This window comes from Vulpes lagopus, chromosome 24 (genome assembly GCF_018345385.1).
Source record: "Vulpes lagopus strain Blue_001 chromosome 24, ASM1834538v1, whole genome shotgun sequence".
Lineage (NCBI taxonomy): Eukaryota > Metazoa > Chordata > Mammalia > Carnivora > Canidae > Vulpes > Vulpes lagopus.
This window is the reverse complement of record NC_054847.1, coordinates 29,258,333-29,402,511: the sequence shown is the minus strand read 5'-3', so window position 1 is coordinate 29,402,511 and position 144,179 is coordinate 29,258,333.

The window sequence follows — 144,179 nt, the reverse complement described above, 5'->3', positions numbered from 1 at the left end:
GTGTCCTTGTCAAATCTGAAGCAGCCGAGGTCCCCCTACAGTTGTACTAAGCAATCAAGACACCCATGAGCATCCCCCTGTGGTTGTAAGTCTCTGCAGGTGCCTCTGGGAGCCAGCCCACCCCTCTGGGAATTGGCCTCACTTGGATGTCAACCGATGTTAACCCTCCAGTACCCTTCCTGCTTCACCCATGGCCTCGTGCACCCATTTTTCCATCGCATTTGTCTTTGACTCAAACTTTTCCCTTTGCTCTTGTGCAAATGCATCGAATGGGAGGAGTGTAGGATATGTGTTCTCCCTCATATGTGGATCACTCTTTAAAATGGGCTTACAACAAGACTTTCTTCCATATCTGAACTAAACCTGGGAGGAGTTAACTGGGCAGAGAGAAGATGGTCTCCTGTTGGCATTTCTCCTGGAAGATTTCCCCTTATTGGTCAGAAGCCTTTTTGTGTGTGGCAGTTCACTGTTTCAAGCTACCAAACGCACCTCCTCCCCCAACCCCAACTGGAACAGCCTGGGTTACAGACTGTTTGCTTGTGGGGAAAGCATGCCTCACTGGGGCCCTGCCTTTTGACAGCTTAATGCCAGCATCTCTTAAAGCTAGAGCTGCTTCCTCCCCATGAAGTTTATTCACAGGTAAATTTTAAGGTCACAATGTTTTTATCAGTACTAGTTTGAAGGTTGTCATTTTTTCCCCCCATAGATTATGTTGCATTTCCTTCTTTGGCCCAAATTAAAACAGACTTGTGAGCGTTTCTCAAAAAATGTTCGTTCATTCCAGGGGTGTTTATAAGTGTTACCAAAAAAGGAAAATGCTTCCTGGTGAACAAAGCTTGGGGAAATACTAGAAAAACAAGTCAGTTTCTCCTCTATAGAAGCACTTAACGTGGTAATATTTGTCGTGAATGCAATATTTTCTCATAAAACTCTTTTATATTCACAGAACATCTCTCAGGACTAGGTTTTGGGGAAAACACTTTGGGAAATGGTGTCCTAAATTTCTTCAAACAAGAACTGTGGAACAGAGGAGAGAGAAGAGCCATACCTTGAAACAGAAACTGATATACATGATGCGACATGTTCTCTGATAATAAGACAATTCGAAATTGGATCTACCCCAAATAATTCAGAACTTTGGATCAATGTGTACCTCATGCCCCGAGGGTGATGGGGGACAGCACTGCCTTTCACAGGCAGCCACCTGAAAACAAGGGTCTTTGACATTGTTGTCCTCGGTTGGGGCATCATTAAAAAAAGTGGGTGCACGATATTTAAAATGGGGTGATCCAGATAAATCCCGTAATCCTATCACTGTTGTCTAGGGAGTTAAGAGATTTGGAACGGAAACCATGGGGCCTTTCAAAAAATAAGCATGACGTTGAATTGCATCAGAGATAAGTAGGCAAGATGTCAAGTGTGGGACAGCTGTTGTGGCTGCTACCGCTCTGTAGACAGGCAGGCCTACCGGATCATCTCCTTGTTTCGCATCAGCGTAGCCAGCTATTAAGAAGGAATCACATTCCTGTTGTTCCAGTTCAAAGCATCCACTGATTCACTCCATGAACACTTATTGGAGGCCTGCAAAAGTAGTAGGTACTGTCCTAGTCACTTGGGCGAGAGCGGTGACAAGATAGACTAAGTCCCTGATCTAACAGGTTGACTGTCTTGTTTAATCTTTATAATGTCCCCATTTAAGAGGTGAGAAAACCATTCTGAGAGATTTTAAGAGATTGAGACTGTCGATTTTCAAGTCTGGAGGGTACCTTAGAAAACATTGTTAGTCAAACTCGACATTTGACTCAAGATGAAATACGTTGAAAGGGCTACTCTTTTTGATTGAAAAGAGTGACAGCTAAGGACCAAGAGCCAGGTCTTCTGGGTTGCAACTCTGGTCTCACCCTGTTGCCATACGGTGCTTAGAAAATTGATGTGGCTGTGTACGAGGTAGGCATTCAGCACAGGTGTGATTCTCAGAGAGTGGACGCATCCTCTGCCCTAACACGGTCGGAATTTGACACCGTCAGATCGAGCTGCTAACAGAAAATCCAAAAGCAGCAGTGACTTGAGGTCCATGCCAAATAGTATTTCTCAGGGTAAAGAGGGGAAGGGACCCCCATTAACTGAGAATGAGATAAATAGTCCCAGAGCTCGTACTTGCATCTTGCAGGATTATGAAAGCACAGTGGATGTGCTCTGATTTAAACTTGGCCAGACGAGGAGGGATTAAGTTTCATGACACAGGAGGTCGGTATTGTAACCTTTGTGGGTTCTCCACGGGAAGATGGAACTCTTATATGTCATTACGTGTAAGGAAGCGATTTACGGACTGTATTTCTGTTACAAACCTATTAGAAATAAGGATTTCATTTCTCCTTGATTGCAACACTGAATCTAGGAATGTCAAGGGAGAGAGAATATACTTTGTGGAATGCAAAAAACTTTGTAAAAAAAAAAAAGCCCTTAATTGGTAAAAATGTATCAAAGAAACTATATAAAACAAACAGTGCACATTTCATATTTCAATTTTTTATTTGAGTTATCTAAATGGATGTTAGATTGATTGATTTAATGCACGAAAGGGAGATTAGATGACTATTAATCAACAGACACGTATTAAGCATCTACTGTGCAAAGCATCATTAGATAGTAAGGAATAGGAAGATGAATAAATCCTGACCCCTGAGAGATGATAAATGCTGCAATACAAGGATGAAAACTGTCATGTTCATTAGAGAAGTGTGACATGTTTGGGAGAACAGAACTATTTCTCACTCTGGGAAATATAATCGTAAAATAGTGAGCAGACTTTTGTTGTCTATGAGACTGTGCGGTCTTGAGAACCTGGTGAGGAATATGCCACCAAAATTGTGGAGTTACGTGATTTACCTCTTGGAAACTGAATTTGGTATGGATGGTATGATTCAAACTACCATTTGCAGTGTGATCTATAATAATAGCTGTTATTTTTTGAGATGATGTTATATTGGCCCGGATCCTTCTGAAGTCGGTTCTGACATTTATAAGGGAGCAGTTAGCTCCTTTGCAGACAGCAAGCTCACCATCCTTGCATACTTGTATCTAAAATAGTCCTAAAAATTCTCTTTATTGCCACTACACTGTTTCCCAAAATGAAGCATGAGATCATGGTAGTATTTAGTTATTGGTTCAGTTTCCTGTCTTCTTAGATCTTTTTAAAGCTCCTACGTCCTTACAGAATGACCTCCTAGCTTAATGCCTAATCACGTGATCAGCTATTTACAAAGTGCTGCTGTTCTAATTTGATTCCTTTTGATAACATAAGAGAACATTTAGTTGTACGGTCTGTGGTGAGTATAATTTATTTCGTACTCTCAGAGTCTTTTGAGACTGCTATGGCCGAAAGCAGCCCAACTAAATAGTAACAGTCTATGAGAAATTAGATCAGCCTGTCTGTAAAGGAATTTCTTCTGACTATTTCCCCTTATTGATTATATAGTTCTAAATGAAATAGATAAAATAAAAATTAGTCGGCAGATGTGCCAAGCCATGCTTTATCAACTTTATGATAAAAATGTGTTGAATGTCCTATGTATCACGTCACATCTTATCTGCATAGGGATGCATACACTTTAAAATAAATTTAAAAAAAATTTTTACTGATAGTATTTGCAGTTTTGGTTACTAAAATCCTTATCCTAGAACTCAGGACTAGAGATTCCTTTAAGGCAAACTTGTTAAATACCAGTCCCCAACTTTATTGCCGACCTATTATGCATACATAATGCATTCCACACTCTTGCAAGATGCAAGTCACTACTCCCCAGTAACATTCTTACACACAACCTTACTTTTTTTTTCTTTGTAGGAATGAAATAACCTCCTGAGTTTGCATTATCTTGTTTTGTGATTTTTTTTTTTTTACCTATGACCTTAGAGAACTGGTTGTGATTTTATTGAAAAATGTAGCACATTATTCTTATGCAAGGCTCCATGAGTGGCTATTTTTGTTCTCCGTTCTCAACAGGAACAAGTAAATACTGCAGGATGAGTTATTTTTAAAGGCTTTTAAATAGTGTTTGTTATTTCAAGGCATTAACGAGTAAAACTTCTTAGAAAATACTGGTCAGTTGTGTTTATTGCCTTATGTCAACACGCTTGTCATTTTGAGAAAGTGTCATAATCCTAGAAGAAGATGGTTTGCACTCCTTGCCTCTGATTCTAATCTGAGAAGTGTTCTGCGTATCCCTGCGTATCTCTCAAAGGATCTGTGGCTGCACATCTGCGAGCATCTTGCTTCTCGTAGCAGAGCACATGCATGTTGGGAAGACTCAGATTTGTTTCTTCGGCAGTGTATTTGCTAATTGAGGAAGGGTCTGCAGTCCCTGCAGTATTTTTTTTTTTTTTAACAACCCGCAGTCTTCATGTTGCTGACATATTTAGAGTAAGCCAGTGTTGCTGAATGGGATGGACTGACCACAGAGATCTGGATTCTAGGCTTGGACTTGCCCACAAGCAGTAAATATAAAGTTCTTTGAGTATAAAGTTCTTGAGTCCCAGTGTCCTCATTGTGTGAAGGGAGAGATTTGCAAACTGCTGGCTCGTGGCTTATATCTAATGTGCACAGGTGCTTCATGTGGGCCACAGACTGCTTCAAAAGTCAGGAGATTTTGCATATGATTTCTAGTATAAAATGGCAAGATCTGGCAATCTGGCCTGCATTCTCAAACAGCACCAATTTTCTGGGCCCTGTATGTTCCTCAGTTTGCTCTCCTTGCTCTTGACCAGGCTTTGTTGCCTTGATCTTCTAGAATGGTATGATTCTTTAGGCTTTGTCTCAAGAAACTTGGTGGGAAAAATTTAGTTCCTTTTAAAATTCGTTAGACATGTTACTTTGTTGCTTTCTTTTCTGCCACATAAAGCCTTAGTTTTCCCTTGGTTCCTTTGTGACCTAGCTCTCCGACAAAGGATACAGCACCCTACCTGTGTATGTTCTGTTCGGCCTGTGTATGGCCTGTCCTTCTCAGCCTCCTCTTTAAGGGCAATGGTTGGGGAAGAACTTTGGCTTTATTTTTTCATACCCCCATTTAACTTTTCTCCTTCCATGATTTTACTTCCAGATGTATAATGTAAAATAATTTATGATCACTTCTATGGAAATTAGAGAAACAATGACTTTCTACTCATGAAATTCAGAAAGTATGTGGAACTGAGAATAGAATAGTAAATCTCACTTTCTGAAGCTGTGCTTGTTCACATTTTTTTGGTTACCACACTGTATCTAATCAGATTCTTGCAAAGCAATGCTATGCATGCAACGATTCTCCTATAATTCTCTTTGGCGATGGAGTCCAGCTGCTGTGGTGAGGGTTAGTTGCTTCTTATGGCTTGGGATCATCTTTCATTAACGATCACAGATGGTAGTATATCCATCTTAGTACAAGAACTGATATAAACTTTGGTTAGGCAAAGGAGGACTGCATGACCACGAAGAGTTTCTTCCAGCACAACATCCCTGAATCATGTCTAGTGGTTATGTGTCTTCAGTTGAATCCTCATCCCAGATTCTTGGAGAGAATCGATATAGTCAATAAAAATCCAGGTAGTAAGATAACCTTGGATCCAAAGGGGGGCTGATGGAGAATGATCAATGAAATAAACTTATTTTTAATTGTCTTATTGACAATTGAATTTGTATAGAAAAATGGTTAAAATTAGAGAGATGGTTTAGAGAAACAAAAATGCTTATTTGCCAAAATAAAGCCTTGGTTTCTTATTTGGTTCTTACAACATGGCTACTGTTTTAGAGCAAAGCAAATGTTACTTTTTGTCAAATGGGATCCTTGAGGTTGGCTATTGACAGCCAAGGATCATCAAAAGATAATACATGTTTTGCAAGATGATTCTCATTCACCTGCTGATTAAATTGTGAAAAATCTGAGAGCCCAAATGCAAATGTTTGTTCCTGTTTTACTGGATATGCTCCCAGGCCTAGGCTAGAGGTAATACAAATTAGAGAATTTCCACCAGTTGATTCAGAGAAACAGCCTGAAAAGTAAACCTCTCAGCAGTGAGGTTCTGCAGAAAAATACAAAAGTAGGAGCTTGGGTTCAGTCAAGAAGCATTGGAGGCAACAAAATTCCTTTTGTAGAGTTATTATTCAGTGTACGGAGTGGACTGACTGATTCTCAATTTGTGGGCTTACTCTTTCTTTTCCTCCTCATCTCTTGTCTGGCTTCTCTTTGCCCAACGTTGACTGCTGAAAGTGAAACAGAACTCCTTAGGGTAGGCCCCCTACCTCTGCTGTTACAGAATGCACGTCCTCCAGTCTCTCATTGGGAAATGCATTCTAGGATAATGTTGGAAGCATGAGTGGGTACCTTTTGTGAGGCACGTGGGCAGTTAATGGCTTGGGTGAAAAAGGTGGTGAGTTGATCTCTGCTTCATTTCTGGATAAACCTCTTAAGAACTCCATGGAAAGTGGGTGGAATATTTTGAGTATCTTGTGAAAACTCAGATATGTTTCCACAGAAGACAAAGATGTCTGGAAGAAGGCATTTTTGTGGTTGTTAACCTCACACTTTTTCATATCCAATCATGATTTGGCTCTGGAAGTTCCTTAATACTATAAAGAATTAGGTAAAATTTTATAGCAAGTTGCTCCCTGTTGTCTTTGGAGACCTCAAGATCTGCTGTAGGATTATCTTCTGTCAAACTGTTCAAGAAGGGTAGCAATCAGTCCTGGGCAAACATTTAATGAATTAGCAATTGAAAAAAATTGAGGCGGTGGAGCTGAGTTCTATTCTATAAACTTCATTTATATTTAAGTTTGGAAGGGGACTTGGGGGCAGATGGACTAACATCTTCATTTTACAGATGAGAAAACTGAGGACCAAGGACTATAAATACCATCATTTAGGTTACATAACTCCTTAGCTGCAGAACCAGAATGAATTCTTGATTCCCAGCCCAAGGCTTTGTTATTAGGGCATGCTGCCTTAGATTTTCCCACCAGATCAAGCTGCTGGCTTGGGTAGAATTCTAATAATTGATATTTCATTTTTGATAAAAGTTTGTTTTGTGAAGCCTGCATCACATTATGTCCTTTCAGCACTGTAAAAAGGAGCTTAATTTGAATGTCCTTGTAGCATACTGCACCAACTAAGTGTACCAGCTTAGCCGGTACAGTATTATCACCAGGCTCCAAGAACACTGTGTAACTTTTCCCACCTGATGCTAGCCTCTCTGTCATGTTCAGCTTTAATTTTTGAAGAGCTGCCCAATTCCTCCTGTATCTGACTAATCTTAGGGAAGGATGCTGCCTTTAGTGTATGGTGATTTTCAAGGAATCCTCCCCACCCCCAAACCTGCTTCCAATTAATGCACACAAGTAAATGGAGTTATTTCTTTTCCATAGAAAACATTGGCACAGATAATGAAAACAAAAATAATAAATTAGTTGACCAGTATGTTGAGACTTCTAAGTTTACATAAAAATCGCTCTTGTGCTAAATCATGGAGCCAAAGCCAAGTATGTATATGAGACCTAGCCTTTGGATTTCTTAAGCTGTCTGTTGAATGTTAGGCATCTTGAAATTGTCACAATTGTCATTTTGAATGTCCAACTTATCTCTATTTTTTTTTTTTTTTTTTTTTTTAGGATTTACAAGGTCGGATTACTCAGTGGGAAAAAATTTTTTTCTTAAGAAAAGGGGAGATCTGAACATGGAGAAAGCCCATCCGAAAATCTCTGTGACTCAAAGGTGATCTTTGGGTGTTATTTCTGTGCCTGAGAGAGCTACATGCATTTCGAGTGCCACAAAAGTCATGGCCTGGTTGAAGGAAAATGTAGTTATGGAGGTTAAAAAAAAAAAAAAAAACAAATAAAAAAAAAGGAGAGAGTAAAAGGAGAGCATAGGAGGACAGAGAGTACTCCCAGAAATGGTTCCAGATATCTGTGTATGTGCTGTGTTCTCTTACTCTTGTTTTTTTTTTTTTAAACAGCTTTATTGAGTTATAATTTACTTACCTCAGACTTCATCTGTTGCAATTATACAATTTAATTTTAAATTTTTAAAAAAAAATTATTTTAATTATTTTAAAACTCTGAGTTTGTCATTTAAGTCTGTTACTTGGCCTGCGTTGGGTCTAATGAGAGGTTAGTCATTAATTGCATTATTCTCTTTTCCTCTCTGTTCTTCAGATTGGGTAACTTCTGTGGGTCTATCACCAAATTCCCATATTTTTCTTCCATGTTACATTTTCAGGTGACACTTATATGTGAAGTTTTCTTTGTTTTTAATATTTTTTATTGAAGTTTAACTTTTTTTTTTATTGAAGTTTGATTTGCCAACATATAGTGTAACATGAAGTTTTCATTTCAGTTATTGTACTTGTTAACTCCAGAATTTCCATTTAGTTCTTTTTACAATTTGTATCTCTTTATTGAGATTCTTTATTTGCTGAATCATTGTCATCATAGTTTCCTTTAATTCTTGTTTCCTTTCATTATTTTTTAAAAAGATTTTATTTATTTATTCATGAGAGACAGAGAGAGGCAGAGACACAGGGCAGAGGGAGAAGCAGGCTCCATACAGGGAGCCCGACATGGGACTTGATCCCAGGACCCCAGGATCAGGCCCCGAGCCAAAGGCAGATGCTCAACTGCTGAGCCACCCAGGTGTCCCATCACTGGGACATCATTTAATTCTTTAAATATATTTATGCCATTATGAGTTTTTGTCTACTAAATCCAACATCTAGATTCCCTCAGATATAGTTTCTGTACACTACTTCCCCCTTCCCTCCCCTGCTGCAAGTATGGGTCATAATTTCTTATTTTTTTGTATGTCTCATAATTTCTTTGTTGAATATTGGGCATTTTAGATAATTCCTTATAAAGATAAGATTCTGACTTTTTTTTTTCCCTGATGGATTTGTTTGTTGAATAACTTGCCTGGTCTAAATCTACAAAGTCTCTCTCCTCTGCAGTGTGTGGTCCTCGATGTCTCTGTTCTATTTCTTTCCTCCTCCTCCACCTCTTCCTTCTTCTCTTTCTTGTTTTTATTTTTAAGTCTGACTTTCTAGGGACCATCTCTATGCCTACATACCTTAGGGTTAGCTAACAATTGGTCAGTGGCTGTGCTCAAACACCTTGAATCAGTATGGCTTCCATCATCTGCTGATGGATCTGTGTGTGCCCAGGAGTATATTCAAATTTCAGGTCACTTTCAAGTCTGTATCATCTTTTTCCTTCTGCTGATCTCTCCTGAATCTCCTTTTCATATGCCTAGGCTCAGCTCTGTTGACTAGGAACAGTTTAGGTGTCTGAGTATTGCACAATCTGGTCCATTCAGGGTATTTGAATTGTTTATCACATCCCCTATGGATGTCTCATTTCCCATAATTATTTGTTAAAACTCTAGCTAGTCCCCTAGTCTAGTGCTTGCCCCAAACACACCAGCAACCTTAGGCTAATGGAGCCCTGGGCCTCTCTTGCCAACAGATCTCCTCTTTAATTGACAATGCTCCAAATCGAGTGAACCCCCTCCAGCAGCAGCAGCAGCAGCAGCAGCAGCAGCTTATTATATTCATGGCCTGCCCCACTTTGGTTGTACTACCAGGCTGAGAACTGAAGGAGAAATGATTGCAGCCTCAGGCAAAATGCCACAGACTTGTGCTGTTCTTATCCAAAGTTTAATAGTTGTCATGAATAAATGCTTCTCAGTTTGTTATATGTCTTTGGTCAAACTCCAGGGTTCCGAGATGATTGGCTTTGACTGTTTTGTCCAGCTTTATAGTTGCTTCTGGGAGAGAGGATTTTTATTGACTTTTTAAAAAAAATTCTTGACTTATTTTATCCTGTCAGGGTGGAAGTTGGAAGTTTCCTAAACTTTATTTTAATGACAATATCTTCATTGAGGAGAAGAGGCCCATACCCTTTGCATGTGGATGTAAGAGCTCAGCACATGTTCCAGAGGTCATGCACTATATTCAATAGTATATCCCAAACCAGGAAATACTCCATCCATTACCCATCTTTTAAGAAGCAGACAGGTTTGAGGCTCTACCCACACCTCTGCTTCTATTTCGTTATGAATGAACATTGAGTGTTTTCATTTCTGAGTGCTGATAACCAAGGGGCAGATGATTCTTCTCCTTCACAATAATAGCACTCATTTAGTTTGCAGGTTGGGACAGCGACAATGAAAGGGCATTATCTTTCTGCCTTCTTAGTAATAAAGATTTAAAAAGTAATAAGAATGTCTACCATTTAGTGAGTGCTTATGATGTGCCGCTACTTTGTTAAGCATTTCACAGCTTTGTGTATCTTTATCTCCATTATGAGGCTTAAGTAACTTGCCTGACGTCCCTCAGCCAGCAAGTTGTGGAGAAAGGATTCAAATCCACATCAGTTGGATGCCCAAATCCATGTTATCCATGACCAGACTATACTCCTTTGGGGCATCACACTCCCAGATGTCAAGCAGACAAATTAGGTTCATACTTGTTTTGAGAGACTGGCTTCCAATCAGGTGGCATTGTGAAGATCTGCCCATGATGATCCTTGTCTGCTTCAACTGCCATCTTCCTTCTCCAGCCCTTCTTTACTGGCTCACTAAGTCTAGTTATGAGTTGGGTAATGTAGGTGGGAGTTCAAGGAATTGTGCTTAACAATATATTATTTTTCTGCATCTTTAATTTTCTCAACTGAAGGGTACATCTTGTCACAAGTTGGATCTCCTGGGAAGTGGCATCTAAAATGGAGATTAGCATACAAGAGGTTTATTAGGGTATGCTCTTGGGATCAACACCTTTGAAGAGAATGAAAGGAGGCAGAACTGGGTGGAGGAAAGAAATGGAGCTATGATGGGATTTCAACAGAGTTCTCAGACAGCCTTGGTTGTGAAGCTAGGATCACCTTGTTGGGAAGGCTAGTAGATGGGCCTTTTTTTCTTTTTAAAAAGATTTTATTTATTTGTTCATGAGAGACACACAGAGAGAAGCAGACACACAGGTAGAGGGAGAAGCAGGCTCCATGCAGGGAGCCTGACGTGGGACTCGATCCCGGGACTCTAGGATCATGCCCTGGGCCAAAGGCAGATGCTCAACTGCTGAGCCATCCAGGTGTCCATCGCTGGGCCTTTTATATCCACAAAGATCTGTCGTTGGGTATGGGCTACCCTGGGAGAGCGGGGTGTGACTTGGGGGTGAGGCAGGGCTCTTCGCTCTTCGGCTGATGTAAGCCCCAGAGTGGGGCTGACCACTGAGAGTTTTCAGCCAGCAGGACCTGCTCCCAGCTGGGGAAAATACATCCTTTGTTCCTTAAGGAACACCTGGGCAGTTTGTTGGAGTGCCCAACACAATTGTTTATATGCATACATTTTTTCTGTAATTATTTTTATTTCTTTAATTTGGCAAAATAGTTTATTGGGAAAATAATTTTTTTGTTGAGATACAATTGACACCATATTGTATTCATTTTAGGTATACAATATGATTATTTGATATATGTATCTATTGTAATTCTTTATTCCTTCTCTTATTCAAGCAACATGGTTTTTTTTTTCAAGCAATATGGTTTTTTTTTTAAAATTTATTTTATTTCATTTATGATAGTCACAGAGAGAGAGAGAGAGAGAGAGAGGCAGAGACACAGGCAGAGGGAGAAGCAGGCTCCATGCACCGGGAGCCTGATGTGGGATTCGATCCCGGGTCTCCAGGATCGCGCCCTGGGCCAAAGGCAGGCGCCAAACCGCTGCGCCACCCAGGGATCCCAGCAATATGGTTTTTAAGTGTGAGTTTTACATGGGCACTATATGAGAGGCTGAAGATATGACAATGAAAAATATCTACAGAGTTCCCATTCTTCTAATGTTTATAGCTTGGGGGAGGCTATTTGTATTTAATTTTCTTCCTTGAAGTCTCTTGTTTAATCAGAAATTGGTTCTAGGTCAGTAACTCAATGTGGCCTAATTTAAGCCAATTTTAATCTCTCATTCAAGCCTTAAGCACTTGCTTGTTGTTTCCCAAATCCTTTTAAATTAGAGGATATCTTTCTTAGAATTGTACTAGACAATGCTTAGAAGTTTTTACCATTCGTAAAGTTACAATTACCAGTTTAATGGACTGTGAGCTGAGGGAAAGGAACCTCTGTATTTTAAAAAAAGGCATTAAAAATTAATTATAATTTTTGACAGAAAGTGGTGATAGCAGCAACTGAATTTGTTGCTCAAGATTATACTGGCTTCTTAGTGTTATCCTATTATCCTTAAAAAAGAAATAGTGTATTTTAATTGTAATTACTTTTGATAATTTTTTTTTACCCTAGGTGGTAAATTATTAATTAGGGTGTGCATTATAAATTACTTTTTTATTAGGTGATTTCTGTCTGACAATAGTTTCTAGTTTTTTTTTTTAATTAAACTATGTCTCTAGGATTTATTATTAATAGCTTTGGGCTCTATTAAGAGGGAGGCTAATCTGATTTCCACCTTATGACTCCACATATAACTGGAAAAATGATTCTGTCCAACTGAGATAACTGGTGAATTATGTGTGGCCAATATGAATGACTCTTGGTGAGGAATCACTTTTAAACGAATATTTCCTTTTCACGTTTTTCCCCCATGGTATTTCACTATAGATTCTAAGTTAATTTGCCTCACCAATACATGTGTGTCAGGAGAAATAGCTCTTTAAGGAACTAATCCAGGCCTAAAAGGAAAGCACGGAGAGAAGAAGAAAACTCAATGTGGAATCAACTCTAAGTGAGAAAACAAATAAATGAATAGATCTCCAATAATGTTACCATTTGTATAGAACTGGGGTCTGTTGGCCGAAACTGAATCCTCAGACTTTTTATTCTTCTGAAGTTTCATAGGTGTGAGTGGGGAAAAAAACAAAACAAACAAACAAAAAAAAACAAAAAAAAAAACCAACAAACCACGACCAGTAAAGACTTGCAACAACAAAACTGCTCTTAAAAAAGGACTATTTAAAAGTATAAATTATTTTTGTCTTCAGTTTACCTTTTGAGCAACCAATCTTTTGTTTTGAGAAAACTCTTTGAAAGAATGGGGTTATAGAGGAATATATATTTCGTATAGGTCTGGGACAGCGCCTCATAACCAAACTCTTTAATATTTCTACATTTAAGTAGATAAGTAAAGACCGTGGGCAGCTACAGTCTCTTCGGGTCAGATTTGCTACCTAATAAGTCAGCCTCAAACTTAGGAAAAAAACATTTGGTTTTTAGAGATCTTTGGATTTCAGAATTTGTGGGTAAGAGATTGTATACCTGTACTAATGAGGTGTCCTTCTATCATTAGAAACCTAGAGTCAGGGATCCCTGGGTGGCGCAGTGGTTTGGCGCCTGCCTTTGGCCCAGGGCGCGATCCTGGAGACCCGGGATCGAATCCCACATCAGGCTCCCGGTGCATGGAGCCTGCTTCTCCCTCTGCCTATGTCTCTGCATCTCTCTCTCTCTCTGTGTGTGTGACTATCATAAATAAATAAATAAATAAAAAATTAAAAAAAAAAAAAAGAAACCTAGAGTCATTTCATTTACTCTCAGGAAAATATTCTGAGACCTTGTCTCTCAAATAATTGAACTACCTTTGGAGGAAAGTGAGTGGGTGCCCATCTTCTTGTTTTGGAGAGCGGGTGGGTGGGCAGGGAGAGGTCTGCAGCCTTAGAGTTGGCTCTTACCCTCACTCCCTAAACAAAGCCTGCATGTTTCTGCTTTAGTTCTCTTTTAGGTTTCCTGCTCAGAGAACTCTCCCAAGAAGTAGATTGGTTTGTGCTGCAGCAGTGGGATCCTCAGCAGCCTTTTAATCTTTTTTTTTTTTTTTTAAGATTTTATTTATTTACTCATGAGAAAGCCAGAGACATAGACAGAAGCAGGCTCCCCATAGGGATCCTGTTGTGGGACTCGATCTCAGGACTCTGGGGATCACGACCTGAGCCAAAGGCAGACGCTCAACCGTTGAGCCACCCAGGAGTCCCTAATCCTTTTTTCTTAAGTGTGGTAGGACAGCCAAGGAACCCAGAGAAATCTAGCACCATGAAAAAGAAAGAGCAAGATAAACAAACAAAAAAACTTGACCTGAAGGAAACCTAGATCATTTAGGAAACAGAATAAAACTTTAGAAGAAAAATACTCATATTCAAGAAAATATTAGATAAAATAAGAGCAATCAGGGATGTAAGAGCTCTTCAAGAATAAAAATATTATTGCCTACATGAAAAGAATTTAGTGCAAGAACTGGAAAATGAAGTTGAGGAAATCTCCTGGTACGTGAAGCAGTAATACAAAGAAATGGAATATATGAAAATACATGAGATAAGAGGCCAAACCAGGAGGTCCAACATCTTCTGAGAAAAAGAACAGGGAAAGTAAAGGGGATGAAATAAAGCAGTAAGAAAAGAGTTTCACAGAATCAGCTTGAAAGGGCCTACCCAGGAAATGAAAAAAGCCTGTTCGGAGTGCTTTAGGAGGGCAAAGAGGAAGAGTGAGGACTGGAGTCTGTTTGGAGACCCCAGTCGTAGGCAGAGTTAGACTTGCTCTTTTTGGTGGATTGTTCTGAATCTTATCTGTAAGGTGAATTGTGATTTACTTCTCTCTGTCATTCTGATCAAATGGTGGTGGTTGTGGTGGGATGAGAGAGAGTGCAGCAGGTTTTTTTCTCCGAGGAAAACACAAAATGTGAGATTCAGATTCTGCTAGCACTTATTAGGGCGCTTAAGAAAAAGAGCTTCGAGTACCCTTAGTGATTCAAGAGTACAGGGGAAAGACAGATTACAACATAGAATGTACTCATGGTCTCCTTCACTTGTATGTACATGCAAGCTTAGAAAGTAATCTGGAAGGCTATATATCCCATTTCTGGATGATGGGATGATGGGTGATTTTTATGTTCTTTATGATTTCCTAAGTTTTATGAAATAAGTGTGTATTTGTTTTACAAATAAAAATGCTATACTTGCTTCCGTGTGTGTGTGTGTGGGGGGGTGGGGTGGTGGGGTGGGGTGAGGTGGGGTGGGGGGAGCTTTCTGTATTTAAAATGCAAATACTCTTGGGAGAAGAAGGTGAAAACCTGAGGAGAGTAGCTTATGGGGGTAGGAGAAACCCCTCAGGGTGCTGAGAAAGAAAGCCTGGAGCAGGAGAAACTGCAAAATGAGGAGGTCATAAGACCCCAAAGATTAAGCTAAAGATAAGCTTCATCTACCTGGGGTTCATATAAGACCTGTCTTAACAAATTTCTGAACTGAGATAAATAATTTTCTTAAACTGATGACTCATTGCTTGAGGGGGGATGCTATCCAAGTTTACCTACTAAGGGGCAGAAGAAACAGAACCAGATCTGGGAAGAGTCTGGCCAGGGCTCTGCTGTGAGAGGGAAGAAAAGGAGCCCGGGGTTTACGGTGAGGTGGTTGGGGCTTGGCTCACATAAGGCATTCTGTGAGTGCAGAGATCTTTCAATTTCTCTTAAATTTATTTGCAAATAGATACACAATGCTTTGCTGACCGTTCCTGCATCCTTAAAGAATAATTCTGTGGCCATGGCCCCCATTGTCATCATGAAGATACATTTATTCTCAATTGATCTATGGGGAGGGCTATTGTGGGCACTTTAAAAAGCAGGTTAATAAAGTAGAAATGGTTTCTTTTTCTTCTTCTTTTTTCTAAGAGCTTAAAGATTGTGAAAGAGAACAGTTTAAAAGCTTACTTTATGTAAACAGAAATTATAAAATGTAGCTTCTCACGCTGAAGCCCTGCCTGAAAGGTCATGTGATGATCCAGTTGGTTAAAAACATCCTTTAATTGAGTTTAGGTCACTAACTTTGGACTTGCCCCCATGGTAGCCCGAGTTTTTAGAATATTCAAGACTAAATGCATCTGGATTAATTTGATAATCCACTTAAAATAAAACTGTTGGAGAACCGTCATAAGATTTGCCATCCAGGTTAATTTTTTTCTCCCAAAAAGCATTATGTTCATAAGATTCAAAACAAATAATTCAAGCTCTGAAAGTTACTTTTCCTTACAAAAATACTATTGTGGAATTCTTTTTTTTTTTTTTCAAAGCAGAGAGTAACAAAAGCAGGGGGAAGGTAGGAAAGGAACAGAAAAGTGGATTTAAGAGATAATGTATTGCATTTAAAGAACTCGAATGCCATTACTTTTCATCACTTAACTTTTCAAAGAACACTTTCAGCTTCCTTATTTGCATGTTTCATTGTTTTCCAGCCTTTACACTGTATGCTTAAAATGCAAATGGAATAATATAAGAATAATGAGAAGTAATACTTGGAAATGTTCTGAGAAAATGTTGAAAAAGGGCCTGGTTTCCATCTGATTGAAAGGAGGTGAGACTTGGGAGAGCAGTCAGACCAGATATAATTTTATCTTAAGCTCTAACTAGCAACACCACTGCTATCCTTCTTTCTCCCATGTACTCATATTTCTCCTTCAGGACTCACTTATTCTTTGTCCATTTTTCTCTTATTTTTCACATTACGTGTGAAGTTCATCGGTTAACCTCAATTCAGTGAACATTTATTGAGCACTTATTAACTAGTCTAGAATGTAGAATGTAGAATAAGTAGCTCTCTAATAAAAGCAGGGTTTAGGGAGCCTTGGTGGCTTGGGTCACAAACTTGGGGGTGTGGAGTTGAGCCCTCCATCAGGCTCTGCGCTCAGGGTGGGGTCTGCTTGAGATTCTCTCTCTCCCTCTGCCCCTCCCCCTGCTCGAACTCCCCCTTCAAATAAATAAAGAAATTATATATATATATTTTCTTTCTTTCTTTCTTTCTTTTTTTTTTTTTAAGCAGGTTTTGTCTAAGGAACATACCTGGGGAAACACTTGTGACACTTGTCAGCCTCCTGCCCTAAGGCCTTTTGATATCTGACTCTTCATTGAATGGGCTAGAAAATCAGAGGTCTTGGGTTCCAGTCCCTCTCTGCCATTTCCCCAACATGCTACTTACCTTCTCTGAGCTGCAATTTCTTCATCTGTAAGAGGGAATAATCATACCTTTCTCCTTGGAGGCTGTGATTAATTGAGATAATACAAACAAGGTGCTTATAAAAATCGCTCAGATGATCTCTGGCCTTTGGTTTGTGATACAGCAAAGGAAGTATAGGACGACTAGCTCCTGTGGTTTGCCTGAGACTGGTGGGTCTCCTGGGACATGGCTCTGTCACTTTTAAAATGGAATGGTGCCAGACAAATCTGGACGGAGTGGTCGCCCTAGAGATAGAAGAGCATACATTCAGTTAGTCTTTTTTTTTTTTTTTTAAGATTTATGTATTTATTTGAGAGAGAGAGAGAGAGAATACAAATAGAGTGGGGAGAAGTAGAGGGAAAAGGAAAGGATCTCAGGCAGACTCCTTACTGAGTGTAGAGCTGGACATGGGGCTTGATCTCACAACCCTGAGACCATGACCTGAGCTGAAATCAAGAGTCAGATGCTTAACCAACTGAGCCACCCAGGAGCCCCTATATTCAGTTAGTCTTAATCCCAAATTGACCAAATCAAATTACATGCTAGAGGAACAAAGTTGTATTGGGGCATAGGGCAAAGCATGGGCAATTCCTTCACAAAGAAGAAAGAGCATTTCATCAGAGGGAACCAAAGAAGCAAAGGCATTGAGGTGAAAAACTGCATGGCCTGCTTGTGGAAACCTTAAGCACTCTGGTGTAGGAAGGACAAGGGTATGAGAGGATGTAGCAAGTTAAAGGTTCAGAAGAGTATGGGATGGCCAGACTACCCAAGCCTTGAGTGTTAGGCTGAGGACTGTGGATTCGTTCAGAGGTAATGGGGAGATGGATGGCCATGAAGGGGGTTGGAACAGAAGTATGACATATACTTCTCAGACCTTAGTTTAACCCTGCAAGAGAAAGAGCTCCTGTGGCCATAATCATTCAAATTGATGATAATGATCAATTTGTCTATAGCTCTCATTTTATTATTAAGTAATCACAAATGTTCCATTACATCACCTATTTAAGTTGGCTCTCCTTACATGATGGCAGATAAAAGGAGCAAAGTCACTTTTGCTACCTTTCACATTTAAACTTGGGGGCAAAAAAAAAAACAAAAACAAAAAACAAAACAAAACCAAAAAAAAAAAAAACAAAAAAACTTGGGGGCATCCTGGTTCTCTGCTTCCCATTATCCTCCTTATCTAATCAAGGCACAATATGTTGGTTTTTGTCTTCACAGCCAAGTTTTCTTCCTTTCCCTTTGCTAGCTCAGGCCTTAGTCGTGTTCTTCGAGATTCAGGAAACAATCATATGTGGCCCGTGTTCCCAGCCTCCTTCGATGTATATATTCATCCCAAATACTGTGACTAAGTAATCTTGTTAAACATTTTTGTCATGTCACTTCCCTATTCAAGAACCTATCACGGCTTCCTAGTAACACTTGGGTCTTGGCCACTTTCGTTAGCCTGCCTTTAAAATTTCTTCATCAGTGGGCCCTTCCCTGCAACTAACCGCTCACATTCTTAGAAGCCATTGGTGATACTCATATCCACCTTCTCTTTGTCTTTTTGTTTTTAAAACTTTTAATTGTGGTTAAATACACATTACACAAAATTTGCTGTCTTCAGCATTTTTAAGTGTACAGTTCAGTAGTGTTAAATATATTCATATTGTTGTGCAACCACAAATCTCCAGAAACTTTTCATCTCTTTTTGTCTTTAACACCAGGCCTTCCTCACAAATCCAGCCCCTCCATCTGTTTCAAACCGCTTGCCACACATGGAATTGAGTTTCTTTTCTTTCTCTTTTCCTGTTTAAATCCACAGCCAAACTCCAAGAGGAGAGATCCTATGTAAAGTCTATAAAAGAGTAGGTGCTCAATAAATGGTCCAAGTTCAAATACTATTGTTCTGTTTTGTACTGGTGTGTAGTTATAGCTTGTCTGTGAAGAACATGTTGTCATTCGCAGGTCTCAGGCATGTAGGTCATCTCAACCGGTCCGCATCATAGCCTGCCATGGTAGATAACGTAGATGCTCTTACATGTGGTTTCCAGATGAGGAACCCAAGAATGACTAAGGTACTCGTCTGAGGTGATGCAGGTAGTAAGTGACAGACCTGGCAGTAGATTCCAGGTATTTTGGCTCCTAACACAGAACTATTTCCACTATGTCCAGCTGCCTCATTTCTTTGAAGCATATCTTATCTCCTCAACAAGAGTGAAAGTTCTTTGGGAGAAAGAACTACAAGAATTATCTTAATAACCTTAGCATATGCCTGAGTCCTGGGCACAAAGATTCTGTTTCCTAGGTACTTACCAGCTTATTGATAATTCATCGCAATGTTACCTATAGTCTCTAAAATATTTAAATCATTTTATATATAGTCCATGTGTTTCCTTATATAACTCAGCAGGAGAGATTTTTGGTTGTCACTTCATTCTTCTGGGTACGTGGGAAAACTATACCTTTCTTGCTTCCCCATCGCACTTGGAAGAAGTCATATGACAAGTTCTGGCCAGCAGGTTGTAAGTGGCCATGCCATAGATCTCTCCAGTCTCTTTTCTCCTGCCACCCCAGCCATGGAGGAGGACTTGCGTAGAGATGACCTGGGCATCAGGGATGCTCTCTTGAGACTTAGAGAACAGCTACCCTGGAGAGTGGCCCAGCTCTGCCATGGACTTTGTGAGATAATCAACTTGTATCATGTTAAAACACCAAAGATTTTAGTTTAGTTTTTCTTTTAACCTAGCCTAATCTACCCTAGTCTGACAGTACAAAGTGGAAACATTTAATGGACAGCCCGTTGGCATCTCAAACTCTCAGAGTTGCCTTGGAAAAATAAGGAATTCTTCTTAATTTATGGTTGGAAAAAACCAGGGCACAGAGAGGTTAAAGGAATGACCGTGAGCCACTCCTCAGCTCAGTCCCTTAATCCAAGTTGGTGATCTTTCCCCACATACTTAAGGCCTAGCATAAGACATGTAAATCAGGTGCAGAAAAATGCAGACTAACACTCCAACCCTCTCTGCTTGTACAATAACATCCTCCAGCCTCAGCTCTCTACCCAACGTCACAGTCATCTTCCCTTTTCTGTCTAGTTTCCTACTTAACTGCCAGTTGAAGCCTTTACCAAGGCAGGCTATGTTGAAAGAGGCATTATTTATCACTGTGTTGCCAGAGTAACACCAGACTGCACAAAGACGCAGTTGAAGGACTGGAATGGAGAAGATAGTTCTGCTGGTCTTGTGTAGACTTCTAAGTCCCCATCTCCTACCCTTGGCCTGTATGAGGAAGAGAGAGGGATGAAGCTTGCTGTCTTTCTAAAGAGGAGCTTCTCTCAAAGAAAGGAGAGAGAGAGAGAGCTTGCCTAGTCTCATAGTTTCAGTTCAGGGATGTTCGTTATAGTTTTCCCATTATTTCCACTTAAATCCTTTTCTAATCAAATGAATCCTTATTAATAACTACAAATAAAATCCAATGGCCAGAAGTTAGGGTCTTCTTTTCATCTTTTCCCCAATTTTGGTTAAAATTTAGACTTTTGTACGTCCTTATTTCCCTAAAGCTTTACACACCCATACACACATACGTACTTCTTACATAATATATAAAACTTGATGCACATAAAGTCTATAATGTTTTTTCAAATTTCCTTTCTTTTTTTTTTTTTTTTTTGAGCCTGGGTTTTGAGGGTGCTAGAGGTATGATGATTGAGACATTAAGCCTTGCACCCAGAGTAATTTTTCTGTATAAATTTGCATGGCCTGGAGCAGCCCGGGTGGCTCAGCGGTTTAGCACTGCCCTCCACCCAGGGCCTGATCCTGAAGACCCAGGATCGAGTCTCACGTTGAGCTTCCTGCATGGAGCCTGCTCCTCCCTCTGCCTGTGTCTCTGCCTGTCTCTCTCTCTCTCTCTCTCTCTCTCTCTTTCTCTGTGTCTCACGAATAAATAAATAAATAAAATCTTTAAAAAAATTTTTTTTTTGCATGGCCTACCGGGAAGTTACTAATGTTTCTTTGCAGCATTATAAAGTTGAGCAGATTATTCAATTCATATTTTAACCTCACAATTTACAACTATTAGGAAAAAACTGAGAGGGAGGCTGAAAAGATGTTCCTTGGGGGAATTTTCATTGCTGAAATAAAAGATACCAATAGACTCACAAAAAGTTCCATAAAACAAATGGGAAAAAAAATGTTACACTGAAGATACAGATAATTTGGGAAGCTGCAGCCATCTGGTTATGGTCAAAATAGCTGCTTCTGATGTCCTTAGATGGTACAAATTACTGGCAGACCTCAAAAACCAAAACAGGAATCCATTTTGAGATCAGATTCCTTTTGCCTTCAAGACATGTTTATAAAGAAATCAAGATTAGAGGAAACAGAGGAAGAACTGAAGTGTGGAGAGAACATATCACCAAAGGGCCACTTAATTTGGTCAGTGATTAATATGAGCAGCATTTGGGCAAGAGGGCAGGTGGATGTACAGCCCCGGGTCCTTCATTTGGCTTTTTCACTTCACTAGAGCCCTCAGAGCCCCCAGTTTTGCACCGGGGAGCTGTTTGGTGATCTCCAAAGGACTCTGTTACCAGTGGCAACCAAGAGCCTTCTGCAAGCAGGGTAGTGGACATTGACCACAGAAGACATCCAGTGGTGACAAGTAGACAGTTACTTTTAAGCACGTTGGACTCCAGCAAAAATGGGGGGGGAGCATTTTGCAGGGTTTGGGCGGAGAACTTCATTTGTAGGAAGTACTAATGCGAGTTGAGCATTTAAAGTAAACGTGCTCCCAAAAAACATAAATAAATAAAAAGGAAGTGATTTTATAATTCCCAGGTCAACCAAATCTTCGCGGACTTGGTCTCATTACTGAGCTGCTTCAAGCAGCCTGGGAGGGGATTGTCCACTGACTCATCCTCCCTGCAGTCACTACGCAGCTCCACGCAGCACACCCTCAGATCCCCCTTCCCACCCCGCGTTCCCTGGCTGTGTGAGCGTGGCACTTTCTTTCCCTTGTGTTTAAGCTTAGATAACCTTCTCTTCCCCTCACATCTTCTCCTCTATCTTCCTCCCAATCTTCCTTCCCAATTTCTAGGACTGTCCTCTGCTCAGGTCACTATTCTGATTTCCTGTCCCAACAATCTGTGAGGGCAGAAACTAAGAAATCAAATAACTTCCTCAAAATACTTGTTTTGCAGTAATGGGGAGAGAAGAATGAGGAAGAGGGGGGTTGATATTCTTGTATGTAAAAAAAAAAAAGCAATTTGCATACTTTAACAGATAATTTAAGCATGCTATTTATGCAGATTTTAAAAATCATTTGAAAACTTTTTTTGAAACCACTTAAAAAATACTTCAGAGTAATTGCACAGAATATTGACGAAAACAGCTTCCACCTTAAGCTGGCTACAGGCACATTGTTTTTGACGTGGTCCGTATATCATTCAAAACACTGAATATCTTTTTTGTGTCTTCCTCGGCGATGGGAATTGATGCGTAATTTGTGTAAATAAAATAATAGTATTCAAACAGTTGCTCTATGGCATCAGAGAAATTCACTTGTGAGGTTCCTGGGGGCCACTTCAAAGGCAGAGGTGTTCATTCTCTAGAAAGGCTGCAATGGAGGTCCCATTAAAAAACTGCTGGCCTGTGAATTAAGAAGAGGACTTTGCATGCATCAAGGTTCCCTGAGAGGAAACCAACAGTTGCTTCAAAACGAGTCTTGAGCGAAAAGACTCAAGGGCAGATGTTCTGATTTATGGATGTTGATGCACAGTCAAGCTACTCTAGGTAGCTGGGCTTCTAGGTAAATAACAGGAACTTATCTATGGGTGGTTAATGCTCCTACTGAGTAATACCCAGGAGGTCAGTCAAAACTGAAATGATTTTAGCAAATTTGGAGCTGAGTTTTGCCTGAAAAATATGTCTGTATTAGGTAGGAGAGGCTAATTGCCATAAGGATAGACTCCAAAATAGATCATGGCTGACACAGTAGAAGTGTATTTCTTGCTCACATGATGGTACTGGGTGAGTGAACAGGCCAGGAGGGTGGCCCTCTTTCATGGAGTCATGTAGGGGCCTGGCCGATGAGGGCTGTGCCATCTTCAACATATGGCTTCCATATGCACAGCTGGTCGGGGAAAGGCAGAGAGAAGCAGGCTTGGAAGGCTCTCGTGGGCCGAGCCTGGAAGTGGCACGCATCATTGCTGCCCACATGTCACTGTTCCATGACCATATCCAACTGCAGAGGAGGGTGGGAAATACGGCCTACCTGGGCTCCCAGGGAGAAGTGGAGAATATGGCTGTTGGCGAGCGGCCGGCCGTCTCCGCCAATACCTGGTTGTCAATCAGTGGCTGTTGTGACCTCTAGAAATAGATTTCATTCAAGAGAAGGAAATTTGTCAAAAAGATTTAAAATAAGTGAGACTTCATCCAAGGAGAGATGTTTATTTAATATACAGAGTTACAAAACATTCAGCAGTCTAGGTCTGTTGGGCCCGAAATCCCAAAAGGAACAGCCTTCAGCCTGTCTTCCCCAGGGCTACCATTTAATACCCGAGGCGAATACTCAGTTTTTTAGCAAAGTGTTTAATAAAGGTTTACTTAATTCAATATATTATCATTGAAAACATTTGAGTATGTATTTTTGTGTGTGTGTGTGTGTGTGTTTCATGGAGACTGGGGTCTATACCCAGAGAATGACATAATTCCTGAACCTAAGTCACTTGTACTGAAGCTACACCCACTCATGATTAAGATGAAGATAATATCCTCCTTTGGACTTTTGTGGCATTTGAAAATGAATAAACACACCCTGGTTGCATAGGCAGTGGGAGTAAGAGGCCTTAGGATAACTTAATGACCTTGTTCATTACTGGCCTTAAATTGTATTTAATCTAAGGGTGGGCCCTTGCTGCTGCGTGACTTGCAAAACCAGTTATGTTTCATATAGAATGACTTTGTTCATCTAAAATCGGAGGTGAAGTCTTTGTCTAGGCTAATTACGTGGGTAAAAGGGCAAAGCCAACAAAACTGCTTCGGAGCCAACTTGATTATGCGGGTTTATGAAGAACAGTGAAAACTTCTGATAACTGAAACATGCAGATAATCCCTAAATCTTGCTCTACCCATTGGTTTTAATTACTTCCTCCATGGGCTTGGTACCAGGTGCATCAGGTCAATCACTGTTTCTCCTCTTTCCCCTGCCCTCGCCCCGTGGGCTTGCTATTCTAAAGGAGAGTCTAACAGTGGGTGCGGGAAGCAAATGGTAAGGCTGGGTAGTTCCCTGGACCGTGTGAGGGGCCCCGGGCAACAGAGCATTGCCAGCGATTGATCTTTTATCACTGGGTTTATGGCACAAGCCAGGAGGGAGAGAGGAGGTGTGGGCTCTGGACCCAGACAGAGCGGGGTGCAGATCTCTCCATCATTACTTATCAGCTATGTGCTTGGTGCTTTCAGCCAATTACGCAACTTCTCTGAGCCCTTAGCTTCCCCATCTGCAAAAGGAGACTGAACATGACCCTCTCTCAAGGCGGTGTGGTAAGGACTAAAGGAGATCATGTGCGGTACAGTCCTAGCCCGGTGCCTGGCACGCAGTAAGCACGTCATCGGCGTTAGTTACAATTACCCTCTGTGAAAACCTTGGATGTCCCTTCTTCTCTCCGTGTTCCACGCCCGTCTCCCTTCCTGATAAGAATCAAAGGGGCGCATTTTGTTGAAATTCCTCACCCCGGTGCTGTTTTAGTAGCTCACGCACTAGCCCCCGATGCCCTTTCTGACCTTAGGGATGAAACAGCTTGGTGGCTCAGAGCAGCTCTTTCTTCTCAGCTCTATTTTGTTCTGGATATAGCTGTTCTATTCACACACCTTGCAATCTGTGAAGTTAAAATTAACCTATTTGCCAACCTGCGTCTCAGTGAGAAACTGAAAAATTACACCTTCTCTACGCACTAGACAGTGTTTTCTAGTGCATCTTTGCTGAGGAATATGTTAAAGGAAGAGATGGCTTAAAGGGAAAAGACTGAGTTCTCTCTGCGCTGGGTTTATTCCCTTGGAAGAGTACTCTGCAAATGTCAAAAGCTGGATTGAGAGAACAGGATGTGACATGGAAGTCGCTCAGTTGTGTCTCCACACACGTTTTTGAGATGGGGAATCAAAGTGTGCCAGTGTAACTGTCAGATTTGGGCATATGGAACAATCTAAGGAATCTGACTCTTTCCAGTAACAAGTTTAGCAACTTCCTTTTAAGAGAGAGAGAAAGAAAAACACTCACTGCACTCGCAACCAATGGTGATCTTCAGTCAACAGTTCAGAGGGGTCCACTTTTCCACGTTGTATCTGAGCTGGCATTTCCCCGGCTCTGGGAAGGAGGAGCGCGGCTGACCTGGGTGTTGTGGCCCTTCGATCTGAGGCGCCCTGGACTGCGTTGGTGGGCTTCTGCCTCCCGATCACTGCAGAGCCATGCGAGGTAGCCAAGGATGGATCTGTTTGCCTTGACCTTGTCCTGGAGGGCAGCAGGGTGTCCTCACCTGTCTCTCAGGTGGCCTGGTCGGTTGCGCCAGGCTGCACGGGGGTGGACTCTCTTATTCCCTGTCTCCTTCAGTGAGCCATTGTGACTTGTTCCTCAGGACTTCTTTCTCCTCTCTCCCCCACCACTCCCCAATGATCCTTTTTTAAAAAAAGATTTATTATCATTCATGAGAGACACAGAGAGGGAGGCCGAGACACAGGCAGAGGGAGAAGTAGGCTCCCCGTGGGGAGCCCGATGCAGAACTCGATCCTGGGACCCAGAGATCACACCCTGAGCTGAAGACAGACGCTCAACCACTGAGCCACCCAGGTGTCCCCCCAGTGATTCTCAGAGACTCTGAAGTTTCAGGTTTTAGAGACGAAAATCAGTGAAGATGGGGCGCCAACTTTGAGGGAGTGGTCTTCAAGGTCTGGGCCTGAGAATTCCGAAGCCATCAGAAAGCTGCTTGAGTCTAGACCCTTCGAAATATGATAAGAAGAGAGTTAGGGTTAGAAATAGCTGCTTCTTGCCTGGCACAGGGAACCCAAAATCAGGGCGAGTAGGTGGCTGTGGAGTGGGAGACTGAGGTCTTAGGCATAACTCTCCGCCCTGAGATATTCTGTTACTCTCTGTAATTTTACTACTGGAGACTTATTCTTTGGATCTGGAGGTTGTTCAAGTTTCCAAAAGGTCTTCGTCTACATCTGTGTGGGAAATAACATTTTAAACGTGCTTTCACATACATTCATCGAACCCTTAAAGCAACTATGTGGGTTAAGTGCTATTATTATTCCCATTGTACAGAGGCGAGACCTGAGGCACGGAGGCACTAGCCACTTGCCCAAGACCCTACAGCTGGGAAGCGGTGGAGCAGTGGATCCCGAGCAGTCAAGCTCCAGAGCCCCAGCTCTCAGCCCCATGCCCTTATGTTCTACACTGACAGCATTAATTCTTACTTTGCTAGCTCCAACATCTAACTGCTGTGACAGAAACTCCAGTTTCCAGCAAGGCTCCCTCTGCTCCCCCTCTCAATTATTTCTGGGAATTCCCAGAGACCAGTAAGTGTGGACCAGTGGTTACCAGCGTAACGTATCGTACCGACCAAATCCCTTTCTCCTGTTTGGGTGTCCCTTGGGTATTATCTTGCTGCTGCCTCTATATGGCAGCAGTTTAACCTAGGAAGGCTATGTTCTTTAGAGTCCCCAGGGAGCTAAGACCATGTGGTGTTCCATATTGAAGGAGTGAGGATTTTCTGCCAATGTGAGACATCGGGGCTTTGAGCAGCACGGTGCTGTGCCCAGCTGTAGAGGACTTCTGGCATGTGGGATTGTCTGCCAGGATCCCTTTACTAAAAATTGCCCCCACCCCCAGCCCTTGCCTCCATCCTCGCAGTTGACAGGAATAAACACCTCAGTGTCTTGCATGTCTCCATTCCCAGGCCGTACCTGGCAGGCCCACCGTGGAAAAGTGGGCTGATCCTAGCAGTCCTCCCTCTGGCCCCAGATGATAGTCCAAGGCTGATTCAAACTGGGCTAATGGGCTTGGGTGGGGCGGTGGGTGTCCAGAGAGCTTGAGGGCAGCCTCTTTCTAGGGATTCAATCTACCCAGTGTGAAACTCAGCAACTCTCAGAGGCCATGGATCCTCCCATCGAAAGGAAATCACTCTGCTGGGGGGAGAGGATACAGGGGGTGTGCAGAGAGGCAAGAATGAGGAACAGAGTAAACGCCCAGTGTGCGCCTAAGTCCCCGTTTCTAGTAATTTCAGAGGTTCAGCAGCGTCTCTGCTCTTGCCATATCTTCCTGTTCTTCTTTTCTTCAATACCACGGACAGCAAAGTCTCATATTTACTCAAGCTGGTTTGAATTGTGCTTTTGTCACTTGCAACTGAAACAAATATCACAGTCCAGCAGGTGACAGTTTCTGGCTTAAGCATCTTGGTATTTATTTGCAACTGTCTCTTGAGCTTTGACAAGGGGAGCGGGCCGGTTGAGAATTTTCCACCAAAACACTTTTCTAAATTCTGTTCTACTCCGCCCCCCTCCCGTATTATAATTAGTTCCTTAGACCTAAGGCTGATGATTTTAAAGCTTTCACTTATAGATGCAAATACACCTGGGAAAAGAAACACCTTAAACCAATATCAGCTAAAAGCCATTATCTGTAGAGAGACTAGCTGACAGCTAAGAATAAGACTTCTGGGAAATGAAAACTGGTTGGAGAGAAGCAGAAATTTGATGTGTAAGTCAGGGAAATGGAAGACAGAATTTGTCAAGGACAAGCCTTACTTTCTGGATGTCCTCCTTACGTTAGCAAGGGAAATCCAGACATTTATATGTTTGTTGTACTTCTTTTCCTACTGCGAATGTGATTAAGACAAAAATATGTATTCTTTGCGATACTTGACTAGAGCCCAGGGGATTGTTGTTTATTTTATTGTACGTGCTTTAAGTTGGGGCCTTTTAAAACTTAATATTTAGACATTCCAAATGGGATGCAAATTGGTAATATGGTGGTTTTTTTTTTTTTTTTTTTTTTTTTTGAACCAAAGCCTCTGGAACTTTAAAGGAATCAGATTACAATGCTGCAAATCTACCTTCCTCATCACGATTTAACGTTCACTGAACTGGGAAAATGGCTGGGGCTAGGAATTCTGTAAATAAATACCTTTGATTTTCTCCTGGGCTGCTAATCAGCCTGCTTAAAACCGAATCTTGGTTGCTTTCTCTTGAAGGGAAACGGGCAAACAGTAGAGAATTTAGCTATCCCGAGTTTTGCTTGCTTGATGCCTCCTCCAAGTCTCCCCCAGCTTATTTTGTTGTTGAAGGAACATTTATTGCTAGCAAATTTGTACACCTGTGCTTTCAGAGCCACTCATCTGATCCAACTGTGGAATTTTAGATCTGAAAGGGGCTTCAGGGAACTGAGCGGTCCAAATCTTTTCATCATAGACTTTAGCATCATAGACTTTAGTTTGATCAGGGTCCCAGCTATTTCAAGGTCTTTTTAACTCCTCGGACAGTGCTATTTCCAGGTAAAACATAGAATTTTCCAAATTAGATCTGGTGATCACACATCAAAGCCAAATCGATGTTCAGTTTCCATTTGTGTCCTTCTGCTTACCTCTTAAGGCAGAGCTGACGAACTCGTTTTTGCTCATTTTTGACCCCGTCCTGGGTTCAAGGAGCTTGACCTGGGTTCATAGGACCAGGGGAGGTGGGCAGCTTTGGATAGATGGGATTGGCTCACCAATTGCCTGGAGTAGAGTGAAGGGAGCTCCAAAAGCCTGTCCAGCTGAGGATCTGATGTTGAGTCTAAACTAAAACTTCTGTTTCTAGGAACTGAGTGGAGATGGAGATCAAAGGCCGTATGATACAGGATCGAAACCAGTGAGGAGCAGGAAGTTGGGAAGGGAGTTCTAGAAGGCAGGGCTGGAGTAAGTGTCTGAAGCCTTAGAGCTGGGGAACTCCCTTCCCACCTCCCCCTACCTCCACCCCTCTTCGAGGGTGTGGGAGAACTGATCTGTACCCACAAGATCTCAGTGACTAAAGAAAAGAGGAACCTCCTTTATCAGAGAAACTCTGATTCTGGATGGTATTTTTGGCTGGATATTTGTCATTCTTGCTCATCCCCTGGTTGGAACGCTCAGTGTGGGATAACGTGGTCATGCTTGAGAAGCCTTCTCAAGTCCATGAGTCTATTATGAGCCTAAGAGATATCGCTGATACGCAAAGAGCTAGAAAGTGTGAAAAGCAGTGTCATATGCATCTTAGGAAATAGATATTTTTGTGGCAAATTCTTGATGTGCTTTCGTGCAAATAATTTATGATTAAAATTCTCCCACCTTTCAGTTTGACAGATTGGTGTTGAAATTAAAACAATGAATCCTTTGAGAAAAGCACTGGAAAGAATTGGAGAAAAGGGATTATCGTGCTGGTATAAGACTCTGTTCCCTGCCTGAATAGGGAAGGGTGTGGAACGAGGAAAACCGTAGGGAGTAGTCTAGTTATAAAACTTGTTTATTTTTCTTCTTTTCATCTTCCATTTCTGACTCTTCCTTATACTACTTATCCTCCCCTGCATCTCCTCCTTCATTTGACCTGCATTCAGATTTAAAAATTTCAGAAGCCATGAATCATACGTGCATTTCTTGGAATAATGTAATACACAGACAAATGAAAGTGTTTTGACCTTGCATGACGTGGGATGAAAGCACACAGTGAGGGTATAAAGTGTCGTTTCCGTATAATTGGTAGAAGGCAGGGATGGTCCTAATCTGTGGAGAGTGAGCAGGCTGGTCCTGTGTGCTCGCTGAGCTCCTGGCTGCTGGTGCTGCACCAAGTGTGTGCCTGCCTTGCCAGCTCATGTCAGATCATTACTGACATTTTCAGTCCCCCTTTCCAAGCATGCTTTTGAAGTTCTGTGCTTTGCCTGAACTTTATAAAACCGTGGTCGCAAATGAGGAGGAGATTTGGAAGGAGTTTAGGGAAAGGGAGTGAAGGGAGATACCCCAAAGAATGGTTTGCTGCCAGGACCATCCTGGAGGTCAGGGCAGGTGGGTGATGCCGAACCAGTGCTGATGGTCCTGGTTGGGCCACTTGTTTATTCTTCGTTGACTTGTACAGACCCAACCTGGTTAAAGTGATGACCATGGCTGTCACCAAGAGGAACACTGGCCTCTTCACCCCATCCATGATCTCCCTGAGGCTGAGGCTCCAACTTCTTTCTTCACAGCAGGGAAGTGCTCCTCCCAATACTGGGGGTGCAGAGGCATCTCTGAGAGTGACTCCCTGATGCACCTCCGAACTGCACAGGGTGAGAAAAACACTAGGAAAGCCTGCCTTTGATGTGTGCTTTTCTGGTGCCTTTGACGTACTACTATTGCCTAAGCCAATATATCCCCTCCTTTTTTTTTTTCTCTCTTGAGGAGTGGGGGTTAGGGGATTCAGCTATAACAGGACCTTCACTCAAGGAGTTAGTTGTTCTGGAGTCTGTGCTCTGGGAGGTCCAGCCTGTTATGAATAGGTGCTACATAAAGGGAGTTCAGAGGATGAACATCCAGGGTAGATTCTGTGGCTCATTGATGACATCAATGAGTCAAGCTCTTTCAATTCTCTGCCCAGTCATTCTCAATGTGTTGGTATTTGGTCTTGGGCTGGCTACCTCAGGGCCATAAGATGGCTGTCACAACTCCTGGCCACACGGCCATGTTCAGAGAAAGGAGGAGTGGGGTTTGGGGTATGGGAAAAGAGAAATGCCTTAAGATAATTCTCTCTCTGTCTCTCTATAGGTAGGTAGGTAGGTAGATAGATATATGGATATATTAAAAGGCCTCTCAAGATGTTCACTCATATCTCATCAAGCAGAACCATGTCCTGTACCACCCATAGTAAATGTCTGAGAAAGCTAATATCGGGTAAAAATGAATGGGATTGCTAGCAATGGCTTAACTAATCATGATTCAAATGATGGGGGTGGAATGCATCACTGTTCTGCACCAAACTGTGGTTCTGTTGGTATGGAAGGAAGGAGTGGATGGCTGCGAGGGGCCAAGCAAGAGTTCTGGACAAGTTCTGGACACTAACAGAACCATGGTTTTGTTTTCTCCTCCTCTGCACTGGCACGAGAGTGTGACTCACTCATTCTGGGGGGCTTCCTTCCCAGTCCTAGAGAATGAATCATGATCATGAGTGATTTAAGCCAATCATGCTGCCCTAATTCCTCTTGCCAGTGGTTGGAGTAAGCATGGAAGTGTGGCACAATTTTGGCCAATGAACTGTAGGAGGAATCGGACAGGGGGCTTCTGGTAAAGATTTGCCTCTCTGACTAAAAATGACATGTGGGGGAAAAGAATATTTGTTTTTTCCAGATGTTGGCATATATGGTGTGATGGGTGGTGCTCCTGCAGTTATGAGGGGAATTGCACAACGTGCCAAGAAACATAAAAGGGAGAGACCAAAGTTCATGGGGCCTGATGATAACTCTGATCTGCTGAATTAACTATCCCTGCAGACCCCTAATGAAGAACTTACCATGTGAATAATAATTCTTATTGTTTAAGACACTCTGGATAATTTTTTTTTCTGTTATTTTCTGTCCAAGGAATCTCGAGACAGGAGGCAAGAGTTAATAATTAGGTGAGCTTCCCAAAATGTATAACTCAAAATATTACTCCCTAGATTATGCTCTTCAACCCAAAGTAATCCATGATCAAATAAATGTGGGAAATTTGAAAGCTATATATGTTTGTGGAAGTTAATGATCAAATTAGCATATCAAAGGCTCAGAGCAAAATTTTTCCTGAAGAGAATCTTTGCCTCTGCTTATATCCTATAGCTCCCATTTAAGAAGGAGTCAAATAAATAGTATGTAGGTAAGAGAAAATGCTTTTGAATAGAAAATATACTTGATGTAGTAATCCCCCTCTCCTAGTAAGAAATCTGTAAAAACCCCTACTCTCCTCCACCCCCTTGGACTTGAGTCTATCCTTGACGGGGTAAATCCCTAGCAGGACTCTTGTGCTTTGCAAGTATCTTCAGATGGTTCTTTGTTTCCACTTAAAGACCAGCTCTCAGTTATGGCTGCACAGACCAGCTGCCCTGACTTTTACAATCATCATAAAGTGTCTTCCTGTTGGTCAATAAGCATTAATTATTGATCACCAGCCATAAACCCCAAACTCTGTGAAATCTGAAGAAATACAAGTATAAGATATGTTTTATGTATTAGTTTCCTAGAACTGCTGTAACAAATTATCAAAAACTGGGTGGCCTAAAACAAAAATTTATTCTCTCACAATTCTGGAGGTTCAAAGCCTCAAATCAGAGTATTGACTGGGCCATGCTCTCTCCAAAGGCTGTAGGGACAGACCCATTCTTTTTTTATTTTTAAATTGAAATTCAATTTAATCAACATATAGTGTATTATTAGTTTCAGAGGTAAAGTTTAGTGATTCATCAGTTGCACCCAGCGCTCATTCCATCATGTGTTCTCCTTAATGCCCATCATCCTGTTACACTATCACCCCCCCTCCCTCCAGCAGCAGCCCTCAGTTTGTTTCCTATAGTTAAGAGTCTCTTATGGTTTCTCTCCCTCTCTGTTTTTGCCTTATTTTCCCTTCCCTTCCTCCATGTTCATCTGTTTTGTTTCTTAAATTCCAATTATGAATGAAATCATATGATATTTGTCTTTCTCTGACTGACTTATTTCACTTAGCGTTAATACCCTCTAGTTCCATCCATGTTGTGGCAAGATTTCATTCTTTTTGATGGCTAGGTAATATTCCATTATAGATACACACACATATACACACACACGTATATATGATAATATATATAATTATGTTATATATCATTATATAATATATAATTATATAGATATTATATATAACATGCATACATATGTATGTATGTGTGTGTATATATATATATATATATATACACCATGTCATCCTTACCCATTATATATATATATCCATCTTTACCCATATAAATAATATATGTATATATTATAATATATATGTGTGTATACATACGTCTGGGCTCTTTCCATATTTTGCCTATTGTGGACACTGCTGCTATAAATATTGGGGTTCATGTGCCCCTTTGAATCACTGTGTATCTTTTGGGTAAATACCTAATAGTGCAATGGCTGGGTTGTAGGGTAATTCTATTTTTAACTTTTTGAGGAACCTCCATTCTGCTTTCAAAGTGGCTGCACCAGTTTGCATTCCCACCAATAGTGTAAGTGTTCCCCTTTCTCCACATCCTTGCCAGCATCTGTCATTTCCTGAGTTGTTAATTTTAGCCATTCTGACCAGTGTGAGGTGGTATCTCATTGTGGTTTTAGAAAAAATCCATTCTTGCCTCTTCTAGCTTCTGATGGTTGCTGGCAATCCTCAGCCTTCTTTGCATGTGGTAGCATAACTCTGCCTCTATTTTTTTGTGCTGTCTTCCTCTGTGTATCTGGGTCTCTCTCAATGACCCCAGTCACTGGGATAGGGCTCAATCTAATCCAGTATGATCTCATCTTAGCCAATTATACCTGGAAAACCCTATTTCTAAATAAAGTCATACTCTGAGGTACTGGATGGACACTATCAAACCCAGCACAGTCTGTGGTTGAGGCGGATTCACTCTGGTTGGGTTTGCCCCCAATTCTGTTACTGACAGTGTTGTCCTTACTGTGAGAGCCATGTGGCTCAGAGAGAAGGAAGTGTTTACGTTGTTTGAGTGGGTCAAGGAAAATGTGTAGATGAAGTGGAACTTGAAGGGAACCTTGAAATAGGGCTGGAATTTCACTTGATGGAGGGGACAGAGTAGAAGGTTTTGGATCTTCTGAAGAAATGAATTACTTGACCCCTTACTCATTTGGACTGTGATTCCGGAGGACATATGTGGTCAGGGCAGTGCAAACACACCCTTCTCTCAAGGCTTGCCTCTTCTTCATGGCTGGGAAGGGTTGTTGTAGAGAGAGGAGATGTGTGTGTATGTGAAGGGTAGGGCACTGAAGAATTTCCTTTATTTTTTATTATTTTTTAAAGATTGTATTTATTTATTCATGGAGACACAGAGAGAGAGATAGAGACAGAGAGAGGCAGAGACACAGGCAGAGGCAGAAGCAGCCTCCATGTGGAGAGCCTGACGTGGGACTTGATCCCAGGTCTCCAGGATCACGTCCTGGGCTGAAGGCGGCACTAAACTGCTGAGCCACCGGGGCTGCCCAGGAATTTCCTTTATGTAATGAAAATGGCCTGTCTCCTCCCTTGCAAGAAAGAAGTTGGGGATAGTAGCAAAAAAAGGATCATATACTTTAAGGAATCATAAAAGCTTAACAAAGAAGATGGATGATGCCCACTTAAAATAGGTAGGTGAAGACTACAGCTGTAGGTCAAATTTAGATGCGGATTTTTTTGGCTTAAATTCAGAGGAAAATTTAAAATCTTTATTATTACCTACAGGTTTTTTTTTTTTTTCCCTGCCAGCATTGTTTTTTTTTTTTTTTTAAGTTACCATTACGATTTGTACACCTGCCTAAATTTATTCCCCAAATGTCCAATTAACTATTTACTTATAGCTGTCTAAATTCTTGAAGTGTTGTTTGGATGCTCCAACTATCAACCTTAGTCATTTTAATGTAACTATAGCATGGCTCCACATGCAAAAAATGACTAGAAAAGACTTTGCTCTGCTTCACATAGAACCAGCCGAGTATTTTACTTCCTTTTCCTTTATATAGCTTCTTTCCCCTATATATAGATCAAACAGTTTTTAAAAGTATCTCTAATTCCTGGTCTTCAGAGTCTGCTAGAGCAGCCCTGAAAATTGTCTCCAGAAATAAGTTTCTATGCAGCCTACTAATTTAATTCAGCCGTCCCAGAATTTACGAATGGTGTTTGCTCCAAAATGACATCCTTTTCCTTTGCTACAACCACAACTTTGGTTCAGTGCACTTTTGGCCACTATTGCCATTCACAGTGCTCCCGTAGCACCACCGAAATTTTTACCTGTAACCTTCAGATCATATAGGAATGAGTGTCCTGCCTGTCACTGGCTTCTTTAATAAATCTCATAAAATTTGGCACAAACTTTGGATTTCAATGGCAAAATTGTCCCTTTCCCCTATTTCCTGTAGGATGGGATCAAGTCGCACTATTCATGTTTCAATTGATGAACAAGATAGGAAAAGACATCCAGTGATATGAGTAGAAACCAAAAGAACCTATATGATGATCAAAGAGAAATGATTAAAAGGGGCATATGCAGGGGCAAGGGACAGACGCTGACAATCAGAATGGAGGCCGGCGGTAAACATCTGGAGCAATTATTCTCCTGCTTATGGATCCTGATTGCCTTTTCCAGACAGTTCCATTGCTTGGGTTCTCGCAAGCTCCGGGTCGGTTGGTGTCTTGCTCATTGCTATGATGGGCTGCTGGAAGGTGTGGTGTCTCACTTTCTAAGGTACTGAATGACTTTCCTTTTTGAAGAAAGCTGCTACTTTTACCCGAAGGATCATTTTATGTGGGAACTTTCCAAGGGGTCTTTCCAGTTTGTAAATTTGAAACTGACCTTGAAAGCATTTTAGCTCTGGAACACTTGGGCAGGTCACCTTTCCAGTCATAGAGGCTGAAGAGAAATTAAAGGCTTGACAGGTATTGGAACTGGGTAGTGCTTTTTAGCTAAAACTGTGATGGAAACTCCTGAGAGTGTAGGGGTCTCCACAGTAAAGGGTATCTGGAGTGTGTTGGCTAAAATGCTGAATCCGGGTTCAGCGTTCTTCTGTGAGCCAGGATTGAGAGAACCATGTATTATAAGTTCCGTGAGGTCAGGAACTAGGTCTTCCATATTAGAACTTGCTCAGTGACTGGCACATTAGTAAGCTCTCAATAAATATTTGGTGACCAACTGAATAAATGAATAAAACAAGGAATCTCTGAGATCTGTACAGAGTTGGGTCTTATGGGTAGATGGAAAAGACTTGAGGTTCCATTAGAAATTCATTACTTTGTTTTAAATATTGCCCTTTCCTCGCCACCCTTCTGTGAGACACAAGTACCCCTGAGTAAGGTGACATGGTAGTCCTCTGATGTTTTATCAAAAATGAGGCTTCTTTTAAAGAATTAATTAATTAATTAATTAATTTTTGAGACAGAAAGAGAGAGAAAGCATAAATGGGGAGGAAGAATGAAGGGGAGAGGAAGAGGGAGCAGGAGACTCCCAACCGTGCAGGGAGCCTGACTCCAGGCTCCATCCTAGGACCCTGAGATCACGGCTTGAGCTGAAGACAGACACCTAACCATCTGAGCCACCGTGAATGGCACCCCAGCATGAATGAGTTAATAGATCATGGTGCCCTGTGACGTCCATGAAAGGGGGGAGAGGCTAAATGGAGGCAAATTGTTGCAGGAAGGGAGGCCAGAACACAGGAGACCAATTTGACTAATCCAAGTATTTTTCCGATGGTGGTCTTGTAAGGAGAGCCCTGGCCCAGCTGCTGCAGTCATTCCTGGGCGCACCTGCAGCTTTTGGAAAGTAGCACAAATTAGGGGAAAGAGAAGAAAGGTAGTTGGAAAGTGAACTTTTTTTTTTTTTTTGTATTCTGACCTAGTTTTCTATTAATAAAATGTATTTATTACTTAGGCAACATTTTTCCCAGCAGGCAAATTATAACTAACAACATACAATTTTAAGCTAACATTCTTTTTGCTAAAGGCCTCAGTCATCGCAGGTGTTATTAGGGTAATAAGTACTTGAGGAGGAAGAAAGAACAATTCTTTTATTGGAACATTTGTGGAAGGTCCAGTCAATGCAGTTAAGAATTATGTCAAGTGCCTTATTTTTCAGCTCTCAGGGAAGACCACGATCTGTGAATGATTTTATAGCATTTGGGCAGTGATGGATTCTGGTAGATACAACTGAAACAGTTAGTCCTGTGGATGATTATGCCCTTGAAGGTAATAACACTGGGTTTAAAGAAAATGGATATTTACACGTAGGAATTGAAACAAACACTGAGCGCTCCATCTGCGGTGCCGTATGCTGTTAAGTTACTGGAAAGAGAGAGAAACCCTATATATTCTCAGCTTTTAGAATAGGGCATAAGGAAGAGGAGCGCTGGGAGATGGAGCCCCACGGTCACCCTTCCATGAGCAGGGGTGGTGCTTCCGAAGTGTGCGGAAAGAGCAGCAGCTGCTGGAAGACGTTCCTTAGGCCACTGTTTTTTTGTGTTCTTTCCTAGCTGGGGTGTCTGGGGTGCATGGAGTTGGAAGAGGGGCAGGTGTGTTGTGCCGCTCAGGTCTTCCACCCAGCACCTAGGGCCTAGGACATATAGCACCATTGTAGTAGTCATTGATTGCAAAGGTACTTTATTGGTTTTAAAAATAGCTATTTTAATCAGTGATAAAAAGCTCCCTTTTAGGCCCAAGGATCATATAGAGCCTTCCTGGCAAACAGTTTAAGTTCCCACTGGTACTAGTTTGGTATCACTCATTTCTTTAGCACGCCGAGTCTCTGCTATGTGCCCTATTCCGGAGCTTGGTAGGCTGTTATCGAAAAGACCAACAGAGTTTCTGGAGTCTCAGAGCTCATATTTTCGTTGGGGTGATACACCATGAGCAGTACAGAAATACAGAGGTTACTTTCAAGAAATAGTCTCTACCTTGGAGGAGCTCTCCATGTAGCTGGAGAGACTAATGTATCAGCATATACTTGTCAGGTAACATAGAAATACCGAAGCGGCAACTCCGAGGACCTCTGTAGATCTCCACTTGAGATCATTTTGCAGTGGAGTCTGTACACTTCAAGTTGACTCAGGTGTCCCTTGGAAACGTCTGCTGATGATGTAATTACTTACCTTCCTGAAGAAAATAGTATTCTGATGAAATAGGTCACCGTCACATAGTGAATGATGTCTAGCTCGCTGCTCTCCTGCCGAAGGTGGGAGTGTTGGAGCAGTCCCCGCTGTGGCTAACTGTCCCTACTTTTCAGCTTTCACTCAGATAACATCTTGAAAAGTGGCCTCTGGCCCCCCCAACCTTCCCCCCACCCCAGTTGTTCTTTGTCTCCTTGGTTTATCCCGAGGTGTTTACAAACAAGAAGAGGAGGTAAGAAAAATATGTGAAGAACCAGGAAAAGAAGGCAGAAGGTGTAAAATGCTACAAATAATTATAAATAGTGTTATGGAGATTTTAGTGAAAAAGAAGTCACTTATCTTTTTCTTTTTTATTTCATATTTTAAAAATGCGGAATCCTTGTAGAAGACGAGGCCTTTATATATAGGTACATATATCTTTGAATCACTGGACAAGAAAATAAAGGTCCTGGAATGTTAACAAGATTTATGAACACGGGAACAAGGTCTTATAGAGGCGATTGAAATATGTGACAAGCATTAGCATTTCAGAGTAGTGATGAGCTATTTGTATAGATTGATGTGGCTAAAAATTAGACAAGGCATATTAAAAGCTGAGATCATTCAGGCTTAGGAGCAGCTGAATATGAGCAATTATGAAGCAGTTAAGCCATTAAATAAAACTGAATATCTTGTGAACTGCCAGAGCAAAAAGACACCTCCGTGTGACCGAGAGCTTTATCACCAACACTCTCCTCTCAAAAACATAAACATGAGGAAATGGTGGTGCCAAGGGCAATGGAGAGGCTCTTTAAAGGCAAATCATGTCACACGTTGCTCAGGACGGCAATCTCATGTGGAGAAAGCCCTCTCTAGCTGGGCATAGGGATGGTGTGAGCAGAATGTGGGGATAGAGGGATTAGGGCCAGCATTTGGGGTTGGGGGCCTGATAGGGGATCTGGGTAGCACAGGGGCCTGTGGAGAACGGTTCCCCTGGTCTTCGTCATGCTCCTGTCATTGTCCACCCAGACTGGCTGCCTTCGTCACCAGTCCCCCCGGTGTGAGGGATTGTGAACATGGGTAATGCTGTCTACATCAAGACGGTTATTCTCTTCCCATTCTGCTCGGGTGTTAGGCGCTTCGGCACGAGAGGGTTTCAAGAACACTCTATGTGAGGGGAAATAATCTTTAAAACATCTGTTTTTCCCCAGTCACTGTGACTTGGCTACATCATTTGATAGTAAATAAGATTATTCCGTGAAGAAGAAAGCTGAGGCGGTTTCGGAGTGGATGTGCCCCATGTCGTCGTGCTGGGTCTACACGCACGAGTCGTTGGAGTGGCTTAACTGGTTGTCAATAGAAACATCTAATATTTAGTAAGAATCTGCCATGTGCTAGGCATGGGGTAAGCACGTTTACGGATTTACCAGGAGAAGTGGGGTGTCAGAGTAGAAGGAGCCCAGGCGTCAGAGCTTACGTCTTGGCATAGCCTCTAACTAGCTGGGAAAGCTAACCAAGTCATTTGAAACACTCAGCAAACGTACGGAAGAAAAGCAAAGTCTCTAGATCTGTATTTATTTTCTTGTTTAAAAGTGTGTATGTGTGTGTGTGTGTGTGTGTGTGTGTGGATGCGTGCGCCTGTGCATCTATGTCTGGAAGAGATTATCTTTCATATTCCCTCCAGCTCCAAAGTCTATGGGCTGTACATGGGTACAGCCTTATGTATATTGACCCTGCTGCTAGTTCTTGGATAGTATACTTTCCACTTGCTGCTTTTTTCTTTCTTCTACATCCAAGGCAGTCATCAAACTCCACTTTGATCCCTCTTTGAATTATCTCTCAACCAGTCATTCTGTATCAGGAAGCCCAGTGGTTAGAAGGGCAGGCTTTAGAGTGGAATCGATTTAGGTTCAAATTCCTCCTTTACTGTTAGGAGCTGTGTGATCCTACGATCTTGTGATCTTATTTTTATTTTTTATTTATTTATTTATTTTTTATTTATGATAGTCATACAGAGAGAAAGAGAGAGGCAGAGACACAGGCAGAGGGAGAAGCAGGCTCCATGCGCCGGGAGCCTGATGTGGGATTCGATCCCGGGTCTCCAGGATCGCGCCCTGGGCCAAAGGCAGGCGCCAAACCGCTGCGCCACCCAGGGATCCCCCGATCTTGTGATCTTTACTATTTATTTAACGCATTTGAAATTCAACTACCTTCTCTGTAAAAAATGATGGTAACTCCTACCTCTCATGATCACTGTGAATGTTGAATGAAAAGATGCATATAAAGGACTTAGCAAAGCGTCTGGTATGAAAAACTCAGGGTTAGCCTGTCCTTACACCGCTGCACTCTTATCACTGGGAGTGGCGGTCAGATCAGTTTCCGACCATCACTACTGTGCTTGTCACCCTACCATCCTTTTCCATTGGACTGTTTGCTGGACAGTTCTGTAGCTGACATGCTAACTCCATCCATGGACGCCTACTATGGTAAATAACTACACTACTTGGTAGACTCTCTCAGTGTTTCGTTGTTTATTTTTTTATTTTTTTTATTTTTTTTTTCAGTGTTTTGGAGAGTTTCTATCGCTTTAGATAGATCGCTTCAGGTTTACTAATTTTTCCCCTCTAATCCATTGTTTATTTCATTCAGTGTATTGTTCATCTAATTGTATTTTTTCATCTACAGAAATTTTAATTTTGGGGGAAAGGGTATTACCCATGTCTCTCCTTAACTTGCTCTTGCTTTCCTCTACCTTAGGGGTTCTGAACCTAAGAATCACCCCAGTGGTGATTTTGCCCTTGAGGAGACATATGGCAATGTCTGAAGATATTTTCAGCCCACAGGGAGGGCTGGGGAATGGTACTGGCATCTAGTGGGTGGAAGCCAAGGATGCTGCTAAAGATCGTGTAATGCACAGGACAGCTCCCTCAACAAAGAATTCCCTGGCTCAAAAAAAAAAAAAAAAAAAAAAAAAAAAAAAGAATTCCCTGGCTCCTAGTGTCAGTAATACCAAAGTAGAGAGACCCTGATCTACCTTGATATATGGAATATAGTTATCATGCCAGTTTCAATATTTTTGTCCACTTCTCCCATCATCTGTGTCATTTCTGAATCTGTTTCTTTTTTCTTTTTTAAGATTTTATTTATTTATTCATGAGCGACACACAGAGAGAGGCAGAGATGCAGGCAGAGGGAGAAGCGGGCTCCCTGCATGGAGCCCGATATAGGACTCGATCCTGGGACTCCAGGATCACGCCCTGGGCCAAAGGCAGATGCTCAACCACTGAGCCACTCAGGTGCCCCCTTAATCTGTTTCTATTCACTGTTCTCCCCCTCATTGTGTTTCTTCGCATGCTTGGTGAGTTTTCATCAGAGGCCAGTTACTGCGAATTTTATCTTGCTGGGAGTCGATTCTCTTATATGTGCTTGTACTTTGTTCTGAACACATTTAAGTTACTTGGAAACAGTTTGGTCCTGTAGGCTTGTTTTAAAAATTTGCTAAGTGGAGTAACCCTTAGGGATACTTTTTTCTCACTACTGAGTCAGCTGCCTTCTGAGTCCCTGATGCTCTGTGTACCATAAGGCTTCCCACTCTGGAGGTGGCAAGGGAGAGATGGAACCATTTTCAGATGTGTGTGAGCTCTGTGGACTGCTTCTTGTCAGCAGTCCTTCCTGGCCTCACTAATGTCCTCACACCCAGGTCCTGGTCAGCGGGAGGCTGAAGACACAGAGAAACCATCTGTAGATCTCCCAAGCGGATTCTGAGCGGTGATCCTCTCCCCGCCACTGTGTGCTGTGAATTCTAACCACTGTGGCCTCCCTTCTTAGTCAGCTCTGTCTTCTCAACTCGGGGGGAAGCAAGGCTCTGTTTGGGTATCCTCTCTCCATTAAGGCCTAGAACCTCTCTTGAGGCAATAAAAGTGAGCAGTTGAGGGCAAACTCACCTGGTTTGTTTCCCTTCACTGAGACATCATTGACCTGTGCTTCCTAGTCTCCAAAGTCTGGAGACTACTGTTCCACATGTGGAGTCTGTTGTTTTATAGCTATTTAAGGTGAGAGGGTAGATCTAGTCCCAGACACCCCATCAGGATCAGAAGTGGATGCTCACGGTAGACTTTGGGGAGAGGTTCATAAACAGTGCTTTATATTATGTTTCAAACAGAATCCCATTTTGCTTCTACAGCTGTGCCTCTAGAAGCATATTCCATCTTCAGAATCAAACTGGCGTCAGTGCTGAGATCTAAACCAAAAGGTATGCACTTAGCAGAATAACCTCTGCACCCTCCTACGTTGCTTCTCTTCCGCTCCCTCTCTCCACGTGGCACTCTTCTCTTGAGAATGTACTTCAGTACGTTCAGCTGCTCCATTTTTAAACCTCTTGCCCTCCTGGATCCTATTACTTACTCAATTAATGTGGACCTTTTTGGGTTGCTTTTGGCCTTTTCTGCAGTCAGGTCCTAAAGTTTATGTATGGCTCAATAATTCATATGCCTGTTTGTTGGTTACAATGCAATTTAATGGTGTATTTATATTGCTCTATTTATTAGCTTTGAAATTCCGTAACAGAGGTATCCATTTTCTGCCCTCAGGGCACGCTCACATTTTAATTACCACTTATGTATTAAAGCATATTTCTTTACATGTTTTCTAGTAACTCTTTTTTTCTTAAAGGCTTTCATTAAGATATGTTTATTGAAGAGGATGGGGGCTGGAAACATAATGAGAACTGGGGAATGAAAGCAAAATAAAATATGACTGAGTCCCAAGTTTCAGTGCTTGCCAGCTGTGCCATTACTATTTCTCCTGGTGGCAGGATATTTTCAGATTTTTCCAAAACTAGAGAAATCTTAGCTCTTCATGGCTTGGTCACTAGCCTGGAAGCTACTAATCCTGATGCTGTTATACTGTAGCTTGAGCAAGCTTGATCTGGTTAGGGGTTTGTTATGCTGCTCCATGTACTATGATGCTTGACAATAAAGCCCAGGATTTAGGTTGAGTGGCTCATAAGATTAGAGATGGGAAATGTGGAGTCTTTCATCTTTTGGTTCTTAATTCAGAGCCAATCAAGAAGTCATTGGATTTAATGACCTCCAGTTAGAGGATCCTGTGAAATAAGCTGTTGCTGTCAATCCTATTTTTAATGGACAAGAATCCCCATAATTCAGTGCCACATGGTACCCTTTGTTCTATAGGGTTGATAAATGGGCTGTGAATTGACGGTTTCTGGAAACAATTTCTCCCTCCCTATTCAGAGCTTAGGCAATTTGATAGGATAAACTGTAGAAGTGTAACCAAACTTTATTACTGATCCAAATATGTTATTTGGAGTTGTTCCAGGATTTTCGGCTCATGGGGAGAATGGGGCCATGGTAGGAAGGGAATACTGTGAAAGTCAAAGGAAGCTGGGACCCACCATTGACCTAACAGCATAAGGAGCCCTATGGTAAGGGGTCGGCAGTTTCCAGGTCAGGGAGCCCACTCCTCATTCCAGGGGTCAGCAGCTGTTTGAGTTGCCAGAGTGAGGCCATGAGGTCAATGCTAAGAAGAGAGTAAAACACTGAGTATGTGTTTGATTAGCAATCTGAGGATATTAGTAATAGGTTAAAACTGAGGCTCCCCCTCTTGACAGCAAGTCTTTTATATTTTTCCTTGCAGTGGGTGTATATGAATCAATTTAAGAAAATAGTGTGTAGACTGAGTAGGATAATGCAAAATGACAACAGATTACGACAAATGGCAAGAGTTCCCAACATACTTGGATTTAGATCTTTGAATTCAACTCCATCTACTTGGGGAAAAAAGAGAGGGAAAAGCAATTTAAGTAGGGTGGATGATTCTGCTTGCCATTTCATCTAAACAATGAGCAAAAGATAGGAGATGTGAACCTAGGTTGTTTCCTGGGTTGGTCTCAGTCCTTCTGCGTTTCTCCCACTGAGTATTTCTCTTCACAAAGGGTGATTCAAATGTTCAATGAGACTTAATTTTCATAACAACATGCCAATAAAAGCAAGCTAATAACAACAAGGTGATAAATAAATAAATACAATTAAAAATAAAAGCCAGCTAACAACTTCATCTGGTGCTCAATCAGAGAAGAAGCTGGGAGAAAATGGGGTTATAAACCTTCTTAATAGACTTTTTTCCCCCATTGGTAAGTTTGATTCTATGAGTTTTGCTTCTAGTGCTGATCCTAGAATCTGACTTCTACGAAAGATGCAACTACAATGAATGGCATAACACCCGGCACCTGGTTGGCACTCAGCAAATATTGGTTAGAGAATGAATGTGTTAGATACAGGTAGAGGAGCAAAGTGATGGAAACTCTTTTTTAGTATATTCTGCTAGAAACGTCTCAATGAATTGCCCTAGCCAGTATATATGTAATTGTATCATCTCTGTATCTATTGACCGACTGATAGATCAGTTTATCTAAAATATAGCTGTAGCTGTCACCCACTCTTGGTACTACAGAATGGCCTTGGTAAAATTTTAGTAAAATTTGAGTTGTAATACCGAGTGGTACATTTTGTGACTTGCTCATCTTTGAGTTCGAAAATCAACATCTATCACTAAAACAAATAAATCAAAGAACAACTGTTGAAAGTATACATTGTGGAAATAGTCCACGTGGGGAGAAATTCACCTTGGGAAGCCAAATGGGTACTGGGACAAAAGCCAAGAGCTTAATTCAAAGCCTTCCATTGGCCTTCCTAGCTGACTGACCATGGGTAAGCTGTGACTTTTCTATTCTCACTTGCCTCTTCTGCAAAGTGAGTGGGTTGGATCAGAACAAACTCAGCTCTTTAGAGCTTAAACATTCCTTAGTGAATTTGAAAAAAACAATTTAGATAGGACTTCAGCAGACAAAAAGATTAAGGTATTTTTTTTTTTTTATTAGATCACTTTCCTTATTCAGAGATCATTAGCATTGTGATTTGGTATTTACAGAAGGGGCCAATCTTTGGAGCTAAGATTTCCACCTGGATAGCTAATTTACACCTCTTTAGAAACATTCAGAAACACTGCTTGGAAGTCTCTTTTTAACAGTAGTGGTTCTTAAATTTTAGGATGCATAAATATCAGCTAGGGGGTTTGCTAAAAATGTGCATTCTGGGGTGAGGCCTAGGAATTTTAATATTTACGAACATCCTAATTTTGAAGTGATGGTCCCTGAGCTCTTTTTGAGAAACACGGATTTAAGGTATAAATAAAATTGTCTTTGGATAGGAAGGAGCTCAAGAAATAATCCAGTCCAGTCTATCCTCAAAGATAGAGTAAGTTTATTCTCAAGGCCCACCATAGAAAGGTATCATACAAAGTCCAATTTTTAATTTATTCCAATCTTTAGGAATTCCTTCTTTTTGTTAAACCTAAGACAACCCCATCTCACTTTAATAGTTGCTTTTATTTGTTGGCCCCAGTACTTCTAGTAAAAATTTTTTATGGGATCATGAGATCTTGGAATTGAAAGTGACATCAAGGGATGGTTTTATTTAGTACCCTGCTTTTTGGCTGGACTAGAGTAAAATAAATTTTAAAAAACAGTGAAATGATTAGCAGGCTAATATAAAAAGATTTGTTTGGTAAAAGGCCTTAAAGGCATTTTGGAGCACACAAAAAACTAGACAAAAATGAGGAAGTAATTAGAGACATTTCAAAGCACAGAATTTTCCCGGTCAGCTATCCTTAGGGAGTCATCTTTAAAAATAAACAACTGCCTGGAAGGTTGGTAGGTACAAGGTGGGTAAGTCAAATCTGTCCTTGGGGATTTGTGGAGGTGTAGATGGGCCCCAGTTTGAGTAGGAGAAGGCAAGAAAAGAGAATAAATCTGAAAGCTCTTATTCAGTGGTACTTGGTACCATTAAGCCTCCAGTTAGCCAGTGCTGGGCTTTGGTGTGCAGATGGGGCCTAATGACGTAAGAATTGTTTTCAAGGTCAGGCAGGGCTCACAACTCTGCCTTGGGGTACAGTGGAGGGTGGGAAGTGATGGTAGAGAAGATGGGTTTGTCAATACCTTTTGTCATAAGCAGGCATGGGCTTGAGCTTAAAAGTTGTGTTGCTTATCTTGGCTTCGTTGTCACCTTCCTGTAGTGAGAATGCTCTCCAGAATTTCATCATCTCTCAGAGGTTACACGGATGGCTGTTCTTAGTAGTATCAGAGGGCAGAGTATTACAGGCAATGGAGTTTGGGCTTTCACTCCTTTGGCCTTCTGCCTCCCACACGTGTCCCCTGGACAAGTCCATTTTCACTCTCAAGTCTGAACTTCATCTTTGAGTTTGATTTGAACAACGTAACATAATAGAAGAAGATGGAGGTGGAATTGAGAGCTATTCTTAGGGAAAATAACAGAAATCGGTCAGATAAGTTGGCCAGGGATGTCGAAAGCAAATTTCAGCATTGCCAGAATCTCAGGTTGGTGTTTTCAGAAAACACCTCCCTTCTTCCTTTTTTATCCTAATAAAGCAAAGTCACATTATTAATTTCTTTTTTATTGAAGTACAATTAAGAAGCTCTAAAAAAAGAAACATTTTACTGGTTGGTTAAATACTACATGTGAAGTCATTCAGTTTATTCTTTGTTCTGTAGCTCTGCACTTATTCAGAATTTATTCTCTTGATAAGTTGTTCTAAAAATTTTAAAGTTTGAGTTGAAGTTAAATAAATAACTTGAATAAGTAATTTCCAATGTGGACAGCTCTCCCCAAATCCCTTTTTGTGAGTGAAATGAAAATTTTCTCAATCCTAATATTAATGCTATGAAAAATGAATAATATTTAATTCAAATTTATTTTATAATCGATTCTAGGGAAAAGATTCTCTCCAAAGGGGGGAAAAAAAATCAATGGCCTCAAACTCATGACATGTTTTTTCCAGAAATTTCTGAAGCCCTTGTGAGGTTATGTGTTCCTTATCTCTGCTCTCATAGCTTTCCATGGTTTCCTTTATCACAAATTTTACTAAAGTGTTCTAAGAAAGTAGCACAGCAGGAAGGACAAGTTTATGAGCTAAAACCTAAAGCTTGAAGTATAATCCGAACTCCAGCATTTTACCATCCCTGTGACTTTAGAAAAGTTAATTGACTCCCTTAGACTCAGTTTCTTCATCTGTCATATGAGGGTTATCACTAGTACTTACTTCATAGTGCTGACATGAAGATTAAATGAGACAACCTGTATAAGGTGCTCAGAGCACTGCTTGGCATATATTGGATGCTCATTAAAAGTTAGCTGGCTCTATAATTGTCTGGCCCTTCCTCTCCGCTGTGAGTTCCCACAGGATGCAATTTATTTAACATTCATGTTTATTCCTCAAGTTCCTGGCATATATTCGGTACTTCTTAGATGTTAAATGAAAAAAAGTGCTTTACAGTTGGTGACAGTGTGGAACCCAGTTTGCAAAAGAACTAAACACAAGCAAAGCCTCAAAGCTCGTGTTATGGAGTATCCACACAAAGGAGCAACAGCTACATTGCCCCCAACGTTACATTGTGCGTGGTGGGGGAAACGATGGAGCTTTCACAACAAATCTTCAACTCTTATTCCCTACCTTCTCCTGTTCTTGCTAAATATATGCTAAATTTTAATACTCAGGAGATTTTCAGTTCACCAAGTTGACAGAAGACTGCAGAAGATTATAGAATTTTGGTGCTAAGAGGGCTCCGGTCCTCTCATTTCATCCCTGGGACTTTGTCCCTAGTGGGCCCTGTGGTTGACACAAAGACATATAACCAGTCATTGGAAAGTGTGGAGCCAATACCCGGGACACTTGATTTCTTGGCAAAGGCTTTTGTGAACAAACCTGCATGACTGAGGATAGTATGTGGATCTACTGGGCAATCTTAATGGACAAAAAAAGGGAAGTGGGCTTACAAAAAAGCCTGCTAGAAAACTCACAGTCCGAACAGTCCGAACAACCCAAGCAGCAAACTACAATTATCACCATCCAGGCTCCGGATTGCTATGATGTAGAAAAATTTTGCCTTTGAGGTAGAGGGATAATGCTGCTTAGTGGTTTGGAGTCTTGGCTACGGAGTCAGAAAAATCTGGGTTCTGATCCCTGCTCTGTCATTGGCTGGCTCTGGATCCCTGGAACCTTAAATTTTCTCTTTGTTTCCTCAGTTTGAAAATGCAGATAGTAATACCTACTTTGTAGAATTATTATGAGGATTCTATGAGAAAATTCATACATTTAGTACACAATATTCAGTAAGAGGTAGATGTAGCCTTTAAAATTTCATCAGACTCTCAGAGCCTCAGTTTTCGTATCTATAAATTGGCATTACAGTCTGCAATTTACAAGGCAATTGTAAGAATTAAACTTTCAATAAATGTTCTTTGGAAAATACCTATAATCTGGATGCATTGGCTTCTTTCCTATATTCCTTTGTCTTTCCGCTTGTGTTGCCTCTTCTCTTCCCCTGTCCAAGGATCATGGACCTTGGATTATTTGCTGGTGGTCTAATACTCCTCCTTGACCTGCCAGTTCAAACCTGACTTTGGTAGTACCCAATGCTTCTGTTTTGATTCTTCTGTTTGAAAACTCAGAATTCTTTTAGTGTGCATTTTACGTGAGTGTCGGCAAGGAAAGCAATCTGATCAAAGCAATTCACAAGCTAGATGTAGGTAACTGGTGAATTCACTCAGAGATATTTGTATTTTACAACTCATGATAGGAGAAATAGTCTTACCTAGAAAGAAAAAATCCATAGACTTTTTTTTAAATCAAAGAAATCGGCAATATCTATGTGGAATATAAAGGGAGGAAGAAACATTTTGTGGAAGCAGTATTTTGGGACAGTATACTTTCCTCCTCCAGAAACGCTTCCCTTAATACATACAAAAGAAGGAAATGGGTCAGCATCCCCACCCTGGAATGGTTGCTGCTAACAAGAGGAATCTTTCTAAGGTGAGAGTGGATGTAGGCATTTGGATCTCAGTCTCTCATAGGCCTACATGTCTGCCCCGTTCTTATGCCTTCTATAGAGATCTATTCCGTGAGATCTCATTTTTTGAGACAGCCCCAAGTACCGAAAACATAGACTTTTTTTTTTCCTTGAGAGCACAATGGAACCCTCTATTTTTATCTTGGCTGGAAATGAAAGGGAATGCTTCCAAATGTTTCAAATCTTCAGATGTCTTTAGTTTGGATGGAATAATATGAAAGATGAAGGCTGCCGGGGATGTGATTGAAGTCTATAAAGTCACGAAGGGTCTGAGCAGCGTGAACACAGATTTGCTCACCAAATCTCTGAAAGCCAAAGCCAAGGGCAATGCCTGAAAGCTTAAAGGGCAAACTCCCTACACTTAATTGCACCTTAACAAACATCCTCTCAGTTATAAAGAAAATACAGTAGAATTTGAAAAGGCTGATTGGGAGTTTACCTCAAGAGGTGCTAACTGGACACATGACTAAACTCTGGAAGAGTTCAGGTTTGTTTATGTTCCAGACTGAATCTGCAACTGGAAGACTTGGGTTAGCGAATACTTCAAGAGTCTCTGACATTCCGTGGCTTTGTAGGTAATTAGTGAAAAAATTATGGAATGCTCTGGGTGCATCCTTACGTTTCAGAGGCTGACATGGTATAAGACTGTAACTTCCTCAGGGGCAAAATTGGAGACTTGCTATTGGGCCCAAAGGGTCTTACCTTTGCAGGTCTTCACTTCTCAGGAGGTGAATTTTATCCTGGGGGAAAGTAATTGCTGAAGTCTTAAACTAATAAGTTCAGCTCATAATTGCCCACATTGCTATGTGAAGAAGCAGAACGAGGGAATGTCCAAATCCTTGAGATTTATCAGATATTCCTGATGAGACCACATTGGTGTTAGCAACAAAAATATACACATTTAGTTAAGTCCCAATATATTTGTTTTTTGACCTGCAGTGATTCTATTAGTTTTCAAAAAACGGAGTGCTCGACTCAAAATGGATTGTGTGCTTGTTATAGCAAATGTATATTGATTTGATTAAAAATGCATTAATTTCTTTAAATTTCAATAACAGTGGATTCGTTTTCAGAAAGAAAGGGCTGGAAAATGTGTAGTCATGTAACCCGATAATCTCAGATAAGTGGTATTTAATATTGCTCAACAGGAAATTTTTTTCCCTTATACTTTTAAAGTGAAAATCTCCAATATTAAGTAATGTATGTAGTGCATATGAAGCATTTAGAAGAAAAAAAAGCTCTCTAATTTAACTCAAGGTCATATGCACATTGTCAGAGCAAAGAGGGAGCTGTGAAATTATCCAGGGAACTTGAAACAGTCTAGACAGTCAATCCAGATAATTTAAAAAGATATGTGAAAGATGCTCATAAGAATGAGAGAGTTATCTGCTAATATTAAGACACAGTTTTGGGACAAACCAAGTTTGGTGTTGTTTAACCCCGTTTTATTAGAAATACATACACTTAAAATATTCCTATATATAGGAAATTATTTAATAAGTTAATATGTTTTATTTATTTTTCACACACACACACACACACACACACACATCCAGCCATAGAAATATCTTTAAAACTAACCTAATGCCTGTGAATGTTTATTTTAATTTTTTTTTCATGTCAAATGGGTGGCATTGAGCAAAGCCTATAAAACTCATTGCATTATGTAAAAATCCAAGCAGACCCCAGAAGAAGCACATGCCTGGAGGGAGGAAAAGCCCAGGACTCTCTCATTAAATCGTCCATTGACTACATTTAGGCAAGTCCTTTATTCTCTTTTAATTTTTTTTCACTTGTAAAATGAAGGAATGAGAGCTGAAAGGACACAGAAGGGATAGTCTCTAAGTATGGCTTCGCATAACATCGAATAAGATAATCTCTGCACCTTTATATCCTACAGACACACCACAGTATAAGTCTGCAACAGTTAGCTATTTCTATAATGGGGAGAATAAATAGCAAATTAATAAATTATGCTTTTGTTTACTCTTCTGCAAAGGATAATTGCTCAGCAGCTCAAGCTTCCAATTAGTGGGAACTCATTCAATGATTATGGAATTGAATTGATTGTGACCCATAGTACATAAAAATGGGCTTGAATGCTACCAAGTAAGCTTGAATTTTACAAGTCTTGCATTCCACACTAGGGAAATCAGCCTCCAGAAAGTATTTTCACTATTTTCATGGCTTGGAGAAAGGTGGTAGGTTTCACTCACAAATAGCTATCTCTGAGAACGGAAATATAAACAAAATCACAGCTTGTATGTGAACTGATTCTCCTTTCCAATGCACACTGAAGGCCAAATGTGTAAATATACGTTAGCAGCGTGAAGGCTCTCTCTCAGACAAACTGACATGCTAATCCTGCCAGGGGAATGTCACACGCTTGGGTTTCTCTCCATTCTCAACCCTGTCATCGTGTTCAGCGCTCTCGTCACCCTGGATCACTCCTGGATGGCTTCTGTGCCCCCACCTGGGCTGTTCGGTACAGTAGTCACCAGCCGCTGCCGCTAGCTCCAACGTGGTTGTGCTCGACGTGTGAAAGCCCCAGCAGCCTTCGAAGATGCAACATGAAAAAAAGAAAGTAAATGAACTCATTACTATTTTTTTTTTTTTTTACGTTGACTAGCCGTGGAAATGAGAGGATATTGGATATGGTGGTTTAAAGGAACTATGTTAGCAAAGTAAATCTGACCCGTCTGTTTTTATTTTTTAAAATGTGCTTTCAGGGGATGCAGAACTGCCTAAGTGGGGCCACACCGGTGGCTCACCTTTAGTTCTGTTGGATAGTGCTGTTCTTGAGTATCTGCTGAAAATACATCTTCCCCACACGCTCTTTCTCAGAAACTTTCAGGGGTGCTTTGATCCCAGCCACATAATCTACATGGTTTTTTTTTCTTCTTTCTTTAAGCTTTTGAGGCCATCTCTAATCTGCACCACTCCTATTTAACTATTTTAGGAGGAAATTACCCCTTCCCTCCTTGATGGTGTTGTTTACTGTCCTTTTTCTCTCCTTCCCTGTTTGTGCCAAGGCTCTGAGCACAGTTTCCTTCATTCCACATGTACTGGTTTTCCTGCTGGACTCTGGGGCTATAGTCCCTCCTCTCTTGGAATATACAGTCTAGAGGAAGAAAGAGACAAGTAAACAGGAAGTCACTCTACAGGTCGTTAGTGCCACCAGGGGTGAGAACAGGGTGCAGGAGGGGACACAGATGGGTCCCAACTCAGGTTCAAGAGTGTAAAAAAGACTTAGAAGATGGGTTGAAGCCTGACTTGAGACCTGACGGATGAGTAGGAGTTTACTGGTTAAATGTCAGGTGAGATGGGGACCAGGCAGATAGAAATTGGGCTCAGGCCAGGAAGTGAGGGAACACTAGGTCTCTAAGTGAGATGCAGAAAGTGATATGGGTGGGAAAGGAAACAGGAAATTGAAGCTACACGTCAGAGCTGGCCAACGGGAAAGCCATGCCATGGAGCTTGGTCCTATATACTCTTGCATTTCTATCTTAGCTCTCCGCTGTAGGCCAATTCTGTTCATGGACCCACTTCTCAGCCTTTTCTGAATCCTTGCCCCTCGCCATGTGACATTGCAGTACCTCTCATTAAATATGCCGAGTCTGCTTTCCACCCTTGAATCTGGATTTGGACATGTGATTGCTTAGGCTATTGAAATATTGGCAGATCCCATTTAAAATGTTTTAGTGCATTTGCCTATGCTTTTGCACTCTGCTATTGCCATGAAAGGGCTATGCCCAGGCCAGCCTGCTGATTTCAGAGGGAGAATGAAACACATGTGAGGGGAGCTGAGTCACTCCTTCAACCCAGCTAAGACCATACATTAGTGGCCTACAGTCAGCCAACCCCTAGACACGGGAGAAAACCCACCCAAGATCAGCAAATTCACCTAACACCTGCAGCTATATGACTCCTTATTTTGCATGGTTATTTGTTATTCAGTATTATCATGGGAATGTGTAACTGATATGCTAGCCAACTAGATTGTGTGCTCCTTGAGGGCAGGACCATGTCTTTTCTCCTTTTTTTCCCAGTGCTCAATAAACAAGTAGCAATTGATAGATTTAAACTTTTCTTGGGTTGATCAAAGATTTTAATGCCATAGTTGTAAGGAAAAATGGAAGCCTTCTCAAGGTAATGTTGATGACCTTGCTAAGACTTTCCATCAAGGAGAAAGACAGCACCTAGTCCTCCTCCTTTGCTCTATTAGAGATACCAAAGGTAGCCCCTGAGGGAGAAAAGATAAGGAGGCTGAGTGTGATTGCTTAGTGGTTTTTCTATACCAAGGAGAATCCCCTGCCCCCGCCCCAAGGCGCTAGTGGGATTTAGGAGACCTTATAGGGTGGTGCACACAGTCTTTAAAAAGCAGCTGACAAAGGAGAAATGCCCAGTACAACTTCTGGAATGTAAATCTTATTTGACAGTTTTTCTAGAATGCCCCGTCCTTCCCAGTAAGGCTTGGCTCTGACAGATGCTAAGTAGACTGCCAGAGAAAATTGCTGAGCTTCATGGACTTTGGTCAGGTGGGTCAGAGTTGATGGCATTGTGTCATAGTCATTTTCCATCACCAAAGGAGAGAGGGAGGCTGCTCAAAAGCTCCAGCTCTACTCTGTTTTGTGTAGCTATACTTCAGAATGCCACTAGACGTCTAAGAAGTGATGTTAGTCTCTGCTTTAGATCTCTTGGAAAACTTTCCTAGATCATCAAGAGTTATTGAACATCTAAAGTCCTTTCTTAAGTCAATAGACCAGGGTGATACAGACCTGCTGAGAAAGGCACACACAGGCAGATGTGAGGAATATCAGTCCACTTTGTGGAGTCAGTGCAGTGCTGTGGTCTGAAGTATGAAATCACATACCCAGGCCTTTGTGAGGAAATCCCTGCCCTTATGATGCCAGTCTTCCTTGTGAATCAGAGATGAAAAGTGGCTTTGGAGTCACATTGTCTGGCTTTGAATCCAGCTCTGTTACTTATATGCCACTTGATCTTGAGCAGGAAAACTTAGACTTAGTTTCTAAGTTTTCTCTTGGTAAATTTCCTCTCTTGGAAGATGGAAATGAGAATTGTTCCAACCTCATGGAGTTGAGGCAGAGACAGAATGAGATAAAGCATGAAAAGTTATTGACATGGCTCATGAGAACTCCTCAGTAAATGGTGGCTGTTACCATTAGTGATTTCTGTACCTTTTGTTGACCTTGAGAGCTGGGTAGTAAGCAATGCTGGTCTAGCTTGTCCTGTAAGGGAATGACTAGCAGAACCCTGTGTCAGCAAGAGTTGAGTCTTTAGGGGAAGCTGAGGTTTGCTTAACAGTGAATTGCTTGTCCCGTGATCAGGCTCGCACTGGCTGTAGATGATGCTATCATGCCACCATTGCTACCATCCTAATGTGGGTGGCAACCAGATTGTTCCGAGAGTGTTTTAGGCTTGCCTATGCCTACTCTCCCAAGGTTGGACCACAGTCTACTAGGAAAGAAATTTGCTCAAGGATGGGAGCTGCTTACTACATTCATGCTCTTGGACAACTCTTCACTCCCATGGGCAGGAGTCTGGCATGATGGTAACTTCGGATGATGTAGAGGCTGCATATTTCAATGGTCCAGTGGCCACGGATAGTGAGTATCACGGTTTTAATAAGTGCAAGGTATGCCTCTATGTTTGTATGTGTGCGCCGAAAGGGTATCTGGCATGTATTTCTTCTTTCGTTGTTTAGTCTTTTAACACATATTTACAAAACGTCTCCTGTATGCTAGACACTCTGCTATAAGTAAAGTAGATATGCCCCACTGCTGATTCATTTCCTGATCTTTTCCTGCAAACTCAGTTTTCCGGGTTCCCTGGCCAAGTGGCTTCTTGCTAGATGCAGCCAATGGGAGGTACTAGAAGAAAAGAGCTGAGCAGGAATAAGAGGAGAAGCCATGGTATTTCTCACTGTGGCTTCCATCACCCACTTGGGGAAGTGGCTACATCTCTGTCCCACCTCCTGGCAGGTACCTTCTGTCCTGAGTTCTGCTCCCACTAGGCAGCCCAGATGTTGGGATCAAGTAACAGTCCTTCCTTTCTTTGTCCTTCCAGCCCTAGGGATGGTAGGGGTTTCCTGCTCTTGCTTAACTTTGGGCTGTTTCACTCTCGATTTTCTCAACCACTTTGCCACCAGTTTCCTAAATTAAATGCCTTCTGTTGAACTTATCTGATGGAATTTCTGTTTTCCTGACTAGATTTTGAGTGATATGATCTCAATACTTTTTATTCTTTGGGGAGGAAGGCAGATATTCAAACAGTCCTACCAATGTGTAATAGCATTCTGTGATACGCTATGAAGTACAGGCACAAGGAGGGCATGCAGCTGGGTAGGGAGCTGTGTCGATGTAGTTGAAGGTCTCGCTAATCTAGGTGAGCATTGTCACCCCCTGAGGGTGTGCTAGAAATGAAGGTTTTCAGCCCAAGCCCAGTTACAATTGGTTCAGAAGCAGCATTGTAACAAGCTGCCCCAGTGAGAGGAGTGATCCAGTGATGGCATCTACTTCCAGTCTGATTACTACGCTGCAGGCCCCCAGCTCCTGTCCAGTGGGATGGTACGGAATCCATGGTGGCCTTGAATCTCAGCTCCATTCACATGAGGCAACTTTGCAGTGCCCACTTCCTGATCCTGCATGAACAAACACTGCAGGACAGGCTGACTCTAGGGCTAATGCAAAAGAGAGGGTGGAGATTAGGGCAATTCAGGTCTGAGAGCCAGTACACTTTCTCTCGGCTGGCTATTTTGGGGTAGCTGGTTGCTGAGCGCTAGAGGACTGGGCCTTTGAAATAAAATTGAAGAGTGTTATGGGAAAGTAAATATTTCTCTCAAAGTGACCATATCCTAGATCGGCCAATGTAGGACATTTGATCACTTTAACCTTTCCACACCAGTAAACGTCAGATGAGACTCAATGCATTGTTTTTTTTAAACCACAGTGGAAGAAGCTGTTGGAAGGAAATTGTACAAATGTGACAGGCAGGTTTTCACCCATGATCTCTTTATGGTTTTAATAGTTCGGCCCATTCACCAGACCTAGTCATTGATTTTGGACATGCTCTTACCTTTGCTCTGACCACTACCCAGAAGTGAGAATAGTGTGAGAGGAACAGAACCTGGCAGCAGAAGACCACATCAGCTGTGTGTGGTGTGTGACTTGGTGCCACCTGTGCCATTCTGTGAGCCGTGCTCACTAGGGCCAGCATCTTAATATTTCTGACACTCAGTGATTTCACATGCCACATGACTGGAAACCCCTTCCTCATGAATTTATGGTCTGGCCCAGATGGTTCAAAAATGCGCTATAAAGTAACTGGCATTTAAAAACTATACTTATAGCAAACTAAACTGGCAAAACTGCAGGAAGAAAGCAAAAAGTGTCAACAGTATGATTAAAATAAGATGCTCTACAGCTTCTGTGCTTGGGTCAAAAGGACTAAAGACTGCATTTTGTCCTCTTGTAAATACGTGTGTGTGTGTGTGTGTGTGTGTGTGTGTGTATGTTTTAATGCTAGTCTGTACATCTTTCAACCACCCTCTGCTTCTTGTTTTGAGTTTGCAGTTGCTGATACTCACTTCTTCCCTATTTGTGGCCGTGCATGTTGACATTCATTCCATGAATATTTACTGAGCTCTGACTCTATACCAGACACCAATCTTGGTATTTAGGATACTCAGTGAAGGGAGCAGACCTCACACTCCTGTTTTTAAATTTTAGTAAGCTCAAGTGACTCTCCTGGTTACATTTGAGTCTATCAACTATCCATCAGCTCTGCCTAAGGATGTGAAATCTAGCTGGTCCTACTTGGGATAGGTATGAAGATCCCTAGTTGTTTACTGGCTGCAATGCTATTTGTACAGCTCTGATTCCATATTTACCTCACTTCTTGGTGTCGTCTTCATGCTACCCTCCCCAATGATTGCATCTTCTCTCATGACTATGTCAAACCTACTTCTAATCTCCCAGGACAAGACCTTCTGCTTGCATGGAATTTCGTTATTCCTTCACATATTCATTCATTCACTCATATCTTCAACTAATATATATTGAGAACATTATGCTAGTCACTATGCTAGGAAATGTGGCTATAGATATGAACAAAATAGAGAATGATCGTGTCTTCATGGATCACCCTTTCCAGCAGGGGAGCCCATAGATACAATTTATTATTCAATTATAATTATGAAGAGGACTCTAGAGGGAGAATGCACCATATTAGTAGAGTCTCTAATAGGGGTACTTTGATGAGTCTGACCTGTTCACTTTCTTGAGGAAGACATTTAAACTGAGTTCTGGATAATAAGGGGGGCGGGGAGGGAATTAGTCAGTGGTGGGGGCGAATAAGAATATTCTATACAGAGGAGCACATATGTAAAGGCTCCAAGGCAGGAAAGAAATTGGAATATTTGAGGACCTGGAAAAGACTGGTATCCTTGAATCACAGAGAGAGAGAGAGAGAGAGAGAGAGTGGAATCAAGGAACAGGATGAGCTGGAGATGTATGTAATCTTGTAGGCTATGTAAAGTATTTGATGTTTATTCTAAAAGTAATAGAAAACTGTAGAAGTGTTTTATGTTGGGTTATGGCTTTTATGATCTCATTTATGTTTCTAAGTGAACATTTTGGCTGCAGTGTAGACAATGGGTTGGAGGTATGGCAAGAATGGATGTGGAGAGACCAACTGGGAAGCTATCATAGCTATCCAGACAAGAGATAGAGTTAGTGTAGATTAGGATAGTGGCCTGGGTGACAGAGAGAAATGGATGGATTTAACAGGTATTGGAGAGTAAAAATGGGCAGGGTGTGGTGACTGAGTAGACACCAGTTATCCAGGATGACACCCAGGATTTTGGCTTTAGCATCTGGGTAAAAGGTGGTATTGTCCACTAAGATGAGACCTACTGGAAGAGGAATGGGTTTTGGGGACAAAATGACTTTCATTTTGGACATGTTGGATTTGTGCTGCCCTTAAATAATACAGAAGGAGATGTTGAGTAGGTAACTAGATGTTTATAGGCCAGGAGATAAAGTTTGAGCAGCAGACTGCTGCTGCTAACTACCTCAATCGTTGTTGACTCAACACTTCAGATATTGGAACCATACTTTAGATCTTGGCTGATGGCAAAAGCATCCTATCAGTCCTCTCCATGAAATGAGTATCCTGATTAACATTGTTTTCCATGCCCCTTGACAGACTATGAGGCATTTCCGATGCTTCCATGTTGAACCTTAGGCTTTTAGATGTAGGATGCCAAATTGCTCTGCACTGCCAACATCCAGATGCCCAGTTATGATGATAATGAAACGTATCTATTGCAGATATTGCTAGCTGCCTTCCAATGTCCATTCACCCTTCCTCCTTAGTAACAGAATCTGGGCTCCCCTTCCTGTCTCCTTTGGAGCAATACGTGGCCCCATGAGTGAAAGGCTTGCCAGTGAGATGTGGAGAATAGTACTGTGTGAGCAGAAACATTAATGGGAGGGAGGTGGGGGTGAGGAGAAAGTCATCTCTTCCTGCCAGCTGCTTGGAATCCAGATGTAATGGCTGGAAAAAAATGTGATTTTTGATTATGAGATTCTCATGTGGTAACACAAAAAGATAGAAGGAGCCTGGGTCCTTAATGACTTTGTTGAGTTAGGCTGACTAATGTATGCCTGCTTTTACCCAAAAAAGAGATACATTTACTCTAGATTTAGCAATTGTCTGGATATCTTACTGTAATGCGACCTATTCCAACATGAAATTTGGTGTGAAGAGAATAGGTTTGGATCTCATTGGAAGAAGTTTATTATTGGAGTGGTAATGCAATCTTGTTTTGGTACTTTTATCTCTTGCCCAAGGCCTGATCAAGAGCAGTGTAAAGACAGGAATCAGAAAGATCAGAAACTGAGATGGAATAGTAAGTAGGAACTCCAACAGAGAAGAAAGAAACGAATTAGTTGTCTAAAAAAAAAAAAAAAAAAAAAAATACAGATTGTATCCGTGAGTTTTTGCTGCTTAACAAACTACCCCCAAATTTAGTGACTTAAAACAATAACCATTTATTTAGTTTATGCTTTTGCAGATTGGAAATTTGGGCTGAGCTCGGCTGAGCTGCTCTGATGATCCGAGCAGGCTTGTCTGCTCTTGGCTGGAGCCCATTCAGGCAACTGTAATAGGTGCAGGTCAACTGGCTAACTGACTTTTGGCTGGGGGGCTCTGGTTCTCCTCTGTACAGTCTCTTGTTTTCCAGAACTTGTTCAAATGATGATGGTGGCAGGGATCTCAAAAGAGTGAGTGAAAGTGTGTGATGCTTCCTGAGGCCCAGGCCTAGAACTAGCACAAAAAATTGCACCTGCATTTATCTTTTGGCTAAAGCAAGTCACTAAGCCAGCCTATATTTAAGGGGTGAAAAAATAAATTTTATTTCTTTTTTTTTTTTTTTTAATTTTTTTATTATTATTTATTTATGATAGTCACAGAGAGAGAGAGAGGCAGAGACACAGGCAGAGGGAGAAGCAGGCTCCATGCACCGGGAGCCCAACGTGGGATTCGATCCCGGGTCTCCAGGATCGCGCCCTGGGCCAAAGGCAGACACCGAACCGCTGCGCCACCCAGGGATCCCATAAATTTTATTTCTTGATGGAAAATGGCAGAGAATTTGTAGCTGTTTTTGCAATGTGCCACAACACAGACCCCTAAAGATCTAATTTCAAGTAGAGATGAGGTAAGATATACAAACTCCCTCTGTAGGAAATGTAACCCAGGGGTTAGGAGTGTGGCTGTGCTATTAGAGAGAACTGGATTCAAATCCTGACTGTGTTATTGACCGGCTGGGTTTCTTATTTATAATGACTATCTCATGGTTTTGTGAGGATTATATGTATATAAAATATACTCTTAGGTACTGTGCCTGGCATGTGCTAAGCAATAATAAGAGGCAGGTGTTGTAGTTGTTGTTATTATAGGATATGGCTGTGGCAGAGGACCTGGGATGTAGATTGGATTTATCAGGTGGAGGGCTGGGCAAGAGAAAGGTTGGCTCATGTTGGCAGAGAGAAAAGAGAACTATCACAGGATTTATGTAGTAGACTACAGGATCGGTCAGACTGGGTACTCATCAGAGCAATAGGCACATGCATTGTCAAGGTCTCCTACCAACAACAGTGATGATTGACATTTATTGAGCAGCTACAATGTGCCAAGCACTGTTCTTAAGTGCTTTATAAATATTAACTCACTTAACCCTCATAACACATTTATCTAGGTTTTGTTATTCCCATCTTATACTTGGGGAAATTGAGTCACAAAGATAATTTTTTTTTTTTTTAGCATGTTGTCCAAGGCCACACAGCCCACGAGTGTTGAGCTGAAATATCAGCTAGGTTTGTCTCGCTCCTGACTCCAACCTTCCAGCATCTTCACTGCACTGTGGGATGATCCCAGGCATGTGCCAATGGCAGACAAACGAGGTTCAGAAGTTTCTAGAGAGATAAGGAAGTTGCAAGCAACCACTCGTAGCACCCACAGAACCACAGCTGAGGAACTGCTAGGGCCAGGGGGGAGGTTGTCTTAATAACTGAGACCTCCATAGTTCAGCAACTCCCATTTGCACTATCTCTGGCATTTAAATTTCTAGTACTCGAAATGAGGAAGGTGAGAATTGCTTTCCCTTCACAACTCAGCTACTTGAAAAAATAGTCTCCACTTGTTGACTTTTCTTCCTCCTGTCCTGCTGCCATTAGCCCCCTGCAGCCTGACTTCCAATTCCTACTGTGGTCAAGGTCACTAATGACCTGGATGGTCACATCCAGTGGACTCTATTCAGTCCTCATTGCTTGGTGCTGAGGAGCTGTGGTCTTTCATTTGTTGAAATGCTTTCCTCCCTGCCTCGATAATCTTGGCTTAGGGGAGGTGAGCCACCTCTTCCAAACATGGCTTAAGGCGGCCTACTCCTGCTCCAGGCCAACTAGCCTCCTGTCTTCAACTGTCTTCTGCGTTTACAGCAGCGTATTCTCATTCCTATGGCCAATTTCAGGCATCTCCACTGTTTCACACTTTTTTTTTTTTTCCTATTCCTTTGAATGAGAAGAACATAAGTACTCATACAGTCTCTGACTTGTGGCCTAGAATGCTGGCAACTGAAGTGGGAGCAGTTACTATCAGCGATCGAGCCCACATTGTAGTGCTTCTTTATACACAATGTAATTGACCTTCGTACAAGCCTGTGAACTAAGTAGTGCTATTTGTATTTTACATATAAAGAAACTGAGGCTCAGAGAGCAAATCCACATACAGCTGGTAGAGGAGTCTGGACTCAAAGACACCCAGATTGTTTTGACACCCAAGCCTGTGTTTTCCTGCTACCTCATGCTGCCTCTCATAATTCACAAATTGTATACCACGGGATCAATAGCATTGTCTGCAATAACGCAAGAGTCTAATTTGCATTTATTTGTTACTTATTTATTTATTCTCATTGCCTTTGGGACACAGCAGAACCTGCCGGATTGAGGAGAGTTGAAGCACAGACCTGCTGCCCAGTTGCCCAGGGTGTGAACGGCCAAAGGTCTGAATTCTGTTTGGATGCCTGGGTGCCTCCTTTTCTGTAATTTGTAGCCAGACTCTGTCTTTAATTAGAATGTCCCTGGGATTTTATGAGGAGGGGAACATGCACGGGTGAGATTATAGATCAATAGCTCTTCCACAAGACACAGATATAGAGCAAGGAACAGATTAGAAATTGCAATCCAGGCATGAAGGCACCTTGGAAAAACACATATTTTATCCCACCCCCCTTGGGGATCATTGAGTGTCACCGAAGCCAATAAGTTAAAACTTAATATGTGAAGCTGAATGGGCAAAGCAGCATATTAACGGAGGAAAACGAGAGGCATTTTCTTGACCCAGTAATTTGGAAGGAGAGTAGGTGAAGTGTGTAAATTAGAGAAAATTCAAAGGTGAGTCATTTTGGAAATGTATAGTAGGCATATATCACACTAACTGCAGCTCAGAATTGTGGATCTCACTTCTGAAATCCATTAGAGCAGGGCTTCCTAGCATTTCTTACCATTTTAATACTTGCATCGTTGTTTGCTTGATTTTGTCATATGTGGTCTATGTTTATTTAAAACTTCAAATGAATTAAAATGCTTCGTTCTCTGAAGTTTTAATGATGTTCCCCTGAGGTAATTAGAGGCGCTCTGTGGTGGGAGGCGTCCCAGGGCTGGGAGTTATGGCATTATGGAAATAAAACCCAAGTGCTACCTCCTTCCATTTTTAATTTAGAAGGAACAGCTGGACGCAGTGTTTAAGTGCTGGGGATAAAAAAGGAAGGGAAACTTGGTGATTGAAGGGACTGGCCTGAAAAGAGTGGTAGGAAGAGTGATGGCCTTTGACGTCCTTACCCAAATGGAAGGAGGAATTAAAGTTCTAACTAAAGTTCTGTCAGGAGTCATCCCCAGCCAGTCTTAGGATGCTATCTCTAGGAGCTTGTTCATTCAACAGATGTTTCTCACGTGCCAGGTTCCGGGGTACACAGTGGGCATTCAGCTGGGGAGTGAGATAGGGTCCTTGTCCTCAAGAAACGACATTCTGTCGGGATAGATTAACAACCAACAAAGAAACAGAGTATTATGTCAGCTGGTGCTAAAGTGCTATTCAAAAAAGAGAGAGAAACAGGCTAAAGCAGACTTCGAGGGAAGAGGTGCTGTTTAACACGGAGCGATTAGAGAAGGACTCTCTGAGATGGCACTTTTTTTTTTTTTTTTAGGATTTATTTACTTATTAGAGAACATGAGTGAGGAGAAAGGTCGAGGGAGAGAATTTCAAGCAGACTCCCCATTGAGCATAGAGCCCGACTCCGGGGCTTGATCTCATAACCCATGAGATCATGACTTGAGCTGAAACCAAGAGTCAGATGCTCAACCAACTGAGCCACCCAGGAGCCTTGAGATGATACTATTTGAAAAAGGACTGGTTTGTACCAAAATTCAGTGGAGCAAAAAATACTAAGTACAGTGTGCTTGTGGTAGGAGGATGGACAAGGGAGACAGTTTGCTGGAACTCATGTGAACGCCAGCAAGGCCTTTGGCTACGGTATTAAGTGGATATTCAGAAAAGACCTTGCGTTGTCACAGAGTCTCCCTGGGAGAAAGCTCCCAAACCCTGGCCTTGAAATGCTGTGGAGCTCTACAGCCTTGCTGATGACATGAGTCTGTGAGGGTAAGGACCGCTGAACAATCCCAGGTTGGACACTGATTTAGTTCGCCATTGTGCCTGGTCCCCAGCCACGTCAGGAACAAGCAAGGCAATTATCCAACTCCGGGGAAAAACCAATCAAGACGCGTGGACCACACAACACACCATAGTCATTCTTTTTGACAAGTTGTCACGGTGTGTCAAATAAAATTTCTCATCTACACATCTGAGGGTGAGAAGTGACGTGGTGTAGAAGCTTCAGGAGGAAGAGAATGGCTATTTGGGGGGAAGTTTTACCTTCCAGACAAAAATTTCTTGTTTACTTAAGCAAGCCATTATCCATCTGCTTTCTCATGTCTGTCTGAATCTTCTCTGGTATCTTTCAGGTCTTGCCTGGGTTAGCAGGGGTTTTTTTTGTTTTGTTTTGTTTTGTTTTGTTTTTGTTGTTTTTGTTTTTGTTTTTGTTTTTGTCTGTTAGAAACAACCCATTCAGACAACCTTAAGACACACTTGGGAGATTTATCAGGGACATGCAGGGTGATAGCATGGAACCCGAGGGAAGGAAGTCAGTCGGGGCTCACAAGATGCTGGAACCCCAACTAGAAAATCATAAAGAACGGGAATTGCTTCTTCTAGGTCTCTGGAATCTCATAGTCTCTTGTCTTGGCCTCTTCTCATCTGCTCCATTCGTGTCTCTCTCTGAAGAGTGGCTTTCTAGGTTTCTCTGAGCACATGGCTGCTCTAGCTTCTGTCTGTACATTACTTCCTTGTTCATTCTTAAAAAGAGACTCACTAGAACTAGTCCTATCCAATGAATAATTATATGTAAAAAGCAAGTTATAAATAAATATACATGGTGTAATCCTATTCTATAAACAGTTTCAGTACGTGTATGTATGCTCAGAAGAAAGGAAGGAAATGCACTGAAGTGTTTTTAATGGTTATCTCCATGTGATAGGATTATGTGCGATTTAAATTCTTTTTCTTTGAGTGTGTCTGTACTTTTCCGTCATTACCATAGAGCATTTTTGTAATCGTGAAAAATTATTGAATAAAAAGAGGAGGTGAAACATATGTAGTAAATCCACGTGGTCTAGGACTAAGCCCAACAGCGGGTCGGGCATTTGCCAGCTCTAGGACAGGGAAGGAGGGCTTCCCGAGGGTGGTGGCCAACTGTGCCGGGAAAGGTAGCAGGAAACACTTGACCCACAGAGAGGCTCTGGCTCTTTATTTCTTCATTTATTCGATGATTCTCAAGAAAATGGCCTCAGATGGTTGTCAGTACCATCATGGGAACAGGATTTGGATTTGCAAATAATAAGAACATGCTCCCCAGGTCTGTGGATTTTCTTTTTCTCCTTGAGTTACCTGCGCAATCCTGTGTTGTCTCAGACCCAGTCAGTCCTGTGGCAGCCCATGTTGTAGGACTGACCGCTCAGGAACATCCGGGGGATCACAGGAGATCCTGATTCCATCTGTTCTCTGAGCTGCCCCCTTCTTAGGAGACAGCAGAGTGATCCAGTATGTGTCTCTCCCCCTACAAGATACCACCTGAACAAGCTGGATCTTAAAGCCTTTCTCTGGCTCCCAGCATCCATGGGGTCAAGTCCACCAGCTTAGCATAGCAGAGAAAGCCCTCGGTGCCCTGGCCCCTGCCTCCTTGCCGCCCCTTCCCGTGTGGGTCCCCTCCCCCCTTCAGCGGCAGAAACACTGAATTGCTTGAGGTTCTTTTAACACATCATAACATTTCACGCATACTTGCATTTGTATATGCTATGCCTTCCTTCTGGAATGTTCCTTTCCTCCCTTGTCTGCTTGGAAACCTTCTCTTCCTTCCTTCTGCTCAGATGTTACATTTCTGGATGGATTTCTTTGAAATCACAAATGGAAACCATTCTCTGTGTACCTTTATGCCTTCCCTCGCCCCTGGTATTGCTTCTACACAGCCACAGAGCAATTTGTCTGTTTACACGCCTACCTCTCCTCCTAGAGGGCAAGAACGATTTTGTGGTTTCTGAATCCTCAGTCTTGTTACGTAATAGGTGCTCAATAAATGTTGCTTAAACGAATAAACAAATGAATAGCTCCAATTTGGGACGCCTGCAAATACTGTGTCTTGGAAGGTACAGTGGACTACAGGGGGAGCGAAGCAGGTGGGGAGACTGTAAGGGAGGCTCTACAGACAGTACCTCCTTTAATCCCCAGAGTAGCTGTGTGAGATTTTTATTATCCATCCCATTTTACAGATTAGGAAGCCGTAGCTCAGAGAGATTAAAAAACCTGCCCCAAACCCTGCTTCCAGAAAGCGGCAGAACCAGGATTTAAACCTGGCCCTAAAGCCTATGCTCTCTTACCTGCAGGATCTGTGTGAATCTGAACCTTTGTCTGCTGCTAATGAGCCACATGATCGAAAGCAGTTCATTTCATGTTCATTATGGTCAGGCTTTCACATCTGCCAAGCAAACTGAACTCCAAGGAATGAGTTTTCAAACCCTGGGTGCACATTAGAATCCCCTGAAAGCCTTTACAAGACACTGATGTGTAGCTCTCCCACAGAGAGAGTCTGATATCATTGGTGTGGGGGCGGTGCCAGGACATCAGTATTTTTTCAAGGCTCCCCAGGTGATTCTAATGCGCAGCCAGAATTAAGAAGCATTGCTCTAGCTCAGTACTTCTTAAACTTTAATACGCATATAACTCATTTGGAGATCTGGTTAAATGAAGTCTTCTGATCCAGTCATCTGGAGGTGGGGCTTCAGATTCTGCAACTCGAACAGGTTTTCTGACTGCACTTAGGGTAGGGAGCCTGCATACTATCCGACCAAATCTAAATTACCTCAAGATGCTTGTCGCTGTCACCAGCTCCTCATAGCCAAATGCAGCTTCCCGCGTGGACAGACCATTCAACTCAGCGTCTGTGGGCCTATGGTCTTTGACCCTGAGGGACCCTCACCACCATCAGCTTTCTTGCTAGGTCTGGCAGTTGACCGCAGTTCATCTCTTAATAGGTTTTCAGAGATTAGGAAGCACAGTAGGAAAAGATTTGGCCTGGGCACAGTGGAAAAGGACCTCAGCTAACAATCAGGGTGGCAGATGGTATCCACCAGAAGCCCAGGGAATCCAGAGTAAGCCACAGTGGAGGGTATGGCAAGGCTGGTTGAGGCCTAGTAGCTAGTACAGTAATGGGTGTGTTAACAGGGCAAAGGAAGGTGAGGGCAAGGTATACGACAACTGTTAAAGTTTAACCAAGGGCTTAGAGAGAGACAAGATGGCGTCCGATGAGGCCAAGCTGTCAACAATCATTCATCAATCAATATTCAGCTGTTCACTATTTACTACCTACCTAAGAACAAGTCCTGAGCTGGGTGTGTGTTCTGTGGGAGGGTGTGTGTGGGACAAATGGTTCGTGTAAAGGTTTGTGAACAGGAGAAGAAACCTGGCTTGTGCAGACCTTGCTTCCATCAGAGAGTGGACCCTGAGTTCCCACTCGACCCACAACACCGCTCCATAGTGAAGAGCCGCAGGTGTCTTATTAGTGGCAACCGTTCCATCTTGGCGGAGCAAGCTCCCGGAATTCCGTGTGCACATCCCTGCAGGAGCCTGGGACGCGGTCCAGGATGTTTGGGGTTCCTATTACCAATGAGAGGGAGATGGGTCCCTTTATGGGGAGAACGCAGAAAGCAAATTTAAAGTGAATCAGCTGTTGCTTCTCGGCCTTTTGGCTAAGATCAAGTGTAAAGGGAATTAGATATTGTTGGGGAGAATTTCCTCCCCCAAAGCTTGAAGAACCACAGAAGGGCCACCGAGGAAGGACTTTTTGTTTGTTGAGCCTTAGTCCACAAACTTCAAAGGATCCTTTCAGGTTCAGGTTGTGCTTGGCCTGGCGCAGGGCAGGGCCCAGCTGGCCCCTCAGGGTCCTCTTCCAGCGCCAAGTTTAGTCCTGTGTTTATGGCTTGGAAGAGCCAACACCTTAACTGCTCAGATATCCTAGATGCTGGATGGTTTTCACAGATTTGGTAGCAGGAACACCCTACCTCTTTGTTTAGTCACTTGAAAAGGAGGATTAAAGACCAAAAAAAAGAAAAAAAAAAATGAGAGACTCGCCACAAATAGATGGAATGGAGCTGGTCTTGTAACACTGTGCTTCCCATCGTGCCCATATACCTTGTGGGAAGTGAAGGCAAAGCCAAGCCGGCTCTGTGCAGATTCAGCAGCACCAGGCCCCCTGCTTCAGAGAAGTTTGTGCAGAAGTTTCCTTGGTGAGGCCTTGCTTTCTTCCGCGGAGCAAACAGGTGGAAATTCCTGCTCCACCTCCTCCGTATCACTGGTAATCTGACCTGCACTCTGGTACCTGAACACTGAAACCTGGGGGCTCCCTGCTCAACTAGAATACTTGGGAAAAGAAGAAAAGGAGTAAAGAGACTCGTCTTAACCTTTGCAAATGTCACATACTATTTATATAACATTTACCACTTTTTTCTTCCACAGCCCAGGACTTTGTGAAGAGGGAGGTGTGGGCACCGTAAGCTAAACTGCATCCCTACAGGTTTTGGATCGCAGCTTCTCGAACCCTTGGAGGGCGAAGCCAATTGTCCGGACATCATTCTTCAGGGTCAGACTGCCTCACAAACAACTCGAGTTCTACTTCTTGCATAATTCCCGAAACTGGTTTTCTAATAACATCAGGTGAGAACAAATTATTATTATTATTATTATTATTATTATTATTATTATTATTATTATTTTCCTCTTAAATCAAGTAAATCCCCAGTCTTCAAAAACAGGTTGCTATCTGTCGGGTAGAAGTTTTGGAAGTCATTCAGTCCGTGTCCTAATAAACGCGACAAGCTTTTTATTTCAGATCCAATCTTATTAAATAAAAATTGCACTGGACTCAAATTAAGTTTCTGTTGTCTGCCTTGGGTCCCCACCAGAGGACTGAACTTGACCGAATCGGTTGCCGTGTGAAAGCTGGTAAGTATTCTTATAAATTCTAGAAGGGAGGAAGCCACAGAGTCTCATTCTGACAACCTCCCTAACTGTAGGTAGATAAGAAAAGCAAACAGAGGTTGATGCCACCCAGGGATAAAGAGAACATGAGCCTCGGAGAAATATAATCGACAAGTGTGTAAACGCTGAGGGCTCATCAAAGGCACTGGTTTCAACTAGAATGCACATACTTGATCCTTGAATAAAAATAGACCTTTTTAGGCCAAGAGCTTCTAAATAGCTGAAGCATTGGAGTTTTTAGATGAACACACTGTACCTTGGTCTTATAATGGTGACCGTGACTCAAGTCAGAGGTCAAATGGCAGTGCGTAGGCCATCCCTGACCTGAGAGCTGTACTCTGGCCCTCACTGTGTTCAGAAATGGATTTGTTGCAATATCTTAAGATGAGGATATTCCATAGAAAAATCCAGATTTCTGGATTGCTTTGGAAAGGGGGTAGGTTCTGAAAGGATTGGCCACATTCCCATTTGGTCTCGATTGGCTGGCGGTAGATGGATGTGCTCTAACCACGGGACACACAACTTTTCCCGTTTGGCACCCACTTTGCCTCCTTGACCCCTGCAGGGGTTTGGTTTTTGACTGAAGCCCAAGCCTGGGTGCTTCACACTGGTGCGGGGGCGGCCGCTGGGGGCAGGAAGGCCCAGGGGAGCCGCCGAGACACACCGAGTCTTTTTCTTTCAGTCTCTGGTACCGACAGTTGTTTTCTTTCTCTTCTTCTTGAGGAGGCATTGCAGCCTAGATGAGGGAGCCCGGGTCAAGGGGGGACTCGGCTCGAGGGAGAATTCCTTTCATGGAACTGAGTGAATCCAGGAAAACCACAATCCTTCAGAGCCTCCGTTTCTTCATCTGTAAAATGAAAGGCTCGTTGATTCATTTATTCATTCAACTGATGGTTCAAAGCACCCCGTACTCTGCACCCCAGCTTTGGAAATGTACCAGAGTTTTATAAATTACAAAATGCAAATTCTTTTTTTTTTTAAAGATTTATTTATTTATTTATGATAGAGAGAGAGAGAGAGGGAGAGGCAGGCAGAGACACAGGAGGAGAGAGAAGCAGGCTCCATGTAGGGAGCCTGATGTGGGACTCGATCTTGGGACTCCAGGATCATGCCCTGGGCTGAAGGCAGGTGCTAAGCCACTGAGCCACCCAGGCAGGGATCCCCTACAAATTAGAAAATGAAGCAAACGGATGTGCAGACATGCCCTGGGTCAGCGTCTAACGCCTTTTTTTTTAAAGGATGAATTTGAAGGCCTGGGACAGTTGGCCCACAGCCCCCCAGGTGACCCGGCTGGCCTGCCGGTCGTTTGACTTAATGAGTGACCCCTGACCCCAGGCCCCTGTCTGCTAGGATGGCCTGCGTTTTTTCTCTTATGCCACATTTGCCTCTTCTGCTACCTTGCCTCTTTCTTTTGTTCTCTTCCTGTCTCCATCTCCCCCAGCCTAAGGCTTGCCAGGGGCTTTGCTTTTAAAGTCTGCCATAGAATTTCTGGAGACAAAATTCTTTTGGCTTCGCCCTTTTTTTTTTTTTTTTTTTTTTGCTTTTCATCCTCACCTTGACAATAAGGACAGGATTCTCAGTTTTACTCTGTAGTTTGGTTTACTGTTAACCACGTCTCCCCCCCCCCCCCACCACCTTCTTTGCAGCAGCTGTTCTCATTCTTCTAACCAGTTTTTAAAAGGCTTGAATTTGGAAATACGGTCGCTGTGCGCCTCTTCAGAGATTCATCCATAACTGTCAGAGCCTTTTCATTCCCTGTCTTTTGTATAGGTTTCTTTTATGAGCAGAGTAATTTGCATTTGTCTTTAATTCTTAATTTGTCTTTGCATTTACTGTGGATGTAACATGCAGCTGAATTTGCATTTTCTTTTCACTTCCATTCTCATGGACTGGGGCTGTCTGAGGTGTAAACCATGGAGACATTCAAGAGCATGTTTGCTGGTTTTATCATATCCTCCCCTCCCCTCATTCCAAGTTGTCTTATTATATTTAGATGCTCTAAACTGTAATCAAACATAGACTATGCTTTCCAATCCATTGGCTACTTAATCCCATTAACCTTTAAACAGCAGTTGTATTGACTCATCAGAAGAAGAAGTCTGATGTATGAGGATTCGATTAGGTTCTTGAGTATAGAACGATGAGGACTGGGGCGCCCGGGTGGCTTAGTCTGTTAAGCATCTGCCTTTGGCTCAGATCACAGTCCCAGGTCCTGGGATCGAGTTCCGCATCGGGTTCTCTGCTCAGCAGCAAGTCTGTGGCTCCCTCTCCTCTCCCTCTGTCATCTCTCTTGCTCTCAGTCTCTTGCAAATAAAAATAAAATCTCTAAAAGAAAGAAAGCGAGCTGGGGATTTAATTCTGTACTTACCGCTATTTGGATACACATCAAGTAGCCTCCTGGTCCTCGGTTTCTTTGCCTGTTGAAAGAGGACTAATACTATATTTCTGGCTATTTCAGAGTTCATCTAAGTACAAATGGTAGGAGGGGTGTGGGACCCTTTGAGGAGTATCCGATTCTGGACCAACATCAAGTATGGTGCCCTGAGGACTCCAGGCAGCACTGCCCTCGAGCACTCTGTTCAGCTTCTGTTTGGTTGATGATAGAGCTTTGGTTCCGTGGGGTTTCACCAACAATAGCCACTGTATTTCAAATCATATCAAAGCTTCCCATTAGCAAAGGTAGAAAGGACTAGGTTAAAATCCACCTACGGCCTCATGCTAGGGGGTCCTCTCCAGTGCTGTGAAATAACATTTAAACAGAAGGTTAATGCCTTACACTAAACCTCTAGTCCTGATGTGCCAACAAAAAGCATTAGTTCTAATTACTCTTCATAGAAAAGCAGAAACTAGAAGTGGCCTTATATATTCCAACATTCAATTAAAAGGTTGTTCTTGAGAAATAGATTAAAAAAAAAAGAAAACAAACACTAGGTTGTAGAATGTTGAGAAAATTGTTAGTTGCTTCTTTAGCCCATTCCGTAACAATATGTAATTTTTTGCCTTGCTGAGAGGGAGGAGAATTTTGAGGCAGTGTGAACTAATTGTAGGGTATACAGAAGTAGTTTTCAACAAAGTCCAATGATTCCTCCTCACCACTTCCCTTCATCAGAGCTTAATTACCAGAAGGCCCTTGAGGCATTGGAGAGGTGTCTAGATTTCCTATAAGATGTACCAGGTCCCGGAGAATGAGCCATCCCCTTAAAACCATGAACATCTTCCTTCCCTGCCACCCACTTCTACCCCAGGGTTAGATCTTTCTCGGTTGGAAGTGTTTGAAACCTATGGAATTAATGGAGTGATCTGAGTCAGAGGGCCAGTGGGATAGGTCAGAGAGTGGGAAAGTTTACTCTCTGGCTGAGGATCCATTCTCTCTCAGTTATGCTTGTTGCCCCTTTACCACTCCAGGAACCCTTGTTTCAGGTTCAGGAAGAGGAAAGATCTCCTGTTACTTTGCAGAGATCTCTGCTCCACATGGTTCAAGAGTGCACGATAAAGACTTTGATGGGACTCTAAGCCCATTGCTCTTGAGACACACCCCAAAACCCAGAGGCCAGAGAATAAAAAGAGGAAGAACTCAGGTTGAGAGGTCAGAAGGGTGTAGAGGACATCACCAGGAAGAAAGAAAATGAAGCAAACACAGTAATTTTAGGTAAACTGAGAAAATCATTGGTTTTCTTGAAATTTTAGGATGAAAAGTTGGGTTCAGAGGGTTACATTTCATTGCATACCTCTGAGCACTATTTCACTGTAGCAGGGAGGCTCTTCACTACAATCTTTGTAGTTGCAGAAGACCCTACTGTTCTCTTAGAGCGTACCAGAACTTTTTGACATTTTTAACTCTCAACTATGAATCAGAGTTTAGGAAAATGGATTTATTGTCCTATTTGCCCTTGTCCAGGCGGGTGAAATGCAAACTTCATTGCAACTGATTTCTCTGGAAGCAGTTTCCCAATTTCTCTGGTTGGGAGGACAAGCCATTTGTTCCTTAAAACTTGATGGGTTTCAATGGGGCAACTGTAAATTCTCTTCTGACCTAATACCTCACCTACGGGAGGGTTATTTTCTTTCCAGATTGCTGACTGGCTTCCTCCCTGTAGTGCTGGAAAGCCTTGTTCAAAGATCTTGAAGACTGGCTGCATCTCTTTCCTAATGAAGCACCCTTAGCTTGAAGCTGGGGAGAAGGTCCATCTGGCTTCTGCCATATGTGTGTATGCTGTCAAACCAGTAAACACAGCAGAGTTTGCTGACAGTGAGGAGTTTCAGTTAGTCAGTCATAAATTAGAGATGAGATATGCTGTGTTCCTGCTGCTGCGAGCTTTCACACTCCAGAAAGGAATCTTTACTTACCTATCCCCAAGAAGATGAAAATGTGGGTCAAGGACCCATCCGATGGGATGCCACAGCAAGTCAAACGCACGCATACCATCCAGAGACGGTGAGAACACACACAGGATTAGGAAATCAAAATCATTTCCGAAGCACCTGATTTGTATCTGTTTGCTCACACAGTTGGTACATTGACTCTTTTGTTTTTAACACATATATATCTATTTATGGGCTTTTTTCCCTCCCCACTTGGAGTGGGTATGGGGGGAACAGTTCCGTGAAGAGTCTTTAAAAACACTCCTGTGCGGGGCGAACATATGTGTGGTCTCCCCCCAAATGTGCTTTATTCTTGTCTGATAATCAGATAGGGAGACAATAATTAAATTTTAATGCAGCTGTCTTTTTAAAGAGAAAAGTGCTTTCTGACTCTTAATGGCAAAATTTCATTATTATGATTTTAATGCTTTTAGACTGAAGGAGAGTTTACATTGAGGCGGCAAAGAAGCACAGCTAAACTGTTCCTCTAAGACATATTTATTTCATTTATGGGCTTGTGTTGAGGTGTGTTTTAATGTATTACATTTAAAACAGACCATGATATATTAGACTATTTCAACATTTAAACCAGAAGAGCTTCAGATAACATTGCTATCTGGATCTGAAGGTATTACCGCAAGAGAGTCATAATTTCTAAAACAGATAATCATACTTTTCATTCTGAACACCCTTCTTACCAAAGAGGTTCGGTGACCCCCACACATCTTCAAACCTTCTCACTCAAAAGCAAAAGAAACAGGATGTTAAGATAGTCTCACTAATATGAGAAGTGGAAAATTCATGGCAATTTATTTGTTTGATTAGTTCGGAAATGGTCAGCCCCTGACCTCAGCTATATTTTATTCCTGTGAGTTGGAATTTAAGGCCGGGAAAGAAAGGTGATGACAGATGGGGTGAGCAGAATAAGGAAGTTTCTAATTCATAAAAAACCCCAGCTGTTTGGGGAAAAAAAGAGGGGAGGGGGCCACGATCGTGGTTGGAAAGAAAAGAGGACGGTTGGTTTTATTTGAGTCCCAGAAATAAACACTATAGGCTCTTTGAAATTCCCTGTTTGATACCTAGTATGAGTAGGATTGACATATTTTTAGAAAAACTTCAGAACTTGAGTATGTAATTCGTTTGGCCATTGTTCAATAATACCAAAAATTGGTATATGGCTATAGTGGGTTGAATAGAGCAAAATTCTTGGCCACTTAGAACCTCAACGTGAGTGTTACCTTATTGGAACATAGGGTTTTTTTAATGTAATCAGTTGAGGAAAGATGAAATCATTATGGATTACGGTGGGCCTTAAATCCAATGATTGGTGTCCTTATAAGAAGAGGAGAGGACACAGAGGCCTCTCCTACGCAGACAAGAATGTAACGTGAAGACAGAAGCAGAGGTTGGAGTCAGCTCACTATAAGCCAAAGAACACCAGGGATTACTGGCAAACACCAGAAACTGGGAGACAAACATGGGTCAGATTTCCCTCAGAGCCTCCAGAAAAAACCAACCCTGCTGATATCTTGATTATGGACTTTTGGCCTCTAGAACTGTGAGAAAATAAATGTTGTTGTTTTAAGCCACCAGGTTTGTCGTGATTTGTTATGGCAGCCCTAGGAAACTAGTATAGTTACTTAACAATTTTATTCCAATAGTTAATAACCTTCGCTTTAGGTGCTTTACCAAAACAAACACAGTCATTTTCCTGAGCTTCGTCTTTCAAGCCACTGACTGTTCTTCAGCTGGGACATCAGTCCTCTGCACTAGACCACACTCAGACTCAGTCCTCGGCATCATTGGCTCACCTGGGTCTCCAGCTTGCAGACTGTGGGACTTCTCTGCCTCCATAATCATGTGAGCCATTTTCTTATAATTATCTATCTGTCTATTTATCTCTCTATATCTCTCATCTCCTCTTGGTTCTGATTCTCTAGAGAATTCTAAGGCACTTTGCTTACACAATCTGGTCACTCCAGCCTCATCTCATGTCAATCTCTCCCCTTCATCAAACGCTCTGAATTTCTTCCCATACCGTGAATTAAAAAGCCCTGTCTCTAGACCAGTGGTTCTTCTCCTTGGCTGCCCACTGGAATAACCTGAGGAGATCTCAAAATGATTGGGGGATCCCATTTCTAGAAATTTTAGTTCAACTTGTGGTGGTACAGTGAGGAGTTTAAGAATCTTCCTAGGTGATTCTAATGTCCAATTTAGGCTGAGAACCACAGAGGCTTTGCACATGGTTTTGGACTCTCATCCCCTATTCTGTTTCTCAGGCTAATACTTCTTGTCTTTCTGGTCTCCATCTAATGAACACCTGCTCCAGAAGTCTTCCTTGATTACTCCTAGACTAGGTTAGTCTTCTCCGTATGGATTCCTTAGCATCCTGAACTTCCGTATCATACCTCTTGTCACATTTAATTGTATGTATGTGTGTATTTATTACACAGGCTCCATGTCCAGCATGGGACTTGAATGTACACCCCTGAGATCAGAGTCACATGCTCTACTGACTGAGCCAGCCAGGCACTCCTGTAATTACTTCTTTAATTCTTTACCTTCCCCATTTGAATGTAAGCTCCACAGGATCAGGTATTATATCTAATTTTGCTCCACATTTTATCCTCAACATCTGACTTTGTGCCTGGTATTTTGTAGTTAATATTAAACTGAACGCATAAACAGATGTAAGTACATCCGGCAATATACACTGAGAAAGGTTCTTATTTGTTTCAAGCAATCCATTTGGGGGAACTGTCCTCAGTGTGGTCTGGAATTCTTAGTCTCTCCAGAGTGAATACCCTTCAATGACTGTATCTTGCCCTGGGGTGCAGTCTTTGGGACCCATTCTTCTTGGCTGCCATCTTTTCCAGTCACCAGGTCTTGAGGATACCTCTCTCCCAACCCCAACCCTAACCTTGACCTGCATGCCATTCTGTCTCTGGCGATTGTAAGGTAGGAGCTTGCATCAGAATGCCTATAGCAGCATTTATAAAACACACTTGTTCAGACCTCTACTACTTTCCCAATTCTGACTTGATAAGTTTGGGGTGGATCCTAGGCATTTATATTTTATCAGAGTTCCACAGATTATTCTGGTACGCAACCTGGCCTTTCATTGTTTCTAAATGTGTGGAGTGCTTACTAGCAGACCAAAGAGAGTGAAACTCAAGTGGGAGAGGGCCAGAAGGAGAAAGATGCCTATAGCTTCTGGCCACCAACCGAGGCCTGTGCCTGTAGTTGTACCTATAGTACATTTAGGCAATCCTAAATGTCCTTCCAGGAATTATGACTCTTCTTTCATTGCCTAATCCATGGAAGTGACTGTGGTAACTCTTTCGGGATTGTCGAGGACATGGTAGACCATGGGAGGAGACATTTGCAGTTGGTGGAACTCTGGGGGACTCTCCAAATTGTGGACAGGGCTGACCTTTTTTTGGGTTTCAGACAATGGGAAAGTTTTCCTCCCAGCTGCCTAACCGAGGCTGGCTTGTGTCAGTCTGTGAGAAAGGGGACCCGGCACTTTGCTGTGGTGTCACCAAGGGTTCCTTCCACTTTATGTAACACAGCCTTTAGAACATTGCTCTTAAATATATGTTAGGGTTGGGCTATTTAAAGCTCAAGACTTCTGCTGCTCAGACATGAAGCACAACACTCCAACATAGCTTTAAGTTATGCAAATTGTTTCTTCTCAGTTGCTGCAAGAAGCTTTGTTTTGTGAGATTGGCCTAGGGCCCAACAGGTAGCGTGCTCTGAGAAGGCAGCCCTCCTATGAACCCTTCCGTCGAAGGCTTCAGCCAGTGCTGTTCTCAGACATCCACCCAGGGCAGAAACGGGTCCGAGGGAAGATGAGGTAAGCGGTGGCATGGGCTGATTCCACACGACCAGCAGCCCACTGGGAGTAGGACCCCAGGGACCGGGGCTGGGTCCCCTCACCTCTCCGCCTCCCATTCTCCACCTGCTCCAAGCTGAGCAGGGCCACCTTTCTCAGCCTAAAGTTTTTCTTCTTCTAAGCTTTACTTTAACATTGGTAAGCATGCATAAATCACCAGCATCCATGGACATCACGCATCTCTGTCCTTATGTCAGCAGAGGCTCTTTGGCCCTCAGAGGTTTAGTCTAATCAGCTTGGATCCTAGTCAGTCCCAAAGCATTGGAAGTCCCCAGCCTCATCGCCTTTTCTCTGTCTCCTTACCTCCATCTCTGGCTATACATACACTCCACCCAGTTTACATAGGAAACCCATCTCCCTCCTAGGAGTTTGTGAGCTTTGGTGGAATTTATTCTAACTGTGGAGAGGGTAGAGAAGAGTCCCTTTCTGTGAGGCATGGCCTCCTGCTACCTTTCTGCCTCTGTTCCCTTCCTCCTGTCTCCGCTCCCTCCTCTTCTCTCCTTCCACACACCCTGTCTTCTAGCCCCAACCACAAGTCATCACTGCCATGCAGAGCCGTTTGTCTCTGGGGTCAGTGGAGGGTGGCGGGGTTCAGCCTCTATCCCTGAGCCTGCAAGCCCAACCTCAAACGACTTACTGCTTTTGTGATTTCACGCTTCTTAAGAAGCAGTCTTGGTTATGGATGATTTTTTTTTCTTCCCTGGTATATATTTGTTTGATATCTTACCATGAGTTAAGGTTTATCATGCATATGTATACAGTGGAAACTGTAGAAATTTTAGAAGGTACAGGTGGGTTCTCCTGCAGGCAAGCTGTGTGATGTTATTAGCCTTAAGCTATATAAAGCCAGCAAGACTTTAAAGCTTGAAACTGCACTATTTTGGTGCAAAAGAGAAAGTGATGTTGAGGAAGAGTGAGAGAAGAATCAGAGTCTTTAGGTATAGATGTGCAACTTCCAAAGTGAAAGGTGGAAAAATATATAAAACGCCCTATGAATATTAATAAGAATACTTTGCAAAGCACTCTGAGTTCTCAGAAGAAAGACGCTATGTAAGCACAAACTTTAGCTCATTAATCCTAACAGCATTCCAGTGAGAGGAGAGCCAAGGCAGATTATTCCACTTTAAAGACTAGGAAATGGAGAAAGGAGGGCACATAACTTGTCCCTAACATCCTCATTACCTCTGCTGTTGAGATGGTTGAGATTATGCAAATCTCTCCTTTAGAATGTGTCCCCACACAGGCCGGCCTCCCTGCTGCCTGCAATAAATCCTTACTCCTGGATGCTGTTCACCTGTGAAGGGAGAGCCTGGGCCCTCCATCCCTTGCTATTACATCCAACAGAACATCAGGGTCTTAATAAGTACTTAGTAAATGCTCGTGGACTGAGGAACAGTCATTTGTACTGTGGAAGTGATGGAGGTTTCACTAGCTGTATTTTCACTTTCCAGTTATTTTTATTCTTACTAAGTTTTAAATAATTACAAGCAATACAAACATCTTGCTTTTGTAAAAGAAAAAAAAATTAAAGCATTCTAGAAGTTTCCTTCATCTATCAATCTATCATCCTCTTCCCAGATCTAATCGGTGATATAACACAGAACAGTTTTAGTGATATATTTTGGAAAAGTAACTACATGTGCATAGTACAAAATTTTAAAGGTTTTATAAGAGGATATTGTCTGAAAAGTAACTATCCTTCTCCCCTTTCCCAGAGGCAAATGTCATTACCAGTCTTGTGTCTTTCTAGGCATGTTCTATGCTTATACAAGAACGTGTATGCGTGTAGCTTTTTAACCCAAATGGTAGAGGATCATAGACCTTGCTCTGTCCCGGGCTCTTTTTGCTTAACAACATATCTTGGAGATTGTCTCATGCCAGTGTTTATAGTTGCCCCATTCACAGTATTTCTTTTTGTGGACAGACCATCATTTCACTACTCTCCTAGTGAACAATAGGTTATTTTCCATCTTTGCTATTATAAACAATGTTACGATAAATGTTTTTCTACATATGACAGATTGCATATGCACAATGTCCTATGTGCAAATTCCTAAAAGTCGAATTGCTGGTTCAAAGAATTTGTGCATTTACAATTTTGATGGATATTGGTAATTGCTCTGCATAGGAAAAGAACCAATAGATGCTCCCAACCACAATGGAAGAGAGCAAAGCACATTTTAGAAAAGCCATCTATAAGAGAAGAGAACATGGAGAAGGTACAAAAATTAGATTACAGCAAAGTAGCGTGTCACAATGAAGACATTGATGGCTAACATTCATCTGTAGAGCTTACTGTGTACCAGGCTAGGTACCGGCCCTCAGATTCATGGACTCAAAACAGTTCTGTAACTATTAGGTGATTTTATTTGAAAGGACTTTAAATTGGTACCTTGCCTAATAGTTAAAATGGCTGTTAGAAAAGAACATTTATTGAATATCTCCTAAGTTTTGGGAATAGAGAGAAACAGTTCCCATTCTCTGTTATTCAATCCTATGAGGTAAGCATTATTATTATCCTCTTTTTTTTTTTTTTTTTTTTTTGAGGAGGAAACTGAAATTCAGGTTAAGTAATTTGCCTGAGGTGTGCTATGGAATTAAAGGAGGACTCTCTAACTTTCTATGATGCCACTCTGGCTTGTGTGATTTGGAAGACTGAGCATTCTCAATTAAGAATCGAAATGGCATTTTCCTAAGGAAGAAGGTTATGAGTCCCATGGTATTGCAGTAGGGAAGGATATCCAAATATATGTACTTTAAACTTGTCTGCAGAAATACAAACCACCTAGTAATCAAAGGATGTTTTCTGATGTAAAAATCTCAACAACATCGCTGTTCTCTCTCATTTAGTGAGGGTCTTAGAGACAGATCTATCACCGTGCGTGATGACCCCACTCAAGAAGGAACAGATTTTAATCTCAGCATCATTTTAGAAATTGGCAATGTGAGGAAAGGGAACATAAGGGAGTGGGACACAAGTTTCATTTTCACATTAGGGTACACAGCTGAGCTGAGACACTATCAATGACCAAGATTTGTATCCTGTGGTTACTGCTGTGATGAAATCCTGTGGAAAGGGGAGTTTCACTTCCAGACACAGATTGACCACTGACAGAACCAAGAAAACCCATGCAATCATCTGCTGGTTTTTCTCTACCAAAGAAAACTGGCTGTGGACCTTTTGCCAGAAGCCAGGAATGGCAATGTGTGTCTTCTGTGAGTGGGTGTTCAAAAGATGGTAGTGCTGGGGCTGTGAAAGTACCTTTATAATAGGGGCATTTTGTGCATTGCACCTCAATGTGTGGGCTTAATACTATCAATTAGCTTACTTCAACAGTTATGTACTGTGTTCTTGCCAATATGAGGATATATCCATGATGTATCTGCTGGGAGATACAGGAAATATAAATTCTTGTCTTTATGTACTATATGCAGGGGAATATCTAGCCTAATGGTGCAGCTAAAAACACATACACATGACAAACTATAAGACATTTCTCCAACAAATGTTTTCTCAGAATCTACTATGTGAAAGGCACTGAGCCAGTTTCTCAGAATACTAGGTTCAGAGGAAAAGAGAAATGGGTCCCTGCCCTCTGTATTTACAGAGTAGATGGGGAGACAGATGATTGAACAGTTACACCAAGTGAGAATTACAGAAATAACTGCTAGAAATGTTCAGAGAGGTTATGTTATTCTGGGTTGGTGGAGGAAGAAAGCTTTCAGTAGAGGGTAGACATGAAGTAAAAAATGCACACTACCAAATATTTTTATTATCTTTCTTCTGGGTGGAAGAGATTTTCTAGTAGAAGGTGGGTGTGGAATCATAAACGCTGCTGACCAAATATTTCTATCTCTCTTCCTTCTGGGCACATGGGGGATTATACTTTCCCACCCTCTTTGAAGTTAAGCCTGGCTATTACAACTTGTTTTGGCACAAGAAAGCAAGATTGATATGTGTAACTTCTCTTTTTAAATTATTTTTTTAAATTTTATTTTATTTATTTATTTTTTTTTAGTTTTTTTTTTATTTTTTTAAATTTTAATTCCAGTATTGTTAACATACAGGGTTATATTATTTCCAAGTGCACAATATACTCTTTACATATATAACTTTATTATTCAGTGCTCATCAGGTTAAGTGTATTCTTAATCCCCATCACCTATTTCACCCTCCTGTAATGATTCGTTCATTCCATTTTAAGAGTCTGTGTTTTGTTTGTCTCTTTTTTCTTTGTTCATTTGTTTCTTAAATTTCACACATAAGTAAAGTCATACGGTGTTTGTCTTTCTCTGTCTTATTTCACTTAGCGTTAGACCCTCTAGATCCATCCATGTTGTTACAAGTGGCAAGATTTCATTCCTTTGATGGCTGAGTAATATTCCATCATATATATATACACCATATTTACATATATATTCCATAATATTCCATCATATATATACCATATTTACATATATTCTTTGCCCATTATCTATCGATGGACACTTGGGCTGCTTCCATTGTGTGGCTATTATAAATAATGCTGCAATGAACAAAGAGGTGCACATATATTTTTGAATTAGTGTTTTCATATTCTTTGGGCAAATACTCAGTGGTGGAATTACTGGATCATATGATAATTCTATTTTTAAGTTTTTGAGGAAAGTCCATATTGTTTTTCACAGTGGCTGCGGTATGTATCCCTTCTTTCTGGAAGCTTTAAATGCCTCATGCTATTAACCACACCTTGGTGGGCAGATCCTCAGAGACACATGTGTTGAGAGAAAGCTTCTGTTAGTCATGGTCCCCACAGGACCATGATGAGCACAGTCCTCTAGCCTTTGTAAGGTATGCGTTGTCGTGGTTTTAGCTCTCTGAGATTTTGGAATTGTGTTTTTCTGTAGCCCATTCTGACTAGTCCATTCATTTACATTTTTTGGTGAAGATTTATTAAGGAATTCTAAGTATTATGCTTAGGTGCTAGGAATAAATCATAGAGAAATATAAGTTTCTTTTAGAACTTATATTCTAGTTATGTGGAGGCTAAGAGATGGAGTTGGAGGGAAATAAACAGATAAACAAGTAAAAACATAATTAGTAGGATTTTGATTATGATAACTTTTACTGTTGATAAGATAGAGAATGCCTTTTAATAGGATTTTTTTTTTTAAGATTTTACTTATTTATTCATGAGAGACACAGAGAGAGGCAGAGACACAGGCAGAGGGAGAAGCAGGCTCCCTGTGAGGAGCCTGATGTGGGACTCGATCCCAGGACCCCAGGATCACATCCTAAGCCAGAGGCTGACCTCAACCACTGAGCTGCCCATGCGTCCCAGTAGGGACTGTTTTAGAGAGAGTAGTTAAAAAAATACCTCTCTGAGAAGATGTTAATAGTTAAAATCGGAAGGATGAGGAACAATCAGCCATGTGAAAATCCAGCAGAGAGTGTCCCTGAAGGAGAAAACAGCAAAACCCCTGAGGTCAAGAAAGAAGTTGGCTTATATGAGCAATGAAAGAGGACCAGTGTGGTCTAAACGAGGGGTTTAGAGGGAGGTGAATGTGGTACCAAGAGCCCAGTGCTACAGGCTGCAGTGAGAAGTTTTAAATTTTTAGTTTAGGTAAAAATGGAAGGTCGTTGCAATATTTTAAGCAGGAGAATGACGTCATTTATGTGTTAGAAAGACCACTCTGTTTGCTATGGAAGAAGGCCAAGCATGGATGCAGGAAGGCCACTTAGAGGACTATGACAATGTTTCAGAAAATCGATTTTGGGGACTTGACCCAGGGTGGCAGCAGTGGAGATGAGGAGAATTGGGTATAATATTGAGCAAAGTATATCTCGATAGATTTTGCTGGTATAATACACAGGATTTGCTGATGGATTGGATGTGGGTAGGTGTTAAGAATGATGTCTAAATGTTTGGTTTGAATTAAATATAGAGAGAAGATTAGAGTAGAAGCAAGAAGGAGATGGGAGAAGTGAACTAAGAGTTCTGTTTAGATAAGTTTAGTGTACACATTAGATATCCAAGTTAAGATACCAAGATAAGAGTCTGGGTCCTAAAGTGGATGTTAAGCCTGGAGGGAAAATGAGGAGTCCCAGCAAATAGATAGCATCTAAAGCCATGGCAGTAGATGAGATCATCTGGGGAATGTTTGTAGATAGTGAGAAGAAGAGCCTAGGACTGAACCCCTGGGCTCCCTCAAATTTAGAGGCTGAGTAGAAGAGTCATGACAGAAGCCTGGGAATGAGTGACCCATGGGGTAAGAGAAAAAAGTGGAAGTGTGGAGTGGTGGATGCTGAGAGAAGAGTGAGGAAGGGTGGAATGGTTAGACATGTTGACTGCTACTGGGAGGTAGGTAAGGTGAGAAGACAGATCTTTTCACTGGTGTTGGCACAGACTTGGTTCTTAGTAAATTGAAAAGAAAATTGAAAATTCAGTGGAGCTGGATGCCAGATTGCAAAGGGTTGAAGAGGAATGAATGTGAAAAAGTAGGGAAGCTGTATGTAGAGAAGTTGTGAAAGCCAGAAATGCTCTGATAGATGGTAGGTAGGTAATGATTCATATGGGTCAATGGAAATTTTTTTTTTTTTAACAGATATGAGGTTCTAAAGCATGTTGTGTGGTAATGGGAATGATTCAGGGAAGAGAAGGAAAGTGGGGGAGGCGGTGGCAAGAGAAGAGGAAGAAGGAAAAGGAGAAGAAGGCAAAGACTCTAAGTGCAAAGTGCTTGAGAGCATATGGAGTTATGAATACCAGTAGAAAGGAAGGCATTGACTTTGAGGTGATTAGAATTTATGTGGGTGGAGAGAAGTAGAAACATCATTAGCAAAGGTGTATTTGTGGTATTTAAGATGGTATTTTGGTGAAAAAAAAAATTAGTAGGATTGATTGACTAAAGCCATGGCTTTATTAGGGAAATAGTATGACTAAAATTGGAAATACCTAATGCAATTGGAGACTTGGAAAGGAAGTTCACTGTGTGTAGGAGTCTGTGCTACCACTGCCCTGACAGGCATCTGTCTGGCCTCTGCTCAAAGGTGAGGGCAGATTGCAAAAATGCTTATATCTAAATTAGCTTTGGGAACTCATTATTTAGACCATGAGAAGCCAGAGTGCATGATAGAGAGGGGGGGCCTTGATGAAAACAGTATTTTAAGCAGCTTCTCAAGGAGGGAGCATTTTGGAAGACTGGAACAGGGAGGTTGTGGAGGGGGACAAGCAAGGTGGGAGGCCCATGGAACAGAGGCCAACAGGGTGGTGGCACTGGGATTACAGAGGAAGGGAGGCAACGTGACCGATGACATTAAAGGCTGTAAGAGGAAGCATTTAAGACGGTTGATATGTGGGAGGAAGTGTTAGGAAGGGGTGAGGGCATATATTTTTAAGCTTGGAGAAGTTGTGATCAGAACAAGGTAAGTTGGAGATATAGAACTGAGCTTTGGGGTGATTTTCTTTCTTTTTCTTTTTTAAAAAAGATTTAATTTATTTATTCATGAGAAACACAGAAGCAGAGACACAGGCAGAGGGAGAAGCAGGCTCCCTGCAGGGAGCCCATTTTGGGACTCGATCCCAGGACCCCGGGATCACGACCTGAGCCAAAAGCGGATGCTCAACTGCTGAGCCGCTCAGATGTCCCTGGGGGTGATTTTCTTCTAAGAGATTTTTGAGCCACTAGTTTCACTAGATGAGTTTGTAGAGAGAAAAGCAGGGCAAAGAGGAGAAAGAAGAATGAGGGAAGGAGACCAAAAGACCAGTGGAATAGAAAAAAGTTTCAAGAAAGTATTCCTTGGGATCGAATACCACAAAAAGGTGATTCCGCTGTATCGATGACCACGAGCGCTGTGTCTGCTTAGTTTATGAGGTGCTTTCATTTCATTGAGAAGTCTAAGGTCTTCTTTGTAATTCCCCGAGGTAGGGAGATGGTATCTCTACTTTCAGAAAAGAGACTTGCTCATGGCCACACAACAGCTTCCATTGGGTTGTGGTTCTCAAAGTGAGGTGCCTGGTGCAGCAGCAGCAGCCTTACTTGGGAACTTGGAAATGCCAATTGTTGGACTCCATTCCAGACCTACTGAGTCAGACACGCTGGGGTTGGGGCCCGGCAATCGGTGCTCTAGCAGGCTTCTCAGGTAATTCTGTTGCATGCTAAATTTGGGAACCACCAGCTTCCATATAACAAGCATATGGCAGAAGGAAGACAGATGCCAGAGGGTTAAGGAGTGAATGGGAAGTACGAAGTGAAGGCAGCTGGGGTGGTTACTTTCCTGAGTTAGGTCTGAGCTCATTTCCTGGGGTTGTGGTTGGAGGGTGCTCATTCAGGACCTCTGGATTCTGCGTTTTTGGTACTATCTTCACTTCCATTTGACCATAAATTGCTGTGTTGGTGCAACTTGTTCAGCGCTATCTGTGGGAGGAGGGATTTTTTAATTAAAAATCAAATTTTATTAGTGCAGGGAAGGAGGAAATAGATATAGAACAGATACAGATATATGTGTAACATTCTCACCTTGCTTAACACGGCCATCACACTCCATGGTTTCTTAGTAGAGACTCATTAATTTAACATCTTTGTGCATCTAGAAGCTACAATGTCCAGGCACAAACGCGATATGGCTACGTAGGAGAAACAGGGAAACAGACTAACAGAGCAGTCTGAAGCGACAAGGGCCTAAACTAGGATGCGATCTGGTCTTGGGGCTATTTGGTGGTCCTGAGAATCTTTGGGGGAAGGTTGAACAAGGGGTGATTGCCGAGAGAGGCCTGTAATGTGGCACAGGTTGGTGAATTACCACAGTGCTAGTGCAAGGAGAGGAATTGAGAAAACTTTTCCCTTTGACGATTCAGTGTTCTCTAAAGGAGAGGACAAGCATGTTTTCTATCTCTGCCCCTGGTTACCGGTAACACTTCCCCTTGCCCCAGTGCCAAAATGGTGAGTTTACTTTTTGACTTTGGCTACTGTTCCACTGAACCCCAAGTCCTTGGCCTTGACCTTTCCTCCTTGGCATCAGGGTAATTTCTCACGTACTTGGCTCCAGGCTCTCGCTGGGATGCTTCCTACCTCTTTAGGGGCCTAGGATGTCTGCGTTCCTCTCTCTCTTTACAGCCTTGACTCTTCATCACTGAGGCTTAATGTCTTCTGAGTGTTGTGCGTGGCTCAAGGAAGGAAGTAAACAGATTCTGAAGGCGCCATGCCTGTGTATCAGTTGCTTTTCCTTCTTCTATTTGGGTCAGGTGTGTCTTCCGTAGGGGTCAGTTAGGGTAGGAAACACCGCATTTCCTAGTCCTCAAATAACTTCTGCCTGAGAGAATTTTTGATTGACTTTATAGGGAAGAAAAAAAAAAAAACCCTCAAAAAATGCTTTTGGCAGTCTTCAATAGGACAGATGGAAATGTGCCTGGCAGGGTTTGACGTTCTAGGATGAAGTTTCCATCATCTTTTGTCTAGTCACAGAAGGTACTTTGGAGTAAGGAAAGTAAAACTGAGCTTGATGTGGGCTCATTTGGCTAGATATACGCTAGTCGGACATGCAAGTGTTTGGCATGGGCGTCTAGCATTTTCTGCAGTGAATGGGGAGCTTAGCGAGCATTTGATGAAGAAAACATAAGACCTCAACCATTGCAGCAAAGGAAATAAAACATTACAATAGGGAATTAAAAGCCACACATGTGTCTGTACGTATCTGTAAGAGTGGGACAAAAACATCTTTACAGCCAGACTAGACCAGACCGAGGGAAAGATCTAGGTTAGATCAACTGAAACAGTGAGTACTGTTGGCAGGTTTACTGAGCTCAGGGGCTGAGCAAAGGTATTCTGTAGTTTATATTTTTGATGTGTGTTGTTAATTAATTAAATGCATGCAGCCTTCCTGTGAAGTGAGTCAGTGTTCCTCATTTCACGTGTGAGGAGACAAGGGCAGGGAGGATAAATGACTTGCCATTTTGCCAACTGGTAGCATCATCCTGGCCGGATTGCTAGGATTTCCAGTGGGGCTTCAAAGGATGACTTTAATTTCAGATGTAGTCTGGGTTCACGTGAGGCTACTCAGGTGAAATTTTCATGTCTGTGCAGTCCCTCCCTGGGTCCTGCCTGGGAGGAGGATAATGGTCAGTAAGAGTCTACTTGGAAGGTGTGAGGGTTTCAAGTGCTTCTCATGTTGACTTAAATTAGCACTTGTCTCGCTTTCTTAGTATAAACTTGCCATCCCCGAGTGCCACTTATGTGCTAAACAGAACAAAGAGCAAGCTTGCTGGAAAATTAATTAATTCAATAATTGATGGCAAAGGAACTTGAAAAGTTGCCAGACCAGCGGCCCAGTGTGATTTGTAGCAACAGAACAGAAAAATACCTGAGGAATGAGTTTCACGTTTATTTTTGGGGGGCACAGCAATAATCAGCAATAAGGGGAAGGGGCCAGTGAGACGAAACATCACGGATTCAGTCTTTCACTTGCCTGATGGGAGCTCCGCATGTGCCGCGACCCCCTGCACACGATGGAGCGCTCCGTGGGCTGGGGCAGAAGCAAAATTCCCGGATTGTTACTGGACAGCTAACCTCACCGAGCTGTGGGAGCCTGAATCAAGCCGCCTCGATGAGTGAGGTCAGTGTGCCTCCGTAGGCAAGCTGGTGGACAGGGCCAGAAACTGTAGTGTGCAGATGGAAACAGGGTTTAGGAAACGCCCACGATTTGGAGGGATGAGATGGGCAGTGATGCTCAGCGGCAGGGAGGGAGGATGAGGTGAGTCCACTATTAGGTTAGGGAGAGGTACCCCTGGAAGATGGGGATGCCCAGGCTGCTGGGCAGTGCAAGAGTCCAGCTGTGCACTCCATTCCACGGTCTGTAAATAGATCATTACTCTTGCCTTTTGCCAGTGGGAAAGGGAACTAATTAATTAGAGGAACAGAGGATCCTACAGTATTGGGACACTTTGAATTTCAACGGAGAAGTCGTTTAAGTGTTTCAGAATGAGTCAGAAGGAGCTTAAAAGTTTAGGGGTGCATGGTTTGTGAGCCTGTGAGTCATAAGGGGAATTTTATGTGCTATAGATGTCATTGAGTAAGTAGGCTTTCCTTTTTTGGGGAGGGGGAGTTCAAATTTGCCTTATTAGCAGCAAAACTGTCATATGATGTGATTATATTTAGGGAACTATGTTTCAAAAATCTAAAACTCAATTAATTTTATAGATAAATTTTAATATGGTAATTTCTTCTAATGACCTTTCTTAAATGAACCTTGATAAAAATAGCAGCAGGTGTTGAATGCCTGCCTGAAGAACATCATGTCAAGTTCTGAAGGGGGTTCAGAAAGAAATAAGGAAAGATACATTTTTACTCTAAAGCCCTACTTTCAAGATCTATCAAAATACCCAAAGACTGTTGAATTCGTTCTTTCTCTAACTCTTTCTGGGGGAGGGGTGTCTGTCTTAAGGGGATTATCTAAATATGGAAAAAGTCAACGTACAAAGATATTGATAACAGTTACCATTGTGAAATAGGAAAAAATTTTTGAAATTACAATAATACTCATTTGATAAGACATGCCATTTATGTTCTAGCAAATATTAACAAAATGATGGTAAAAGAGGCTGTATAAGGAACATGGAAAAAGCATATAAACTTCCGTTACATGGAAAGATTAAAATAATAATACCTAACGTTGACTTAGCATTTATGAGGTAGTATTTCTGTTTTACATCCTTTAAATGTTTTAACTCCTTTAATTGTCACAATAATCTCAAGTGAGGGGTATCGTTACCACCCTTATTTTGCAGACAAAAGAACTGAGACAGAAAGGTTACATAACTTTCCAAGTTTACCAGCTAGAAAGAAGTAGAGCCAGCAGGCCCCAGAGACAGGCATAGAGCTATATCTACTATACGATTAAAGCTATTTTTAAAGCATAGATGAGAGAATATGCTGATTTTAAAGAGTGAAAACACTGCTTGTATATAACCATACATCTGTGGGCCAGTCAGCTTCCATGGTCGTCTCCTTAACTAGCCGTGTAAGGGAACGTGGCCTCGTTAAGGCTCAAGGTGCCGAATGGGTTGTGTGGCTCCTTTTGGGAATTCATGCAGTCCCTTTCCTGGCACCGGTTGTTCTCTCTCTGGTGAACTTGGTTTCACAGGATCGGCGGAGACCCGAAGAGGTGGCTGACATCGGTGTGGATAGAGCCAAATACAACCCGGCAAGGAGATACTACTTTGTAGAGCCTAAACTTCAGAATCAAATGAGACTGCCTTATAATAATATTATGATGTGACATTTGATTGCTATTTGCAGTTCACGCGTCATTTTCATCATCTCATTTGATCTTTGCAAAAAGATTACCTTTATTTTGCAGATGAAGACTGTGAGGTTCAAAGAGCACTCAAATTGCAAAGCCTGAAATCCAAACCCTACTCTTCTCTTCATTTACACAAAGATGTGAACATCCTGTGTATGTGAGTGTATACGCCTAGTACTTTGTATGCATCTGTCATCGAATTTCTCTGCAACTTGCTCTTCTCACTTAATACTGCATCATATATTTCTCCAAGCAAAGATGTGAATCTGACTCATTCTTTAAGTAGTTGCACGATAACCTGCACCATATGGATGCATCTCAGTCTATTCAACTATTCCATCTTTTTTTTTAAGCTTTATTTATTTAAGAGAGAGAGAGAGCACGCATGCACACATGAATGGGAGGAGCAGAGGGAGAGGGAGAAAGAACCTTAAGCAGACTCTTTGCTGAGCACGGAGCCTGATGTGGGGCTTGATCTCATGACCCTGAGATCATGACCTGAGCCAAAACCAAGAGTCTGATGCCTAACTGACTACACCATCCGGGCGCCCCTCAACTATTCTATTCTTCTGGACATGAAGGTTGCTTCAAGTTTTTGCCATCACAAACACAACTGCATGCAATAAACATCCTTGTGTCTATGTCCTCCTGTACTGGTACTTTAATTTTTATGGGGTTGATTCCCAGAAGTAAAATTGCTGAGTCAAAGGATATGTGCTTTTAAAATTTTAATATATCGTGTCAGATTCCTCTCCAAAAGGCTGGGTCAAACACTTCTCCACTCTGATGTCTGGAAGTGCCTGCTTGTCTGCACCCCCATCAGCTAGGAGTTGTCACTCCGGTCTCTTACAGAAGAAGCCCTGGCATTCGGACAGTAAAGCTGGGCCTCTGTCTTTTCAATGAAGAGGTCTCAAATATCAGGGACTTTGGGCGGATTTTTAAGAAATAGCTATCTTTAGGGGATTATTCATAACCTAATAGACTTGGGTTCTGCGAGGAGGCTGCTTTTGGTCTCGGCCATTGCCTTGTATACTTACCACATATCAATAAATAATAACCATTACGGTCGAACATTAGAGTTGACAGTGTAGTAACTTATGAACAAATCTCTTCATTAGCAGCACTATTTTTTTGGTGTTTGCAGCAATCTAGTAGTCACAGCTAAGTTGGAACCAGAGCCATTATGTATGTAAGACATTTTTAGCTCATTTACTCTGAACTCACTTTGCATACAAGAGCACTTGGCCCGTGCCATATGGTGTAATGTCAGAACAAGACGCAATCTGAAGTGAAGAGGAATAGGACCTCTTTGATACGAGAGTGCATTATCCTGTACTTGGGTGCTTGTGGTTTTTAGAACTGAGTTAACAATTGTTTCTGAATAGATTCAGATTTTAATTCCATCTGATTGACCCATGTATTTTCTTGCTGTTGAAAGGGATGGGCTCCTGGCCTCATATATTTATTTATGCGTGTCTGTGTTTGTCGACCACTCAAGAGTTGGAATTGTAACATTGCATCACTGGACTTAATTTCTCCTTTTAAAAATTCTTGTTGGTGTCTTACAGTCTGGGGTCGGGGAGTTAATTAATTTGAGTGTTGGATTGGGTGTCTGGCCACCGTTTCATTTTCTCTAGTAATGGCACCTTCATTTTACTCTGGGGAGCCTCCCTCCCCAGGATCTCCCCCCTTCATTCCAAGAATAGAGCTCGCAAGCAGCACCTCCCTCCACCTCTGGTCTAGTATATTATGCTCCTCTGCATATGGTTGGTTCAGGGATGGGCATATAACCTGACCCAGGATGATGACACTCCATTCTGAGACATCGGTCAGGATTGTGGGGAAGAGATAGTCCCTCTCTGCAGTGATTGCTAGCTCTAGGCTGAGGTAAGTGTGAGCTATAAATCTCCAAGAGGATAGGGTCTACCTCAGAGGTTTGCGGAGCCACGAGGTGGAAAGAACTTGAGTCCTGAGGATACACTGGAGCTTTGAGTTCAGGGTTGTATGGACATTACCATTACGTGAGCCAATAGTTTCCCTCCTTTTCCTTATTTAAAATACTCTACCCATTTGGGGTTGAACTACTTACTTGTATCCAGTTGAATCCTAACTGATTTAGGTTTTTACATTGTCTTGATTTCTTCTACTGCATCAATTGTATGATTTTTTCAGTGGCTTCACTGTTCTGCTGCATAAGCAAAGATGTTTTCAAGCAGCTTCTAATGCAAAGTATTAATTAGATTAAATAAGAAAATGTAGATGCTGAGAGATGAGCTTCTCTTTGGCAGTTCCTCAAATATAAAAAGGTAGTCTCTCTTGTTTTTCTAGTTAGTTGGTTTAGTATGTTTTTAGGTCAGATGTTGGCATCTGAGTTTCCTTCCTCCCTGGTCAAAGTTAACAACTCTATGGGATTTTTTTTTAATGTTTTCAGTTCTTCGAATAATAGCATACAGAAGCTTATTACCCCAGCACGTTCAGTATTGCCCTAGGGGCTGAGGATGCAGCAAAAGCTACTGATAGCACTAACTGCAGCCAGGTTCCTCCTTTAGGGACCCATTTATGTGAATCACAAATGATTTCTTAGCTTGTGTTTTACTGTGTCTTGTTCCAGGCACCTAAAGCAGCTTTGGAAATTAATATTCTTTCCTCTAAGCTGAGATAGATCATATGTTAACTGTCTTATAATAGCCAATAACAATGTTTAATTATTTTAGAAGTAAAGTATAAGGATGGGTGGGGAATGACAGTATTTTTTTTCCCCAAACAGAGTTTGGGGAGGGCAAATCATCCTCTGTTTAAACCCCAATCTGAAAAATATTTTTCTCAACAAAAAGATCTACAAAAGAAAATAAACATTTCTCCAAGAGTCTCAGAGTGGCCAAACACAGGGGCAAGACTGGGAGTCATCTGAAGTAGGGACATGCAGACAAGAACAGCACTGTAGGACCAGGTACATGAAAAGAAGAGTCTTCCCTGAGTTGAAACTCTGTAAAAAAATACTGGAGGAAGCACACATTCTTAGCGATACCATTGCTATAAACTCCACATTTAAATGATGTCCCATGCAAGGCAAAAAGAAAGACCGAAGATATCTGGAATTAATCATAAGAGAACTAACCTGAGGAAATGACACTACAAAGCATAGAACACAGGCATGACAAGGATCGAGTGGAGTACCCAGAGTATGATGGACAGTGTAGGAGAGATTTAGGAACTTTAGGGCAGAGACATTTCTCTCATCCCTTCCTGGCTGAGTCTTCACCAATATATATATATTTTAAATTTCATTATTTATTTGTCAGAGACACACAGGGAGAGACAGAGACACAGGCAGAGGGAGAAGCAGGCTCCTCACGGGGGAGCCCGATGTGGGACTTGATCTCAGGACCCCGAGATCATGACCTGAGCCAAAGGCAGACGCTCAATCACTGAGCTACCCAGGTGCCCCATCTTCACCAATTCTAAATGAGTGGAGTTGATGAAGAAAAATATTTGTAGAGTGAGTACTATTGGCCATATACAGTTAGGCAGTCCAAAGTCAGATGGATTTCGTATTTCTTTCATATAATTTTTACTTACATTAAATGAGTAGAACACTACTCGTGGTTCTCATTCTGCAGAAAGAAATCTATTATTGTAGATAATAATTTGTAATTTCCATGAAATCTTTAGCCCGGTGCACCTCTCCTAAGTGGTATAGTTAATACCCTGGTACCCAATGTGGGTGGACAAGAGGGGCACGTTCTTGGTGGAATCATGCTTTTATTGGGGTGAATTCCAGGTAATTGTGCTCTCTGGGCCATCTTCCCATGCAGCTTGTTCAAGGAGGTTTTAGGCTTCCAGTCACACTTTGTGTCCTCAAGGCCGCAGACCTGGCACATACAATGCCAATCCTGTGATAGTCTTTTTAAATAGTTTAACTGATTGGTCCAAGGAAGTCTCCCCAGTGCCATCTCTGCATCTCATCTATTCAACTGGCTCTCTTCTTTTCTCTTGTTTCACTTTTTTTTTATTGTGGTAAGATATACATAACATAAAATTTACCATGTTAACCATTTTTAAGTGTTCAGTGATATTAAATATATTCATAGTGTTACACAATCATCACCACTATCTGTAAATACCTCTTTTTATCTTGTAAAACTGAAACTACAGACCCATTAAACAATAACTCTCCTCTTCCCCTTCCCTCCAGCCCCCGGCAACTACCATTCTACTTTCTGTCTCTATGATTTTTTTGTTTAGCTCTCCTCTTGGTAATATTTTAGCTGGTCGAGGAACCTGGAGGGTGGTGGGAGGAGGTAGTCAAAATATGGAGCTGTTGGAGATGTGATAGGGAAGATAGGACTTATACTTTAAGCATCCAACACAGTTAGTTGTATGACTTTGCAGTAGTTCCTTAACCGTACTTTCCTCAGTTTCCTCATTTGTAAATAATGGGGATAATAATAATACTTACCACATATATATGATGGAGAAATAATTATACATGTAAAATCTACAGAGCACATACTAAGCACTAAATACATTTTATTGATGGTGGCGATGATGGTCTCTCATTAGGATAATTACCTCGGTTGAATTAGCCCATTTGAGCAGAATATGAAGTTATAGCTGACACGAGCCCTCCTACCCTGCCCACACCAGGTTGTGTGGGATTAGAAATTCAGCTATAAGGATAATTTGGTTGTTCAAATGGTCTGTATACTGTTTCACGTTTATGCCAGCTTATTCACATTGTGTAGACTTACAACGTTATTTTCTGTTGAAAGCACCCTGTGACATATGAAGTCAACACTTCTCGTGTTGGGGAGGAAGCCCATATGTCTATCACTGAGGTTAATGATCATTTTAGTGACCAAACCATTCCCTGGGAAATTTTGGATTACCAGAGAAAGTATCCAAGGAGATATTATAAAATTGCTGTTAGAGAAATTGACATTTTGGGATCCCTGGGTGGCTCAGCGGTTGAGCGCCTGCCTGCCTTTGGGTCCAGGGTGTGATCGCAGTTTGGGGATTGAGTCCCATGTCAGGCTCCCTGCATGGAGCCTGCTTCTCCCTCTGCCTGTGTCTCTGCCTCTCTCTGTCTCTCATGAATGAATTAATAAATAAAATCTTAAAAAAAAAAAAGAAATTGACATTTTCTTTACATAGGGCATCACTGCGTAGAACCTGGGCTTTAAATAGCTCAAGAGATGATATGGCTTGAGATCGAAAGGCCCAACTGAGCATGTGCTTACAAATGGTCTACTTGGGCTTTGCAGATAGTAACTAGAGCATTTTTTTAATTCTACTCCTACCTTGATGCTGTTATTTGTTTCCATGACACTAGTTCTGGGAATGGCACCAGGCACATTCAGCATCTGCAAGTGACGGTTTAGATAGTAATTGATGTGTGTTACAAAACTCACATCTGGGCCTTCCACCAACTGAGAGTCAGTTTGATTTGATCTGGCAAAAGGAACTTCAAAGCATTTGGTTTTTAAATTATAGTGATTTATAGAAAAGTGCCTCTTAAGATGACTATCAGCTGGTAGCAGGTTGAATTTCCAGAAAAAGTGTGCTTTCATTGTCCTGATTTCTCCAAATGGCAAGCCCACTAGGGCACTCCTCTTCAACATGGCCTCCTGGGGCTAGCTCTTCCTTTTGTTGAATATGCTGCCTACAGATAGGATTGCTGATGCTAAAATTGTTGTTTGCTGTGCTGGAAGTTTATTTTGTTTACTGGATCATACTTGGATTATCAAAATTGTGAGAATAAAGTACTTTGATGATAAAGTTCATAAATTTATGTGAACTTTTTTTTTCAATTCAAAGTGGTGTTTGTCCAACAAAAGTCATCATGCCTTAAATTCCATTTTTGTACATTTCCCTCTTTCTGTCATGTTATCTCTCTAGTATATAATCCTTCTTCCTAAAAAAAAAAAAAAAAAAAAAAAAAATCCTTCTTCCTTCTCTCTCAACTCCTCTTTCCCTAGCAAAATCTGCAGAAATTGCTATCAGTCTTTTATTCATGTTTTTGAATTTTACCTTAGTGTGATTAAGTTTCTGTCTATATTTTACCTTTTCTGGGTATTTGCACTTTAGGCTTTGGATGGAAAATGAAAGGCTCTTCGCCTCTTTTAAAGGAATTTCAAGTGTCATTAAGTAGCAAGAGAATCTTTCTGGAACTGGGTAAGACAGCTTTCTGATACCATTCTAGATCTTGTATGACAAGCGCTGGAGGTTAACCTAATTTAATCACACTTGAGGAATCATCAGGAATCACCTTCCACTCAGGTGTGGCTGCAGGAAGCCACCAGGTGAGGAAGAACATGTTTTGGTCACTGAGTAAAGGTGCCCCAGGGAGGTTCCCAAGATAGTGCTTCTCTGACTTCAATGTGCATACGAATCACCTGGCACCTTGTTAAAATATTGATTCTGAATTAATTAGATGGGGCATGGGATCTGAGATTCTACATTTCTGGATTCATCCCATGTGATGTTAATGTGGTTGGTCCCTAGACCACACCATTAGAGTAGCAAGGGTATGCAGGGTTCCTCTTCTGCACATCTTCTTCATTGTCTCTTTTTGTCTTTATTCTCCTTTTCCCGAGGTTCAGTTTATATAGATGTACATTACGGCACATTTAATGTTATTGTTACTAGTGATTGTGGCATTCCGTTAGATAAGTCCTTCAAAAAATCAAATATTATCATTCATTCAGAAAATATTTATCAAGCATTCACAATGTACTAAGTATTTTTCTACATATGGGCATATAGGAGTGAGCAACACAAAACTCTGTCCTCTTGGAGCTTTCACTCTACTGGGAGAAGCAAACAACCACCAAATAGTAAACAAGTGTACACAAGCATGCCTGGTGGAGATAGTGCTATGCAGAAAAATAGGTGAGGAGGATGGGATAGAGAGTGGTAGGGTAAGGGTGGGGAAGATGTAGGTTTATGGTAGGGTTATTTCCCTCCTCTGCAAACTACCACAAAGGTTAAACTATTAAGTTAATTATTAAACAAGCTAGTATTTAATTTCTTAGAAACCCAAGGAAAGGTTTATTGAATGAAAACAGAAAGCTGTATTTTCTCAAGGCCAAAAATTTTGAGTTTGTGAATGTAGTGTACATCAAATTACATGGTTCTCTTTAGGAGTAAACCACTCACCACCTGACATATGTGAACTTCTCCAGGCTAATTAGAGCACCACTTATATTACCTATTCATACTTCCAAGTAGCCTAAACATTGATGACTTCTGAAAAAAAATCAATAAACCTTTAAAAAAAAAAGCTTAATATCAAGAGCCGATTTAGAATAGAACCATGACTATAGTCGACTGATCTTTGACAAAGGAAGAGTGGAGTTCAATGGAGTACCAAATGGTACTGGAACGATTGGATAATCACATGACATCCACATACGGAAAAGTAAATTGAGATACAATTTTCCTGCACAGAAATTAATTCAGAATGGTTCATAGATCTAAATGTAAGATGCAAAATTATAAAACTGCTAAAAAATAACACAGAAAACCTAAATGAACCTTGGTATGGTCATGACCTTATTTATATATAACACCAAAGATATATCTGTGAAATATATAAATGATAAGCTGGACTTCATTAAAATGAAAAACTTATACTCTGCAAAAGGCAATGTTATTAGAATGGGAAGACAATCCACAGACTGGAGAAAATATTGTAAAAGACAATCTAATAAAGGACTGTTATCCAAAATATACAAAGAACTCTTAAAACTCAACAATAAGAAAACAAGCAACCTGATTTAAAAAATTAGGCCAATGACCTTAACAGACACTGTACCAAAGGAGATATATGGATGGTAAATAAACATATGAAAAGCTGCTTCACTTGACATGCAAATTAAAACAATGAGGTACCACTATGTCCTTATCATTGAAATGGCCAAAATCCTGATCCCTGACAATACTGGTGAGGATATAAAGTGAAAGGAGCTCTCCGTTCGTTGCTGATGGGTTGCAAAATGGTACAGCTACTTTGGAAGACAGTTTGGTGGTTTCTTACAAAATGAAACATACTCTTACCATAGAATCCAGTCATCATGCTCCTTGGTACGTACCCAAAATAATTGAAAACATGTCACACAAAAACCTATACGTTGATCATAAAATCCAAAACTTGGAAGCAACCAGGATGTCCTTTAGTAGGTGAGTGGATAAATAACTGTTTCACAGCCAGACAGTGGAATATTATGCAATGCTAGAAAGAAACGAGCTATTAAAGGATGAAAAGGAGGAATCTTACATGCATATTACTAAGTAGGAAAAAAAAGGCACTCTGAGGGGCGCCTGGGGTGGCTCAGTCAGTCGAGTGTCTGCCTGTTGGTTTCTGCTCAGGTCATGAGTTCAGGGTCATGAGATTGAGCCCCATGTCAGTATGGAATCTGCTTAAGATTCTCTCCCTCTCTCTGCCCCTCCCCAACTTGTGTGTACACTCTCTTTCTTTCTTAAAATATTTTAAAAATGCAAAAAAAAAAAAAAATCAGAAAAGGCTATCCACTATGTGACATTTCTGGAAAGGCAAAACCATAGAGACAGTAAGATGAACGGTGGACTGGTGTATGACACTAAAGTGATGGGTACTTGTTAAACAATTGTCCGGACACGTAGAATGTACACTAAGAATGAACCGTAAGGTAAAGTATGGACCCTGAGTGACTGTGACGTGTCTGTGTGGGTTCATCAGTTGTGACAAATGTATCACTGGTGGGGATGTTGATGATGGAGGAAGCTCTGCATGTTGGGGGACGGGAGGTTCTTGGGATACCTCCGTATTTTCTTCACTGTGAACCCGAAATGGCTCTAAAAAAATTCAAGTCTTCCTCATTTTGCTGATAAGAGGCCCTGATATTCTGTCTTCAGTACTTATAACAAGCCAAACGTCCTCATTTTATAGATGACAATGTTGAGGTGAAAAGGATGGGAGCTTAATGACCAAAATTCCACTGACAGCCAGTAGGAGCTGGGACCCTGAATGTTGGCCTCTAAATTAGCAGCTTCCTTCTCTTCACTCTCCATTGCTATCTCTGCAAAGAGGACTTTAATAGTTGGAATTATGTAGAGTTTTAAACACAATGGTCTTAAGACTTTTCAAGGAAAGATCAAACAAGTATTCTAATTGAGACCCTTTCTCCCCCTCCACATATTTGTGATTCTATGTGATGAGACCATGTGGAGTCTGTACTTGGTTGGTGCAACTCTCGGGAGATAACACCAATAAACAAATTGGCTTCCTTTAAATTAACGAACATCTTTTTTAAAAAAATAGAATTGGTGCCAGTGTGATATGGTCAGTATGTCTGGTCAAAACACGGGTGTTCCTTCAGAGAAAAGCAGCTGATACTACAAAATGCACTTTTGAAAAAGAAAAAAAGAATGAAGTCACTTCCAAGCAAGTTTTCTATTCTTCCGAGAACACTAACTTTGTGTCATTACTCTAAAAATTAGCCAATTGAGATTGTTTCTTTACATTCAAAAACCTATGTTTTGGGTGGCAGCTTGTTGAATGGGTGGCTTGCTGGAGCACCAGCAACCCCAGTTTGAGCTTTCCTAGCCCTTGGGCTGTCCATTGACATTTGCAAACAAGATAGGTAAGAAGGAAGCAAAAACCATCTGGGTAATATGTCTTCTTGATTTAAGGTTGGTTTTGTAATTCTAACTTCTAGTTTTACCCCCATTTGATCCTTTAGCTGGGGAACTTGAATTGGTTGGGTTTACCCTTGTGTGAAATCTGTGTACCTGCAACAAAAAAAATTACTGTAGAAAGGGTATTTCCTGTTGCTGAAGCCTTTCTTTTCTGCCTGCCTCCCCTCCCTCCCTCCTTCCCTTCCTCCTTCCCCCTTTCCCTCCCTTCCTTCCTTCCTTCCTTCCTTCCTTCCTTCCTTCCTTCCTTCCTTCCTTCCTTCCTTCCTTCCCTCTTTTCTCCCTTGTCTGTCTCTCTCTCCCTCTCAGAACAGCAAATCTCTATTGTTACTATTCACTGATCATTTTGGAACCGTCGCATGAATTATACCAATGGTAATTCCTTTAGAAAGATAAAATTTTTAGGTTTTTGCCAATTGAAGTATTCAGTGTAAAAACAGATTTCTCCAAATGTAGCAAATTGTTGGTTCATTTACTAACCATGTTTGTTTCATGTATTTGCATTTGCCAGACAAACACTGAGAATATATATTTTAATTTTATTGCAAAACTACCATTTCAAGGCATACCGTGAAATTATAATTTATGTTCCTGAGATTTTTGTAGTTTTAGAATGATCATTTCAATTTAGCCCTGGGTACCTTATACCATTATGCTAGGAACACTTCCAGTTTAAACATATATAATTTATTTTTAACAGATTTTGCTTGGAGTACACAAATGAAATGTAACAGTCATTACAGAGATTGTCTTAGTTCATTTACTAAACATGAATCCATGTCCTCCATTTCCCTTATTTTGTGCATGACTCCCTGGCTGGGCTTCTGTTCTCTGCTTTGATGCAAATTGTAGGTTGAAGGAGGCTCTGAGCATAAAGTCCCTTTTAGGGAACAATCCTGGCAAATGGGATGAGTGGGTTATTCAGATATTCTGTATTTTTAGATAGCTCTTTCTGAAAAATCAAATTTATAAATTGATCTTTCCTCCATTCTTAGTCACTTTACACCTGGAGCCCCTCTTCGCTTCAAAACACCCCAAACAGCCTTGATCTTGAGACTTTTTCTTTCCGGAAGATGACAATTGTATTTTTTGAAGTTGTTTTACCTTTATTCAGAAAGAGTTATCCAAACTCAACTTCTAATTAGAGTCCTCATTCTCTCTCAAGCAGCACAGATCAAACAAAGGTGGAGATTTGGCATGTCACAGCTCCATGAGTTTTTAGCAGGAATCACACACAGCGTTGAGTATATAAATTTAAAATAACGTAAAAACACTTTTGATAGGCTCTGTATTGAACCTAAGCCAGCGAGTTTTGGCCTCCAAATATTTACACTGGGTTTGTGTTACCTTTGCACACCAAATATTTGTGGCTTATGATGTATTGTCAAGCTCAGTACAGATGGTGTACAAAATATTTCCTTTCTTTCTCTACTTAGAAGACTGAGGAAGGTCCCACAGTATAAAGTTGTTTGTTGGCGGACAGATTTTATGCCATTTGAAACTGGAATTATGGAGAGCAGTTATCAAGAGTGTGAGTTTTTGGATTCAGCAAATAGGCGGGGCTCACAAATTAGGTTTTCATCAGTAGTGAATACATGTCTCTAAGGGATTAAGGTAGCAGAGCAAGCTTTTGCAGCTTTGTATACACTGTGTACCAAGCTTTCACAAGATGCCATAAGGAGCTGTGGAACTTCCCTGGGAGACGCTGAAAAATAAAGATGGATTCTGTGAGCGTTATGGGTTGTTGGGTGATTTTGCTTCAGGCTATCAAATAAAAGTGGCACATGTCATTAGCCTTATGGAGAGAGGGTTTTAAATATCTTTTCTCAAAATTATGTTTCTTTTGATTTATTCTGTGGTCCCTTTTGTCTCATATTTCTGAAAGACGCCTGTGACAGGAGGGCCTAAGGGATCATCCCTCTTATAATCTGACATGTTGAATTTTGTATAATCCACACATTTTTTTTTCTATGGTATTGGACACTTTCCAAGCACTGAATTAATTCCGCTGTTTAAAAAAGAACAAATCAAAACAAAAGTCTTCTTAAGAGAGCAAAACCCTCAATATGGCTGTGTGTCTTTGCAAACCAGAAGCCTAAGTGTCATATCTGAATGACTACAAATATTAAGCACACGATGAGGTGCTCTGGCCTCTTCCTAGAGGACATTTTATGGGGCTTCCAGCTTTCGTTCATGCCCATACCCTCTATTATCTCAGATATTCATCTTTCTCAGAGGAGAAAGATGCAGAGAACCTTCAACAGGGAGGCACATACTTAATAAGGAGGTGGAAGTGACTTCAGGGCATAAGGATCTGCCAAGCACTGGCCCGCAGGATCTCATTACATGGAGGTTGGAGGGGAACAGTAGTAAAAAGATCAAATTCAGCAGAGATCAACGGCACGCATCATCCTAACTGATCGATAAGCAGCTCCTGAGAGTAACCAATGTGAGCTGAGCTGGATCAGTCTCCCCTAGACTCCACCAAGGAGTGAAGATCACGTCCCTTTCAGGCTCAGAGGCCTCTAAAGCTGGAAAACCCCATAGGGATCCAGGCACGTTGTGATGATTTCTCTCTAACATTTTGAAGGTCTGCTTTACTGATGGAAATAGAATAATTTCACCAATGCAAGTAGTGTGAATTAAAAAAAAAAAACCAAGATAAATTATGCCATTATTGCCACATTTTTCACAGCCACCCTACTAAACACTGACATTTTAAGAGGAGTTTATATAAAGAGGAACATTATTTTTGATACAATACTGAACTTGCAGGTTACTAAAGCGAATACTTGAGAACAGTCTGAGCATGTTCTGACTAGAACAAAGTCTTAGAGGTGGCTTCCAGTCAGGCATAGCTACATATTTCATTTAGACATTTCTAGAATGAAAACGAGAGAGAAGTTTTAAGAGGCCTTAAACCCTATCTCCCCACCCGCTCCCTCAAGTATAAATTTAGATAAGTGTAATGTACAGAAAATAAGCATCCAAATAGACTCATTTGATTATATGGCTTTTCTGTCTAGGAATTATGGAAACAGGATGCTTTATTTGATCTTGGGTTATAATATTACTGAAAGTTTTTGCTAAGGTTAATAAAAAGGAAATTCAATAGATACATTAAATGTCTGAAACAGGCTCGTGAGTTAGGACACTGAGCTCACTGCACTTAAAGCTTGGAAGTCAGAATTCTGACGCCACTCAGCAGCGAGTCTGTGTGCGTGTGTGTGTGTGTGTGTGTGCGCGCACGCATGCACCAGCGAAGTGGGAGGTTGCTCCAGGAGAAGAAATCTCTTTGGCTTAATATTTTAGAGCATGTTGCTTCAGAGAAGCATCTTTTAATTGGCATTTAAACTCTTCTATTATTACAAGTTGGTATAAGAAGGACAATTTTCAATTTTCATTTCTGGAGACTGTTTACTGCCCTTCTCATCAATATTTAAACATTGGGAAGCAAGGAAGGCATATTAGGTTGTCTCAAGGATTGTTTAAAAGTCCGTGAGAATTTGAATCAAAATTTAATCTGAGAAAACTTGGGAAACCTGTCTGGCTAGAAAGCTTTTCTTCGTTTCTTCCTCCCCCATCCCTTCCTAAAGTTCTTCTGATTTGTGAGCCCAGGGCAGGTTTAATTATAATTAGTTAATGTTAGTTAATTAGGTAATGTTCATATAGTGCTTTGAAGATGAAAAGTGTTTTAGAAATGCTAAGTGCTATCATTATTAGTATCAGCAAAGGGGAAAAGAAAGCATGATGAACAATTTTGGAAGCTGCAGAATTTGAACGTGAAAATGCTTGAGGCCACTTGACTCTCCAGCCTTCCACCATCTCATCTGTTCCTGGTGGAATGTGAAGTAGCCCTTTGTCTTCATTGTTTGGGTGGCCAGAGCTCCTTTCCTTCCTCCTTCCCTGTCTATGCTGACCCTGTTCAAAGAAGTGAAGCGGGAGTCAGTCTTAGGCTAAACACCACCCCGATGTGTACACTTGGGAACAGACTCACATGCAAGGATGTTCCCACACCTAGCTCGGCCCTCAGTGTGAGCTCATGCTTAGGCATATTTCTGAAATCTGAGACCTTCCATAGGTCCCAACGATTCATAGTTTCTTCAATTTTTCTTGTTCTCTATTTCAGAAGAAAACAGTAGAAAATTAGAACAAAAAGAACCACTGTTCTTTGGATTATGTTACTTATTTAAGGGAATGAACCTGCAGAGTAAAAAGTAGCATCTCTTACTTGCAAACACAGGGAATTCTCTTAATTGTAACTGAGATGCAAACTTTGGAGGCACATGGCTCCTGAGCTTTAGCAATGCAAGGCGGTCCCATGCAACTTGCAGAGCAGAATGCATTTGCAGACCATGGTGTATCTGGATGGCACGTCACAGAACTTTTTATTAGCTATGCTGAGGAAAGTAGGTCGATGTGATTTCTGATGTTCAGGTGGAGGAAAGTGGGCCCTGGCCACAACTAAGTCCAGGTGAGGATGGAGGCTGCTATTTGGACGATCATGCTAATTGGAGGCAGTGCCTTTCTCCAATCTGTCCTCCAAACAGAAATCACATTTCTTGTAGACTTAAGTTTGAAAAGGCTTATAATAAATAAGACAGGAAATCTTGGTATCTCAGAATGAAATAAATCAGTTTGTGGCAATAAAGACTCTAAAGGGCAGATAGAGGAGTCAGGGCCAACCTTGCCATCTCACATTGGGCTTCTACAGAGGAAGGGTAGATGATGTTTGAGTGATCCAAGTTCATGGAAAATTGTATAGGAAACTCTCACCTCATGATTCCTCACCTCTTTGTTTAGCATATTGATTCCTTGCTCTCTTTCCTTAATATAAATTGTTTAGGTGGCAGTAATACTGGGGAAATGGCATAGATGTGTCTTGGACTTGAGTTAAATTATTCCCAAAAGTCCAAATTGGTTTCTTACTGTTTGGTCGAGTAATTTGTGTATCTCACTAAAGGGCTAATGAACACTTCACTTTGGCACTTGGAAACAGACACATTCAGATCATGTTAATCAAACACAATTAACTTTCAAGGAAGGAGGCTGGAAGAGCGGGCCAAAGCAAATATGCTGAAATAGAACAGAGATGAATGCAAAGTCCTGCAGTTAAAAAAAAATCGACTGCACATACATAGAACAACTATGTGGTTTATTAAAACAAAGCAAGACACAACAGCATCCACCCAGCTTTAAAGGCTTTAGTTGGCTAAAAGCTCCATATGCATGCAGTGGTGTGACCTGAATGCAGAAGTGCCAGGGTGCCTCAGCCTCACACAGAAAGTATCAGCACCAGCACCGAGGCTGAAGGAGGGCCACATCCCCAATACCATGTTTTCCTGGTCTTAGAGTTTTTAGGATGCTTGCATGTCATTATAGGATAGGGTTGAACTGGGAGAGATTCAGCCTAGAAAAGTAAAGATTCCAGAGACAAATCGGATGCCATTTTAAATAAAAAAAAAAAACAAACTTTTTTTTAAAAAAAGATTAATCTGAGATAACTGGGAAGGAGAGAGAGAGAGATTAGGCCCGAATGACTATGGCCAAGGAAGAAATGACTAGTCAGGCTATGTTGCTGGACTTTCAATCCCTCCATACATCAACCCAGACCTTTTCCCTTGTGCTATTCCTCATTGTTCCTTTATCAGAATCTTTTGCCATCTGCCCTGGCTTGCCTCACTGTTCCCCAAATTCACCTTCCTGGTCACCAGCAGGGCTTTCCCTTGCTTTTATGCTGTCCCTAATGCTTTTCTGCCCAACTGAATCCTTCAAACTCTTGCCCAGTGTTTCTCAGTGTTGGCTGCATGTTAGAATTACCTAGAGAGCTTTTAAAACCTCTATGCCTGGGCTCTACTTCCAGAAGTGCTAATGCAATTGGTTTGGGGGGAGGCCCAGGCATCAGTATTATTTTAAAGCTCTCCAGGTGATTTTAATGGAAGCCTGGCATTAAGGACCTCTTGTTTGGTTCCCGCTGGACTTTGGCAATGCATTGCTCCATTTCACTTCTTCCTCTGACCGCCTGCTGAGAAACTCACTTACAATTAATATTATGTCTGATTTAATTCATTCAGCAAGAAAGAACTACCTGCTTTGTATTATTAATCATTTCAGGGTACATACATCTCACTTCTTTAATTGAACCCTCAGTCTTGTGGAGGTGTTTTATATTCCATATTCCCTTCTGTCCGGCACAATGCACAGCCCAATACCTTACACGTGGGAGAGTGTGTGTGTGTGTGTGTGTGGGGGGGGGGTTCTTCTTTAACTTTCTATAGAAAATCAATAAATATCCCTTATTTAATGGGCACATAAAATATGCTTGATAGTTGATACTAAAGTTACAAAAATCATTTATGTCCAGAAATGTAAGAAAAGGGTGGGCTGTGAAAGTTCAGCTAATCTATTGGGTGAGAACACAACAAGTTAGGAAATAAAGAGTATTTGGGCTGCATTCATTGTCGCAGGAGACATAATGGAGAGTAACTGCGATGGCTCACCAGACTTTCTGGTATCACCAGAAAGGCACAGAATAACCGGGGCGGCCACCCTTGGAGTGGCTTAGCATGACTGTACTTATGAGTAGAAGTTGGGTCATGAGGCCACAAGAGCACATGAGGTCCATTATTTCTGGCTAATGAGGCTATCTTTGCTTTCTTTATTCTCTGACGGAGGGTGGCTTTTTGAATTCTTGTACTGAATTTTGTTTTACTCCTACAGGTGGATTTGTGTAAGCCAGAACAGAAACTAATGCCAAGAGACGGATGGAGTAACTAAGCTGTTAATAAATTCCAGTGCCACCTAATAATAATACTTTGTATTTATACAGCGTCTTTCTTGGAGGAGCTCAAAGCACTTTATGGGCTCTGAAAGTTAATCAAGTTGGGAATTTTCAATCATTGTGCGAGTGAGATCCAGGGCTACAAACCCCCCAGCTGTAAAGCTTGCTTTCCTTATTTATACATGTGGACCCTGTTAGTGTGGGGACTTCAAAAAAAAAATCTGAGGCTCTTTGGCCTGAGAGACATTGTACCGTGGAGGGAACTGGAATTCATTTCTAGCCAGCTAGTATAAAGATCCCAATAATGTTTCAAATATTTTAACAAATAAAAACATTAGAAAACATCCTATGCGGCTGTCTGGCAATACTTTGTCACCATGACAATTGCTGAAATATAATGATCCCTGTGTTTGTGTTTCTGGCTATTAGAGGAGTAATTGTAAGGGGGAAGAATAAGTTTTACTTTAGGTTTTGTTTACTGGAATTTTCTTGTTTCTCTTTATTCGGATGTGTATCATTTCTGAGTAATAGAAGGGACTGGGAAAAGAGAACAAGATAAGTAAGTTCTTCTCTGGGCTAAGCTATGACATAAGATGATTTTTTTTTTTCAGAAATCTGGCTAATAATGAGATTCATGGAAATGATCTGATATCATCAGAGACTAGTTATATGAACTTAACCTTCAAATCTGACCTGTGCAGCCCTTGCTTAGGAACCCCTTCCTTAGCACTTGGATTTAGAAGTTTTATTGTGGAGCTGGATTTTGTTTAGGCAACCACTTTTTTTTTTTCCTGGGGTCGGGCCTCGGGACTTGAAACAAGTTACATGGAGCGTGGTTTTATGTATCTTCTGAAGAGCCAGATGGAGTTGACTTTGAGCATCTGCCATATTGTAGTGGAGTAGGTCTTCCAAAATTAGAATATTGGCTCTTCATCCAAATAGACTTTGTAATTCCAAATACAGTGCAATGAAAATCACTGGGCTCAGTAAGTATTTGTTGATTGATTTTCTTAATACAGGATTTTCCAGAGTGAGATGAGTAGCACGGTGATGGTCAAAATGAGTTTAAATGGGGCTGGAGCCCTACACTTCATAAAATGGAATCCCAGAGAAAGTGATTCTTTTTCCAATTTTCCTTCCATTTTTCTGATTCTATAAAGGAGACAGGCTTAGCTGGGTACTAGTATGTCTTTAACACTACTACCTTTGAAACAAAAAGAGTAAGCCTCAGCCTTTGACTGCAATAGCCTATAGAGAGACCATAATATAACAGTATTTAATGGAACACTGTTTGTTTTTTTTGGTATAAATGAAACTGGCTTTCCATTTTTTGGCAATGATGTAAATAAATGCATTTTATTTAAATTTATTTATTTTTATTTTTTATTTAAATTTTAAATAAATTTAAGTGGAAAAGAATGAAGATATTTGAAGAAAACACTAAATAAACAACAGCACAGGTGGTATGTATATGTCATAAAAATTCATCTATGAGATGACCAGACTCCCTTACTATTTGGGTTTATTGCTAAAACCTAACACTTGTTTTCATTTTTCTCTTCTTCCTTTATCAGAATTGCTTGCTACTTTTAAAATGTGAATTTGACTTCTCACTATCTCTAAATTATATGGCAAAAACCATTAGTTTCCACTAGTTTCTTACTGTCTAGGTTAAAGGGTATCCTCTTCTGAGTAAAGGTTCTGGGATGGAGTTAAGTGTCCACCATGTGTAACGAGTAAACTTTTCGGGGATGCCTTTAGAATAATACTATCTATGTACCATTTTGGGGAGACTTGAAAATAGTCATTTTGTGTTCAGTGATTTATTTATTTTAGAGAGAGCAAGAGAGAGAAAGCATGTGAGCGAGGACAGGAGCAGATGGAGAGGGACAAGCAGACTTGGTGCTGAGAATGGAGCCCCATGAGGGGCTTGATCTCAGGACCCTGAGATCCTGACCTGAGCTGGAATCAAGAGTCAGACACGTACCGACTGAGCCACCCAGGCGCCCCTGTGTTCTGTGATTCAGATGAGGCGTCATGGTTGAGAAAGGTTTTTGAAGTTGTTCGTCAAGTCAAACCTATTAGCTTAATTATCTTTGCTTTGAGAACATTCAATGATGTAAAGAAAGGGAAGAGACATCAGAGAGAGGTAAGAAAGGAGAAGGTAAACGGTGCAGGGAAGGGAGTGGGTGCCCTGAAATGGCAGGGAGGGCTAGAAGTGAAAGAGGAATCCCGCAGAGTCAGAGGAGAGAAAGAGAGAACAATGTAAAACCACACCGTGAATTAATATGTTTGTTTATGGAATACTTGGTATTAACAAAATGATTTTTAAGTGTGTTGAAATACAGAGAATTTATGTCCTGATAGTGTTTGTTCTCAGCTGCTTGGCGATTTCAAAAGGAAAGACAGATTACTCCAATACTGATACCTGCAATTAGCGCTGCGACCTTGGCCAAGTCGTGGAACTGTTCCTGGGAAAGGCCATTCCAGCATCTCCGCTCAGAGGCTTGCTGGGTGGGTTCAGGGAGAGCTGGTTAGTGAGGGGAAGTAGGACTGCAAGGCCACGCACAAGTGCCTTGTATAGCTGGTGGCCCCAAGCCCCAAGACAAAGCAGGAAAGGTGGTTGGTTTTTTCTTTTTTCTTTCTTCTCTTTTCTTCTTTTCTTCTTCTTTTTTTTTCACAAAGCCAACAGATAATCTGAAAGAACGTGTTTCTTTGCTCTTTTCCTTAGCATCCCTCAGTATTTCTTGTTGATGATGCTCTCTCCCTGGCTGCAGAATCACTGTGAGCTTGTGACACCAGGCTCTGGAATCTGCTTCTGGCCACCCTCCAGAGATTGATTTTTAGGCTTAAGCTGCATTGGGGTGGGGTCATTAAGACAGTTGCTCTGATGTCTGCAGCCTGTCAGTGAATGTAAAAATGAGCAAGAGAAGTTCTTCCCCGGGCCAAACCAGGGCATAAGGGAATTTTATCTCAGACATCTTTTTTGCCTTAGTTTCTTCCTCCGCAGGACAACTCCTTTTCAGGTACACAGGATCCTTGTCTTGTAACTCCTCCCTGTTATCACTCACCCTGCATCCCCACATCCAAAGCACTCTCAAGAAAGCAGCTATTTAGACTTCATGTGAAATCAAGTTAACAGTTTTACCTTTCCCAGGTGTGTTTGCAACCTGAGGTTTTTATTGCAAGTTGTGGAACTCTGTTCCTGTTAAAGGGATTACAGACAATTCCAGAATTTTCTGGAAAAGAGCCCATGGGAGCAGGGTCTTAGAGGCAGATTCTGGAAATGAGCCATGTCCTCATGCCTCATGGGCTAGCTCTCTGGGCCTGTCCTTACAGTCTGCAAGGCCAATGGTTACCAAATACTCTATTCTGTGTATCAAATTATTTTCTTGGTTTGCTGGGGTTGGTTAGGGAAACATAATGATTATCTGGTGTATAGCCGACACTTAGTTCTCATTTCAATGGATTTGTTAAATGGTGACGTACACAGGCAGCCTGCCCAAGTGCCTCTAACTGTTGGTGCTAAGTTGACCCTCTATCCCTCTTAGGGAATCAACAGCTCCTGACCCTGTTTCACTGTGCATGATTAGGGCACTGCACCTCGCTAAGCATATTCATAGCAGGCTCAAACCCATGCAGCAATTTTATCTATCTCTTGATCTTTTTTCCCTCTCTCTCTCTCTCCCTTTTTTTAAGAGAGAGAGAGAGTGCATGCATGTGGACATGTGTGAGAAGGAGAGATGGGGAGGGGCAGGGAGGGATGGAGAGAGAGAATCTTAAGCAGGCTCCACACCCAGTGCAGAGCCCCACATGGGGCTCGATCTCATGACCCTGAGTCATGATCTGAGCTGAAATGAAGAGTTGGGTGCTTAACTGACTGAGCCACACAGTCAGTTTCTTTTTTTCCTTTCCTTTCCTTTCCTTTCCTTTCCTTTCCTTTCCTTTCCTTTCCTTTCTTCTTTCTCTTTCTTTCTTTCTTTCTTTCTTTCTTTCTTTCTTTCTCTTTCTTTCTTTCTTTCTTTCTTTCTTTTTTTTCTTTTCTTTTCTTTTATCTTTTCTTTTCTTTTTTTTCCAGCTATCACCTACCCAACTATCCATTATAAAGAAAACAGAAGGAGAGAGCAGAAGGCTTTGAGGCATTTTCTTTAGACAAGTGAAGATTTTGGATAGCTCTTCTTACCATATCCCTTCAAGAGGCTGGGCTTAATAACATATAGGACAAAGTGTGAAATGCCGCCTCTTTCCACAGTGCTGCGTGGTAGAGGGTCTCCTGAGATTTGCTGTTGCAGGCTGCTAGCATTTCGTTTTGATGTTATTGCTGCTGCTCTGGGTTTTAAATATTTTAATGAAAATTTTTATTGTGTTTGTGGACTGGCTTTTAGCAAAGGCTGCAGTTTAAGAGATTCTAATAAATGAATGAGAGATGTGTATAAAGAGAATGAGAACTGAAACCTAGTTAACTCACAGCTACAGAGAATTTCATAAAACACAATAGAATCTGATGTTGTTTTAGAAGGTGGAGTGCATGACTAGGTACTAGAGAAATAGATTAGGCCTCTCTTTCAGAACCATTACAAACCACAAAAGTCTGCACATTCTTGGTTGGTTTGGTGACTATTTGATTGTCTCCTTCTTTCAAGTGGATCATTATTGTTGTAATGGGGTCTACGTGTTTCAGAGCAATGCCTGCTTATACAAAGAACAAAGACAATGGGGAAAGTGATGTCCTACCTAGAAAACCCAGCCTTGTGTAACTATCATCTTCCTCTTGCAAATACGTGATGAAATCTTATCCACAAGAGCTCTCTGTTTATAAATTTTATGAATAGGCCTAAATATCTAAGCCTATGTATAAAATATTTCCAATGAGCAATGCAGCTCATTTTGTGAACTGTACTCCTTCCTCCCACCTCTGGTTTTGATGCCTGAGGGCCTTTCCATAAAAAATGATCTTATGCAATCCAGCTTGGTGGTTTTCACATGCTTTAAAAATGCATTCTCTTCTGGTGCGATGGTGCCAGGAGCACCGTAGGATTGTGTGGGCTTATCCCTCCCTTTCTCTGCTTCCAAATGTCCAAAGATGAAATGGAAAATAATTCTGAAAAGTGATGGTGCTGGGCATTTCCTTGTTTGCTTGCAGATGTATTCCTTGCCCTTCTTGGGCTCTGGTCTGCCTAGTGGGCGTTGGCCAGAGAGAGAGGCCGGGGCAGGAAGTTGAAAGGTGGGAGGAAAGGAGAGGCCTGCGTTTTCTGCTTTTTTTCTGTCTGAGATAGCAGCTCCAACAGTGTTTCCAGTCCCCAAACTGCTCCCCCCGGGGACCCCAGCTGCCCCCAGGCAGGCTTGTGTCAAGCCAGCTGTCTCCGGGCTGCCCCAGCCCCTGGGATCTGGGAACACCACCACTTTGTTGTGAAAAACTCCATTACTTTCTGATTATACGTATTTCATGACCATTTAAAAAAAATAGGAATTAAAAACAAAGTTATAAAAAGAAAAATGTTGAATTACCTGAAACCCCACCATCTGGCAATGACCATGATCAACATATTAGTATGTTTCTGTCCTGTGTTTTAAATACATATAAACTGGGAATGTTTTTGGAAACAGCTACTAGATGCTATTAGTGGCTTCTTGAGGCTATCATTTGTGGATGAGCTCCTGCGATAAAAGCTTTGCTATCACAACATCAGTCCTCTTCTCAGGATGATGGGCACAAATGCCAAGATGCGGCAGGTTGTGGATATGGCCCCCTGACCCTCTGCCAAAAAACACGTGCGCACACAGATGTACACACGCACACCCACCACCACCACCAAACCCAGGGGTTCTGAAGCTACTTCCAGGTAAACGTCTTTGGAAGGGGTCCCACCTGTATGTTGTCCACTGCAGATGGGTCCCGCCAGGCTCCCAAGATTTCCTTCCAAGGGGAAGCCGGTTTGTGCAGCAACTCTAGGAGGCCCACGAACAAATGTAGGCGGAGTGACAGCAATGACAGACCCTGTACGTCTGCGGTGCTTTTCTTCTGAGGAGCTCAGGGGTGCCTGGCATTCTTGGACTCATTGCTTTTTCATCCCCGTGAGGAAGTGGGGAGGCTGGTTTCATGCCTTCTTCACAGATGGGGAATCCGGGACCCGCCAGGTAACCACATGACCGACATCCCCGGAGGCTTTCTAAGTCTGGAAGGGAGACTACGATTTCCCAACGGCAGCCCTGGGCCCCGCTCCCAGAGATTCTAGTTCTGTGGGTTCTGGTGTGAGGCCAGACAATCTGCATTCTCCCCTAAGCTCCTCGGGTGCTGGTGTGTAGCCAGGTTTGGGTAACCTTGTTACCTCCACACCAACTAGTGTCCTTGGAACTCGTGCTAGGTGCTAGTGTCTGAATTCTTGTGCCCTTTGCGATGTCAGCCCTTTAACGTGGCTAATGTGGGGCCTTTTTTGCTCCTGATGAGTCTCCTTCCTGCTTCTGGTTGTCTAGAGAGATGGTTTCCTGTAATTGTCGCCCTGCCTCATTGAGTTTCGTGTTTTGGAACCCAACTGTGGGCCCATACAAGAGGCGAGCTTTAGATGACCCTGGAAAAGGGTCAGACCTCCTCTCTGGATCCCTCCTGTGTCTCCTTCTGGGCTCTGCTGTCGCGAAATTCCCCACTGTGCTCCACCCTGGCTGGTCCTTTCTGAAAGCAGGACTCGACCCTAAATGAGAAGAGGATACAAACGATCTGACTTTCACCTCTCTTGGAAACTCTTTAGTCCCAGACCTGGCTTCCTCAGCGGCCGCATGCTCAGCAGATCAAATCAACCTGTCAGAGGAGAAGTGGGGGTCTGAGGTCTCTACTGCTGCAAAACAAATGAACCCAGGACTGAGTGGGCCAGGAATTTGGGAAGATCTTTGGGTCAGGTGTCTGGGTCAGGAATTTGGGGAGAGTTTACCTGGATGGTTCCCTCCTGGGTCTTCAACAACGTTGCCGTCAGCTACCGTCTTGGGGCTTGACAGAGGCCTGGAGACCAGCGCCCAGGATGGCCCACTCACGTGGCTTTGGCCGAAGCCTCAGCTCGTGTCCTCTTCCCCAGGGCTGTTTGGGTGCCCTCATGACGTGGCAGCCGGCTCCCCTCAGAGGGGGTGACACAAAGGGAGGTAATAGTCAGTGGTATTGTAATAGTGACGCAACGGGACGCGTGGCAGCCACACTTGTGGGAACACAGTGTCATGTAGAAACTTGTCAAGTGGCTCAGGTGTACACCTGAATCGGTTACACTGTGTGTCAGCTACCCACAACTCTTCGCAGTGATTATGATGATAAAACAAAAAAAGAGGGGAGACAAGAAGGCACACCTCGTTTGCTGCCCTAATCTCAGAACCCCAGTGTCACTGCCACTTTTACCACAGTCTGTTGGCTAGACGTGTCGCTCAGTACAGTCTGCACTTGAGCAAAGGGGGACCAGGCTTCCTCCTTTCGAAGGGAGGAGTGTCAAAGAATTTATGGAACAGGGGATCCCTGGGTGGCGCAGCGGTTTAGCGCCTGCCTTTGGCCCAGGGCGCGATCCTGGAGACCCAGGATCGAATCCCACGTCGGGCTCCCGGTGCATGGAGCCTGCTTCTCCCTCTGCCTATGTCTCTGCCTCTCTATCTCTCTCTCTATGACTATCATAAGTAAATAAATAAAAAAAAATTAAAAAAAAAAAACAGCAGTAGGAAGTTTAAAAAAAAAAAAGAATTTATGGAACATTTTTAAAATTTTTTCAACTTTTTAATTTTTTTTGTATTTTTTTAAATTGGAGTTCAATTTACCAACTATATTCTAAAGCTATCACAGAGGATAAAACTTTAACATGCTCACCCTTCTCCATAGGGTATTTGCATATTAATAAGGCCTCAAGCTGTTCAATGCTTAATCGGTGTTAGAGCTCCCTTCTCTGACCTACTGACTTTAGGGAGGAAATAATGGGGACATTTCAGTCTCTGGTTGATTTTTAATACCCTTCCCCGTTCGTGATGTGTGCACACACACCCCCACCCACCCACACGCACGCACACACATGCAACCGCCCTTGCTAGTTCTGGATCTGCTCCACCTCTGGTGAGTCATCTGACCACTATTGCAAGCAAAACTTTCTCTCCCACAGGGCTCTCCCCACCCCCACTCCAGTCAGGCACTGGTCTCTCTGGTTTCTGACCTTTTATTTTGAACACTTCATCCCGGTAATCCTATTCTTTGTCCTCAGTTTGGCCTTGAAGAAAAGCAGAGCAAGAATTGGAATGACATTTGTAAGGAGGAGGAAAATCTTTTCCTTCCGCCTATGTATTCAGGAGTTGTGATATCCCTATATCCTAGCAACAGTCTTGGAGGTGAGGCAATGCTTTGTGAGAATCAAAGCAAGTCTGACTGTAGCAGCGTGAGTATTGAAAAGGCCTTTGAAAGATGAAAAAACTGCCAATTATGTGTCTTTGAATTGGATCCCATCCAAGCCCTCCCTGAAGGAATCCCATTTACCTGGTGTCTGAGCAGGGCCAGGAAGGGAGGAGGGAGGCCCGGACCAGGCGTGGAGTGCCCGAGCGCATGAAGCCATTCCTTTTGACAAAGAATGATCCCCGTTTCCCAGGTTAGGTTAGTGAAATGTGATGGATGTACGAACCGAAAATTACGCCTTTGTCACGCTTCACTCAGGACACCACAAATTGAAGACTTGTAAATCACCTGCCAATATGCCATTAATCAATGGTAAAGAGGAATAAGAATGCTTCTCTGTGCGGGTCAAATATGCAAAGGAAATTGCCCGAGGAGGAGACTCCTCTTCCAAATCCTCCTCTCCCCATCGAGCCTGGGGAAGACTTGCTTTTGTACGCCTGTGGGAATAAAGACCTCCTTATTATAAAGGATATAGGAACAGTGATGCTGATTAGGAAGTGCCATGCTTTTATGTCTTCCTAGGGACACGGATGGAATCTTCCTTGGTTTGTTATTTCATCTGGGTGTGTTTATGAGGGATGTTAATTAGGAGAAGCAGGTGGCACTGTGTAGATTTGATATAAAGCATCCTTTTCGGAGTGGTTAGTGAGTGCCAGGCATCAAAGCAAGGCTTGTGACTCGCATTATTTTATTTAACCATTATAGCAACCCAGAGAGCTTGCTTATTATTAGCTTTTTTTTTTTTTTTCTTAACAGATGAAAAGTTGGAGTTTCAGGGACGGTAGGTAACTTGCCCAGGGTCGCACAGGCCAGTAAGCAGCCAAGCCAAACTTAAATTCAGATCTGGTGGTTTCTGGCACCGGGTGAACTCCTCCACTTTGCCTGATACACATAAACGTTGCTTGAAGTGGGAGGGTCACCAAAATCTCCCACCTCCCATGCAGCACAGTTTTAGACAAACTTTTCTGGAAAGCAGTGAGATGCCTTGGTGCCTCTTCTCAGCGTCTTAATCTGTAAAATGGGCTAATGGCTAGATTAATGTGGGAATCAAATGAGAATATGTTAAAGCATTTCTTAAGCTGGAACGTACAATTTAAATATCAGTCATCACGGTCTGATTTCGTTTAGAACCTGCCTCAAGAGTGGTCGGATTAGCTACAGGGCAGGCACAGCGTAGTGGCTTCCAGCTGTGTCTGGAGCCTCCTATCACGACTGAATGTTTGCAGAGTTTGGGCGATGATGCGATTTCCACCTAGTGCTCTTGTGTTATTTCTGGAGAAATGGAGCATAATGAGGATTAGGGCTGGCTGAGATCGTCACAGCAAAAAGGTAACGTTGTTTGCGTGGGTCCCATGCACTCACACTTTAGAAATTGAGCTTTGCTAGTAGTAAATCACCACCTTCGTAGAAGATAAGCAGTTGCCCGTTTTCAAATATTAAAATCTAGAAAAGGCAAAGGAAAGCATGTTAAGATTATTATTTAGTGCAAAATACAGGAATGACCCTGAGTTTCAAGTACAAAAGAAAAACAAACCGAGCTCTTCTCCCATATAAATTCAGGTGGGAAGGAGCAGTATACAATGAAGTAATTGAATAAATAACATGAGATATTTATAAGATGAAATTTCTCTTCCTAGAGAGGAGGTCTTGAATGCAAAATGTAAAATATTTATCTTCTTGCTATTCACCATTGTCTATTTTAAATAAGGTTGTCTAGTTCATTAATAATGAAGAAGACAGCAGAACACCATCATTCTTGAGATGATTGTGCAAATTTATAATAATTTATCATTTCTAGGTGCTTATGTTCATATATTAGTTTTCTCTGCCTCAATATCTGCAGAGTGGAGGCTCTCACACCTGTTCTTGCTTAACAGATTCAGAAATCCTGCGGTGCACAGAGGCGTGCCTCCTCTGATGGGATACTTTGAAGAAAGAGTGGCTGAAAACACTTGGCTTTAGGTTTATTTCAGAGTCTGACATGCAGGAGTCCCTAGTCCACGGCCTCCTACCACATCATCTTTCAAAGGAAACAGCTGAAACCTTAATGGACCAACTTGGAGGTGAGGGAGCTATCGGTAGAACCTGGAACTCTGGTTCTTAAATTGCACTTTTAAAAAATATTTTATTTATTTGATAGAGAAGAGGGAGAGCAGTAGGGGCAGAGAGAGAAGCAGGCCCCGCTGAGCAGGGAGGCGAGCCGGGCTCGATCCCAGGACCCCGGGTGACGACCTGAGCCCAAGGCTGACCCTTAACCGGCTGAGCCACCCCAGCTCTGCATGGTAACCCAGGAGGCTGCCTTCCTGAGCCCTGTTTTGCTTTCTGGCTGGAGCGGGGGGTACATAAGGGTAGTGGGTGAGTCGGGACACGATGGGGGTCAGCCCTGTTAAACAGTTCGGAACCCCCAGAGCATGTTGCCAGCCCACGGCGTTCGCACTGGCCTCCCGCACTGCTCACCTGACCTTCCCACCCCCGTCAGGCCAACCAGGTTCCCCCAAAGCCACACGTTCCCTCAGAGCCAAGGGAGCGCTCAGGGGAGGGCCGCAGATGCTCAGCTTAGTTTCTTCTTGGAATTGGCCCAGGTCTCCTCTCCTTCCTTCAGGTTGCTCGTGGCCTCTCTCCTCACCTGAGCTGATTCTCGGGGCCGGTGCGGCCGGTGGAAGCAGAGCCGCAGAGCTGTGCCCACCGGTAGCCACGGGGGCCGACGCCGCTGGGAGACTGCTGGATGCTTCCGGAACCAGACAGATGGTCGTAAACAAAGTGCAAAGCGAGGCTGAGTGGCTCCGGCAGGGAGCAGGTGCAGGTGCCACCCGGGCCAGTGGGTCTCTAGTGTCCCCCCAGGGTCCCCTGCTGGTCCAGCACCCCCGTGGGACTGGCTGCCCCGGGCTCCGAGCAGCACGCACCTGCCAGACATCGTGCCACGTGCTGGGAAAACCGGTCAAGGCTGAGCCCTGTTGCCCCGGCCTCCGAAGGCCATCGCCTTCGTTGGCGTCACCTGCACACCTGATAGAAGTCCAGACACCTGAGCTTCACTCTGCAGAGTTTGCTGAACCTCGACCTCTGGGGCTTGGGCCCAGGCTCTGCTGGGCTCACTGCCTGCACACGCGAGAGAAGGCCGTGCGAGGGCCTACAGGCGAGTCCCGAGGCGGAGGGACGCTTGTGTCCCGAGCTGGACACAGACCCCATGGGCTCCTGGTTCCTCCAGGGACAGCACGCTGGACTTCGGAGCTGCAGGGGCTCGTGCATGACCGGCCTTCAGGGGTGAGGGAGGGACAGCTCGGACCCCCTTGGGCCTCCGTCTACTTGTCGCAGAGTGCAGTCCACGTGGGCCCGGAGGTACTGCTCCCACTAGGGGCACGCGACGGGGGTGAAGGGCCGGGAGGCAGGCCCTCGCCTTCCAGGTGGCCGGGCCGGGACACGCACCCACGTAAGTAGCACTCAGGCCAGGAGGGGCATTCACATGTGTGCCTGAGGGTCCCAGGCAGCGACGTTAGCACCATTCCAGGTCACTTCTCTGTGCTCCCCTTTTGAACCACGAATTGAGCATCCGTCCCTGAACAAAAGTGTTTCTGTAGAGTTGTGGGGTCCGGTGCCATAAGTATGTGGGCCTTGGGGGAGTCCTGCCCACCCGTGCATCTGGGATAGACAGATGGACAGGCCTTGGTTGGGTGTGTGGAGCCGGCAGGAGCCCGCAGAGCGGCCCAGCCCGCCGGGTTAGGGGCAGCTGGGGACAGCCTGCAGCTTGCACGGGGTGGGGGATGGGGAGGGACTGTGGAAATCCAGCCTCCGCAGGGGTGATGGCAGCGCTCCCCGGCAGGACCCTGGGAGACAGGGCAAGGGGGTATGAGGGGTGGGGACACGGGTTTTGTTTTGTTTGCTGGTGAGGCTTCATGCAAGAAAGAGGGTGCTCCCTTCTACTAGTTAAAGCTGACGCTTACCGAGCCCCGTCCGTAGGCTGTGGCTACTGATCTTATAGTGCCAGAGCCACACAAAGAGTTAGGGGGCCTTGCTCTTCCCACTTTCCAGATGAGAAAATCGAGGCCCGGGAAGTCAGCTGCCCCCCAGCTCGTCCCCCAGCCGAGAAGCAGCCGATGCGGACCTGCACCCAGCGCTCTGTCTCTGGGCCTTGCCCTTCCCCGGGGAGCAGGCTGGGGGCCGTGCAGCGCCCCGAGCTCTCCCCGAGCCCTCAGGGAGGCCGACCCTGTGCAGGAGGGGGTAAGTCGGGGTTTTATCAAGGGGGCCGAGGCCGCACAGTGCCTCAGGGTGTCGGCTCCGGGGGGAGAAAGAGGAGGTAAGACAACCTGCGGCCCTCCTCCCACTCAGGTGCGCACCTGGGCAGGTGCCAGAGAGCTCTCCTCCCGTTGCTGCTGCCGGTGGCTCAGGCCGGGACAGCAGGCCCAGGCGGCTGGGCTCAGGGACGAGCACCGGTGACACGGGCTACGGTGGGAAAGGTGACCGTTCTCAGGAATCCTGGGGTCCTGGTGAGGCCCCACTTGCTGTCCTGCCCTGGACAAGGAGAAAGGGGAAGCTGAGGGACCAGGGTTTTGGGAGCCCCGCGGGGCTGGTGCCAGAGGGAGGACGCACGGCAGCAGCTGGCAGGTGCGGGCCCTGGCTCGGGGTGACCCAGGTGAGCCAAGTGGCCGCGTGGGGGTCCGAGCCCCTCCAGGCTGCTGGAGGATCACCCGTGGAGGCTGAGGCCCTCAGCTCGTTGGCGGGGCCCAGGGGCCCGGGCAGAGGGCTTCTGGAAGGCCCCACAGGACATCTGAGCACGCTGTCCTACACCCACCACCCTGAGCCCTGTGAGCTGTGGTCCGTGGCCACCGCGCAAGGAGGACCTTGAGGTGGCCACCGTGCAAAGAGGACCCTGAGGGGCCGGGGACCCGTGGGCGGGGTGCCTGAGCTGAGCCTGAGAGCCGGGGAACAGAAGGGGCAGGAGCACGAGGCCAGGCAGGCGACAAGCCCTAGGGCCTGCGAGGGTGATTGTGCCCCTCAGTTGTGCAAATGGGCACATTGCTCATTAACAGAAACTGCACTGGGGGCTTGTTTTAATAGGATCGCTTCTTGGCCCCCGTGGCCTTTGAAGGGGGGTACATTAGGTCCAACAAACCCTGGAGCTACAAGGGGAGGCCAGGGTTTTAGAAAACTTAGTTTTGAATTTCTGAAGGAGGCAAATGCGTTACTATATGGCAACAGGGAGGAGTTCACGGGTCTTTCTCTCTTATTGCCAAGATGTTCATCTATTATTTTTTCCCTGGAGAGAGAGAAACTATTTTTTTTTTTTTTTGAAATTTAATGATCCAGAAAATTAACTTTTCTGCCCTGATCAATACCTTTGGACAAACCCCTGTATCCCAGAACTTACTGGGGACATTGTGGCCTATCTTGGGTTTGGGCGTATGAAGGAGCCTATGGATTAGAGGTGTCTTCTCGGAACAGACCTAGAAATCTTTGAGTCTTTGGGCATTTCTAATGAATTCTTAGTAGCTACTATTTGCTAATATTTGGGGGGTTCTGGTGAAAATTGAGCTGTATTTAAATGGAGACCGAGAGAGCGTGCTTGTGAGAACATGCACGCCTGAACACAACACTCCCACCCTTTTTCCTAGAGTTGGCGCTGGCCCTGCTCAAAGCTACTGTTCCTTGAGATGCTGATGGGTGAAATAATTACACCAGATATTATACCAGTTACTGCATCCAGAAAAACCGGGGCCTAGTGTTCTGTGATGTGTGGGTTAGAAAGTTGGCTTAGAGAACTTGCTTTAAAAGAGTCCTTTAAAATGGAATGAAAAGGCTTTAATGTTTTGGAAAGAAAAGAAAAGGTGACTTTTGTATGCTTCTTAATGCATATGTACAGCTTTGAATGGATTTATTATAGAACTCAAGAACAGAAGATTAAGAAATTAAGGATCGTGATGCTTAAAATAGATACCACAGGTTTTTCTTTTTTCTTTTTTTTCTCACTTTAAGCAAAGCAATCTGCTAGGCAGGTGAGATTCCTGACATGATAACAATAAAATATCCAAAATCCTTGGGAGGCTATTCCTTTACCAGTCATATTTCCCAATGGATTTTTGATGAATATGTTAGATTTTTTTTTTTCCCTAGCTACATCTAGATAAGCAGAACTAGGGAAAACAAGCTTCTGATGCCCTTCAGGCTGGCCAAAGTATACTAAGTATAAACAGCTGCCGTGCATTTAAAAATGTTCCTAATCTACAAAATCAAATCAGTGCCCAAGTCTTTGCTCTCTTTATCAGATTACAGATTTGTCTTTTGTTTTTGGAATTGGTGACAGCTAGGAAAGAAAAAAAAAAAAAAAGAACCATCCTGGGTCTTTTTAAAAGCCGTATCATTGTGTTTCTTATCTCACCAGATAACTTTCTTTTTCCTTTTGCTGTTGCTGCCATTAAACCACAGGCCGAGATGGGGGGGGGGGGGGTGAAGAACCCTCGCTGGGGTTCCAGTGAGACCAGTGTGCGTGGTTGAAAAGATGTAATCCCAACTGTATGTATATTGAGTTTGAAATTGACCCTTGATCCTTGCCGATACTCCGCTTCTCCGGAGGAGGTAGTGGTTACCTTTACCTGGGCATGGAGCCTCGAGTGTGTGGGACACAGGTGGGTGCATTTCGAGTAGGGGAGGCCGGTGGGAAGGATGTGAAGTTGGAAGTGCTGCTGGCGGAGACGGTTCTACTCCGAGGGCACCTGGGGGAAGATGCTGCTAAGAGACTGTATCAAAAGATATTTTTTGCATCTTTCGTAATTTTCCCAGCATAAGGGATGGAGATTTTTAAAACACTGGGCAACGAGAAAGTCTTGTGTGTTAGGTTTTGCAATGCGATCCGAGGCCTCCTTGCAGAGCTACCACCGCCAACATAAGTGCTTGCACCCACATCTGCGGGCCGCCCCTGTGACTGCTCTCTGCAGAACTGTAGACACCTGTTGTCTGGCCAGGTGAGCTATCACCTGTGAGGGCATTCGTCCTTTCCAGATCCACAAGAGTTGATTCTGTATATAGAAGGCATTTCTAAAAGCATTCACTTCCTTTAAAATCCTCCAAAAGACTGCAGCAGGATGTAAACCCAGAGAGCGATCCCAAGGGACCATAACAATCCTAGAACTTTCCAAGAGGAAGGAAACTCTGGCAACAGTCACGGGCAGTGTGTCCTAAGACCCCACCCTCTGCATCCTTCACGACCCCCTTCCACTGCTCCTCCCGTGCCTTTTCTCAGAGCCTATCACACAGTTAGCAAGGGACTCAGATATAAAGGACTGGCGATTACTGCTGCTGTTTTTGTCCTTCAGACTCTCTAACTGGGGATGTCTGGGGTCACACGAAGGAGATACTGTTAAGTAGTTTGTTCTAGGACAGACATGTCAGTCAAAGATACCATGGCTTTTGGCGAATAATTTTTTTTTTTTTTAGTTTTTCTAGCATAGGGTGGGGTTTTCTTTGAGTACAGAAATCAGAATCTGGTCAAAAAATAGCTCCATTCCCTTTTGGTAGTGGAAATGAGAGGAGCAATCGAGAAAGGTAGGCAAGGGGGGTGGGGAGAGATAATGAGAGAGAATGAGAAAGAGAGAGAGAGAAAGAGCAAGAGAATGAGAGAGAGAGAGAGAGAGAGAGAGAGAGAGAGAATGGCCCTGGGTACCAGGCTATATTTCAGGGCTTGTCAATAATTCCATTACTGAGACTTCAGGTGACTATAACTTAATGTATCCATAAACATTTACCCTCTGAATTGAAGTTTATCACCTTGAGCCTCATTTTGATGATATTTGCATTTTTTTGGAGAGGGGGGAAGGAAGGATGTATTCCCCTCCTGGGCCAGGTTAAAGTTAGAAAAGAAACATTTCATTTGGCTATTTTTGAGAGACCTCTGAAGTAAGCTAATGTAATGTGGGCTTGGAATTAAAACTTTTTCTGTTTCCACAGCTCCCTTTTATTTTTAAATACTGTCTTAGTTTACATCTTCTTCTCTGCCTTCCAGAATATGTGCTTATGTATATAAAATATATTATTCTTTATATCAATCCTCTCTCTACCTCCTCTCAGACCAAACATCTGTTCTTCTCTGTGAGGCAGTGTGCTTTGGGCTCAGAAAAACGAAAAAATAATATTCTCTGTCCCTAATAGCACATTTCTTTTCTCTTGGAGAAACATTTGGGTAAGCTTCTTTTTCTTTCTTTTTTAAATTGAGGTCAAATTGGTCCGTAATTTTATGTAAGTTTCAGCTGTGTTTGTCATTTGACATCTGTACGGGCTACAAAGTGACCACCAAAAGTCTAGCTACCATTTGTCACCATACAATTGACCCCTGCACCTATTTAGTGCCCCCAGTCCCCCTTCCCCTCTGATAGCCGATCAATCTGTTCTCTGTATCTGAGTCTATTTTTGCATTATTTTGTTTGTTCATTTCTTACATAGATTTTTTAGATCTACATATGAGTAAAATCGAATGATCTATGCCTCCCTCGGGCTAACTTAGTTCATTTAGCATAATAACCTCAAGTTCCATTCATGTTATCACAAAGAGCAAGATTTCATTCTTTATGGCTGAGTAGTATTCCATTGCACACGTAAAGCCTATCCTCTTTATTCACTCATCTATTGATGGACGCTTGAGTTGTTTTCATATCTTGGCTATTGTAAATAATGCTGCAGTAAGCATATGGGTGCATATATCTTTTTGAATTAGTGTTTTCATATTCTTTAGATAAAGATCCAGGAATGGGATAGTTGGGTCATATGGTAGATCTATTCTTAATATTTTGGGGAAACTCCATACTGTATTCCGCAGTGATGGCACCGATTCACATTCCCACCAACAATGTATGAATTTACAGTCCCTCCAACAGTATGTTCCCTTTGCTCCACATCCTCTTCAACATTTGTTTTTTCTTGCTTTTTTATTTTTTAATTTATTTTCTTTCTTTTTGATGCTAGCCATTCTCACAGGGGTGAGGTGATACCTCATATTAGTTTTGCACTTCCCTGAAAATCAGTAATATCGAACATCTTTTCATGTACCTGTTAGCCGTGTGTATAAGACATTGGAAAAACACCTATTCAGATCCGTTGCCCATTTATAACATAATTTTCAGTCCATATATAACATTTAGTTGTTCATTTTCTTATTGTTGAGTTGTAAGAGATTTTATATATTTTGGATATTAACCCCTTATTGGATATGTGGTTGGCAAATATCTTCCTTCTCTCAGTAAGTTACTTTTTCATTTTGATGATGGTTTCCTTTGCTGTGTGAAGCTTTTTAGTTTGATATAATCTCACTTGTTTATTTTTGCTTTCCCCCTGCTTTTGGAAATAGATCCACAAACACATTGCCAAGACTGAGGTCAAGGAACTTGCTACCTAAATTTGCTTTTAGGCGTTTTGTAGTTTCAGGTCTTACATTCAAATATTTTATTCATTTTGAGTTAATTTTTGTATACGGTGTAAGAGAGTGGTCTAGTTTTATTCTTTTGCATGTGGTTCTTCGGTTTTCCCAGCACCATTCTGAAGTCAGGTCTTTCTCTGTTGTATGTTCCTGGCTCATTTGTGGCAAATTGTTTGTATGTGTGTACATTTGCTTCTGGGCTCTCATTTCTGTTCCATTGATCTGTGTATCTGTTTTTATGCCAATGCCATAATGTTTTGATTATTAGAACTTTGTAATATAGTTTGAAACCAGGGAATGTAAATACCTCCAGCTTTGTTTTTCTTTCTCAAGATTGCTTTGGATAGTCAATATCTTTTGTGGTTTCATATAAATTTTAGAATTATTCTAGTTCTGGGAAAAAAATGCCATTAGAATTTTGATAGGGATTGGATTGAATCTGTAGAGTGCTTTGTATAGTATATATATTTTAACAATATTCTTCTAGTCCTTGAGCATGGAATATCTTCCTATTTGTGTCATCTTCCATTTTTTTCATCAGTGTCTCATAGTTTTCAGTTTATAGGTCTCTCCTTTGTCTTTTTAAATTTATTTGTAGGTATTTTATTTTAATGCAATTATAAATGGGATTGCTTTCTTAACTTCTCTGATAGTTTGTTGCTGGTATATAGAAATGCCACAGTTTTCTGTATATTGATTTTGTATACTGTAACTTTACTGAATTTATCATTTAACAAGGTTTTTTTTTTGTTTTTTGGTAGAGATGTTGGGATTTTATTTATATCATGCTGTCTGCAAATAGTGACAAGTTTACTTCTTCCTTTTCAATCTGGAAAAATTTTATTTATTTTTCTAATTGCTGTGGCTAGGGCTTTCACTAATATGCTGAATGGCAGGCAAGAGCGGACATCCTTGCTTTGTTCTTGATCTCAGAGGAAAAACTTTCAGCTTTTCACCATTAAGTATGATAGTAGCTGTGGGTTTCTCATAGATGACCTTTATTATGTTGAGGAAGATTCCCTTTATACCTACCTTGTTGAGAGTTTTTATCATAAATAGATGTTGAATTTTATCAAATGTTTTTTCTTAATCTGTTGATCAGATGATTTTTGTTTTTCATCATGTTAATGTGTTGTATCATGTTGATGGACTTGTGGATGGTGGGCCATCCTTATGTACCCATAAATCCCATTTTCCTGCTTATGCTGTATGATCCTTTTAATGTATTGTTGAATTCACCTAGCTAATACTTTATTAAATATTTTTACGTCTATGTTCATTAAAGATATTGCCCTGTTATTTTCTTTTCTTGTGGTAACCTTGTCTGGTTTTGACATCAGAGTGATACTAGCCTTGTGAAATGGGTTTGAGAGCATTCCCTCTTCAGTTTTTTTTGGAAGTTTGAGTATAGGTATTAAATCTGAATGTTTGGTAGAATTCACCAGTGAAATGGTCTGGTCCTCGGCTTTCATTTTTGGGACATTTTTGATGACTGATTCAATATCCTTACTAGAAATCGGTCTGTTTGGATTTTCTACTTCTTCATGATTCAGTCTTAGAGGAATGTATATTTCTAGGAACTTATCCATTTCTTCTAGGTTGTCCAATTCATTGGTGTATACTTGTTCATAGTAGTTTCCTATGATGCTTTGTATTTCTGAGGTATCAGTTGTAACCTTTCCTTTTCATTTCAGATTTTATTTATTTGAGCCTTCTCTTTTTTCTTGGTTAGTTTAAAGATTTGTCAATTTGCTTTATCTTTTAAAAGAACCAGCTCTCATTGATCTTTTCTATTGTCTTTTCAGTCTATTATTCATGTCTGTTCTGATCTTTTTTATTTCCATCTACTAACTCCATTTGTTATTCTTTCTAGTTCCTTGATTGTTTGAGATTTTTATTGTTTCTTGAGGTAAGCCTGTATTGCTATGTATTTTCTAGTTTGGTATGCCATTTTTCTGTTTTCATTTGTCTCTAGATAATTTTTTAATTTATCCGTTGGTTTCTTCAATAACTTACTGATTGTTCGGTAGCACGTTGTTTAATCTTCACATATTTGTGGTTTTTCCAGTTTTCTTCTTATAATTGGTTTCTAGTTTCATAATATTGTGGTCAGAAAAGATGATCAAGATTTCAGTCTTCTTGAGAATTGTTTTGTGGCATGATGTGATCTGTCCTGGAGCATATTCCATGTGCACTTGAGAAAAATGTGTGTGCTGTTGCTTTTGGATGGAATGTTCTGTGAATACCTATTAAATCCATTTGATCTATAGTGTCATTCTAGGCCATTGTTTTCTAATTGTTTTTCTGTCTATCCATTGATGTATATATGCTATTAAATAAAGTCCCTTAATATTACTACATTGCCGCCAATTTTAGTTCTGTTAATATTTGCTTTATATATTTTGTTGCTCCTTTGTTGGGTGCATATATATTTATAAATTTTATATCTTTTTTTCTGCATTGACCCCTTTTTCATTAGGTATTGCCCTTCTTTGTCTTTTATTAAAGTCTTTGTTTTAACGTCTATTTTGTTAGATATCAGTATAGCTATATCAGCTTTCCTTTTGTTTCCATTTGCATGGAATATTTTCCTCCATCCATTCACATTTGGCCTGTATGTGGTGTTACTTCTGTCCATTCACATTTGGCCTGTATGTGGTGTTACTTCTGAAGTGAGTCTTGAAGGTAATATATGGTTGTCTTGTATTTTTTTTTTAATCCATCCAGCTACTCTGTATCTTTTGGTTGGAGAATTTAGTCCATTTACAGTTAAAGTAATTATTGATAGGAATATACTTATTGCCATTTTGTTATTTGATTTCTGGCTGTTTTTGTAATTCTCTATTCCATTCTTCTCTTTCTCTCTTTCCTTGTAGCTTAATGGTTTTCTTTGGTATTATGTTTAGGTTTTCTCATTTTCTTTTGTGTATTTACTATAAGTTTTTGCTTTGTGGTTACTGTGAGGCTTATATATAACATTATAAGTATATGACAGTTTCATGTTGATAGCAACTTATTTTAAAATACACTCCAAAATTTGACATGCTTATTCTCTATTAGCTCATATTTTATATTTTTGATGCCAGATTTTATATCTTATTTTCTGTATTCCTTACCCAATTATTGTAGTTTTGGTTAATTTTACAGCTATTATTTTTTAACTTTTATACTTGCTTTATAAGCGAGTGATCCATTATCTTTTTTTATATATTTATATTTTCAAGTGAGATTTTTACTTCCATATGTTTTCTTGTTATTTCTTATTTAATTTCTTTTCAGCCTGAAAAAATCAGTTTACAATTTCTTGTAAGGTTGGTTTAATGGTGCAGAACTCTAAGTGTTTGCAAATTTGGGAAACTATCTCTTCTTCAATTCTGAATGATAACCTTGCCATATAGGGAATTCTTGATTGGATTTTTTTTCTTTTAGGATGTTAACCTTAAAAATGCCAATTATTTTCCCAACAAAAATGGGTTTAGTAAGGAATAGCAGAGAATTACAATCTGGGACAAGGAAGCTACTGTAAAAGCATCAGCAAGTCTGGAAAACAGAAGAGAGGTATTTTTTTAGCAAGCCAGGAAGAAAGTTAGAAAGGCTGTTATAAACTAAAGGTCCATTAGGGTAAACTGGGAATTTGAAATGTAATGGCTTTTTAAAAATTTTCTATTTTAATTTCAGTTAGTTAATATACAGTGTTATATTAGTTTCAGGTATACAATATAGTGATTCAACAATTTCCTACATTACCCAGTGTTCATCACGACAAGAGCACTCCTTAAAATCCCCATTACCTATTTAACCCAACTCTCCACATCTCTCCCTCGCTGGTAACCATCAGTTCTCTAAAATTAAGAGTTTGTTTCTTGGTTTGTCTCTTTGAGTTGTGACTCAGTTGTGACTCTCATTGTCTGAGCTGTTTCTTCCTGCTACTGGGATAGTAAAGTAGTAACTAAAGTAATATGGGTTTGAAAGGTGTGTTTCTAACTGCTGTGCTTGCAATTGATGAAGACATGTCCCATGCGGCTCAGAAGTACTATCCCTTGCTACCTGGGCAAGGTGTTCAAGGGGTGTTGCCCATGTGAGCTGTGTGTGCCTACTTGCCATAGTGGGGCCATAACTGTGGTGTGAGGGTAGGTGAAGCTCTCATTTGATCTGGCCACAGTGCACAGCTGTGGCATAGGGTGGGCAAGCCCCTCAGCAAGGTGGGTCCTCCCATAACAAGCTAGAGGAACAATTCCAAAATGATGTCCACCAGCACTGGCACCAGCAAACTAGAATGAGATTACAAAAATGGCCCCTGTTAGAGTATCTGTCCTTGGAAGGAGTCTGAAAAAGTTTCGGCCTCTCTGACAGACACTTCAAGATTAGTGTGTGTCCTTCACATGTGGTCTAGGCATATTTCAAACTGCTGATTTTGTGCTGAGTCCTGGGGTTAAGTGAGCCTGTGTATGGGCCCCTTCAAAGGAGGTTCTTCTTCCCTACAGTTCTTTGGTTTTCCTGGACATAATCCTCATTGGGTTTCAAAGGCAAGTGTTTTGAGTCTTCTATGTAGGATGTAGGTATTGGAATGCTTGGTGTGGAATACAGACACCCTCACTTCTCAGGAAAAAAAGTTCCGTATTTTTGAGATCCCTCCCAGTTGTGGATTGCAGAGCCCGGTGTGTGTGTGTGCGCGCACACACGTGCGTGTGTGTGTGTGCACACATGCGTTGGTGAGACTATGTCTCTGGCTCTCCTACCTGTTGTGATACTGAGCTTTTATCCTTTCTTGTGGAGGCTGTACTCATAGATTTTTCAGGTCTTTTTCAGAGGAAATTGTTCCATATGTAGTTGTGAATTTGTTGTGTCTGTGGGAGGAGGTGAGTTCAGGATCTTCCTACGCCACCATCTTGAACAACCCCTCTGACTGTTTTATTTTTCTATGTTAAATTTTAACCTCCTTGAAAGTAAAAACTGGCATTATAGTCATAAATGTACTTAACAAAAACAAAACACAACACAGTTTCATAAAAAAAGCTTATGTCTTAAAAAATGGTGACTTTCTTTGATATCATCTTTTTCTTCAACTTTCCTTTCTTTAAGCCTGAGTTCCAGAAGATATCCTACACTAAGGTGTGATAGGCAATATAATGATCCCTCAAAGATGTCCACATTCTAATCCCCAGAACCTGTAAATATGCTACCTTACTTGGCAAAGCGGAATTAAGGTTGTTAATCAGCAGACCTTACACTAAGAAGGTTATCTTTTTTTACTGGGTAGATCCATTGTAATCATGAAGGTCTTAAGAGCAAAGAAGGAGGCAGAAAAGATCAGAGAGATGTGAGATGAAGAATGACCCTCCACTGCTGGCTTTGAAGATGGAGGAAAGGGCCACAAACCAAGGAAGTGGCCTCCAGAAGTTAGAAAAGGCCGGAAAATGGATTCTCTCTTACAGCCTCCAGAGAGGAATGTGGCCTTGTCAACATGTTGATTTTAGCGCCGTGAGACACATTTTAGACTTCCGACTTCCAGAATAGTAAGATCATAATTTTTGTTTATAGTCAATAACTTTGTCATAATACATGGCAGCAATAGAAAACTAATACATAAGGTGAACACAAAATAGGTCACCCTAATAGATTACTAGTTAATTCCCCTCCTGGCTAATTGGATCCCTCAAATTGCCTGAATTTCCTGAGGGCATTTTCACTGGCCCTCACTCATATGCTCCCCATTTCCAACTCTATACCATGGACTTTTTATTTCTCTGTATCTTCTATTTTCCCTGAAATTACCCGTCTGAATTCCATTGTTTAGGGCTTTTTTCTACAGATGAGAATGTCTTTGATAGTTACTATCAAAGATGATGTTTTAGAAATGGGAAAATTAAGTTATGCTCTATATGGTCTAAATCAGTCAGGATCCAATAAAGTATAAACTGTGTAGTCGTTTGAACAAGGAAAGTTGCATGTAAAGAATTATTAGCTATAGCAAGGTATTAGAGGAATTAGAAAAACTAAAATGCTAGGGAAAATAGAAAAAGCACACAAAAGGAGCCTGCGCTAACCCCAGAGCACCTGAGGAAAAGTCTCCTCAGGGCTGAGATCCAGATCTTGCTGGAAGGCATGGCTGTAGCTCATTGGATAACCTTTGTTGTGGTGCCTTTGCTGGTGGAGCTTACTGAAAATCTGTCCTCTAGAACTTTCTGGAAGTCCATTCTCCAGAATGTCAATGAAAGCCTCACAGGAAGGTATCTTGCTGGAGACTTTCTGCTGTGAAAGGAGAGTGCTGCGGTAAGCTGTTGGCCACTGACTGATGCTGGCTGCTGTGCACCTAGGATCTGGATGCTGGAGAAACTGTATGTGCGGTAGGAGCTGGGTGTTGGAGAAATCTTGCATGCTGGGTCTGAAATCAGGAAGGAAGTTCTCTTCCTCATGCAATATCTGTCCTTCACCTTCTACTGACAAAGGTTAACATCATGCCTGCTGACAGAGGGAAATATTTATAGGGCTCATCTCCATTCACAGAGCAGGCAATGAAAGGTAAATTTGTAATTGAGAGGCTGTGAATTGATAACTGGCCAATGGTCTCAAAGGATATATGACATAGGACAGTGGTTCTCTAAGTATGATTTGTGGATCCCTGGGTTCCCTGAGATCCTATCAGAGCACCCGTGAGGTCAAAGTTATTCTTGTGATAATTTAAAAAGATCATTTGCCTATTTACTGTGTTGGTGCTCATGGTACAAAAACCATGGTAGTAACATTGCTGGCACTGTAGCAAAAAATAAAGCAGTGATCCCAAACTGTACTAATGGTCGTTGTATTCTTTACTGCCATACATGAGACATACAAATAAATAGCTTCTTTTAAAAATATCCTTGTTGAAAAAGTAGGAATGATTAATGAAATTTCAAACCTTGAATACACATCATTTTAATATTCTGTTGTGATGGGATGGGAAGAATCCATAAAGGACTTCTGTCTATCCAGTTATGATTGCTCTGAGGAAAAGCAAGCGTGCAGTTGTTTTAGTTGTAAGCTGAACTGGCTACTTTTTATCATAGGATGGTATTTTAAATAGAAAGAATTCCTGATAATCTATTGTTATGCAGACTTGGGTATTGGTACACATTTTCTTTCCTTTTTTTTTTTTTTAAGATTTTATTTATTTATTTGAGAAAGAGCATGTGCATGAGCAGAGGGGAGAAGCAAAGGGAGAGGGAAAGGAGGCTCCCACTGAGGAAAGAGCCTGATGTGGGGCTCCATCTCAGAACTCCAGGATCATGACCTGAGCTGAAGGCAGACGCTTAACTGACTGAGCCACTCCAGTATCCCTTGGTACACATTTTCTTTAAAAATGAACAAAATGAACCTATCAATCCAAAGAAACCTGAGCATGTGTTGTTGCCAATTCAAACTTTGAAGTGGAAATCAGAATTTTGGAAACTTCTATCTCCTATCATGAACTTGACAGCTTCCTAATCCTTAAAGACTTCTCTGATGAGATGAGTAGCAATATCACTAATAGGACTTTTTGATATTATGTAATGAAATGTGTCAACATTTAGAAGATCTGATAACCCAGTGAATTAATATTTTCTAGATGACCATTACATGCTGTCACAAAATCATTCATGGATCAAAGATCCATTTAAAGCATAAGATAGATGAATGAATTTTAATGCAACAGAAGACAAAACGGTCATTGATATGGTTCAGATTCATACTGCAGCTAACCTTTAAGACACTATCATGAACTGAGTTTTGGGTAGTATCAAAGATTTTTCAGTTATCTGAAAAAGCTACCGAAATTCTCTTTTCCAACTCCTGTGTAAGGCTGGATTTTCTTTATATACTGCAACTAACCTATCACAACAGATTGAGTACAGAAGCAGGTATGAGACTCCAGCTATCTTCTATTAAGTTAGAGACATTAAAGTTATTTGCCAAGATGCAAAAGAATGACACTCTGCTCACTCAATTTTTTGTTTTGGAAAATATGTTTATTTTTCATATTTTATGTTAATATATAGTTTATTATTTTTATATTTATTTCTAAATATTTAAATAATTTCCCATAAAATTTCTAATATAAAATATTAATAGAACTCACATGCTCAAAAGCTCTCTGGAGTACCCAATAATTTTTAAAGATATAAAGGGATTCTAAGGACAAAAGATTGAGTATTACTGACATAGAAAATGGTGTAAGTTGTAGGTTTTAGTTTAGGATAAGAAGTACTATCTGAAAATTAGAGCTGTCACAATCCCACTAGTAATTTAAAAAAAAAAAAGTTAAAATACCAGATAGAAATGACTTCTTTCCCTCACATTAGCAAAAATTAAAAAATCAAGTTTGGTGAGAGTGTGTGAACATAAGAATTTTCATTTATTGCTGGTAGAAGTTTGAGTGGTATAGTCACTGGGGAAGGCAAATTGACAATCTTGTTTAATTGAAAATGCATTTTCTAATCAAGCAATTTTACTTTTTATTATATGTTCTTGAGAGTCTGTCACTGTCATACTTGAGGATAGAATGGACACAGATGCCCATTGTTAGCCCTTTTTTTAAATAAATTTATTTTTTATTGGTGTTCAATTTGCTAACATATAGAATAACACCCAGTGCTCATCCCATCAAGTGCCCCCTCAGTGACCTTCACCCAGTCACCCCCCACCCCCTGCCCACCTCCCCTTCCACCACCCCTTGTTCGTTTCCCAGAGTTAGGAATCTCTCATGTTGTCTCCCTTTCTGATATTTCCCACTCATTTTTTCTCCTTTCCCCTTTATTCCCTTTCACTATTTTTTATATTCCCCAAATGAATGAGACCATATAATATTTGTCCGTCTCCAATTGCCTTATTTCACTCAGCATAATACCCTCCTGTTCCATCCACATTGAAGCACTAGAAGTCCTAGCCTCAGCAATCAAACAACAAAAGAAAATAAAAGGCATTCAAATTGGCAAAGAAGAAGTCAAACTTTCCCTCTTCGCTGATGACGTGATACTCTACATAGAAAACCCAAAACCCTCCACCCCAAGATTGCTAGAACTCATACAGCAATTTGGCAGTGTGGCAGGATACAAAATCAATGCCCAGAAGTCAGTGGCATTTCTATACACTAACAATGAGACTGAAGGAAGAGAAATTAAGGAGTCAATCCCATTTACAATTGCACCCAAAAGCATAAGATATCTAGGAATAAACCTAACCAAAGAGGTAAAGGATCTATACCCTAAAAAGTACAGAACACTTCCGAAAGAAATTGAGGAAGACACAAAGAGATGGAAAAATATTCTATGCTCGTGGATTGGAAGAATTAATATTGTGAAAATGTCAGTGTTACCCAGTGCAATTTACACGTTTAATGCAATCCCTATCAAAATACCATGGACTTTCTTCAGAGAGTTGGAACAAATCATCTTAAGATTTGTGTGGAATCAGAAAAGACCTCGAATAGCCAGGGGAATATTAAAAAAACCATAGCTGGGGGCATCACAGTGCCAGATTTCAGTTGTACTACGAAGCTGTGGTCATCAAGACAGTGTGGTACTGGCACAAAAACAGACACATAGATCAATGGAACAGAATAGAGAATCCAGAAGTAGGCTTTTTTTTTTTTTTTTTTTTGTAATGGCAAACAAACTAATACAAAGCGGCAGCATTATATAACAGGATCCCATGTAACTGTTAAAGTGAATGCACTAACTCTCCAAATGTATATGTAGATCTTTAAAACATACTATTGAGTGAAACAGCAAATTACAGAGAAATATATATCATACAGAATCATTTATGTGCATTTTAAAAGCCACACTCACAAAAACATCTATGTGGTGTGTGGAATTACATGAAATTGTACTCTTTGGGTCAAAAGTAGTTGAAGATTAGAAAAACCATATTATTCAAACTAATTATATGGAGTTTAAAAAACTTGTATATTTATCAACTTATCACACTAAATTCTTTGGGAAAGGAGATCTAGACTGACTAATGGGAATGGACTTCAACTTTATCTGTAATATTTAATTTCTTTTTTAATGAAAAGATAAAATATCAAAATGTAAATTCTAAATGGTAGAAATTTAAGTGTCTATTTTCCTATGATATCTAATGAATTATTTTAACTGGAAATGTCCCAAAGAGGATGAAATGAGTCAAGAGGCAGCCTGTTTCCCTAAATTTACTGCAGTGTTCAGGATGCTGTAGGGGACATTCAAACACCCAGTGCAGGGGCTTCTGTGAAACCCACTGCCTTTACTCAAAAGGAATACATATGGTTAGAGCAGCTTCTAGTTCTATGGCAGCTTTTTGTGGTGGAGAAGAGACATGACAACTGTGAATTTCTTCAGAGCTCCTGTAAATCCTAATACCTAATTAGGTTCATAAAAGGCTGACTTCTGGTGCTTAGTGAAGGAAGAGTTTTATCTAGCAGAATATTCGCTTTATCAGACCTGAAAATATTGACTTCACCCAACCCCTCTAAAAGAGTCCATTTAGATATTTTTCACCAGCACCGTGAAAGTTAGAATGGTCAATTAGACACAGACAAAATGGGCTTAAGATGTATAAATTGTAGTTAATAGGCAGCATGTAACCCAATGTATAGTAAACATCTTCTTTGGGCTATACTTTTTTAGCCCTTTGTTTCTGAATTGCCTCCCAAGTAGCATTTTTAATGGGAGTCTCACAAGATTGAAAACAAATGACACAATAAATTAGTATTTAAGCCTTTTACACAGTTCTTACTTGCAGAGCTCTGGATGGAGACGAAGAGGGATGATCTGAGTAGGATCTTAAGAAAATCCCAACCTAACTGGATAGCCAGAGCCCATACAAATGAAGTTCCTACCAAACAAGCCGTAGGAATTGATAAAATTGGGTCTTGGCAGCCATGGCTAGAGAGAGCACCAGGACTATAATGTAAAGATTGTGATAGGAGTTGGCCAGGCATGTGTTTGGGAACAGCTTCCCAGGGGAGATGCAACCTCCAGAGGATTCAAAAGGAAGGTGATCCAATTTACCTGTGTGAGGGACCACTTACTTTGGGACTTGTGATTTTTCTGCTGAGTTTGGAGGTTAATTCTGGAAGAATGGATTAAGCCAGCAACACAGTTGTGATTCATGGCAGAGGCCTGACTCTTGCAAATGAGTCGGGAAATATGAGGAGTGTGAAATATAGCAGGCAATGGCTAAATAGTTCAGTGGCGGTTATTGTTATTAGAATGTGTGAGGCAGTCTTCTATTTATAACTTGCTGTTCTGAGCGTTTGTTCAGCTCCCACCTCCACCCAAAGAACTCAACGTGACATCAGGCTGGAGAGCCCCTCATCTAGGTGAAATTACTTAGGAGATTCCAGTGGAGTTTCAGATTATTCACATTTCAATGACATTTTCTCATGAAAGCTCTAGGGCTGTTTAGAGTCAGCTGTCCGACAGTGACACTGAAATATGCTCTGAGATGGGCCCTGGATACTACAGAGTTGATTTCTCTAGCTTACGGCCACACCAAAGTAGAATCTTCAGCGACTCTGCCCTTTTTTTCACACGACCTAAGTCAAAGTGGGCCGAATAAATCACCTTTGGTAGTAGATCTGTAGGACCTCTTCTCACTCTTAATGAATTTCTGTCTTCTAGGCTTAGCATCCTGATAGTTTATTCAATAATATTCCATTCATTTAATATGATTTAATATGTGTTGAGTAGTCTGCTAGGTGCAGTTAAAAACAAGGAGGTAAGGAACATCCTCAAATAATCTTAAAATGAAACGAGAAGTGCCGTATCATTCAAGAGCAAGAAGAGTTCGGAGAATGGCAGTGTTCAGATGGTGATGGGTGGGAGAGGTAAGGAGATGATGACAGGGCAAGAGGGAGCTGAGAGCCTTTATCGGAGAAGCTGGACAAAGGTGTAAGCCCCATGACTGGGTTTATGGCCTGGTAGTCCTTCTAACTGGTGCTTAAAAAATATCTGTTTAACATTTGTGTAGTGGAGAAAATAAGACCCACAGAAGCTGCTTCTCTACTGCCCCGAGTCTTTTAGCTCTGGTCCCCAGCTTGTACCTTATTTATTTAGCAGGGTAAGAGCCCTGCAGTTACCTGGATCCACTCCCCCTGGAAGGCAGTCTAGCCACCTGCCATCTGTGGTTATTCACACTTACCCCTGCCAATCCTCCCCAAGCCCAAGTGGCTTTATTAAATTATTCCTTCCTAACACCTACACTGCTGTTTCTGAATGGAGTCCTAGTAAACACAGTTTGCTCCATTTCACTACATTCTTGAGCACTGCTGGGGTAGTTGCCAATCTGGCCCTCTCCCTAATCTAGCTCTGAAAAGAAGCAACAGCCTGAGCAAAAGTTCAGAGACTGGAGAGCTTGGTGGTGATGTACCAGAATGTGAAGTATCATCTGTAAGGAAGCAGTGGGAGAAACTGCTGCAAAGGAAGGGTGTGAGCTTGTAAGAGACCTTTGAAGGCTAGTCTAGTTAGTCCAAGAGAACTGGCCTCTGTCCACTAAGTCCTAGTAAGGCACTGAATGATGATGAGCCAGGATTACGATACACAAAATCAGATGTGTAGTTTGAGATTTTTTTCTTTTTTTTGGTCAATAAAAGGAAATAATGGACCTAAAGATGTATAAAAATACATTCTCATTCTTTATAAGTTTCTACATTTAAAACATGTCAACAGTCACTAAGAGTCCTACTTATGGTTAATATTTTACTGTTTCCGTCCAGTTGTATTTCTTTGTGTATGTTTGTATGGTTGAGATTACAATGTGTATACAATTTATTTTCAGTTTTTGTGCTTAACAACACTAATGACCCCATTGTTGAAAACTCTTCATGAACATAGTTTTTATTGGTTGTGCAGTACTTATTGTGAACACTTGAGTTATCTAGTTATTATTAAACAATGTTATAATTATTTAAGATTCATTTGGCAGCAGCCTGATTTGGAGAAGGAGGCTGTCACGCAAATAACACATAACTGAGGTGGGAGCCAATGACTGAAAGAAGTTTCATTGATTTCATGTCTAATTTGGGTAGCAGCAGAGGAAAGAACGGAGGGAATCAGATGAGATTATTGTTAGCTTTTCAAGCTTTGATTTCCTAAAGGCCTGCGCTAAGTTTTCTTCCTCTTTCATACCCAGTGAGTCCTCATTATGTATTTTTTGAATGAATTAATGAATGAGCCAATGAACGTTAGGCTTTGGCAATGCTGCTATTGCCAAGAACTAACACATGCATCAATTCTAAGTAACGTTTTTACTCTTATGGCTTCCCTAAAGAGTAGGTCCTCTATCCTTCGCAACTATCATCTAAACAATCCCAATGCACCAATTCCCTCTGAATTGTCTGATGTATTTACTTTTCTCAGAGACAGAACAACCATGAAAACAAAGAGTGTCAGCAGAGAAGTTAATATAGATTTGCTTCTGTCTTTTTTTCAGTATTTTCCATTTACTTCTGGTCAACAGGCAAGCATTTATAAAAATTTCTGTAATGTGCCCAGGGCTGTGCTCAGTGCTTGGGCAAGTAAAGTGTGTGCTCTGCCTTATGCATGACTTATAATTTAGTTGTGTAGCAAATACTAACATGCAGAGGTAAAAAGAGAATGATATAGAGATAGTGTTTAGTGAAGAATGCATTTATTATCGACTGAAGCTTAGAGACAAGAATAACACAATGGGATAGGAGTAATAGTAAACACCAAGAAGGCAGTGTGAATTTCATGAACCAGGTGGAATTTCTGTCAGGATTGTGGTTTTTGCCTAACTCTGTAAAATGGAGGCGGGCAACAGCTGGTTCCTACTTCCTGGGTAGGGCATCTTTCTTTACTTCCCTATGATAAATGGAGACCCCTAAACGCATTTAATCAGTGCTTTACCACCACATTCTCAGCCGAGACGTTGGCCTGCATATACAGCCCCAGAGACGGACAGACTTGCACCTAAGACCTGCTATAATCCATGTGAATAATCAATATTTGCTGGTGCAATGATCTCACTCTGGGAAATAATGTTTCTGAGCTAATTGAGCTAATGAGAATATATTAGCTATTGGTCTAGTGAAAGTGATGGCAGAGTAATCTAATTCCTACTGGCTCCTGGATAACCTTCAATTTAAAGGTAATGACATTAAGAAATGTTAAACTGAGTATGCTCAAGTGTACATGATATGTACTCATTAGGCAGTGCAAATGGTCATCAGTAAGTCATAATGATTCTGTAGAACACGGGGCCCATGGACAGAATCCAGACATTTTTGTGGACTTGGGTTGAAAAGAGAATACTTCGATTTTCCCTAATTTCTAATGAAATTTGGCATTTTCTTTCTTTATGGATATAGGCACCTACTTACAATGATATGCAAGGTACCTATGACTTAGTCATTAATAGAAACTACTGATATTTTCGTATCACATTAAGTTTGTTTCCTATATCCCAAGATACTGTTTATATTCAACACTGCTTTGAAAATATGATAATGAGATCCAGAAATAGATCTTGTTATTTCATACATTAATAAAGAGTATGTTGTTATATCAGTAATTAGCTTTTTTTAACATTTTGATATTAGTATTTAAATATAACTGGTTTCCTTTGTATTCCTTTTGGGTTTTTTAAGCTTTAAGAAACATTATTGCGAGGAAGCATCATAGACTTTGCCTGACTGCAAGGGGGTTTATGCACAAAATGATTAGGGACCCTTTCTTAGGAAGAGGAACCTTTTGTTCCTGGTGAAAACTTTGCTATTTGCAATACAAAGTCTCTGTTTTTCTGACACTGGGGATCCTACCCTTCCCTTTCTATGGGGGAGAACTTGGAGTGGCTCTGCTGTCAGTTTACACAGTGAGATCTTACACCATATGTAACTCTAGAGGCTGGAGAGATGACACTCTGCCAAAATGGTTGGGAAACATGGAGAAACAGAGAGCTGGTGGCTGGACCATCTTACAAGGAGAAGTGACTTCTGTAAAATTGTATCATGTTGCAGACTGCTGCCTTTCCTCTGTGGCTATTCTGCTTCTCAACTCATGTCATATTAACAAAGTCTTAGACAAATAAACTAGCAAAATATAGGGGTGCATGGGCCGGCCTTTCTTCTTGCTGTCTGGTTTGGTTGAGGGATGGCAGTAGAGAAGGAAAGGAAGAAGGGATGGTCGGGGCCGAACTGTCGTTTCATCTCCCAAAATAAGTCCTCCTTGGTAGTGTGACATCAGTTAAGTAACACATCCTTTCTAGACTGTGATTTCATCATATTAAAATGAGAGGCCGGTTCTGATTTTGCGTGGGTCCTGGGTTCTGGTAAAGATGGAGCAGTCCTTTAGGGCTCAGGATTTTGCTCATGTGGCTCTGCCTCTCTGACCACCCAGACATAACGCCAAGAGGAATAGAGAGGATGGCTCAAATTCAACTTCCCAGGAGCCTCTAGAAAGCTGATCTAGAATGCCACAGGGTCTGCTGGGTGTCGAGGGAGCACAGGGAGGCTCTTTGGCATTAGCTTCCTTGGGTCTTCAAAGGTGAAAAGTTGAACAATGTCACCAGTGAGGCAGTGCAGATTCCACTTCACAAGGACCTTTGGAAAGCAGACTCCTCCGTGAGCATGCTCTTGGATGGCTGGTCTGTGTCTGTCAGTGTGGGAGTAGGCTTTTTGGGCCCAAGAGTAAGCCTGGTTCAAATGGTCATGATTTTCCCTAGTGCTTACTTTACTTTCTGTAGCTTGTCTCCTTTTACATTTATTTTTTATTTTTTACATTATTTCTGCTGATTTTAAAAATTGCTTCTTCTCATGCACTTAGCTCTGAGGATGAAAATAAGCCTTTCAGATCAGGTTTTTGCGGCCTAAGCTGGGGAAGTAGAGAGGGTTACAAAGGAAAAATGCACAACGTTTGAAGTATAATGTCCTGGTTTATTTGGGTTTAATTGTGAAAATGTGTGGTTTCTCAAGCTGCATATCAATTTATCACAATATGAAAATGCTTATGGTATCATACTTTGTGGAGACACCTTTACTCAGGAAGCAGAGGTCACAGTGGTCTGAGCAAATAGCTTCAGTTACTTTCTGAAGCTGAAACCCACTCCTCTTGCTAGCAGCTACCTCTCTGTTATTGAATTCCAGGAGAAGAAACTGCTTTTGAGCTCTTAGACCACTTTTAATGCAGCAAAAGATTAGCGTATTAGAAGTTCCCTAGCTCTACAGGATTTCACCTAGGAACATTTTGTTTGTTTTTAAAGAATCAAGGCCTTAATGTAGCAGAATTTCTAGTTGATTGCAATTTTCATATACTCTATCTTTAGAAAAAAAAAGGTAAATGCCAATGAAGTACCTATTGGTACTTTGTACAAGAAACCATCTTTCAGATCATGATTTGAGATTAGTGAAAAATGTTTAGTCTTCTGTACCTGCTATCTTCTGACTATACTTTATGACTATGATTAACATTCAAAAATGACCGAAGGCAAAGCAAAACCTCAAATCATTAGAGATCCAGAAAGGTTTAAGAATAGCAAAGTTTGAAGCTCAATTTTTCTTGCTGAACAACCCTCATTATCAAATCTGATATTGAATATGCTGATTGATTTAACTTTTATTATCCTTTAGAAAAAGAGCCAAATCCTGTTAAGCTAGGTGCCTGAATGGAAAAGTATCTGACCTCCCATTTAGAAGGAAAGACAGTATATTTAAGGCATATTTTGAAGGCTATAATATAAATTTAGACTTAGTCACCAGGGTAGCTAAGGAATTAATATCCACTTCATTCTTAATTTATTTGGTTTGAGTATTCTGCAGAACAGAAGAAAATTATGCTTAGGAAATACCCAACAGGATAAAGGAAAGACTTTTAACATAGTTTTTCAGCTTCAGAATGACAAAGTATCTAGAAACGAAATAAGAAAGTGAAACAAACTTTTTAGGATTTTTAGATTCTGACCTTTATTCTTTGGTGGTGGGGGGGGGAAGCAATGGTGGGTTGAGGACTCTTGATTTTCGGTTCATGTAATTCCCGTGATCATTGATAGGATTTCTGGAATATAACATTTTAATCCTTAGATCCGGACTGGCCCAAGAGTGGTATGAAATTTGTTTGCTGTTTCATTTTACTGGAGAGTCTACAAGAATATTATTTACAGCTCTGGATTCCCCCCACCCCATCCATGTAGCATCTCTTTCAGCCTCAGTATTTTATGTCTATAGCAGGATGAGTCATAAAATCAAAAGCAAAATGTTCTTGTTTGCACCCCTGGACAGAGGAGCCAGTGTATTGCTCCGTGAAATGAGACAGTAAACCTAATACTTCTATGCCAAATGTACAAAAGTATATACTTTTGTAAATGTACTTGAAGATTTCAGTCTGGTGGTTTAATAGAATCTTAAGTACATGAACAATAGGAAGAGAGACATGAGAGGCAGAAATTAAAATGAATAGTTGCAACTCCATCTTATAGAATGTGTAACTTTAATCAGCTCTAATCTCACGTTCCGACCCCTTGTCTGTATGCCAGTCACTCAGAAAACTGAGCTGGGGTTTTATTCCACAGTATCTTGACCATGTCCCCTGCTCTGTGTGCTGTCCTTCTGTGTCTTAATGGTGTGCAGTCATTTTTGCCTTCTTTGGAGATCAGCAATTTCCTACCCTCCTAAATCAGATGAGGACAGCCAAATGCAGCTTTTAAAAAAATGCTCATTTCCTACCCATTGACAAATGTTTATCAGTGGGCCAGATGTATGTGCTGAGAACATAAAGTGAACAAAATGGACACAATTCCTCATAGAACTTATGATCTACTTGAGAAACAGACTATGCAAAATTATGTTATTTCAAATTGATAGAAGAACTGCAGTGGAAAATTAGAAAGTACAATCTTTGAAGGATATAACTGATGTTAGTTTGGGAAGTCAGGACAAATCTTTCTGAGAATGACATGAAGATGATGTGAAGGGTGAGTAACGATTAGCTGGGGAGTGAGTTGGAGAGAAGTTTGTTCCAGGCAGATAGAAACACAAGTATGAAGACCTGGGGCGGCAGGGGCGGGGTGGGGGGTGGGGGAAGGATAAGAATTGGGAGCATTTGAGAAAGGAAAAGTGACCAGTGTGGGCGGACTTTGGTGTTTGTGTGGGAGTGGGGATGATGGGATAAGCCTTGAGCTACTGGAAGGGGTCAGATCATACAAGGTGTGTGGTCTGTTTTAAGGACTTTGGCTTAATCTTAAAAATGACAGGCCATTGCAAACTTTTAAGCAAGGGAACTACACAATTGGATTTAAGTGGCCAAGACCACCTTGGCTATGGTGTGGAAAATCAATTGGAGGAGGCAAGAATGGGAAATGGAGTATTATTGCTTTAGCCTAAGACAAGATAATAGTTGTTTAGACTCCTGGGATAGCATGAGGATCGACAGGAGTTAGTAGATTCAGGTATATTTTATCAGTAAGGTAGATGGGACTTGGAAATGCCTTGGAAGAGGGGATGAGAAAGAAGGGAGTGACAAGTATGACTTCTAGAATTTTGGCTAGTGCAATTAGGTGGCTGGAAAAGATGCCATTTGTTGAAATAGAGAAGGCTGAAGTAGAACAGTTGGAGGGGGAAATCAATATTTAATTTTAATATAGTTGAAATATATTTGAGACATTCAAGTGGTAAGGAATTAGATAAAGAGGTCTCTGTTTAGAGAAATAAGTGGAAAATTGATTAGTACATAGATGCCACTTAAAGGCATGTGAAGGTATAAGATTTTACTGATACATAACTTATGGTAAGAAAGAAGAAGCACCAGGACTGAGCCATGAAACTCTAAAATCTAAAGGCCACATGGAGGCAGTCCTGTTGTTTAATGAGCCTAAGAAGGTACAAGTAGGAGAAATACAAAAACATTCAGGAGAATATGATGTCGTTGAAGGGCCTGAAGAGTATTTCAATAGGAAAAGAGGTCAATTTGGTTGCATGTGGTTGATAATTTAGTTAGATGATAACTTAATGATGTTGAGGTCCTTGGTGGCTTTACTAAGAACAACTTTAGAAGTAGAGGCAGGATTTAGATTAGAGTAAATGGGCAATGAGGAAGTGGATATGAATGTGTCGAAAACCTTTTAGAGAAAGGTTGGCTGTGAAGAGAAGCAGAGAGAGGAGTGGTCTTTGGTGAGGGATGTGGGTCAATGGAGGACTTTTTAAAAAGTGGGAGATACTAGAGTCTGTTTGAGTACTGATAGGAATGAGAAAGAAAGAGGAAGTGTTTGAGGATGCAGGAGAGAGGGATTTAATGATGGGGTGGGGTAGCCTCTCTGAGAATGTGAGAAGGGGTGGGTAGATCAAGAGTGAGTCCTGCCAAAATGCCATAGTTAAGAGTTGGGATTTTGCTAGGCAGGGGTTATAGAAGGGGGAAGGGTCAGGTGCAGATATTTGCCCAGGAGTAATTTTAGTGATAGACCAATGATTTTGATCTGGGTAAGGAAGGAAGTGAGGGTGAGAGGAATAGAGAGAAATGGAGAAGTCTATGGATTTAAAGACTTGATGAAGAAAGTGAGTGTGTTGGCCAAGACTTCCTACACAGGACATTGGCTTCCTCCATGCATACTAGGTCTTTCTCTTTCAACTGCCCTACATCCTTATTTGCATTGTGTATTACAAAATATCTTTAGAACTCTTCCACAAAAATTCTCATGCTTACAGACTAAAGTAGAAGAGTAAAACAAATAAGCATATCTTAAATTTCACTTAGTCTTGCCTCCTGTCTTAACCTATTTCTTTGTGGCCTGAGGAGCACTGATCATGTGTTTGTTGGAGAAAAATGTTTATTGGAATGTCAGGATCTGTTCACTTAATTCTGCTTCGAGTTAGGTGTTTGAATTTATGTGGTTCCCCTACGAATAAATTGTGTGTAAAAAAAAAGAAATCACATTTTTTTTCTTGCTTTTCCTATACAGACCCTCTAGACACAAGTGTATTTCCTGACTAGATCAAACTAAGCCTTAATAATTAAAGTTTTTTCTTGTTGATGTCTTTTCAAGCTAGATCTTTGCACTTCATGCTTATACTTAGTTATTTGTTGAGTACCCATCAAATGACTGGCAATGTGCTAGAACGTTTAAAAACTAATGTACTCTGGGGCAGGCATGCAAATCACGATTTCTTGTGGTAAATGCTTACGTTAAGCAGTTATAGAGGACTAGGAGAATGCCAAGGAAGGGAGCAATTGATTTGATTTTGGTAAAGGAGTTAGAAAAGGCAGCACCAGGGAAGGTATGTTTGAGAAGGGCCCTTAAGGGTGAATGGGATTAGGTGGCAAAGGCATGAATGAGAACGATCATGTTTGCAACCGGGAGAGGAGTCTGTTGTGGTTTGAGACTAAGTTGTGTGGATCCAGCTCCAGGATTTCAGTTTGGAAAGTCATGGTTGACCAAATTCTGAAGAGATTTAGGGTCAACCTAACAATTTGCATATTATTCTATAGGATAGAAAGCTTTTATAGGTTTTAAAATACAGGACTGCTTTGATCAGTTCTATTTTTCTTGCTCTACTTCTGTTTTCCTTCTAGTCTTAATATATTTCGGTTAAGCAACAACTTTTCACCTCAGCTGAAATTATGTCTCACAGCTGACACCACTACACTCCAGATGCCTCAACTTGCACTGCTGATGTTGCCAGCTCTAATGTCCACACTGGCCCTTTTGCTTCTGTTGCCTGAGAAAGTGGACCTTGTCAGAACTGTGCAACCTAGGCCTGAAATGATTTTCTACCAGCCTTGCTTCTTCTTTGAGTCAAAGTCCAGAGTGGGAGGGTCTGAATGGCTAGAGTTGGCCATGTGACCACACCCTAGCTGCTAGGTAGCTTGGGATGATGAATGTCCCACTTTTCCAGGTTCCATACTGGGAGGCCATCTTTGCCTTGTATCAAGATTCCTAAAGGTAGAGATTCTACAGACATAAGTAAAGTCACAAATAATGATTGGCCTTTAATCAGCTAAAAAGGAAAAAAAAATGTTCATAGACCATGCTTTATGGATGAGGAAAGTAACTTATGTAAGGCCACAGTGGAGTAAAGCAGTAAAGGCAGGACCTGGACAGGAGTCTGACTCCAGAGCGCATGCTCTGAGCCACTATGTCCTGTAGTTAGGCTGTAGAGTGATAAAGACTCTTTGATGGAGTGTGCACATGGATGATAGTGATGTACTGAGAGAGTAAGGAGGTCTTTGGCTGTGAAACAGAGTAAAGGGCCTGCAGGAGTCAGGCACATTGGTTTGTTAGCACCATAACATCACTAGAGTGGGGGGCAGGTTGGTATAGCCACAGTCTGGAACCAAACAGGGATGGCGCTTCATCAGTTTAGAGCCTGTACTTCTTGGCCAAATTGAACAAGCAGCACGGCTGATGTCTGAGACTGACTTCTTGTATCTGTGGTCACTGTTGATCTATTTCTCCTAGAT